Below are 143,214 nucleotides of genomic sequence, written 5' to 3' on the forward strand. Positions count from 1 at the left end.
CCTGACCTGCTGTGCTTTTCCAGCACTACACTCTCAACTCATAATACTATATTGGAATAGTTAATTGTTAAATAATCTGTTATTTTGTTAAGTTTTCCAAAAGAGTTAAGTTATTCCAATTTCTTCTTTCTTTTGTTGTATTTTAATGTGGTATATGAATAAAGTGTGTTTTGTTTCAAAAGTGTTAGTTTGACCAATCAAATTGCAGCCAGACCGCTACGCCTGGCATGTATCTTTAAAATAAAAAAGAAGTTAGGGTCTAGGCGATCTTCTGAATATACTTTGAGGGTGTTTGGTCTGGTCCATAGCACCCTATTTTTGTTGTCAGTGAATTCTTTTAAACCTGTTATACCTCAAATTATTTCCGGTGAAGCACTAAACATTCTGGGGAAGAGTGATTAGCAACCTAGAAGGTGACATTAATGATATTGGTTCAAATCCTACCATGACAGATGATGGAATTTAAATTTAGCTAATTAATTGAGAATATTAAAATTTATCAGCAGGAATAGAGACCATGGTGGCTATAATCAATTGTTACAAAACCACATTGGTCCTTTGGGGAGGAAAATCTGCCACCCTTACCTGGTCTGGCCTACACATGACTCCAGACCCACAGTGGTGTTTGTGCATTTTTAACCACTGTCTGAATTGGTTGAGCAAGCCATTCAATTCAGGGACGATTAGAGTTGTTGGTCAGTTAATTACAGATAGCTATAGTTTGGCAACAATTGCTTGCTTTGACGGTGAAACCCACTTCCCAGTGAAAGAATGAAGGAAAACATAACATTAACAGTCTGCTGCCTTCTTTTTGTCCTGCCTGGTTTCAGATTGCAGCATTTGTAATGTATTACATTTGTCTTTCTCAGTGATTGACATCTTCCAGCCCCACTGCAATCTCCATGTCTTCAATATCAATTCCATACATGGTAGTTGTCTGTCCTTAAGGAACATTATCTGCAACTTCAGCATCATGTTTGACCCCAGGATGAGCTTCTATCTGCATGCCCTCCATGGCACTGAAAGCAGCTTTTCCCCACCAGTGGAGCAGGCCATCCAGAGATGCAGACATTTAAATTTCTCGCTGATGGGATGAGTGAGTCAGCGGCGAAATGTTCAAATTTGGATTAGCCTCCATTATGGATGATGTTACTGGTGAGTTACAGAGGTCTACAGCACCGAAAACAGGCCCTTCATCCCATTGAGGTTGTGTTTGTCAAAACAACCACCTTGTGATTCCTATTTTCCAGTCCTTGACTGTTTGCCTTTTATTCCGTGGTTCAGATGTGTACATCAAAACACGTCCTAAACGTCATGAGGGTTTCTGCCTCAGGCTGTTAGTTTCAGATTCTCAACACCCTCCAGATGAAGAAGCTTTTCCCCACATCTCTGAACTTCCTGCCCCTTACCTTAAATCTATGCCCCTTGGTTATTGATCCCTCCATCAAGGGGAAAAGTTTCTTCCTGTCTACCCCATCTATGTCCCTTACAATTCAATACATCTCAATCATGTCCACTCTCAATCTCCTCTGGTCCAAGGAAAGCCACCTCAATCTGTCCAAACTCTCTAACCCAGAAATCTTCCTGGAAAATCTCTTCTGCATCCTCTCCAGTGCAGTCACCTCCCCACTATAATGTGCATTTGAGAATTGCAAACAGTTCTATAGCTGGGGCCTAACCAACATTGTATACAGTCCCAGCATTACCTCCCTGCTCTTAAACTCTATACTTCAGCTAATAAAGACAAGTATCCCATATGCTTTTTTAAGTACTTATCTCCCTGTCTTGTCACCTTAAGAGACTAGTGAATGCACATTCCAAGGTCCCTCTGATTCTCAGTATTTGCCACAATCCTAATTGGTCATCATGTACTCCCTTGCCTTGTTTGTCCTGCCCAAGTACATCACCTCCCAGTTACCCAGATTGAATTCAATTTGACTCTGATCAACCCATCTCACCAGCACGCCTATGCCGTCCTGTTATCTAAGGCTATCTTCCTCACCATTTAGCACCCCACCAATTTTTGTATCATCCGCAGACTTACTCATAAATCCTCCTCCATTCAAACCTAATTGTTTTCTATAACACAAACAGCAAAGGCCCGAGCACTGTTCCCGACTGAAACCCACTGATTCCAGTCACAAACCAGCCCTTGACCATCAGCCTCTGCTTCCTGCCAATCCGCCAATTCTGGATCCAATTAGTCAACTTTCTCAAGACTTCATGGGCTTTTACCTTCGCTATCCCAGTCTCACATGAGGAATCTTATTAAAAGACTTGCTGAAGTCCAAGCAGACGACACACATGGTTACCTCTTCACAAATTCAATCAAATTGGTCAGACATGACCCCCCCTTAACAGAACCATGCTGAATGTTCTTGATTACTCCTTGCCATTCCAAATTCAGATTAATTCTGTCCCTCAGAATTTCTTCTTGTAATTATATTGATTGGCCTGGAGTTTCCTGGCATATCCCTTGCTCCTCCTTAAAATAATGGTAAGACATCGGTTGTCCTGCAGTTTTCTGACCCCTCTCCTGTGGCCAGAGAGAAGCTGAAAATTATTGCCAATGTCCCCGGTGGTTCCTCTCTTGCCTCACTTAACAGTCTGGGACACATTTTACTAGGTCTGCAGATTTATCTACTTTTAAGTCTATCAGACCACACAGAGCCTCCTCTCTGTCTGTGCTAATTTCTGTAAGAACACTGCAAGCCTTCTCCCTTTTTTTGATACCCACATTATTCCTCTCACTAGTGAACACTGACACCAAGTATTCATTTGGAACCACATGGGCATCCTCCACTCACAATTTATTGCTGTGATACTTAATGGACCCTACTCTTTACCGAGTTATCCTTTTATCCTTAATGTCTGTGTGAAACAGTTTTGTATTTGCCTTTATTTTACCTGTCACTGTCCCTTCATTTCCTCTTTTAGTTCTCTTTATTTTGAGTTCTCTTTGGTCCATTCTATAATCCTCTCAGGCTGTTGCTGTTGTTTCTCAGTTAATCCTTTCTTCAAACAAAATGCACTTTTTTAAAAATCACAAACCACTCAAATCCCCACCTCCTTGATGTACTGATTTACTTTCCCCAATCAGCAGTCCCCTGAAGCTGTCATTGTTTTTTTTTGTAGATATTTTTATTGAAATTTAACATTTTTGCAAATTTACAAAAATAAACAAAACTCTCAAATACAAACATTGATGTACAATTAAATCATATATACAATAGTCATAATTTAACAAAGAAAAGAGAAAGAAAGAAAACAAAAAAAGAAAAAAAGAAACGAAAAAAGAAAAAAAAACTCAACTTTCTACTAATCTAACCTATAACTAACCAGAGTGTATACCTAAGTCTCTTACATGCTCGGAATGTATAAGCATCAAATATAATAAACCCGTATTCGCGCAGGATTCCTCTCCCAAGGGGCCCCGGAGCAGCCTGGTCTGAAATCTTCACTAAATAAAAGCCCTTGTTAGGATAGCCGAAATATCTGCATTTATATAATTCAAAAAGGGCTGCCATATTTTATAAAATAATTCAGTCTTTCGGTGCACCATATTTGTGAGGAAGTCAAGGGGGATATATTCCATAATTAATCTGTGCCAATTTGAAAGTCCAGGGGGGCCCTCAGCCACCCAGTTCACCAAAATATTTTTCCTTGCACAGAAAGAGAGAATAGAAAATAGTCTCTTCCCATGCATATCCAGAGATGAAAGGTTCGAAAAGCCCAAAAGGAGAGATACAGGGTCCACCCTAATTTCCATTCCTAAAATTTCTGTCAGGGTATTTGCCACTTTAGTCCAGTATCTGCGGATTTTCTGACAAGTCCACAGACAATGTGCAAGAGTACCCACCTCTATTTTGCATTTGGGACACATTGGAGATGCTCCTGCCTTAAATTTTGCCAGTCGAGCCGGAGCTATATGGGCCCTATGAAGTATCTTTAGTTGGATAGCCTGAGTTCTGTTACAGATAGCAATTCTTCTAGCATTTTCCCAAATGTCATTCCACACATCCTCAGAGATTTCTAGCCCCAAGTCCTGCTCCCATGTTTTAAGCAGGTCATCCATGTCTCCTGAGACTCCATCATGTAGCAAATGGTATATAGTACTAACGGAGGATGCCCCCACTGGTCGTAAGACATTACGTTCTCTGTCTGATTTATAAAGACTATCTATTAATGTAGTCTTCCTCTGTATATAATCTCAAACTTGGAAGTATCGAAAGAGATCCCCATTAGGTATTCCGAATTTCAGACGCAGCTGCTCAAAGGATATCAGGATAATTGCCTAATTGCCTCAAGTATTTCTTGGACTGTTAAAGGGGTATTTAGGGCCGACACCTGTTCCGGAGTCAGGCCCGGGAAGGTCAAATTTTTAAAAAATGACTGCATCCTCCTAATCCTATCTTCACAATCCTGCGATCTATATAGTTCAGAATAAAATTCTTTAAAGGTCGCATTGATCTTTTTATGATCATGAGTCAGGGTACCTGTACTTTCCTTGATGGTCGGAATAGTTTGAGGGGCTTTCTTTTTCTTTGCAAAAAATGCTAAGTATCTACCCGGTTTGTCGCCATATTCATATAATCTTTGTTTCGCAAATAATATTTCCCTTTTAGCCGTTTGAGTAAGCGCGGTGTTTAAAGCTGTCCTAAGAGCTGTAATCCTCTGCAATTTTGTGATAGAAGGTCTATCAGCGTATGCTGTTTCGGCTGCTTTTAGGCGAGCTTCGAGCAGACGCTGTTGCTCTCCCTTCATTTTCCTCTGGGTCGCTGAATAGGAGATGATCAAACCTCGTGCATAAGCTTTGATGGTCTCCCACATCATTGACGGATTGCTAGCCGTACCAGTATTAATTTCTAAAAAAGTTTTAAGTTCTTGGGAGAAGTACTTTAAAAATTTGCTATCTTTTATCAGGAAGGGGTCCATACGCCAATGCCGAGCAGATGTCCCATTGTTCTTTACCTTAGTTTCCATGTATACAGCGGCATGGTCAGAGATTGCTATAGTACCTATTTTACAGGTTGCTATAGAGTTTAAAAAAATCGATGGGGCAAAAAACATATCAATTCTTGTGTGACATTTATGTGGATTAGAGTAGAAAGAAAAATCTCTACCCTGTGGATGGAGACATCTCCATACATCTACCAATCCTAATTCTTTATTCAGGTCCGCCAGTTGTCTAGATCTGGGAGATACTCCAGCGGCACTCTTGGGAATCCTGTCTATTTCCGGATCCATAATACAATTAAAGTCTCCCCCTATAATTGTATGACGGGCACCAAAGGCCATCAGTTTTGAAAAAGCTTCCGTTATGAATTTAAAGGGGTGTGCCGGGGGGCAGTATACATTTAAGATCCCATATTCCTCTCCATTTATGAGGGCTTTAATCAAAATATATCGTCCAGATTCGTCTTTTATCTGATTTAGAATTTTCAAAGGGAAGTTCTTCCGGACAAGGATAACGACTCCCCTGCTTTTTGAATTAAAAGAGGAAAAAAAGGCCTGATCAAATCCGCCCTGTCGTAATTTTAAGTGTTCTTTATCCGACAGGTGTGTCTCCTGTAGGAGAGCTATATCAACTCTCTCCTTCTTAAGATTTGATAATATTTTCTTCCTTTTAACTGGCGAATTACTCCCCCTGACATTCCAGGTGCACCACTTAACCGACTGTTCAGCCATAATCATCTGGACAGATCCGAGACCCCTCGGGAGGGGAAACCCTATCTAGAACATCCCGAGCATGGAGCATACAAGATTTACAAAAGTAAAGACTCTCTGATACACTCAAAACAATATAACAAAAAACTCTTTCTAAGTATAAAAAATATAAAACATTCCGAATTGGAGATTTTCTCCCTTGTTCCCAGGGAGCGTCACTTCCTCTCCCACAGTCCATCTTACCCTCTTCCAACCAGTGCCCCACCCTTGACCCAGGTGTTCCTCAATAAAATGAGGAGAATTCAAATATAATATAAAGCTAGAGTTAACAGTGAACACCCCACCCCCACCCACACCCACATCTAAATATATTTGGGAATATTAATACCATATATAACTATAAGATTACAATCTCAACATGTAATACTTAAATATAATACCACAAAATAACAGGGGAAAGAAAAACAACCCCGCTCCTAAAAACAGAAGTAAAATAGAATAAGGTAACCACCTCTCCCCATCAACATTAACCAAACGCCCCAACATATATATATATACATACACACATAGGGGGAAAGATAAGAAAAGATGAAGGGATGTAAACCAAAATAATGGGAAAGGCAGACCAGCGTCCACAATCTCTTACAGTTTATTTAAGAGAGTCCAAGAATTCCTTAGCCTTCTCCGGTGATCCGAAGTTATATATGGATCCTTCGTGGCTAAGGCGTAGCGTCGCTGGATATCGTAAGGAGTACTGGATATTTAAGTCCCTTAAACGCTTCTTCGCCTCATCGAATGCCTTCCTCTTTCGGACCAAAGCTGGGGAGAAGTCCTGGAACAGCATGATCCTGGATCCTTTGTGGGTCATAGCTTGGGGATCTTTTCCCAGATTTCTTGAGGCTTCCAGGAGCATCTGCCTCTCCCTATAGCTCTGCAGCTGGAACAGGACCGGGCGTGGGCGCTGGGTTGAGCCGGGCCCACGTACTGTGACCCGGTAGGCCCATTCCACCCTTACCTGGCCTGATCCATTATGCAGATTTAAAAGTTGTGGCAGCCAATGCTCTAAGAATGCTGTCAGCTGACCTCCCTCTTCCTGCTCGGGCAGGCCCACCAACCGAATATTTTTTCTACGACATCGATTTTCGAGGTCATCAATGTGGTTTTCTAGGTTCTGGACTCGATTCTCGAGAAAACGGATGTGGTCGGCTGTTGATTTTATCCCAGTCTCTGAGGCTGCGGCCTTCGACTCCACCTCTCTGACTCGGCACTCCAATTCCTGAATGTCTCTGCCCTGCTTCTGCAGCTCGGCTGATAGTGCTTCTCTGCTCTGCCGAGACTCATCGATAAAAGCATCAATCTTCGCCTCCCACCTGGCAAACATTGCCTCAAAGCTCATCTTCATTGGTAAATCTCCTGAAGTAGCTGAAGACACCTTTGTTGCAGCTGAAGAGGGAGAGGGTGGGGGAGGGGTCCCTGCTTTCTTAGAGCCGCCTGTTCCCTTCCCTTTACTCATTTTCCAGCTAGTATTAGACTATTTAAATGTACTAATAGGTAACTATTTAAGGTTAACAACTATTATAAATGGTTTAGTGAGTGTGGTGGGGGTGGATAGCCCACTTTTCCCAAGTTTTGGGTAGAGCACTGTGGACTCAGTCTTGCTGGGTCGCCGCCATCTTGGATCCCCCAGCTGTCATTGTTAAACCTTCTCTTCTCTCTCAAATCTAGTGAGTTGCTGGTTTGCCTCAGTTTGAATTTTCTGACTTTTGTCCCTCCAGTGTCTTCTGGCCCTTTCTGATATCAGTTTTTTTAATGTTTTTTTTACACAATCATAGGAAAACATGCTCAGATCAGACAGAGCTAGCATCCCTCAGGGCAATTAATGAACCAGTCTGGTTTTTCCACAATCCATTTACATTATTCACTACTCCCTCCCTTTCTGGACTGTGTCTTACAATGTTGCTGTGGCAATCAGAGACAGGAACTTAAAAGAGTGTTTGACTTTCCAGTGGGGACCATTTCACTTGGTGCTCAGTGGAGCCAGAGCAATCCTTTGAAATGGCCAACATATGGGAGAAGCTAAAAAGTGAACAACGGAAGGAGCTGTGCAGTGTCCACAAGGAGAAGGTGAAGCTATTTTGTAAAACTGACAATCAGCCCATGTGTGTTGTTTGTCAAAGTTCAAAAAGCCACCAAAGCCATGAGCTGCTGCCTCTGGAAGAAGCGACTGAAGAATTTAAGGTGAGGAGATATCTCATCAAATAGAGAAACAGAATGTAATTGTCATTGACTTGGATTGAGTGTCTCTCAGCGCTAAAGGCAGTCCTGATAATGCATTTATATTTCTTTAGTTATTCTGTCACTCCATGGGCTGTCACTTGTATCATTGCTACAAGGAGCAAGGCCAGGGATGCTGATGAGTTAGACCGATGTCAGTCAATTAGCCCTCCAAATGCAAAGCCAAATCTCTTTTTACAGTATGTTTCAGATTAGAAGTCAGCACATACCTTTTACCAAAGCCTCTCAATCAGTTCAAACTTTCACGCAATCAAATGCAATAACAGTGACCAGGAAACTGAACAGGTTCAATCCTCTGGCCATTTTCTGAGTTAATAAGCAAACACCTTGGAAGTTTAACAAGGGAAAAGTGAGGCCATTGCAATCTGTATGAATGCACCTTGGCCCAAATGAAAAAGACGTAACAAAACTCTTCCCATTTTAAAGAGGTGCAAGCTTCAAAACTCTAATCATTAAAAAAAAGGAAATTTACCAATTAATTAATAAAGTTGCCACGTCTGAAACTGAACACCATCAGATGAAGCAAAGAATAGTGCAAGGATGTAAAAGGTGTAATGGTGTAAATAGTGCAAGGATGTACAAATGAAAGGGAAGGAAGTCAGACTGATTGTGAGGGGTGACATATGTGGAGAGATTGAATCGATTAGGACTGTACTGATTGGAGTTTAGAAGGAGCTTTTAAATGAATTCTAAAATTCGAAAAGGATGACGCAAAGTAAACGCAGGAAGGATGTTCCCGATGACAGGGGAACCCAGAACCAGGGTCACTGTTTAAGGATATGGGATAAGCCATTTAGGACTGAGATAAGGAGAAATTTCTTTTGCCAGAGAGTGGTGAACCACAGAAATTTTGAATATTTTGGTCAAAATTTTGAATACTTTCAAGAAGGACTTAGATACAGTTCATAGAGCTAAAGGTGTAGGAGAAAGTGGGAAATTATCAGCTGTGATTGAATAACTGAACAGACTCACAGCTGAAGGGCCAGTTTCTGTTCCTATGTCTTATGGTCTTACTGGATAAATAGCCTTCTATAAAACATTAAAAAAGAGATAACAGATAGAAGTAATGTTAAATGACTGAAGTAAAAAAAAACAGAGGAAAGAGACAACAGAAGAAATAGAAAAAGAAACAGCTGAGAATGCTTCCTGAAGGTGTGCAATTGTGAAATAGTGATAAAGGGGAAAAACAGGTCCAGTGGAGAGGTGCAGAGATAGGAAGATGTATCTGTTAGTCCAATGCTTAAACAGCATTCCTGAGCTTAGAGATATGGGAAATTGCAACGGATGAGAAGGTGACAAACCCTTCAAGGGTGAGTGAGTCAAACTGGATTCAATCAGTGATAAAACTAGATATCCTCTGACCCTAGGAAGGAATCTTCAGCACCTCTTATCGAGAGATGAATACAATCTGCAACACATTTTCACCGAGGTACAGGAACTGAAGGAAGCCAATGAGATGGGAAGGCTGGGTGGAATGAACTTGCTGGAAGAAACTAAGGGATTAAAATCAATCGTCACAATTCCACAAGCAGTACTTTGATGAATTTGTTAATAAAACAATCTCATCAGCCTATGGCTATTGCTGTAACTTTAGAAATATTCAGGATATGAAAATAAATCAGATTTTAAAGACAGACATTTTTGGCTCATCTCCCCCAATTGCTGGGTCCATGTTCAGATGACTGAGAGAAAAAATACAACTTGATTCACTCAAGTAAAACAAAGAACTGCAGATGCTAGAGATCAGAAGCAAACAAAAGCTGAAATTGTTGGAGAATCTCAACAGGTCCGGCAGCATCTGTGGAGAGAGAAAGAGTTAATGTTTCGAATCCAGTGTAGTATTACTGAAACCTTAATTCTGTTTCACTCTCCGCAGATGCTGCTGGACCTGCTGACTTTTGATTCTTATTTCAGATTTCCAGCATCTGCAGTATTTTGTTTTTATTTAGGTTCCACCATTCATTAGACTTGTTCTGGAATGGAAGGACTGTCCTTTGAAGACAGTTTGGGAAAACTGGGCCTAAGTTCTCTCGAGTTTTGAAGAATGAGAAGTGATCTCATCGATATTTACAAACTACTGAAAGAGATAGGAGGCTAAGATGACTCCCCTGTTGGGACAGCACAGAACCGGGGATCAGCTAACAATAAGGGGGATGCCACTTCAATCCAACATAAGGAGAATTTTTATTTTTACTCAGAGGGTTGTGAGCCTTTGGAATTCTCTCCCGCAGGGGGCCGTGGAAGCTCAGTCTTTGAGTGTGTTTAAAGTTGATATATTTCTGATTACTTGTGGTGGACAGGGTTATGGAATGGTGTGGTCAAAGGCATTGAAATGTTCGATTAGCCATGATTGTCTTAAAGGATGGGCTGAATGGCCTCTTCTGTTCTTACTTTCCTGAAAAGGTTTGGCTGGTCTCTCTAGTGCTTCAAGTCAATTTTAATGCAAATATGAAGTTGTTTTAATTTTGTTTATGTAATCACACCTTTGAAATGGAAAGGAAATTAGGCGCGCTCCACTTAAGGAAAGGACGAGGCCATTCAGCCCATCAAACATGTTATGTATTTGATGTGATCGTGGCCGACCTGGATCTCATCTCCACATATCAGACTTGATTCCTTCATATCTTTGCCCGAGAGAAAACTCAGTTTTGAAATTTTCATTGTCTGCAACCTACCGCCTTAACAATCTTTCCATAGGATGGTATCCAGACTTACTCTGCTCTCTATGTGAAACACAGCTTCCTTCCTAAACAGTCTCACCCTCATTTTTAAGGTTGGGCCCTCTTCTCCAGATGTCAGAAACGAGCATTTCTCTCCATCTACCCTCTCTAAACCATGATCAACTTAAAGATTTCAGTTGGATCACAGCTTAATCTTCCATTGAAATGAAAGCTAAGAATTATTTTTACTGAATGGTGTTTGATCTTTGGGTGTTTGTGTAACGTATTTTGACCAGGAGGAACTTCGAAGCTTACTGAAGCCGGTCCAGGACAAGAAGAAAGAATGTGATGCTGTAAGAAACGACTATAAGAGGACGTTAAGCCACATTCAGGTACTTTGTTTTATGATTTGCCTCACTTTTTGTTTGTCTTTGAAAAGTTGTATGCAGCTCAATCTGCAATGTGAGCCCCTTTTGATGGAATGATCACTTTGTCTCTGTCAACCAGGCATAATCCAGTAACACAGCTAATGTTCTGGGGAACTGGGTTCAAGTCCTATCATGGCAGACAGCGGAATTTGTGTTCAATAATAACCTGGAAATAAAAGTCCAATAATGACTGTGAATCCATCGTCAATTGTTGGTTCACTAATGCCCTTTAAAGAAGGAAACTGCCATCCTTACCCAGTCTGGCCGACATGTGACTCCAGACCCACAGCAATGTGGTTGCCTCTTAACTATCCTCTCGTATGGGCTATACATGCTGATGGAACCAGCAATGGCCTCATTCTGAGAATGAATTAAAAAAAATAGATTTCACATCCAACAGGAATATTTTTCTCTCTTGTGTTCTTATAAAAAGAATTGCATTACCTTTTTCGCAACTGCTAATTTTCTTCTCAAATTCATCTTTGTTCCCAAAGGATCAAGGTGTAAAGACAGAGAAACAGATTAAAGCTGAATTTGAAAAACTTCACCGGTTTCTCCGTGAGGAAGAGAGGATTGTGTTGAAAGATCTGAAACTAGAGAAAGAGGAAAAATGTCGGGAGATGAAGGAAAGGATTGAGGAGATTACAAAAGAAATCTCATCCCTTTCAGTCACTGTTCAGGATATTGAACAAGAGCTGAGGGAACAGGACAGCATTAAGTTCTTAACGGTAAACTGTTTATTTGTCTTTGTACTTTCTTTGACACTATCCTTGAGACTGTGCAGGCTGTGCCACCAAAGCCAAGGAGACTGTTTCCTATTTTACTGCCCAAAATCAAATTCAGTCAGGTCCATGCTAGGGTTCAGAACTGAATGTCACAGACCTGAAATGTTAACATTGCATTATATGACTTACTGAGTATCTCCAGCAGCTTTCTACAGTGCATTGCTTACATTGTTGTGTACGCAATTTGGATGCTGAATCAATGGGACAATTTCAACATTCACAGTTTGGTCAGTGAAGCTAATATACAAGAGGATTGTGCTGAAGTATTGGGCAATATTAATGATCTTTGGTAGGAAGAATAAGATGGGAAAATATTCCTCAGAATGTAGGGCCAAAACTTTCGTGTTAGAGGTGGGAAGTCAGAGCCAATGTGCACAGGATATCAAGGGAATTATGGGATAGTGTGAGATGATGGAATTGAGAAAAAACATCATTTATCTAATTCAATCGTGGAGCCAGTTTGATGGGCCAAATGGTCTACTCCTGCTCCTTTTTTCACGTGGTTTTATCTGAAGGGATATATGTGTAGTACTTAAATGTGACTTAACAAAGGCTCCACAGAGACCACAGGGGTTTAGTAGAACTTCTCTACTTCACAACTTTACTTCCTTAAGTTAAAAATCACACAACATCAAGTTATAGTCCAACAGGTTTAATTGGAAGCACGCTAGCTTTCGGAGTGACGCTCCTTCATCAGGTGATAGTCTGACCTGATGACGGAGCGACGCTCCGAAAGCTAGTGTGCTTCCAATTAAACCTGTTGGACTATAACCTGGTGTTGTGTGATTTTTAACTTTGTCCACCCCAGTCCAACACCGGCATCTCCAAATCATGATTACTCCTTAAGTTTGCCTTCTTATCATCTCATTAACTTGGGTTCCTTGACTACATTTAGAATCTTCAGGCTGGGATTTCCCATTGGAGCCTTCTCAGATCATCATCTCTGGAATGTTCCCATACCAATGTGTTAATTGTCAGAGGGATGAATAAACGTGACGGTTAAATGCATATTGATTGGGCAATGTGTGATGCAAAGGTGCTGAAGGATGGCCCTTTAGCATCACCCACTGTGAATAGAATGCTTTGGTGTTTTATATATTTTCCCTCCTGTTTCCTTAGTTACCAATAACATCTGTGAAGCTCTGTGTTCCATCTTGAACAATGTAGTTGATATTTACCTGCTCTCATCTCTGCTCTACTCAACAGCCTTGGCTTTTCTCTCTGTGCTGTTGGATTGACCCTTTCTCTATGTCCTCCCTTACTCCAACTATTTCATTGATAAAGAGCATCTACAGGCAACGCAGAAGGCACAGAAATGAATGATGAGAATGATACCAGAAAGGAGAGGGGATACTGATCAGGAAAGATTTAACAGACTGGGTCAGCTCAGAAAGAAAAGACTGGGCACAATTTGATAGAGGCCTTCAAGATCTTTACGGATTTCATTGGGTAGATGGAGAAAAGATGTTGCCGTTTGTGAAAAAGACCAGCATTTTGGTTGATAAATATAATGACAAATAAACCTTGTGAGAATTCAAGGAGAATCTTGCTTTGTCAGTGAGCAAACAGAATGTGAAATTTTCCACATGTGCAGTAACTAAGATGAAGATTACAGATACATTCAGAGGGGAAGCTAGATTAGCAGATGAGGGAGACGCAGGACTGGGCAATGTACTACTGATGTTAGGTCAGGAAGGGTGAGAGAAGATTCCCATGGAGCAGTCCTTTCAATATTGCTGGATCAAAATCCTGAAAATCCCTCCGTAACGATGTTGTAAGTCTACGTATACCATATGGACTGCAATGGTTCATGATGTGGAGCAGCTGGTGTTGGACTGGGGTGGACAAAGTTAAAAATTACTTAACACCGGGTTATAGTTCAACAGGTTTATTTGGAAGCACCAGCCAGTGCTTCCAAATAAATCTGCTGGACTACAACCTGGTGTTGTGTGATTTTTAACTTTGTAATGATTCAAGAATACAGGTCACCACTACTTTCTCAAGCGGAAACAAAGGAGGGGCAATAAATGCTCACCCAGCCAGCGACACCCACATCCCACGAGTGAATAAAGATGAAAAAAGCAGAGACATCTGAATGGCTGAGGTGGGCTGAATGGCCTACTTGTTTGCTAGAATTATTCTGTTGCTATTAGCAATCTGGTTAGAATGCAGCTCTGTGACTTCTGTCATGCAGTAGGATTGAGGAACTTGTATTATTTTCACAATGCAGTGAGGATGGGGCCAGACCTGTTCTTGCAGTTTACCCAGAACTGCTTAGGACAGACAGCACACAAACAGGTAACCTGCAGCACAGGCCTCCTCTGGTATTTATGCTGCAATTAAACAGCTCTCTTTTTTCTCATTTTCCTATTTCCTCCAGCTCTATTCCCTTTACACCTGCGCTCATTTTGTTTACTTTGAAAATCGATTCACCTCAACAACTTGCTGGGCCAGGAAGTTCCCGATTCCTGCCACAAACCACTTTGGGAATTCCCAATTGGATTTCTTGGTGACTCCCTCATAATGATGACCTTTGTCCTCTCTTCATCCAGACATGCAGCCTCTGAGTGGACAGATTTTTTTTTTTAAAAGTTGCACTTTTTAATCTAATTCTTTGAGAGTTTTGGTCAGCTCTCAGTTGACTCTTGCCCTCGGGGCCTTGTCCTATTTATCTTTCAGTAGGACTTTTGCAGTGTTAAGAACCATCCTGCTTCTGAAGTGGCAGATTTGTGACACAGTCAGTTCTATCCTTGGGTTGAAGGGACAACTTTTGGCCAAGTTCAAGATATGCCAGTCTTTTTGGAAGGTTTCTCCCCTTGAAGTCGAGCCGATGTCTCACCAAATTTTCCCAAACTCTTCTCATTGATTACTTCCCCCTGCTCCTGTGGTGCCTCTCATGTCTGATTTCCAGCCAACTTCACCGAACACCATTCCTGAAACTACTGGCCAATCAGCGGCTACCTGGAAGGCATCGGCATCACTTGTGCCCATGCCATCTTTAAAAGATCAAGCTCCGCCCATTTGGAGCTGCCCTGAACACTGAGCTGGAATGGTCCCGGGGATGGAAGGAAGGGGGAGAGCAGGGCCTACTCGGTGAACAGGGACCTGGAGTTCCTGCTACACAGCCTGTTACACACGTGGGATATCTCCTGCCGCCCAGAGCAGCGGGGAAGGCTGCCATACCAGACCATGGCCAGCCTGCTCCGAGGTTGCCACATGGGTCAGTGCAGTCTCAGCTGTCTGGAGGATCGCCAGCATTGTAGGAAAATGCTCAGTAACCTTCGTCACTCTGCCACCACTCTGCCCATGTAATTATGGTACCTCGCACTCACTCTGTCTCTGCTACTGCACCTACTTCCCACCAAGGCTCATGCCCCACCCCTCTCAGTATTGCCTACAACATCTTCCATACTCACCCTGCAGTGCCCAAAGTCACAAGTTACATGACATCAGGTCGTAGTCCAAATAAACCTGTTGCACTATAACCCGGTGTCGTGTGACTTCTGAATTGTCCACCCTCTTCCAACCCAACCCCCAGTGCAACTAAGTCTGCACGTCGTCTATGCTGTGTACTCACTCACTTGGAACACCTCCCTTCCTGCAGCAACATACCTGTATTATCCACTTTCATCTCTTGTCATACCTGCCTCTGTCTTATTCGAGGAGGTAAAACAGCCCATAGTGGGGGACAAAGAGTAAAGACGGTAAGTGGGCTACTCATCGTTCAGCTCCTCGCCCATTATGAGGAGAGGATTCTGACTGTGACCATCCCTGGGTAGGGCCCAGTCTGGTATTGGAGACTTGACATCCTGCGATGGGATCACCTGACCAAACGCGATTGTCCCTTGATCTGGCTGAGACCTGCTGGAAACTATGAAAAGCTTCTGGGATTTATGTCGGTGATACATGGCACTGCAAGACAGCAGTAATATGAATGTGAGATCTCTGGCTGAGGGGCTGATGCACCAAGGGACAAGGTGAGGCAATACAAGGGAGGGATGTTGTGAGGCTCCAGGTAAGTGCAGAGTGACTGAGAATTGTGACAGTGAGCAAAAAGCCTGGAAACGGAGCCTGGTGCCGTTCATGAGCGGTATGTGTATTCCTGAACACACAGTGTACTTGTTGCAGCATTACAATGAGAGTTACCAGTGCACCCTGGGGTATAGCATTGAAATGCTGAACCGTCCTGGAAGTGGATCGGAGATGTGCCACGAGGGTTCTTAGAAGCAGGCATATGTCGTATGCCAACGTCCGTGGATGTGGGGTATGTGTGGCCAATGCCTATGAAGCTTGCCATGAGATGTTGGTGTCTCTTATCCAACATGGAGGTCATTCAGAGTAAACGGTGGGCTGAAACTAGGAGCAAGTGAGGACTGCAGATGCTGGAGATGACAGTCAAGACTGTGGTGTTGGAAAAGCACAGCAGATCAGGCAGCATCCGAGGAGCAGAGGAATCGATATTTCGGGCATTTGCCCTTCATTCCTGATGTAGGGCCCGAAACCTCGATTCTCCTGCTCCTCGGATGCTCCTTGACCTGCTGTACTTTTCCAGCTCCACTCTCTTGACGGTGAGATGAATTTGCCGAGTGTTTGCCCGGGTTTCCTTGCTGTGTGTTCCTGACCTTGATCTTGTTTGGTGTGTTTGGTAGGATGGGGGGGGCTGAATATTAATGAGGACAGTTGTGCCATGAGCAAAAGTGGTTAACAAGCATTAAACCCGTTCCCCCCCCCCCCCCCCCACAGTCAATTACCTCCTCACTGCTGCCTGGGCAAAGCAATAACATGCTGTACCATTGCTGCCAACATCGGTATGGACCTCCCTGGAATTATCGGTCCATGCCCACATCGTTCATGCCACTGTAAGATTGCCCCCTCTGTCTTTAAGCTGCAGATTCTGGAGTCAATCCCAAAGCAGCACTGTCGAAGGAGGATTCATGATGCAGTCCACTAAGTTATTGATCCGTCTGCAAATTCTTCCCATCATCCCCAAAAGGAAACAAAGTGTGTATATGGAACCCAAGCAAATTAACTAAAATGTACTCTTTTATGGAACCCATTCTGTTATACCTGTATAATAAAATGTCTTTGTACCATGATTATTAACTGCTATTCTTGTTCCACAGAAAATTCTGGAATCAAAGGAAAGGTATAATATTACACCTTTGTTTTAAGTTTTTTTTTCTCATGATTCCTTCCTCACCCTGGAATGACCCAACACTGACCTTTACCTCCTGTTTCAGAGTGAAGCAAACTCTCCCAGAGCCACAGAAGGTTTACCCTTTAATAAATGTGGGCAAGTACATCGGCTCCCTGCAGTACAGAGTGTGGAAAAAGATGCTGACAGTGATTAATACAGGTGGGTGTGAGCTTCCTGACACCAGCTCTTCAACAACTCTCATATTTATGAGTAGAAGGGAGTTGTCTCTTTATAATAAATATTTAATTCTCTTTGTAATGAATGCGATTTCATTTCAGTCAGTTCTCTGAGAAAATCCAGAATTGATGGATAGTTCCTTTTGCCATTTCTTTTCCTGAATAATGAGCCAGGACCAGAATTTCCAATGCAGTTATTTTTGGAATAGACGTGGGATCTGCTGAACTTCCACCTATCCCATGGATGTGTCCCTGACATCTTCCCCCTTCCCCCCAACCCCCACCCCATCCCATCCCATCCCCCCCATCCCAAATCCTGAAGTCTTGGTATTGGGAATCAGAGCCGATTCTATTTCCCACCTGAATTGGGATGCAGCTTTAGGTGAGAGTGGATGGGTCCAAAATATAAGGGGCAGGATGGAGGTATATTTGCAAACTGAACCTTCCTGCTGCTTTTACAGGAGGCTGGTTTTCTGAAAGTTCACAATCAAACAGTGACTAACTACATTTGGGAATCAAACCTTTAGTAATATAAGAGACCAGGGACATTGGAAGTAACGAAGGACAGTTATTTTCTAAAGCAATGAGTTAATTGTTGGACAATAAACCTATTAAATGATAAGTAGGTTAAGTTTATTGTTGCTGGATTGACCCATGATTTACCTTCTGCTGTGGGTGCTGAACTAAGTTAAACAAGTGATAAATAACTTATGATGATCAACTATATTCAGGTGCATTAATATCCTGCTTTCCTGTGTGAAAGATATCAACCCAGAAGTGACTGAATGTCACAGTAATGTTAGCCCACATGCATTTATATGATATGTATGTCACAGAACCTTTAAATTTGACCAAATCCATGCTTCATCAAAGAGAAACACATTCAATGAAATCAAATTGTTTTTGATTTTGAAGTTTCTGTTGAAACTGAAACAATCCTCTGACATGCTAATCTTTTCCCCCCTTACCTTCCTGCTAACGATGTCTGGATTAATGTTGTCTCCTGTTATCTGAAGAGGTAGGTTGGTTTCCACACTTACTGAACTTTAAATCCATAGATGTGCACTTAATTTACAGTGTGGCTGTAATTATTCAGTGACTGGAAGGCACTACAATGCATTTTTGAACTTCCTTGTGGGATGTGGGCATTGTTGGCGTGGCCAATATTTCATGCCCATTCCTAGTTGCCAATCAACCAAGAATGTAGTGCCAATCAATATTGTCCTGGATGCATCAAGCTGTTTGAGTATTGTTGGAGCTGCCTCATTCAGGCAAGTGGGAAGTATTCCATTACAGGAGAAAGTGAGGACTGCAGATGCTGGAGATCAGAGCTGAAAATGTGTTGCTGGAAAAGCGCAGCAGGTCAGGCAGCATCCAAGGAACAGGAGAGTCGACGTTTCGGGCATGAGCCCTTCTTCAGGAATGAGGAAAGTGTCTTTCCTCATTCCTGAAGAAGGGCTCATGCCCGAAACGTCGATTTTCCTGCTCCTTAGATGCTGACTGACCTGCTGCGCTTTTCCAGCAACACATTTTCAGCAGTATTCCATTACACTCCTACCTTGTGCCATTTAGATGGTGGACAGACTTTAAGAAGTCAGGAAGAAAGTGACTTACTACAGAATTCCTAACCTGCTCTTGAGGTCACTGTGTTTATATGGCTGACCCAATTTTGTTTTTGGTCAATGGATCTTTATTGCAGAGGATTCAATGATGATAATGTCATTGAGCATTCAGGGACTTAATCTGCTCCAGGATTCCTAACCTTTGCCCTCCCCTGTGGCCACTGTCTTGATATGGCTGGTCCAGGTGAACCCTAAGAATGTTGATAGGTGAGGGATTCAGTGATGGTAATGCCATGGAATGTAAAGGGACAGTGGTTTGATTGCCTGTTATTGAGAAGGTTGTTGCCTGGCATTTGTATGGCATGAATGCTCGTTGCTCCTTTTCAGCCCAAGCCTGGTGATTGCATTTGACTGTAGATTGTTTCAGTATCTGAAGAGTTGGGAATGGTGCTGAACATTGTGCAATCATCGCTGAACATTCCCACTTCTGACATGATGATGGAACGAAGATCATTGGCTTAAGATATTAATATTCAGCCATAACCAAAAAATCAAACTGACGTGGTGTTGAAATCTGCACAAATATCTGTTCATCAATGATGCATTTCACTCAATGTAATGATTATGTATTTGGTCACTGAAATATGAAAAGTGTTTCTATAATAGTCAGAGCACTTTCCTCACCCCATGTTGTTCTCGATCACAATGCACTGTGATATACAAACCCCCCAGAAATGACGGGGAACATTCAGGAAGTCACACTTGCTGAGTATTTCCCCTACTTTTAGCTCAGATTTTGAACTTACTGAGCTGGAGATCTATGCTCCTGCAATGTATTGCCAAAAATATTTTGGGCTAAGGAGCCTAAGTGATGAGAACCAATCCTAAACGCTGTGTAAGTATGGAAATATCATCCTGATTACATTTCATACACAGATGTAGAATGTATTCTAATGCCAGTAAAAACGTCTTTTGAAATCAGTCAGCCAAGTATATTAGGAAAAGAGTGTTACTAAACAACCGAGACACACACAAACACACCCAGACTCACACACAGGTACACACACCACACACAGACACATACATACACAGTAACACACCCAGACTCTCACACACACACACACCCACCCAGACTCACACACAGATACACACACACCACACACAGACATACACACACACACACCCAGACCTACACACACACACACACCCAGGAACACAGACACCTAGACATACACACACTGACACACACAGACACAGATGCTGCCACACAACCACCCAGGCATACACAAACACACTGACATACACAGACACAGACACACACACACACCCAGATTCACATTCACACCCTGACATACACACTCAGACACACACACATTGACATTTATGCACTCACACAAAATCACACACGCCCAGACTCACATTCACATACACACACACACACACACACACACACACACACACCACATGCTGTCTCTCTAAAACACTGTCTCTTTCACACATGCTGCATACTTACCAGCATACTGTGTCTCTAGTTTACACACACAGTCTCTCATACATGCACACTCTCATTACCCATTCCTTCGTACACACACTGTGTCTCCCAGAATCAGGGAATCCTGGTACGGAAGCACACAAGTTAATCAGGGGATCCTTCTCCCCCACTTCTCCAACCTCAGTGCAGAGTGTGCCCATGAGGTAAAACCTTTTCCCAGATGGAGCGTCCCATTTCCTCCTGCTCTTTCTCAAATGCTTCTCCAGGAATGAATTTCTAATCCTGATTCATTGCTAATTTTCCCAATTGCTGTGAGAGTTACAGCTACATAAGAATCCTACTCATTGTCTACAGTTCAGCCTTCAACACGAGTATTCCCACAAAACTGATTAACAAACTTAGTGATCTCGGACTAAGCCCCACTCTCTGCAACTGGATCTTCAGTTTCCTGACCCACAGGCCACTGGGGACAATATTTCATCCTCACTAACACTCAATGCCCCCCAGAGGTGCGTACTCACTCCCCTAATGTACTCACTGTCTCCCCATAACTGCGTCGCCAAATACCAGACTCATGCCATTTCCAAGTTTGCTGATGACACCACCACAGTTGGTCGAATCTCAGATAGTGATGAAACAGACCACAGACGGGAGGTGGAAGACCTGTCTGTATGAGGAAACTGTATTTGTGATCCCTCCAATAGACAGGAGAGTGAAGAGGAGTAATGGTGAGAGATGGAGGGGATTGTGAGGGGGAAAGAGAGGGAGAGGGATGGGGAAAGAGAGGAAGGGTGCAGTGAGGGGGAGAGAGAGGGGCAGTGAGAGGTGGGACTGTGAGGGGTAGAGGGAGAGGTCAGTGAGGGAGGGGACAGTGAGGAGTAGAGGCAGGGAACAGATGGGGAGATGGATTAGTCACTTTGGGAATGGGGAGAGGGCACTGTTTGAGTTTAAGGAGGGAGTGGTGATGGTGTGAATGGGAGGGAATGGGTATGGTGTGAATGAATGACTGATGATTTATTGTCACTGATACTGTCCAATGAACAACCTGATAAATACAGGGAAAGTATCAACAGACACCACAATCCAGTGCCACCTGGATACTTCCAAAATTGAAAAGATAATGTTGAAAGAATGTCCATCTTCGCTTCCCCGTCTCCAATATTTCACCGCATCTGCCAGCGTTGGCAGAAAGAAGACGATAAAAAGAAAGAAGGTAAAAAGGGTCAGGAACGAAGGGAGGAAGCTGCCGCCTGGAGGGTACAGGCCCAGGAGCCCAAACACTGCCTACCTTGCTGGTGTCATCATCCTGGATTTCGGGGGGCTACTGGGTTTGGGAGGGAGATGTGATGGTGTGAATGGGAGAAGGTGGTGATGGTGTGAGTGGGGACTGCTGGGCCTGGGGAGGGAGTGGTGATGGTGTGAATGGGGACTGCTGGGATTAGGGAGGGAGTGGTGATGGTGTGAATGGGGACTGCTGGGTTTGGGGAGGGAGTGGTGATGGTATGAATGGGAGAAGATGGTGATGGTGTGAAAGGGAGTTCCCAGACAGAGATGTTGGCCAGGGAACACTGGGCTGTGTTGAATTGGCAGGCTCAGGGTCTGAACGTTGGTGTTCTGCAGTCACCCAGGCTGTGTTTCATCTCCCCAGCATTGAGGGGAGCCACACTGTGAGCAGGAAATTCCTCCAACAGTCTCATCCCAGGTGATTCATAATCGATGTAATATTGCCACCATCTGGCAGTGAGCGGTACTGCGGGGAACAGAGGGCGCGGAGATTGCTGAATAGTGATGTTATATGTGGTACAGCACCGCCACCGGCTGGTGAGAATCGGTACTGCGGCCAAATATCATTGAATGACAGAACACAAAGATCTGCGATGCCGGAAATCTGAAACAAAAACAGAAATTGCTGGAGAAACTCAGTGGGTTTGGCACGATCAGTGGAGAGAGAAACAGAGATCAGGATGGTGGCGGACCCCGGAGACCATCTGCTCCGTCCCCTTTGCCTTGTTTCCTTCCTTCTCAGCTTTTGTTTTCTTTAATCTACTTCCATAGAACAGGACAGCACAGGAACAGGCCCTTCGGCCCACCGTGTCTGTGCTGACCAGGATGCCATTCTAAACTAATCCCATCTTCCTGCACATGGTCTCCCTGTATTCCCTGCTGTCGGTGGGTTTGTAAAAAAAATGTCAGTGTCAAGTCGGTCGTCATTAATGGAGATGGAGAGGTCCAGGAAGGGGAGGGAGGTGTCAGAGATGGTCCAGGTAAATTTAAGGTCAGGGTGGAATGTGTTGGTGAAGTTAATGAATTGCTCAACCTCCTAAGGGGAGCACGAGGTGGCGCCAATGCAGTCATCAATGTAGCAGAGGAAGAGGTGGGGAGTGTGCAGGTGTAATTAAGGAAGATCGACTGTTCTATGTAGCCCATAAAGAGACAGGCATAGCTGGGCCCCATTATCTCCATTAACGATGACTGACTTGACACTGACATTTTTTACAAACCCACCGACTCCCACAGTTACCTGGATTACACCTCTTCCCACCCTACCTCTTGCAAAAATGCCATTCCGTATTCCCAATTCCTCCGTCTCCGCTGTATCTGCTCCCAGGAGGACCAGTTCCACCACAGAACACACCAGAGGGCCTTCTTCTTTAGAGACCGCAATTTCCCTTCCCACGTGGTTAAAGATGTTCTCCAACACATCTCATCCACATCACACCTCCGCCCTCAGACTCCACCCCTCCAACCGTAACAAGGATAGAACACCTCTGGTGCTCACCTTCCACCCTACCAATCTTTGCATAAACCAAATCATCCACCGACATTTCCGCCACCTCCAAAAAGACCCCACCACCAGGGATATATTTCCCTCCCCATCCTTTTCTGCCTTGCGCAAAGACCGTTCCCTCCGTGATTAACTGGTCAGGTCCACGCCCCCCTACATCCCACCCTCCCATCCTGGCACCTTTCCCTGCCATCGCAGGAAATACAAAACCTGCGCCCACACCTCCTCCCTCACCTCCATCCAAGGCCCTAAAGGAGCCTTCCACATCCATCAACGTTTTACCTGCGCATCCACTAATATCATTTATTGCATCCGTTGCTCCCGATACGGTCTCCTCTACATTGGGGAGACTGGGCACCTCCTAGCAGAGCGCTTTAGGGAACATCTCCGGGACACCCGCACCAATCAACCACATCGCCCTGTGGCCCAACATTTCAACTCCACCTCCCACTCTGCCGAGGACTTGGAGGTCCTGGGCCTCCTTCACCGCCGCTCCCTCACCACCAGACGCCTGGAGGAAGAATGCCTCATCTTCTGCCTTGGAACACTTCAACCCTAGGGCATCAATGTGGACTCCAACAGTTTCCTCACTTCCCTTTCCCCCATCTCACCCTAGTTCCAAACTTCCAGCTCAGCACTGTCCCCATGACTTGTCCTAACTTCCTATCTTCTTTTCCACCTATCCACTCCACCCTCATCACCTTCATCCCCTCCCCCACTCACCTATTGTACTCCATGCTACGTTCTCCCCACCCCCATCCTCCTCTAGCTTACCTCTCCACACTTCAGGCTCACTGCCTTTATTCCTGATGAAGGGCTTCGATTTTGCTGCTCATCGGATGCTGCCTGAACTGCTGTGCTCTTCCAGCACCACTAATCCAAAATCTGGTTTAGTGCAGTCATTGTTTTTACCCAGATATGTAGAACTTGACATGTTTTCTCATGATGTGACCAAGAGGCAGCGTGTGGCTGTGAAATAGGAAGGAGCTAAGGACAAATCTTTGGCAGATTCCCGAGGGAACAGTGTAGGAATGGGAAGAGAATCCACTGCAGGTGAATCTCTGGCTCTGACTGGGTGGGTAAGAATGGAACCAGGTGAGAGGAGCTCATTGCAGCTGGTAGTGAAATGATTGACTGTGTTCCTGAATATAATCTGAGGTCAAGGCCCTTAAACCAGACACACCTCCACAGTGTCAGTAACATCAATGTAAACTTTATTTGTGACACACTTGAAACATACTCAGCAACATGTCACAGCAGGAAGCGGACATTGTACAGCACTCCCTCCCTGAGACAGTCTGACCCAACAGGGTACAGTGATCACAATGACTGTCTCCGTCCTGGGGGCTACACCAACCCCAAGGTTTCTTCTCTGGGGGACTCACTGTCATCTCCTCCAGATTAGAGAAGATCGCTGAGAGTCTCGCACTCCTCAGGGATACGATCGCCTACGTGCAGGACAGAGGGTTGGACGCCTGCCTGATCAGCCTGGACCAGGAGAAAGCCTTTGACAGGATATCACACAGGTATATGAGAGATGTTCTCTCCAAAATGGGCTTCGGGGAGGGAATCTGCAATTGGATCAGACTGCTCTACACCAACGTCGTCAGTGCAGTCTCAATCAATGGGTGGGAATCAGATAGCTTCCCAGTCAGGTCTGGAGTCAGGCAGGGCTGCCCTCTCGCTCCTGCCTTGTTTGTGTGCTGCATAGAGCCATTTGCCGAGTCCATCAGGAAGGAAGCGGACCTGAGAGGGGTGACTATTCCTGGCAGCGGGGGCCTGCAGGTTAGGGCCTCCCTGTACATGGATGACGTCGCCGTTTTCTGCTCGGATCCGCTGTCCGTGCGCAGACTCATGTGCATTTGTGACCAGTTCGAATGGGCCTCAGGGGCCAAGGTAAACCAAGGCAAGAGCGAGGCCATGCTCTTCGGGAACTGGGCCGACCAATCCTCGATCCCCTTCACCGTCAGGACCGACCACCTGAAGGTGCTGGGTATTTGGTTCGGGGGGGCTGGGGCGTGCGCCAAGTATTTGGAGGAGCCTATCAGTAAAGTGAGGCAGAAACTGGGCAGATGGAAGCTGCGGTCGCTCTCCATCGCGGGAAAAAACCTGGTCATCAGGTGTGAGGCACTGTCATCGCTAATATACGTGGCACAGGTCTGGCCTATTCCCAGAACCTGTGCCGCTGCAGTCACCCGGGCCATCTTCCAGTTGATATGGAGTTCAAAGATGGACCGGGCCTGAAGGGACTCGCTATACAAAGATCAGGGCAACAGGGGAAAAAATACACCCAATGCCACCCTCAACCTGATGGCCACCTTTGTGTGTGGCTGCATCAAGCTGTGCATGGATCCCCGGTACGCAAACACCAAGTGTCACTACGTACTGAGGTTCTACATGTCCCCAGTGTTGCGAAGGATGGGCCTGGCCTCGCTGCCGCGGAACGCTCCGAGTAGTTGGACAGTTCCGTATCACCTGTCCTTCGTGGAGAAATCTTTGAAGAAAAACACCTTTGATCACAAGTCCATCAGGAAGTGGTCGACATGTAGTGTCCTTGAGACCCTTCGGGAAAAGGAGAGGGCGGATCCTGTTAAGTGGTTCCCTGAGCAAACTGTCAAAGCCATTTGGCAGAATGCCTCATCGCCAGAACTTTCCAACAAGCACCAAGACATGGCTTGGCTGGTGGTGAGAAGGGCTCTGCCTGTGAGATCCTTTATGCACGCCCGGACTCTCAGCCGCACCGCACGCTGCCCTCGAAGCGGCTGCGGGGGGAGAGAAACTGTCACACACCTCCTTCTGGAATGTGCCTATGCAGAGGAAGTCTGGAGAGGAATGCAGTGGGGTTTGTCGAGGTTCGTCCCGAGCAGCGCCGTGACGCGGCGCTCCGTGCTCTACGGCCTGTTCCCCGGGACGCACACCGAGACGAACATCAACTGCGCCTGGAGGGTCATCAACTCGGTGAAGGACGCTCTCTGGGTGGTCCGAAACCTGTTGATCTTCCAGCTGAAGGAGTTGACCCCGACTGAGTGTTGCAGACTGGAACATTCCAAGGTCCAGGACTACGTGTTGAGGGACGCGCTGAAGCTTGGGGCAGCTGCCGCCAAGGCGCGGTGGGGAAAGGCCACCGTGTAACATCTGCCTGTCTAAAAAAGATCAGGGGGCCTATGCAGTCATTTGGGCTCTGCTGACGCCTCAGCTCAATATATGGGCATATGAGTGAGAAATGCACAGACCTGTATATAATAATAATTCTGAGCTGTGTATGTAAATGTTGACCTAATGTACAGTGTATCAAATTATTTTATGATTGTTTTACGAATAAAGTATATTTTTAAAATTAAAAAAAAATCTTCTCCAGATTAGAGTTTAGATTCCAGAGTCACTTGGTGAAGGATACAACTGGAACCAGTAGTTCCACAATTTTATAACAATTTATTTGCAAAATTACACACACACACACACACACACTTCCTGACCCAAACGTTCCAGTTTCAGTTTGGGTCTATTTAAACCCTTTGTGAAGAACCCAAAAACAATGAATCCTTGATTTAAAAAGGACAGGACTGACCCACTGTGACCAAAAGAAAGAGGACTTTAAAGGAAATTTAAATCTCAGTAAAAAGGCATTTCCAGGATTAATGACAGTCCAGTGCCCCCTGTGCCCACCAGCCACTGAAGGCCTGAAGTGTACCCGTGGACACCATGTGCCTGATCTCCAGGGACACCCGGGCACTGACCCAGCTGAGGAAGAGGGTCAGACAGTCAGGACAAACACCCACCTTGACTGCCCACTGCCTGCACCCTGTTGAGGGTCACTTTGGCCAGGCCCATGAGGAGGTCTCCCGATCTGCCTGGTCCCCTCTGCACCCAGTGGTCAAAGGTCAGGAACATGGGGCTAAAGTGGATCCAGAAATGGAGCAGCAGCCCCTTCACATCATGGAAGAGGAGGAGCAAACCAGGAAAGCCCCTCTGCTCCAAGAATGTGGGCCTCCCCTCACCCAGTGACCCAGTGTATGGGATCTTCCCATTCCTCCACCCAGTGACCCAGTGTGTGGGGTCTTCCCCTCCCCCCACCCAGTGACCCAGTGTGTGGGATCTTCCCCCTCCCCCCACCCAGTGACCCAGTGTGTGGGATCTTCCCATTCCCCACCCAGGACCACAGTATGTGGGACCTTCCCATTCCCCCACCCAGTACCCCAGTGTTTGGGATCTTCCCATTCCCCCCCAGTGACCCAGTGTGTTGGATCTTCCCATTCCCCCGCACCCCCAGTGACCCCGTGTTTGGGATCTTCCCCCTCCCCCCACCCAGTGACCCCATGTTTGGGATCGTCCCCCTCCCCCACCCAGTAACCCAATGTGTGGGATCTTCCCATTCCCCCACCCAGTGACCCAGGGTGTGGGATCTTCCTCCTCCCCCACCCAGTGACCCAGGGTGTGGGATCTTCCCCCTCCCCCGACCCAGTGACCCCGTGTTTGGGATCTTCCCCCTCCCCCACCCAGTGACCCAGTGTGTGGGATCTTCCCCCTCCCCCCACCCAGTGACCCCGTGTTTGGGATCTTCCCCCTCCCCCACCCAGTGACCCAGGGTGTGGGATCTTCCTCCTCACCCACCCAGTGACCCAGTGTATGGGATCTTCCCCTCCCCCCCACGGAGAGGCTCTTTATTTGGATGAAGCGATGAATCCCTCATCCTCCTGGATTGTTACTCTCCGGGGACAGATTTTCAGAGGTTCTGTGTTTTTATCCCCATCAATGAGATACGGACTGAAGAAAGGATAGAGTTTCTCAGTGAATGTCCCAGTGAAAGTGTAGATATGGCTCTTGTTCTCTGAGTTATAAAAGGACATCTTCCCTCCCTCATAATCCAGACAGACTCGGACCTTCCTCGGACTCACACTCAGCTTTAAGCATTTCCATGGTTTCTCACCAGCCCAGTATTTATTCCCCTCTCTCAGCGCCAATGCCCAGTATCCATTACCTGGATTCAGGTTGATTTGCCCCTTCCTGTGGATGGACTCCTTGGCCACACCCACATCCCACTCAGTCTTCTTCCCCACTTCCACCTCCCAGGAATGTTTCCCTGATGTGAATCCCTCTGATCCCAGGACACAGACACAGTAACCAAATCTCTCCGGATTGTCGGGAAGCTGCTGCCGATTCCCGGTGTGTCTCACGGTGCTCAGGTCCTCAGACAGGAGAAGGGCAGGATGGGCTGTATTAGGGTCCAAGGTGACTGGAGCTGGGAACAGAGGGACACCAATAAAATGTTAGTCACACTCACTGTAACTCTCACAGCCACTTAGTGACTGGGAACATCAGCAACGATCCAGGATTAGAAATTCATCCCCAGGGAAGGGGTTAAACAGCACTCGGGATAGACCCTGCAATGAGGCTGAGGAAACCCCGTTACAGAGAGAGGGTGGGACAGAGAGAGAGAGAGATGAGAAAGACAGTGTGTCACAGAGAGAGAGAGAGAGGGGGAGAGAAAGGGAGAGGCAGTGTGTGACAGAGAGAGAGGGAGAGAGACGCTGTGTGTGACAGAGAGAAAGAGGGAGAGAGGGAGAAACAGTGTGTGAGACAGAGAGCGAGTGAGAGAGGATGTGTGTGACAGAGAGAGGGGAACTGTGGGCTAAATACGGAGAAGGAGAGAGACGGTGAATTTGACAGAGAGATGCCGAGTGTGACAGAAACAGAGATGGAAAGAGATGGTATCTCTGACAGGGAGAGAGAGAGACGGTGAGTGTGACACAGAGAGAGAGAGAGTCACAGTCAGTGTGGCAGAGAGAGACACACAGTGTATGGTTTCAGGGAGAGAGAGATGGTGTGTGTATCACAGAGAGAGAGAATGTTGTGTGTGATGTAGACAGAGACAGTGAGTGTGATAGAGAGTGAGATGGCGAGAGTATCAGAGAGAGAAAGAGATGGTTTGTGTGACAGAGGGAGAGGCAGAGTGTTTGTGACAGACACACAGAGAGGCAGAGAGTGTGACAGAGAGAGAGAGAGAGAGATGGTGAGTGATAGAATGAGCAGGACTTTTCCACTTAATGGTAAGGTTCTGGGGAGTGTTGCTGAACACAGAGACCTTGGAGTGCAGGTTCATAGCTCCTTGAAAGTAGAGTTGCAGGTAGATAGGATAGTGAAGAAGGTATTTGGTATGCTTTCCTTTATCAGAGCACTGAGTATCAGAGTTGGGAGGTCATATTGCGGCTGTTCAGGACATTGGTTAGACCACTTTTAGAATATTATGTACAATTCTGGTCTCACTCCTATCGGAAGGATGTTGTGAAACTTGAATGGATGCAGAAAAGGTTTACAAGGATGTTGCCAGGTTGGAGGATTTGAGCTATAGGGAGAGGCTGAGTAGGCTGGGGCTATTATCCCTGGAGCATCGGAGGCTGAGGGGTGACTTTATACAGGTTTATAAAATCATGAGGGGCATGGATAGGGTTAAAGAGACAAAGTCTTTTCCCTGGGGTGGGGAACCTGAGGGGCAACCTTTTCATGCAGAAGGTGATGCATGTATGGAATGAGCTGCCAGAGGAAGTGGTGGAGGCTGGTACAATTACAACATTGAAAAGGCATATGGATGGGTTTATGGTTAGGAAGGTTTTCAAGGGATATGGGCCAAGTGCTGGCAAATGGGACTAGATTAGGTGAGGATAACTGCTCGGCATGGATGAGTTGGGCCGAAGGGTCTGTTTCTGTGCTGTACCTCTCTATGATTCTGTGAGTGAGCGAGAGAGAGAGAGAGAGACAGAGAGAGAGAGATGGTCCATTTGACAGAGAGAAAGGAAGAGAGAGACGGTGTCTGTGACAGAGTGAGAGACAGTGACTGCGATAGAGTGGGAGTGAGAAAGAGAGACAGAGACAGAGCGAGAGAGTGTGTGTCACAGAGAGAGTGAGTGTGAGAGAGAGAGAGAGATGTATGTGTGATAGAGAGAGAGAGAGAGAGAGAGAGATGTATACGTGTGACAGAGATAGACAGTGAATGACGAAGTGACAGCGAGTGAGACAGTGATTGCGAGAAAAAGACGTGGTGTGTATGACAAAGAGACAGACGGAGAGAGAGAGAGAGAGAGACAGAGAGAGACAGAGAGAGAGAGAATGATTGCGACAGAGGGACAGAGATACAGGGAGAGAGAGTGAGAGAGGATGAGTGTGTGACAGAGCGAGAGTCACAGAGAGAGGGAGAGTAATGGTGAGTGTGACAGAGTGTCACAAAGTTGGTGTGTAAAAATAGTAAAATTGTAAATGAATTGAAAAGCAGAGTGTGGTCCCTTTCGGAGGAAAAGTGCTCTTTAAGCTTGGAGTTCAGCAGAGAAGGAGGTCTGTGTGCAGCTGTGGGAGACAGACTGTTCTAAAATGGAAACATGTTCCTGTTGGCTTTGTTCATGGGCACCTGAGGTTTGCTGCTGTTTTGACGACAAGTCGAATTTGACCAATTAATTTAAACCAAACACTCTGCCATTCAAAACCCACTGAATTTAAAAACTGATGGTGTTTACAGCCTGAAACCAATCACGTTGTGAGAATTTGGTGCATCATCAGGAATATTGAAGGCAGGGTTTTTTTGAAAATTGAGAGAAGCCAAATGTCATAGAGAGACAAAGCTGACTTTGTCACAATATGATGAAGCTCTCTAACAAGGACCCATCAAATGCACCATTTCCAGCTCCAAATCCTCACAGAAGAATCATCAAAAGAAAGGTGTTTGTGATGTGAGATCAGCAGAAGGAAGATTGGAGACAGCGGAGAAGACATAGATTGTGTCATGTTGAGAGACTAAGTTTAATTTATTGCTCTTATAAATTGGATTTATATGTGGGAACTGTGTTAATGAAACATTCATTCCAGTAGAATTTAATTGAATTAAGGAACAGTGAGTAATTCTGTTCATTTGTTCATTGCTGATGTTAGATCAATACATTGTCAGTGTATATGACAGAGAGAGAGATGGTGCATGGACAGAGAGAGAGCGAGAGAGAGAAAGTGACAGTGCGTGTGTAAATAGAGAGGATGTGTGTGACATAGAGAAAGAGAAAGAGATTGTGACAGACAGAGAGATGGTGCATGTGACAGAGACAGAAAGAGAGAGAAACATTGTGTTTTTAACATAAAGACAGATATAGACAGATGGCGTGTGTAACTGAGAGAGAGAGAGATGGTGTGTGTGACAGAGAGAGATATGGTCTGTGTGACTGAGAGACAGAGACAGAGGGTCACAGCAAGTGTGACAGAGAGAGAGGGGTTGTGTATGACAGAGAGAAAGAGAGAGAGAGAGAGATGTGTGTTGAAACAGGGTGAGTGAGAAGGTTTGTGTAACTGAGAGAGAGAAGGAAAGAGAGACGGTGTATCTGACAGAGACAATGAGAAAGAGAGAGAATGAGACATTGTGTGTGACACAGAGATAGAGAGAGAGGGTGGTGGCAAGTGTGACAGAGGGAGGTTGTGTATGACAGAGAGAAAGAGTGGGGCAGTGTGTGTGAAAGAGGGTAAAAAAGAGAAAGAGACGGTTTGTATGACAATGGGATGGACAGTGCATATGACAAAGAGAGAGAGAGAGAAAGAGAAACGGTGTGTGTGACAGAGGCAGAAATAGAGAGAGATGGTGGACATGACAGAGACAGAGATAGTGTGTGTGACAGAGAGATAGAGAGATATAGTGTATATAACAGAGAGAGAAAGAGAGAGATGGTGTGTGTTACAGAGAGATAGAGAGATATATTGTACATAACAGAGAGAGAGAGAAGTGGTGTGTGTGACAGAGAGATAGAGAAAGAGAAAGAGAGAGATGGTGTGTGTTACAGAGAAACATAGACAGAGGGTCACAGCAAGTGTGACACAGAGAGAGAGGTTGTGTGTGACAGAGAGAGGGAGAGAGGACACGTGTTGAAAGAGGGTGAGAGAGAAGGTTTGTGTGACAGAGAGAGAGAAAGCAAGAGAGACGGTGTGTCTGACAGAAATGATGAGAGAGAGAGAGAGAAAGTGTGTGTGACACAGAGATAGAGAGAGAGAGGGCAATGGCATGTGTGACAGAGAGAGGTTATGTATGACAGAGAGAAAGAGAGAGAACAAGATGGTGTGCATAACAGAGACAGTGACAGTGTGTGTGACAGAGAGGAAGTGAGAGAGAGATAGTGCATGTGACAGGGAGAGAGAGAGAGAGAGAAAGAGATGGTGTGTGTGAAAGAGAGAATTAGAGAGTCAGAGATGGCAAGTATGATGAAAAGAGAGAGGTTATGTGTAACAGAGAGAGAGTGATACGGTGTGTGTGATAGAGGGTGAGAGAGTGAGGCGCTGTGTTTGTCGGAGGGTGAGAAATTGAGGCGCTGTGTGTGACAGAGGGTGAGGCGGTGTGTGTGACAGAGGGTGAGAGAGTGAGGCGGTGTGTGTGACAGAGGGTGAGAGAGTGAGGCGGTGAGTGTGACAGAGGGTGAGAGAGTGAGGCGGTGTGTGTGACAGAGGGTGAGAGAGTGAGGCGGTGTGTGTGACAGAGGGTGAGGCGGTGTGTGTGACAGAGGGTGAGGGAGTGAGGCGGTGTGTGACAGTGGGTGAGAGAGTGAGGTGGTGAGTGTGACGGAGGGTGACAGAGTGAGGCAGTGTGTGAGACAGAGGGTGAGAGAGTGAGGTGTGTGTGACGGAAAGTGAGCGAGTGAAGCAATGAGTGTGACAGAGGGTGAGAGTGTGAGGCGGTGTGTGTAACGGGGATGATAGTGAGGCGGTGTGAGTGACAGAGGGTAAGAGAGAGAGGCAGTGTGTGAGCAACAGAAGGTGAGAGAATGAGGCACTGTGTGTGTGACAGAGGGGAGTGAGTGAGGCGGTGTGTGTGACAGAGGGTGGAGAGTGAGACGGTGTGTGTGAGATGGAGGGTGAGAGAGTGAGGCAGTGTGTGGGACAGAGGGTGAGAGAGTGAGGTGGTGAGTGTGAGATGGAGGGTGAGAGAGTGAGATGTAGTGTGTGACAGAGGGTGAGAGTGAGGTGGTGTGTGTGACAGGGTGAGAGAGTGAGGCGGTGAGTGTGACGGAGGGTGAGAGAGTGAGGTGGTGAGTGTGACAGAGGGTGAGAGAGTGTGGCGCTGTGTGTGACAGAGGGTGAGAGAGTGAGAAGGTGTGTGTGAGATGGAGGGTGAGAGAGTGAGGCGGTGTGTGTGACAGAGGGTGAGAGGGTGAGGCGGTGAGTGTGACAGAGGGTGAGAGAGTGAGGTGCTGTGTGTGACAGAGGTTGAGAGAGTGTGGCGCTGTGTGTGACGGAGGGTGAGAGTGTGAGGTGGTGAGTGTGACAGAGGGTGAAAGAGTGAGGTGGTGAGTGTGATGGAGGGTGAGAGAGTGTGGCGCTGTGTGTGACAGAGGGTGAGAGAGTGTGGCGGTGTGTGTGAGATGGACGGTGAGAGAGTGAGGCAGTGTGTGTGACAGAGGGTGAGAGAGTGAGGCGGTGAGTGTGACAGAGGGTGAGAGAGTGAGGCGCTGTGTGTGACAGAGGGTGAGAGAGTGAGGCGGTGTGTGAGACAGAGAGTAAGAGAGTGAAGTGGTGAGTGTGATGGAGGGTGAGAGAGTGAGGTGGTGAGTGTGACAGAGGGTGAGAGAGTGAGATGGAGTGTGTGACAGAGGGTGAGAGTGAGGTGGTGTGTGTGACAGAGGGTGAGAGTGAGGTGGTGTGAGTGACAGAGCGTGAGAGAGTGAGGCGGTGTGTGTGACAGAGGGTGAGAGAGTGAGGCGGTGTGTGTGACAGAGGGTAAGAGAGTGAAGTGGTGAGTGTGATGGAGGGTGAGAGAGTGAGGCGGTGAGTGTGACTGAGGGTGAGAGAGTGTGGCGGTGTGTGAGACAGAGGGTGAGAGAGTGAGATGGAGTGTGTGACAGAGGGTGAGAGTGAGGTGGTGTGTGTGACAGAGGGTGAGAGAGTGAGACGGTGTGTATGACAGAGGGTGAGAGAGTGAGACGGTGTGTGTGAGATGGAGGGTGACAGAGTGGGGCAGTGTGTGTGACAGAGGGTGAGACAGTGAGGCGGTGTGTGTGACAGAGGGTGAGAGAGTGAGGCAGTGTGTGAGAGAGGGTGAGAGAGTGAGGTGTGTGTGACAGAGGATAAGAGAGTAAGGTGTGTATGTGACGGAGAGTAAGCGAGTGAAGCAATGAGTGTGACAGAGGGTGAGAGTGTGCGGTGGTGTGTGGGGACAGTGGGTGAGAGAGTGAGGTGGTGTGTGTAACAGGGGGTGATAGTGAGGCGGTGTGAGTGACAGAGGGTAAGAGAGAGAGGCAATGTGTGAGCAACAGAGGGTGAGAGAATGAGGCGGTGTGTGTGTGACAGAGGGTGAGAGAGTGAGGTGGTGTGTGTGACACGAGGGTGAGAGAGTGAGGCGGTGTGAGTGACAGACAGAGAGTGAGGCGGTGTGTGACAGAGGGTGAGACAGTGAGGTGATTAGTGTGACAGAAGGTGAGAGAGTGAGGCGGTGGGTGTGAGATGGAGGGTGAGAGAGTGAGGCAGTATGTGTGACAGAGGGCGAGAGAGTGAGGCGGTGTGAGTGACAGACAGAGAGTGAGGCGGTGTGTGACAGAGGGTGAGAGAGTGAGGTGGTGTGTGTGACAGAGGGTGAGAGAGTGAGATGGTGTGTGTGAGATGGAGGGTGAGACAGTGAGGTGATTAGTGTGACAGAGGGTGAGAGAGTGAGGCGGTGAGTGTGACAGAGGGTGAGAGAGTGAGGTGGTTTGTGTGACAGAGGGTGAGAGTGAGGTGGTGTGTGTGACAGAGGGTGAGAGTGAGGTGGTGTGTGTGACAGAGGGTGAGAGTGAGGTGGTGTGAGTGACAGAGGGCGAAAAAGCGAAAGAGACAGTTTATGTGACAGAGAGAGGGATAGTGTATGTGACAGAGAGAGAGAGCAGAACAAGATGGTGTGCATAACAGAGACAGTGAAGGTGTGTGTGACAGAGAGAAAGAGAGAGAGTGGTAGTGCATGAGACAGGGAGGGAGAGAGATGGTGTGTGTGACAGAGAAAAATAGATAGAGTCAGAGATGGCAAGTATGACGAAAAGAGAGATGTTATGTGTAACAGAGTGAGAGTGAGGTGGTGTGTGTGACAGAGGGTGAGAGAGTGAGGTGGTGTGTGTGACAGAGGGTGAGAGAGTGAGGTGGTGTGTGTGACAGAGGCTGAAAGAGAGGCGGTGTGTGAGTGACAGAGGGTGAGAGAGTGAGGTGGTGTGTGTGACAGAGGGTGAGAGAGTGAGGTGGTGTGTGTGACAGAGGCTGAAAGAGTGAGGCGGTGTGTGAGTGACAGAGGGTGAGAGAGTGAGGTGGTGTGTGTGACAGTGGCTGAGAGAGTGAGGTGGTGTGTGTGACAGAGGCTGAAAGAGTGAGGCGGTGTGTGAGTGACAGAGGGTGAGAGAGTGAGGTGGTGTGTGTGACAGAGGGTGAGAGAGTGAGGTGGTGTGTGTGACAGTGGCTGAGAGAGTGAGGTGGTGTGTGTGACAGTATCTGAGAGAGTGAGGTGGTGTATGTGACAGAGGCTGAGAGAGTGAGGCGGTGTGTGAGTGACAGAGGTGAGAGAGTGAGGCGGTGTGTGTGAAAGAGGGTGAGAGAGTGAGGCGCGGTGTGTGACAGAGGGTGAGAGAGTGAGGTGGTGTGTGTGACAGGGTGATAGAGTGAGGCAGTGTGTGTGACAGAGGGTGAGAGAGTGAGGTGGTGTGTGTGACAGAGGGTGAGAGTGAGGTGGTGTGAGTGACAGAGCGTGAGAGAGTAAGGCGGTGTGTGTGACAGAGGGTGAGAGAGTGAGGCGGTGTGTGTGACAAAGGGTAAGAGAGTGAAGTGGTGAGTGTGACAGAGGGTGAGAGAGTGAGGTGGTGAGTGTGACAGAGGGTGAGAGAGTGAGGCAGTGTGTGTGAGAGAGGGTGAGAGAGTGAGGCGGTGTGTGAGACAGAGGGTGAGAGAGTGAGATGGAGTGTGTGACAGAGGGTGAGAGTGAGGTGGTGTGTGTGACAGGGTGAGAGAGTGAGGCGGTGAGTGTGACGGAGAGTGAGAGAGTGAGGCAGTGTGTGTGACAGAGGGTGAGAGAGTGAGATGGAGTGTGTGACAGAGGGTGAGAGTGAGGTGGTGTGTGTGAAAGGGTGAGAGAGTGAGGCGGTGTGTGACAGACGGTGAGAGAGTGAGACGGTGTGTATGACAGAAGGTGAGAGAGTGAGACGGTGTGTGTGAGATGGAGGGTGACAGAGTGAGGCAGTGTGTGTGACAGAGGATGAGAGAGTGAGGTGGTGTGTGTGAGATGGAGGGTGAGTGAGTGAGGCAGTGTGCGTGACAGAGGGTGAGAGAGTGAGGCAGTGCGTGTGAGAGAGTGAGGTGTGTGTGACGGAGGATAAGAGAGTAAGGTGTGTGTGTGACGGAGAGTAAGCGAGTGAAGCAATTAGTGTGACAGAGGGTGAGAGTGTGCAGCGGTGTGTGGGGACAGTGGGTGAGAGAGTGAGGTGGTGTGTGTAACAGGGGGTGATAGTGAGGTGGTGTGAGTGACAGAGGGTAAGAGAGAGAGGCAATGTGTGAGCAACAGAGGGTGAGAGAATGAGGCGGTGTGTGTGTGTGACAGAGGGTGAGAGAGTGAGGCGGTGAGTGTGACAGAGGGTGTGAGAGAGAGGTGGTGCGTGTGACGGAGGGTGAGAGTGAGGCAGTGTGTGTGACAGAGGGTGAGAGAGTGAGGTGGTTTGTGTGACAGGGTGAGAGTGTGAGGCGGTGTGTGTGATAGAAGGTGAGAGAGTCAGGTGGTGTGAGTGACCGAGGGTGAGAGTGAGGTGGTGTGTGTGACAGTGGCTGAGAGAGTGAGGTGGTGTGTGTGTGACAGAGGGTGAGAGAGTGAGATGGTGTGTGTGTGACAGAGGGTGAGAGAGTGAGATGGTGTGTGTAACCAAGGCAGGACAGACACTGTATGTGGCAGCGAAAGAGGAGAGAATTTGAGTGTGATCGAGACAGAAATAGAGAGAGAGAGAGTAAGAGACAGTGTTGTGACAGAGAGATAAAGGGATGGTGTGTAACGAAGAGAGAGAAAGAGAAAGAGGGAGGTGGCAACTATGACAGCGAGAGTGAAGTTTTGAATGACAGGGAGAGAGAGAGTGGGTCATTATGTGTGACAGAGGGTGAGAGACAGTTTCTCCATGAAGAGAGAGGTACAGTGGATGTGACAGACCGTGAGTGTGACAGCGACAAAGAGAGATTGGTGCATGTGAAAGAGTGTGACAGTAAGTGAAGGAGGGAGATAGCAAGTGTGACAGAGGGAGAGAGAGGGGTGATGTTTTTGACAGAGAGAGAGAGAGAGAGAGAAAGAGACGGTGTGTATGACAAAGAGAGTGAGAGGAAACATTTGACAGAGCAAGAGATAGAGAGATGTTGAGTGTGGCAGAGAGAGGGAAAGGGAGACACAGGGAGGGAGATAGTGAGTGTGATAGAGAGAGAGAGAGACAAAGAGAGAGGGTGTCTGTGATATAAACAGAGCTTAAGGAGTGTGTCAGAGTGAGAGTGAGAGAGAGACAGAGACACGGCAAGTCTGACAGAGAGGGAAAGAGAGAGAGAGTGTATGATGGAGAGAGAGAGAGATGGTTTATGAGAGAGGGACAGTGAGTGTGACAGAGAGAGATAGAGTGTGTGAGACAGTGTGTGATAGCGAGAGAGAGAGAGATGGATGTGTGTGAAAGGGAGAGACAGTTAGTATGAGAGAGAGAGAGAGAGAGATGGCAAGTGTGATGATAGAGAGAGAGATAAGTGGTGTGTCTGACAGAGGGGCAGAGTGAGAGAGAGAGAGAGAGAGAGAGAGAGAGAGACTGTTTGCATGATAGAGTGAGAGAGAGAGAAAGAGATGGTTTATGTGACAGAGAGCTGGAGGGGGAGAGGGATGATATGTTTGACAGTGGGAGATGCAATGAGTGCGACAGAGTGAGAGAGAGAGAGAGAGAGATAGTGACTGCAACAGAGTGAGAGAGAGAGAGGAAGACAGTGAGTGTGAGACACAGAGAAAAAGATGGTATGTATCACAGAGAGAGATGGTATGTGTGATAGAGAGATGGTGAGTGTAACAGAGAGAGAGAGAGAGAGAGAGAGAGACACAGTGTGTATTACAGCGAAAGAGAGAGACTGACAGTGCATGTGACAGGGAGAGACAGTGCTTATCATAGAGAGATCGAGAGAGACAGACAGACAGACATGGTCAGAAGGTCACACAATACCAGGTTATTGTCCAACAGGTTTATTTTGAATCCGAAGCTTTCGGAGTGCTGCCCCTTGACGAGGTGCAGACTGAGACGGTGTGTGTGACAGAGAGAGGGACTTGCAGCCTGGCCCAGCTCTGGGAGCTGTCCACCCCAACAAGGCCTTTTATCTGGAAGCTGCAGCCACTGACATCAGTTTAAGGGAAGTCCTTCTGTTGGAAACAAACAGTCACTTGTGACCATTAGCCTCTGACCATCGCAATCCAGTCTGACTGCTGTTAGACAGAATAATCAAAGAAGGAACAGGATCTTATGCTGGAGTTTTGTGGAAGATGGATAAAGATAAACAGAATGTTGGGTCAATGATCCACAAAGGGAGGTTGAAGAAGCAATGTCCCTTCGCAGTACTAGGAGTGTCCAGCAGGTGGAGTGGGTCACTGTGACTCTGTAATCAGTCAATTCTGTATTTTCATAGAAAACTGACTGAAGTGAAATCTCACCAGTTACCAAGACAATTAAACATTTATTGTGAATACACAGCTCCCTTCTACTCATAAATATGAGAGTTGTTGAAGAGCTGGTGTCAGGAAGCTCACACCCACCTGTATTAATCACTGTCAGCATCTTTTTCCACACTCTGTACTGCAGGGAGCCGATGTACTTGCCCACATTTATTAAAGGGTAAACCTTCTGTGGCTCTGGGAGAGTTTGCTTCACTCTGAAACAGGAGATAAAAGTCTGTGTGCATCAATCCATTGTAGGTGAGGGATATGTTAGAAATAAAAATCAAATCGAGGATGTAAGCTTTACCTTTTCTTTGTATCCGGAAATTTCTGTGGAACAAAAACATTTTAAGAGTTAGTGTTTCGAGAACACTTTATGACAAAAAGTAAAGTTCCAGACTGGATTCCCCAAAACATGAATATTTTAAGTTCAGGAAGTTATTAGGCAGTGTCTTCCTGTCCTCACTGGACTGAGTTCCTCCACAATATTACAAATTACTGGATCTTACTGCACAGAACAACTCACAGAGATCCAACCCAATTGGAATATCTTCATGGATGTTAAATTGCTGGGATTAGTTTATTGGTTACAGAGTCACTTTAATGTTTACTTCCCTGTTATAATGTGTATGTGTACTGAAGACAAATGTTTCTGGGAATCCACACCAGGATTGTCCAATAGAATTCACTGACCCTCCTGGAAAGAGGGTGAAGCTGCAATTTTAGTTTTATGTTCAGTACCAGGACTCATCAACTAGTCTCCGAATCTTTGTCTGCAGTCAGGCCACTCTGTGTAACCTGAAACCCTGAACCATACAGACTGAATTATAATGTCAGGGACATTCACTGTGAGTCACTCTGAGCTCAATGACCAACCAGCTGAATGGCAACTCCATTGTCAGAGGGACCAGGTTTCAGCTGAGCTGTTAAACTGAGGTTCCACACTCTCTCCCCATTGAATAGTTTCACTATGTACTGAGGTTCTACCTGTCCCCAGTGTTGGGAAGGATGGGCCTGGCCTCACTGCTGTGGAATGCTCCAAGTAGTTGGACTGTTCCCCATCACTGTCCTTCATGGAGACATTTACAAAGAGAAACACCTTTCACCACAATCCATCAGGAAGTGGTCAGTACATAACATCCTTGATACCCTGAGGGAAAAGGAGAGGCTGGATCCTGTCGTGGTGAGAGAGGGCACCTGTGAGATCCTTCATGTATACCCAGTCGGTCTGTGTCACCACATGCTGCCCTCGAAGTGCCTGCAGGGAGGAGAGACTGTCACACATCTCCTTCTGGAAAGGGCCTTTGTAAAGGAAGGCTGGAGGAAGATGCAGTGGTTTGTGTCGAGGTCCATCCAGAGCAGCTCCATGATGCGGGACTCTGTGCTCTATGGTCTGTTCCCAGAGAGACACACCGAGACAAACAGTGACTGTGCCTGGAGGACCATCAACTCAGTGAAAGATGCTCTTTGGTCCTCCCAAAACTTGTTGGTCTTCCAAACAGAGAGTTGACCTTGACCGACTGTTGCAGACTGGGACATTCCAAGGCCCAGGACTACGTGCTGAGGGACACATTAAACCTTGGGGCAGCTGCCGCCCAGGCACAGTGGGGAAAGACCACTGTCTGAGGGCTTTCTATTGAAGTGAATCCGTTCAGTTATCAGTCCTTCCTGGTGCCTCAAATGGATGTAAATCTAGTCTTGGACAAGTCACAACTGCCTTTGGTTTGTTTGGTGGATAGAGTCAAGCTCCAATGTTTGTTGTTTCTCCATATGTGACTGGACAGAACCAATCTGCTTTACTGCCTGTGTATATAAAGGTAGCTTTATGAATAAAGTATATTTTTGAAATTAAAATAACAATGAACTGAGTAGATCCCAAGAGGAACACTGGAGTTCTCCCTGTGTGCTGGTCAACATTTATCCCTCAGCCCACACTGGCACCGCAGACGGTGGTGTTGCCATAGTCTTTACCAGGCCATAGGGCTGCTCTCTCATTGGGGAGAGGTGACTGGTGGTGATTACCCTGCGGGTCATCATACCTCAGACAAGGGGAGAGGTTGGGAAGGAGGGTCCTTCATGGTAACCTCAGACAGTGATGGGAATTGAACCCTTGCTGTTGGTATCACACTGCTTCACAAACCGCCCCCTTCAGCATTTCAATACACAACAGAGAATTACCTACATTAAGTTCTCAGGGGCTCGCTGAACACAGTGAAAATTACAGAAAATCATATTGATTCTGATATAAATGGTTGTCATGTGGGGACACACCCCTCCCATTGTCTGAACATTTCACTATTTAACTGCTGAGAGAAAGCTCGATCTGTCTGTGTATCTGAGCCTGTGGAGAGTTCTCTCTCCTGGACAGAACCATTCCTGTTCCAGCCAGGGACACTGTAAACATGTTACAGCCTGGCTGGTCCCTGCACTGTAGGTCCCAGAGTCTGATCAGCAGCTGGACTGGAAATGTACCCTCAGGGGAGAATGGTCTGACCGTCCTGAGGGTTTCTCACTCTTTATGAAGCTGATTTTCCTCATGGTTTCAGCTCATTACAATGTTCCCCTGTAATATTTCCCTGGAGTGGACACACTCCAGATTGTGTCATTTCCATGTTAAAGACAGCAGTTCGTGCTCTTGGGTGTGAGACAGAGAAAACCCAATGTCCCAGGTCACTGGTGTGCTGTTACTCAGTGAGGTTTATACTCTACATTTTAAGGATAGAATCTGCAATTCATCAAGACAATCTCAAAGAAAAGAGGCAAAGGAAAGAAAAATAAATAGTTACTGTTAAAAATGTGATGCTGTCCTGTTCCCTCAGCTCTTGTTCAATATCCTGAACAGTGACTGAAAGGGATGAGATTTCCTCTGTTATCTTTGCAATCCTCTCCTTCATCTCCTGACTGTGTTTCTCTTTTTCCAGTTTCAGATCTTCCAACACAATCCTCTCTTCCTCACGGAGAAACTGATGAAGTTTTTCAAATTCAGTTTTAATTTGTTTCTCTGTTTTTACGCCTTGGTCCTTTGGGAAATAATAATCAGATTGAACAAAAACAAATGAAGAGTTTTAAAATGTTGTTCAGCCTGAGCAGTCATAGAGTCATAAAGATGTACAGCACAGAAACAGACCCTTCAGTGAGACCCATCCATGCTGACCAGATATGCAAATTAATCTCATCCCGTTTGCCAGCACTTGGCCCACATCCCTCCAAACCCTTCTGATTCATACACCCATCCCCATGTCATTTAAATGTTATTCTTGTACCAGCCTCCACCACTTCCTCTGGCAGTTCTTTCCATACATGCACCACCCTCTTCACAGGTCCCTTTAAAATCTTTCTCATCTCACCTTAAACCTATGGCCTGCAGTTTCAGCCTTCATGACCCTAGAGAAAAGACCTGGGCTATTCATCCAATCTCTGCCCCTCATGATTTTATAAACTTCTACAAGGTCATGCCTCAGCCTCCAATGCTCCAGGGAAAACAGCCCCAGCCTATTCAGCCTCTCCCTTTAACTCAATTCCTCCAACCCTGGCAGCACCTTGTAAATCTTTTCTGAAGCCTTTCTCATTTCACAGCATCTTTCCTGCAGCAGGGAGACCAGAATTGAATTCCAGCAGTATTCCAGAAGTGGTATAACTAATGTTCTGTACAGTCGCAACATGACCTCCTAGCTCCTGTACCCAATGCACTGTTCATGTCTGACTCATATCAGTAAATTATTAAAACTTTCCCAATCTGATCAAATCCATGATGTGGAGAAACATCTTCTCTGGATCCACATTTTCAAATCCTATTAGAATTTTTAAAAATTCTAACAGATTAGCCTCAGTCTTCTCTTTTCCAAAGAAATGACTCACAACCTGTTCAATCATTCCTAAAAGTGCTAAATTCTGATAGAACATAGAACCATACAGCCAGTACAGACCCTTCGGCCCTCGATATTGCACCGACCTGTGAAACCAATCTGAAGCCCATCTAACCTATACTATTCCATTTTCATACATATGTGTATCCAATAATCATTTAAATGCCCTTAAAGTTGGCGAGTCTCCTACGGCTGTAGGCAGACCATTCCATGCCCCAACTATTCTCTGAGTAAAGGAACAATTTCTGATATCTGTCCTATATTTATCACCCCTCACTTTAAAGTTATGTCTTCTTGTGCTAGCCATCACCATCTGAGGAAAAAGGCCTCACCGTCCTGCCTATCTAACCCTCTGATTATCTTACATGTCTCAATTAAGTCACCTCTCAACCTTCTTCTCTCTCATGAAAATATCCAGGTTAGTTCATGCAATATCTATTTGTAATATGGAGACTGGAATTCTGCACAGTGCAATTCTGAATGGTTACAATTCTGTACAAAATATAGAACAAAGTAAGATCATAAGTACCTGAATGTGGGACAATGTTTTCTCATAATCACTTTTGACAGTTTCACATTCCTTCTTCTTCTCCTGAATTGGCTTCAGGGAGGTTTCCAGTTCCTCCTGAACAAAACCATCAATTAATTAGCACATTTTCAGAAATACATCCCCCAAAAATGAAACATCATCAAATTGAAATTCATATTGGCACAGACTTGGAATGATTGGGGAAATGATTAAATCAAGTGTGAGAAAAACATTCAGTCAATGACTGACATTTGTCTGGAATTTGCGGCCTAGTTTGATTGTGGAGGCATGAGAGATGTTGTAACCTGCAAGACTATGGGTCAGGGCCTGGACGGTGGGATCAGTATGGGTGGCTAGTGTTTAAATTTGTATTTACACTGATTCAGAAATGATCAGCTGAATAGCCTCTTCCTGCCATTACTTTCTCTGGTTTTATCAAATGAAGGCCATAAAAGTACAAATGTTGCTTCATGGTGTTCGGTGTAACAAACAGAGCCAGAGAAGTGGCCAATGAAATTTACTCTGGAGAAGTGTAAGGTGATGCATTTGCAGAGAGTACACAATGACAGGTCAGATACTGAGAGGTGTAGAGGCACAGAAGGACTTTGAAGAATATGTCCACAGATTCCTGCAGGTAGCAACACAGCAAGGTAAGGCTATTAAAGAGACAGATGGAATCTTTATTTTATGGCCAGTGTATAAACTGTAAGAACAGGATGTGTACATTTAATTGTAGAAATTATTAATAAGGCCACAGCTACAACACTGAACCCCGTTCTGCTCATCACATTACAGGAAGGATGGGCCCACGCCACAGCAGTGTGTTCCCATGGTGAATTGTACACATAAGGAAAGATGAAATAAACCAGGCTGTTTCCTTCAGGAAGGGGGTTGTACTAAATTAAGAGAGGCACCGTGAGAAATTGGATGGGAAGAACATAACTTCCTAAGTAATGATTTCATTGATCGAGTTAGTGGAATTGCTAAAACACTTGAGGGGAACTGAGAAATCTTTTCACAGGGTTCACTGCCTGAAAGTGTGAGAGAGACAGAAACACTTGTCACAGTGTGACAATGCTGTCACTTTAAGAGTTATTTTGTCCTTTCTTTTGAAGAGAGGTTGTAAGGCAGAGATACAGAACTGGCTGCTGAAGACCTTGTGAGCTTGGGGTCATTGGGTTTTTTTTCACAGGCTGAATGGGTGTGGCCAGATCTCATATTTCTGGGTTTTGGTTTTTCCAGTAACATTTGATGATATTAGGGTCTCAAAAGAAGCTTCAGTCAATGTCTCTTTGCTGCTCCTCTCTCTGAATCTTCTCTTGATGTTTTTTCCTCATAAATTAGAGAACCGCATGAGAGAATCTGTGTCTGAATTTTCCTTTGTTCCAAGGGGTGTGTTTAGGGATGTTCTTGTATTAGAGCAGTTAATTAGTAATAGTTGCTGCATGGATTATTTGGTTAAGTTTTCCAACAGTTAAGTTATTCTAAATGACTCTTTCTTTGGTTGTATTTTAACGACAGTGTTTCAATAAGTTGTGTTTTGCTGAATGTCAAGTAGTTTGATCAGTTGTATCAGATCTTTTACAAATTTAATTGCCTTTAAATTTTGAAAATGTTTGGGTCTGGGCTATATTCTTAAAATGTTTGGAGGGGTCTGGTCTGGTCCACAACAACATTTAAAACATTTTCCAAGGCTCCAGGACAGAAGCTGGAAAGTGGGATCAGGACTGATGGCTCTTTATCTGCCAGCACAGATACAATAGGCTGAGCAGACACATTGGAGCTGGAGTAGGCCATTCAGTCCCTCAGGCCATGCTGTGCCATTCTAGATCAGGGCTGATCATCTACATCAGTCCCTTTTCCTGCACTAACCCCATATCCCCTTGATCCCTTCACTCTCTAGAAATAGCTGGATCTCTGTCTTGAACATACTCAGTGACTGACCTGCCACAGGTCTCTGGGGTCAAGAATTCCCAAACTTCACCACCATCTGAATGGTCTCCCTCTGTGCTGTAAATGTTTGTGTTTCTGTGGTTGTTGATGGTGTCTTCTGTCCCTGGTTCATGGGGTTTCTGAGGAATTTCATTCCCATATGTCCCTCGTCTGCCTGACACCAGGCTCCCTGCACTAACAACTCTACTCACAACTCGGTCCCAGCAGGAGACTCCCAGGAGGACAGCAAGACTCCAGCCTGGGAGTAGTCACTGTCACAGCAGACTTCTCCAGTGGGTTATGGAGCAGTAAAGGGAGGCAGCAGGTCCAGGGCTAATCGCCTGTCCAAGTGAGGCAGTCAGGCTGGCTAAAGGCACAGATGTGGCCTGAGACAGACAGGAGGGGGTTAATACAATAGGGGTGTGAAATGAAAAGGGCCAGACAATGGTGGGAAGGGGGAAAGGCAGGGACAGGGAAGAAAACTTAAATGATGTGGTCGGAAGGTGCAGAAAGGAGAGTGACAGTGATGGGGGCATGGGAGTGGGGTCAGGGAAGGGTGGGAGTTACATGTTCAGAGTGCGGAACTGAATGTGACAATGAGGGTGTTGGTGAGTGTGAGGGAGTAGGGGAGTTGGACAAGGGGCAGTGTCAGGGTTAGGCTGGAGTAGGGAGCTGGATGGGTCTGGGCTCGGAGGTCAATGAAAATTCTGAAATAAGCACAGTGACCGGGGGGAGAGGAGCATAGCAGAGGGTGGGGAACAGAGGAAAGGATCAGATCATCAAGTATTGTTGGGGAAGTTAGAGGGGGAGGATTCATGTTGAAGGATTACAGTGAGAATTAAAGATTCACCATCTTCTCAGCACCTTCAAGATAATGTCCTTCACAGAGAACGCATTGGGGCGAAGGGGGAGAGACCTCAGCCTTGGAGGCTCAGTTAATGTACAGCTACAACATCGCAAACTGAATGTAAACTGGACATTGTCTAAGTAATAAGCTATAGACTGAAGGCTCATGTGAAGTGCTCACTAAACACCGCCATGGGATAGACTGTCAGAACCCTGAACTCCCAGCCAGGGCTCTCAATGCAGTGAGCTCCCTCTGAGGGGTAACTCCCATGCAGCAGCTTTGGGTGGATGGAGGGAGGGAGGAGGAGGCTTGGCAGTGCTTGCATGTGAAGCCATGCAGGAGCCTACACTGCCCCGGGACTCTGGATCAGGAGGAGATGGAGATGGATCCCTTATACATGTTACTCTTTCCCAGGTTACAGGGCTGGGTCACTGGGACAGTGACAGTCAGAGTGAGCTACGTGCCACATACATGGAATGCACTGTCCTGGTCAAGGTTACAACCTCCTTTCACATGGCAGAGTGAGGAAGAGGAGAAGCAGTCATGGGGTGTACAGGATGGGCCGCTCCATGTTGAGGAGGGGGCAGGGCAGGCTCTCACTCACCATGTGAGCAGCCTGAGAATATCCCAAAGGTTAGGGTGCTGAGGTCAACTGTCCTGAGGAGACTGCACTGTCAGCCATGGAGACCAGCTTCCTCCTGCTTCCCCCATCCGTCTGTCTGATCTGGGACCAGGAAACTGTTCTCACCTGGTACATGGCACTTGGCCTATCTGCATATTGTGATCATGTCTGATATCTGAACTCTTGCTTCTTAATAAATGTCATAAATCTATCTTGGCAAGTTCTGAACCATTTGCTTTGGATAATTGGAGCCTCCTGAATGTTAAAACTTCCATGTACTTGTTTTAAAACCTCTCCCTGGCCTTGTCTTCCCCATTTCTCTGCAATCTCCTTCAGCCTCACAATCCTATTAGACACCTGCTCTCATCAACTTCTGAAAATCCCTGATTTTCATCGCTCCCTCATTGGTGGCTGTACCATTAGCAGTCTAGGCCTGAGCTTCTGGAAAGTTCTCCCAAAGTCTCTTCACCTTTCCCTCTCTCTCTCTCTCTCTCTCTCTCTCTCTCTCTCTCTCTCTCTCTCTCTCTCCCCCTCAGGAGGATAAACCTCTCCCTGTTTGACCAAGCTTCTGGCCATGGCCCTCATGTCACCTGATGTGGTTTGGTGTCTAAGTTCACTTCATAAACTTCCCTTCAAGGGCCCTTGCAAGTTTTATGACATCAAAAAACACCCATAAAATATAAGTTTTCATTGTTGTTCTAAAGTAAAAAAATTCATCTAATTCCTAAGTAATTGAAGGATAATTAGTGAAAGATGGCGAAACCTGAATCTCTGAATGTTCCCTGTTCAGGATTCCATTCCCTGTTTTCATCACCTACTCTTATCTAATTCTGGCCTCTTGAACACCCCCATTTTAATCACTCCCCCATCGGTGTCGCCACCTTTTGCATTCCAGGCCCTGAGCCTCTGCAATGTTCTCTCTCAGCCTCTCACTCTCGTCCCCTCTCTTTTTTCTCTTTCAGGAAGATAAACTTCTCCCTCTTTTACCAAGCTTCTGACCAGTGTTCTAACATCACCTGATGTGACTCAGGGTTTAATGTAATTTTAGAACAGACCCCTGAAAAGCATTAAGATCTTTTATGAGATTAAAAGCATTGGATACTTATAAGAATTTGTGCTCGATGTAAACTGAAGATCAATCGAAAGTGAATCTTTGACCCTCTGTGGTTTAACGGAAGGAAAAAGATTCACAAAGTCGTTGAAAAATAATCATTGTGAGACACTCAAACCTGAATCTCTGAATGTTCCCTGGTCACGATTCCATTCTCTGTCCCTGTATTTTATTTTACTCAGTGTCTCCTCACCTTAAACTCTTCAGCAGCTTCTTCCACTGGCAGCACCTCGTGGTTTTGATGACCTTTTGAAATCTGACAAACAAGACAGATGAGCTGATTATCAGTTTTACAGAAAATCTTCAGTTTCTCCTTGTGTCGGCTGCATTCCTGCAGAATTTCACCACCTCCACCGCTTTTTACAAATGATTCCACAATGTTGGAGAGAGTGCGGTGGGATCTCAGGGTCCTGGAGGAAGTCTCCTTTCTACAGACAGGACAGCAGGCAGTGTCAGCTTTCTCCCAGTACTGGGTCACACAGGATCGACAGAAGCTGTGATCACAGTCAAGTAAGACAGGATCTTTATACAGATCATGGCAAACAGCACAGGAAAGATCAGCTTCCATCGTGAAGGATTAATCTCTGTGCTCTGTGCTCAAAGTAAAATGGTGATCAGTGTTCAGTGAAATACTTTCAGTTTCATTTCCTGATTCGAGCAGCAACATTATAAAACAGATTCCAGAAAAAGGCAGGACAAGGTAGGAAGCTAAACAGATCACAGATAAACAAGATTGGTTCATTAATTTTTAACCAGCGAATCAGTCTGCTTTGCTGGTCTGACTTTGTTTCTGGTCAGTAAAAATATCAACATGTTTTCATGTTATTCTTAAGGAGGACAAAGACAGAGCAGCTAATCTGGAGAGGAGGGCTTTATACTGTGTTCCCACAGGAGTCTGATTACAGCAGGAGTGTCATCGTGTCACAGAGTGAGGGTAACTGAAGGAAATTATTACAGTGTAAATAAGACAACAGTTTACTTTTACTATGGAGTGAAATATCAAAGGTTTGTGAAACAGAGATGATGGGTATTAACCTGCACAGTGTAGTGGACTGTTTGTAAACATTATGGGAGGAATCTGATTGGGGTCCAAATGACAGGGACTATGACAGGAAATCTGGGGAAATCATGTGAAAATCCAGTGAGCCTTTCTCCATGTCAGGAACAAGAAGTCACATTTTGAGTTCCTGACTTTGAATTGAGATTCTAGCTTGGGAAGGGTGAAATCTTCGGGTAAAAAATGAGGGCTGCAGATGCTGGAGATAACAGCTGAAAATGTGTTGCTGGTTAAAGCACAGCAGGCCAGGCAGCATCTCAGGAATAGGAAATTCGACGTTTCGGGCAAAAGCCCTTCATCAGGAATGAGGAGAGTCTGCCAAACAGGCTAAGATAAAAGGTTGGGAGGAGGGACTTGGGGGAGGGGCGATGGAGATGTGATAGGTGGAAGGAGGTCAAGGTGAGGGTGATAGGCCGGAGTGGGGTGGGGGCGGAGAGGTCAGGAAGAAGATTGCAGGTTAGGAGGGCGGTGCTGAGTTGAGGGAACCGACTGAGACAAGGTGGGGGAAATGAGGAAACTGGAGAAATCTGAGTTCATTCCTTGTGGTTGGAGGGTTCCCAGGCGGAAGATGAGGCGCTCCTCCTCCAGTCGTCGTGTTGTTATGTTCTGCCGGTGGAGGAGTCCAAGGACCTGCATGTCCTCGGTGGAGTGGGAGGGAGAGTTAAAGTGTTGAGCCACGGGGTGGTTGGGTTGGTTGGTCCGGGCGTCCCAGAGGTGTTCTCTGAAGCGTTCCGCAAGTAGACGGCCCGTCTCCCCAACATAGAGGAGGCCACATTGGGTGCAGCGAATGCAATAGATGATGTGTGTGGAGGTACAGGTGAACTTGTGGCGGATATGGAAGGATCCCTTGGGGCCTTGGAGGGAAGTGAGGGAGGAGGTGTGGGCGTATGTTTTACATTTCCTGCGGTTGCAGGGGAAGGTGCCGGGAGTGGAGGTTGGGTTGGTGGGGGGTGTGGACCTGACGAGGGAGTCACGAAGGGAGTGGTCTTTGCGGAACGCTGATAGGGGAGGGGAGGGAAATATATCCCTGGTGGTGGGGTCCGTTTGGAGGTGGCGGAAATGACGGCGGATGATACGATGTATACGGAGGTTGGTGGGGTGGTAGGTGAGAACCAGTGGGGTTCTGTCTTGGTGGCGGTTGGAGGAGCGGGGCTCAAGGGCGGAGGAGCGGGAAGTGGAGGACATGCGGTGGAGGGCATCGTCGATCACTTCTGGGGGGAATCTGCGGTCCTTGAAGAAGGAGGCCATCTGGGCTGTGCGGTGTTGGAACTGGTCCTCCTGGGAGCAGATGCGGCGGAGACAAAGGAATTGGGAATATGGGATGGAGTTTTTACAGGGGGCAGGGTGGGAGGAGGTGCAGTCCAGGTAGCTGTGGGAGTCAGTCAGTTTATAGTAGATGTCTGTGTTGAGGACCAGTTCCAACACCGCACAGCCCAGATGGCCTCCTTCTTCAAGGACCGCAGATTCCCCCCAGACGTGATCGACGATGCCCTCCACCGCATCTCCTCCACTTCCCGCTCCTCCGCCCTTGAGCCCCGCTCCTCCAACCGCCACCAAGACAGAACCCCATTGGTTCTCACCTACCACCCCACCAACCTCCGTATACAGCGTATCATCCGCCGTCATTTCCGTCACCTCCAAACGGGACCCCACCACCAGGGATATATTTCCCTCCCCTCCCCTATCAGCGTTCCGCAAAGACCACTCCCTTCGTGACTCCCTCGTCAGGTCCACACCCCCCACCAACCCAATCTCCACTCCCGGCACCTTCCCCTGCAACCGCAGGAAATGTAAAACATACGCCCACACCTCCTCCCTCACTTCCCTCCAAGGCCCCAAGGGATCCTTCCATATCCGCCACAAGTTCACCTGTACCTCCACACACATCATCTACTGCATCCGCTGCACCCGATGTGGCCTCCTCTATATTGGGGAGACGGGCCGCTTACTTACGGAACGCTTCAGAGAACACCTCTGGGACGCCCGGACCAACCAACCCAACCACCCCGTGGCTCAACACTTTAACTCCCCCTCCCACTCCACCGAGGACATGCAGGTCCTTGGACTCCTCCACCGGCAGAACATAACAACACGACGGCTGGAGGAGGAGCGCCTCATCTTCCGCCTGGGAACCCTCCAACCACAAGGAATGAACCCAGATTTCTCCAGTTGCCTCATTTCCCCTCCCCCCACCTTGTCTCAGTCGGTTCCCTCAACTCAGCACCGCCCTCCTAACCTGCAATCTTCTTCCTGATCTCTCCACCCCCACCCCACTCTGGCCTATCACCCTCACCTTGACCTCCTTCCACCTATCCCACCTCCATCGCCCCTCCCCCAAGTCCCTCCTCCCTACCTTTTATCTTAGCCTGCTTGGCAGACTCTCCTCATTCCTGATGAAGGGCATATGCCCAAAACGTCGACTTTCCTGTTCCTTGGATGCTGCCTAACCTGCTATGCTTTAACCAGCAACACATTTTCAGCTGGGAATGGTGAAATGCCTATTAGTGGGAATTATTGCCCGTGATCAACCTCATTAAATGTGAATCCTGCCTCATTACTACACAGTTTCTTATTCTTCTATGAAATATGACACTGAGAATTCCCAACATGCAAGTCAGAGAGTGTATCTGGAAAATCCAGCTCACCACTCGCTCCACTGGACCACCATCCTGGGCACCACACCACCCAGAACATCTTCCCCTCCCCACCCCTTTCTGCCATCTGCAAGGACCGTTCCATCTGACAGTCTTTGGTTCACTCCACTCCCACCAACGAAGCCCCAGGTACCTTCCCCTGCAACAAGAAAAGATGCAAAACCTGCTGGTACACCACCCCCTCACCTCCATCCAGGGCCCCAAACAGCCTTCCAGGTCAGACAGAGGTTCACCTGCCTCTCTTCCAACCGAGTTAACTGTATCAAGTGCTCTCAATGTGGTCTTCTCTACATCAGGGAGACTGAACGTAAACTTAGGGAATGGTTCACCGAGCATCGCAGCTGGGCCCGCAGGGGCCAACCAGACCTCCCAGTCACCGCCCATTTCAATTCCCCTTCCCACTCCCTTTCTGACATGACCATCTTTGGCCTCTTCCATTGCCAAAACAAACCACAGCTCCTATTGGAGGAACAACACCTTATCTATCACCTGGGCACACTCGAGCCCAGAGGATTCAACATTGAGTCTCCAGTTTCAAATAACATCCCTCCCCATCCCCCGACTCCATTCCCAGTCCCTCCCCCTCCCTTTCACAATCCCTGCCACCAAATGAATTCATTTTCCCATTGACCAACCCAGGTAATACAGTCGACCTGTCATCACCTATCCTCACTTCATCACCCTGTCCTCACCACCCCCTTTATCTGTAGTTCCCTCCACACCCAGCCCTAGTCTTGAAGAAGGATTACAATCGAAATGTTAACATCTCCACCTCCTGGTGCTGCCTGGCTTGCTGTGTTCTTCCAGCCTCCTGCCTGTCTGCACCAACATCTCAGGGCACACTCCCAGGCAACAGCTGCACACATCCTGCTACCACAGACATTGGCATTCAGCATGTGCCAGCCTGTCCAACATCATGGCACAGCTCCCATCCACTTACAGTGCGTGTCTGCACTTTAACGTTGTCCTTTGGGTCACACTGGTAACTATCATTGGAATGCTGCCATGATACTTTGCTCACAGGGACAGGCACCCAGCTCACAGATTGGTCCAGGCTACCTCAGGGCTGTTTCCCAGGTCTCTCAGTGTACACTCACTCTGCACCTCCCTGGATGCTCACCGCATCCCAGCCTCTCCCTGCCCTTTCAGCACTGTGCTCCCTCAACCCCACTTTAAAGCTCCCTGTCCTGCTGCCTTGCCTTACAGTCTGGTGCAGACACAGAGCCAGGCAGCTTGTCATCAGGAGTCAGTCAAGGGGCTGGACATCTTGCTGTGTGGCACAGTGCAGCATCAATCTCCCACCGAGAGCACGTCCCATCTGCCGGGATAGCAGACAGACTGCATGTACCTCAGACAAATGGCCATATCCCCAAGTCGAAGGGGAGTGGTCCTCAGTCGAGTCCAGTTCGGCTGCTGCCAGTCAGTGTGTCCCAGTTAGTGTGTCTCATGGTTAGTCAGCTGCTTGGACCGGTCATGGTCAGGGGTCAATCTCAGTGCAGCCTGAGGAGTGGGCATGGGTCAGTCCTGCACACCAGGGGCATGAGCATTGGGGAGGGGTGTGGGGGGGTTATCATGGAGCCCTGTCAGTGAAGAGAGCTGGAGACTTCAATGCTGGGGATTGTAGGCCGCAGCCTGGGATTGCAAGGCACAAGAACAATGATGGGGAGGATTATTGATATGTCAAGGGAGGAGATGGTAGAGCATGGAGAACCTGGGATGCTGTGGGAGGGGGTTGATGGTCAGTCACTGCCAACATGGCCTCAATGGGGTAGGGGAGGGTGCAAAGGGGCACAGAGCTGATTCCTTCTCCATCTGAACTGTCAGGATAATGGAAGACTCTCTGAGATACAATGATGATTTGTGTAGGTGATGTGGGTCTGGGGGAGAAGGGTACCAGGCTCATGCAGCTGCTGCCTCTCTTCAGTCTGACCAGGGGAACACTCCTCAAAATAAGGTCCCATGTCAAAGTGGCAAGATGTTCATTCTGTGGCCCTCCTTGTCAGACACACCATTGTCTCACTCGATAGAGGAACATGTTCAGCTACTATTTCTCTGAGACGGGACTGGAGACTGTTCCCATTGCTAAGAACCTCTTCTGTTCCTATGTTCCTGATGCAGGGGCATTGCCAGCGTGACCGATGGAGCCAGCTACAGCTGGTACCATTCCTGCAGTAGCTAACATGTAACAACGGGGCAGGGAGTTACAGGAGGGACAGATGCACCAGGAAACCCTGGGCCAGCAGCAACCTGCAGCAGAAGCTGAACAGCCTCCACCAGATGAAGAGGTCACTGCTGAAGGGCTCCTCGGGATACATCGCAGACAGAGGAGGGTCCGAGTCTTCATCTTCAATGTCATCTCCTCCGGATGAGTGAGGCACAGTATCAGAGCTGATGGGATGTCCCGGGACACTGTCACTGACCTATACCCAGCAGCTGGAGTGTGACCTGGGACCTGAAAGGAGTGAGGAGAAAGTGAGGTCTGCAGATGCTGGAGATCAGAGCTGAAAAATGTGTTGCTGGAAAAGCGCAGCAGGTCAGGCAGCATCCAAGGAACAGGAAATTCGACGTTTCGGGCATAAGCCCTTCATCAGGAATGAGGAAAGTGTGTCCAGCAGGCTAAGATAAAAGATAGGGAGGAGGGACTTGAGGGAGGGGCGATGGAGATGTGATAGGTGGAAGGAGGTCAAGGTGAGAGTGATAGGCCGGAGTGGGGTGAGGGCGGAGAGGTCAGGAAGAAGATTGCAGGTTAGGAAGGCGGTGCTGAGTTCGAGGGATTCAACTGAGACAAGGTGGGGGGAGGGGAAATGAGGAAACTGGAGAAATCTGAGTTCATCCCTTGTGGTTGGAGGGTTCCTAGGTGGAAGATGAGGCGCTCTTCCTCCAACTGTCGTGTTGTTATGGTCTGGCGATTGAGGAGTCCAAGGACCTGCATGTCCTTGTTGGAGTGGGAGGGAGAGTTAAAGTGTTGAGCCACGGGGTGGTTGGGTTGGTTGGTCCTGGTGTTCCAGAGGTATTCTCTAAGACGTTCCGCAAGTAGGCGGCCTGTCTCCCCAGTATAGAGGAGGCCACATCGGGTGCAGCGGATGCAATAGATGATGTGTGTGGAGGTGCAGGTGAATTTGTGGCGGATATGGAAGGATCCCTTGGGGCCTTTGAGAGAAGTAAAGGAGGAGGTGTGGGTGCAAGTTTTGCATTTCTTGCGGTTGCAGGGGAAGGTGCCGGGAGTGGCGGTTGAGTTGGTGGGACCTGACGAGGGAGTCACAGAGGGAGTGGTCTTTTCGGAACGCTGATAGGGGAGGGGAGGGAAATATATCCCTGGTGGTGGGGTCTGTTTGGAGTTGGCGGAAATGACAGCGGATGATACTCTGTATATGGAGTTTGGTTGGGTGGTAGGGAGAACCAGTGGGTTCTGTCCTGGTGGCAGTTGGAGGGATGGGGCTCAAGGGCGGAGGAGCGGGAAGTGGTGGAGATACAGCGGAGGGCATCGTCGATCACGTTTGGGGAGAATCTGCGGTCCTTGAAGAAGGAGACCATCTGGGCTGTGCCGTATTGGAATTGGTCCTCCTGGGAGCAGATGCGGCAGAGACGAAGGAATTGGGAATATGGGATGGCGTTTTTACAGGAGGCAGGGTGGGAGGAGGTGTAGTCCAGGTAGCTGTGGGAGTCAGTCGGTTTATAGTACCCGACCTCAAATTCACCTGGAACGTCTCAGACCCCTCCCTCCCATGCCTAGACCTCATGGTCTTTTCGATGGTTGCCTAGAAACTTCTCTTGTTCTGGCCAATCAGGGAGATTCACCTAATAGTTTGATGTGGGGGTGCTGGAGTTCCATAGAATCCCTGCCGTGTAGAAACAGGCCCTTCAACCCAACACTGTCCTTCCAAAGAGTATCCCAGCCAAACAAATTCCCATTACTCTACGTTTATCCCAGGCTAATGCACCTAACTTACACATCCCTGAACACTACGGACAATTCAGCATGGCCAATTCACCTAACCTGCGCATCTTTGGATTGTGTGAACATAGAACATAGAAAAATACAGCGCAGTACAGGCCCTTCGGCCCTCGATGTTGCGCCAATCCAAGCCCACCTAACCTACACCAGCCCACTATCCTCCATATGTCTATCCAATGCCTGTTTAAATACCCATAAAGAGGGAGAGTCCACCACTGCTACTGGCAGGGCATTCCATGAACTCACGATTCGCTGAGTAAAGAATCTACCCCTAACATCTGTCCTATACCTACCATCCCTTAATTTAAAGCTATCCCCCCTCATAATACCTGACTCCATACGTGGAAAAAGGTTCTCATGGTCAACCCTATCTAAACCCCTAATCATCTTGTACACCTCTATTAAGTCACCCCTAAACCTTCTTTTCTCCAATGAAAACAGCTCCAAGTGCCTCAGCCTTTCCTCATAGGATCTTCCTACCATACCAGGCAACATCCTGGTAAACCTCCTTTGCACCCGTTCCAGTGCCTCCACATCCTTCCTATAGTATGGTGACCAAAACTGCACACAATACTCCAGATGCGGCCGCACCAGAGTCTTATACAACTGCAACATGACTTCAGGACTCCGGAACTCAATTCCTCTACCAATAAAAGCCAGAACAACCAGAGGAAACCCACACAGGCACGGGAGAATGTGCGAACCCCAACCGACAGTCACCCGAGGCTGGAACCAAACCTCGGTTTCTGGCGCTGTGAGGCATCAGTGCTAACACATCCACTGATATCATTTATTGCATCCATTGCTCCCGATGCGGTCTCCTCTACATTGGGGAGACTGGATGCCTCCTAGCAGAGTGCTTTAGGGAACATCTCCGGGACACCCGCACCAATAAACCACACCGCCCTGTGGCCCAACATTTCAACTCCCCCTCCCACTCTGCTGAGGACATGGAGATTCTGGGCCTCCTTCACTGCCGCTCCCTCACCACCAGACGCCTGGAGGAAGAACGCCTCATCTTCCGCCTTAGAACACTTCAACCCCAGGGCATCAATGTGGACTTCAACAGTTTCCTCATTTCCCCTTCCCCCACCTCACCCGAGTTCCAAACTTCCAGCTCAGCACTGTCCCCATGACTTGTCCTATCTGCCTATCTTCTTTTCCACCTATCCACTCCACCCTCCTCCCTGACCTATCACCTTCATCCCCTCCCCCACTCACCTATTGTAGTCTATGCTACTTCCTCCCTACCCCTACCCTCACCCTCCTCTAACTTATCTCTCCACGCTTCAGGCTCTCTGCCTTTATTCCTGATGAAGGGCTTTCGCCCGAAACGTCGATTTCGCTGCTCCTCGGATGCTGCTTGAACTGATGTGCTCTTCCAGCACCACTAATCCAAAATCTGGTTTCCAGCATCTGCAGTCATTGTTTTTACCGTCAGTGCTAACCACTGAGCCACCATGGCACTCCAAAGGTGTTGGACTGAGGTGGAGAACGTTGAAAATCACACAGAATACCAGGTTATAGTCGAACAGGTTTATTTGAAAAACAAGGATCCAGAGCACCTCCTTATTCCGTAAGCTCGTTGGGCAGAATACCTAGGACACAGAATTTATAGTAGAAGATCAAAGTGTCATACAACTGTTGTGATGCATTGAACAAGCCGACATTACTATTAAGTCTTTAATCATTTAGAAGAGGGGCGCAGGTTTCCAATGATTAATATGTTTGATTAAAATAGTGTGAGACAATGTCATCCATTTACACAGCATGTTACTGTTAGTTATGTCTGTGTAACAGGACCCACTGCCTTTCTGTCTGGGCCCTCCCTTTCCGGGATCGAAACCCGACCTATCCTGATCCCAAAATAAAGCCCCGCTTCATTCTTCCGATGACCTGTTCCATTTTACCTCGTTACCATCACCTCGGTATTCAGGCTGCCCTGAGACTTGGAGAATCAATCCTTGTTCTGCCCAACGTCACATTAATCGAGGAACCTCCGGCTTTTCAACTTTCCTGAAAGTGGTTCAAAATATCAGATCTGGATCATTAAGGCAGGATCCAGTTGTGGAATCCAGTCCACACTTTCAGCACAGCCCATTTGTTCCCCTCAGGATAGTGCAGGAAGTCAATGCCCAGATGGAAAAAACAGAGAAAGTTGTAATTGAAACCCACTGGTCCCATTCATCATGTGTTCCTCAGACTATAACTCCAGTCAGACCAGTACATTTATTGCCAAGTGCTGCTATTTATTCAACTGCCTCTGCCCCTTATTTGAAACTACACTTGCAGTTAGGAAACCACCACAACCCTTTCTCACAGATGTTTAAATTAGTCATAGAGATGGACAGCACAGAAACAGACTCTTTAGTCCAACTTATCCGTGCTGACCAGATATCCTAAATTAATCTAGTCCTATATCGCAGCACTTGGCCCATATCTCTCTGTGCCCTTCCTATTCACATACCCATCCAGATGCCTTTTAAATATTGTAACTGTACCATCCCCCACCATGTTCTCTGGCAGCTCTTACGGCCTTAAAATTGTTTTGTGCTCTAATCAGAGCTTCAGAAGAGGAACTGCATTATAAATGGAGATAAATGGACTTCAGAGCCACAGAAAGACCAGGGAAATGAGAGGGGCTAAATTGTTCTTGCAGAGAGCTGTCACAAATGAGCTGAATCCCCTTGTGTACTGTAAATATTCAATGACTCAAAGATATTTTGTTTTTAAATTGATTTCATGCATTAAGCCATTATCACTTCTGCCATTCAATCTCCCCTCTTTCAATCTATCATGCACCTTCCCTTTCATTCTTCTCCATTCTACAGTGATGTACTGGGGCTTTAAGATGTGTATTTTGTCCTTTTGTTTGAAGAGTGATTTTAAGACAGAAGTGATGAGCTGTCTATTTGAATCTAATACAGTAAACAGCTTCTGAGGACTTGGCTTTTTTTGTCAAGGTTGAACAATCGAAGCAGCCTGAATGGGTGGGGATCAAACTCCCCCAGAGTCAGGACTTTTAATTTTAGCTTTTCAGTAATTTTTGCTGGAGTTGTGAAGCTGGGTTCTGGCATGTCTGTCACTGCTTCTCTCTCTCTCTCTCTCACTCAGAATGTTGATGGTTTTCCTTCTGGATTGGAGAATTGCCGGTGAGACAATCTATTTTACTGACTTGTCCTTTGCCAAGGGTGTGTCAATGGGATATTGCTATATTGTCTACTATACGAGTACGATATTACTATGTATTCCTGATGAAGAGCTTATGCCTGAAACGTCAATTCTCCTGCTCCTTGAATGCTGCCTGACCTGCTGTGCTTTTCCAGCACTACACTCTCAACTCATAATACTATATTGGAATAGTTAATTGTTAAATAATCTGTTATTTTGTTAAGTTTTCCAAAAGAGTTAAGTTATTCCAATTTCTTCTTTCTTTTGTTGTATTTTAATGTGGTATATGAATAAAGTGTGTTTTGTTTCAAAAGTGTTAGTTTGACCAATCAAATTGCAGCCAGACCGCTACGCCTGGCATGTATCTTTAAAATAAAAAAGAAGTTAGGGTCTAGGCGATCTTCTGAATATACTTTGAGGGTGTTTGGTCTGGTCCATAGCACCCTATTTTATTGTCAGTGAATTCTTTTAAACCTGTTATACCTCAAATTATTTCCGGTGAAGCACTAAACATTCTGGGGAAGAGTGATTAGCAACCTAGAAGGTGACATTAATGATATTGGTTCAAATCCTACCATGACAGATGATGGAATTTAAATTTAGCTAATTAATTGAGAATATTAAAATTTATCAGCAGGAATAGAGACCATGGTGGCTATAATCAATTGTTACAAAACCACATTGGTCCTTTGGGGAGGAAAATCTGCCACCCTTACCTGGTCTGGCCTACACATGACTCCAGACACACAGTGGTGTTTGTGCATTTTTAACCACTGTCTGAATTGGTTGAGCAAGCCATTCAATTCAGGGACGATTAGAGTTGTTGGTCAGTTAATTACAGATAGCTATAGTTTGGCAACAATTGCTTGCTTTGACGGTGAAACCCACTTCCCAGTGAAAGAATGAAGGAAAACATAACATTAACAGTCTGCTGCCTTCTTTTTGTCCTGCCTGGTTTCAGATTGCAGCATTTGTAATGTATTACATTTGTCTTTCTCAGTGATTGACATCTTCCAGCCCCACTGCAATCTCCATGTCTTCAATATCAATTCCATACATGGTAGTTGTCTGTCCTTAAGGAACATTATCTGCAACTTCAGCATCATGTTTGACCCCAGGATGAGCTTCTATCTGCATGCCCTCCATGGCACTGAAAGCAGCTTTTCCCCACCAGTGGAGCAGGCCATCCAGAGATGCAGACATTTAAATTTCTCGCTGATGGGATGAGTGAGTCAGCGGCGAAATGTTCAAATTTGGATTAGCCTCCATTATGGATGATGTCACTGGTGAGTTACAGAGGTCTACAGCACCGAAAACAGGCCCTTCATCCCATTGAGGTTGTGTTTGTCAAAACAACCACCTTGTGATTCCTGTTTTCCAGTCCTTGACTGTTTGCCTTTTATTCCGTGGTTCAGAAGTGTACATCAAACCACGTCCTAAACGTCATGAGGGTTTCTGCCTCAGACTGTTAGTTTCAGATTCTCAACACCCTCCAGATGAAGAAGCTTTTCCTCACATCTCTGAACTTCCTGCCCCTTACCTTAAATCTATGCCCCTTGGTTATTGATCCCTCCACCAAGGGGAAAGGTTTCTTCCTGTCTACCCCATCTATGTCCCTTACAATTCAATACATCTCAATCATGGCCACTCTCAATCTCCTCTGCTCCAAGGAAAGCCACCTCAATCTGTCCAAACTCTCTAGCCCAGAAATCTTCCTGGAAAATCTCTTCTGCATCCTCTCCAGTGCAGTCACCTCCCCCCTATAATGTGGATTTGAGAACTGCACACAGTTCTATAGCTGGGGCCTAACCAACATTGTATACAGTCCCAGCATTACCTCCCTGCTCTTAAATTCTATACTTCAGCTAATAAAGACAAGTATCCCATATGCTTTTTTAAGTACTTATCTCCCTGTCTTGTCACCTTAAGAGACTAGTGAATGCACATTCCAAGGTCCCTCTGATTCTCAGTATTTGCCACAATCCTAATTGGTCATCATGTACTCCCTTGCCTTGTTTGTCCTGCCCAAGTACATCACCTCCCAGTTACCCAGATTGAATTCAATTTGACTCTGATCAACCCATCTCACCAGCCCGCCTATACCGTCCTGTTATCTCAGGCTATCTTCCTCACCATTTAGCACCCCACCAATTTTTGTATCATCCACAGACTGACTCATAAATCCTCCTCCATTCAAACCTAAATTTTTTCTATAACACAAACAGCAAAGGCCCGAGCACTGTTCCCTACTGAACCCCACTGATTCCAGTCACAAACCAGCCCTTGACCATCAGCCTCTGCTTCCTGCCAATCCGCCAATTCTGGATCCAATTAGTCAACTTTCTCAAGACTTCATGGGCTTTTACCTTCGCTATCCCAGTCTCACATGAGGAATCTTATTAAAAGACTTGCTGAAGTCCAAGCAGACGACACACATGGTTACCTCTTCACAAATTCAATCAAATTGTTCAGACATGACCACCCCTTAACAGAACCATGCTGAATGTTCTTGATTACTCCTTGCCATTCCAAATTCAAATTAATTCTGTCCCTCAGAATTTCTTCTTGTAATTATATTGATTGGCTTGGAGTTTCCTGGCATATCCCTTGCTCCTCCTTAAAATAATGGTAAGACATCGGTTGTCCTGCAGTTTTCTGACCCCTCTCCTGTGGCCAGAGAGAAGCTGAAAATTATTGCCAATGTCCCCGGTGGTTCCTCTCTTGCCTCACTTAACAGTCTGGGACACATTTTACTAGGTCTGCAGATTTATCTACTTTTAAGTCTATCAGACCACACAGAGCCTCCTCTCTGTCTGTGCTAATTTCTGTAAGAACACTGCAAGCCTTCTCCCTTTTTTTGATACCCACATTATTCCTCTCACTAGTGAACACTGACACCAAGTATTCGTTTGGAACCACATGGGCATCCTCCACTCACAATTTATTGCTGTGATACTTAATGGACCCTACTCTTTACCGAGTTATCCTTTTATCCTTAATGTCTGTGTGAAACAGTTTTGTATTTGCCTTTATTTTACCTGTCACTGTCCCTTCATTTCCTCTTTTAGTTCTCTTTATTTTGAGTTCTCTTTGGTCCATTCTATAATCCTCTCAGGCTGTTGCTGTTGTTTCTCAGTTAATCCTTTCTTCAAACAAAATGCACTTTTTTAAAAATCACAAACCAATCAAATCCCCACCTCCTTGATGTACTGATTTACTTTCCCCAATCAGCAGTCCCCTGAAGCTGTCATTGTTAAACCTTCTCTTCTCTCTCAAATCTAGTGAGTTGCTGGTTTGCCTCAGTTTGAATTTTCTGACTTTTGTCCCTCCAGTGTCTTCTGGCCCTTTCTGATATCAGTTTTTTTAATGTTTTTTTTACACAATCATAGGAAAACATGCTCAGATCAGACAGAGCTAGCATCCCTCAGGGCAATTAATGAACCAGTCTGGTTTTTCCACAATCCATTTACATTATTCACTACTCCCTCCCTTTCTGGACTGTGTCTTACAATGTTGCTGTGGCAATCAGAGACAGGAACTTAAAAGAGTGTTTGACTTTCCAGTGGGGACCATTTCACTTGGTGCTCAGTGGAGCCAGAGCAATCCTTTGAGATGGCCAACATATGGGAGAAGCTAAAAAGTGAACAACGGAAGGAGCTGTGCAGTGTCCACAAGGAGAAGGTGAAGCTATTTTGTAAAACTGACAATCAGCCCATGTGTGTTGTTTGTCAAAGTTCAAAAAGCCACCAAAGCCATGAGCTGCTGCCTCTGGAAGAAGCGACTGAAGAATTTAAGGTGAGGAGATATCTCATCAAATAGAGAAACAGAACGTAATTGTCATTGACTTGGATTGAGTGTCTCTCAGTGCTAAAGGCAGTCCTGATAATGCATTTATATTTCTTTAGTTATTCTGTCACTCCATGGGCTGTCACTTGGATCATTGCTACAAGGAGCAAGGCCAGGGATGTTGATGAGTTAGACCGATGTCAGTCAATTAGCCCTCCAAATGCAAAGCCAAATCTCTTTTTACAGTATGTTTCAGATTAGAAGTCAGCACATACCTTTTACCAAAGCTTCTCAATCAGTTCAAACTTTCACGCAATCATATGCAATAACTGTGACCAGGAAACTCAACAGGTTCAATCCTCTGGCCATTTTCTGAGTTAATAAGCAAACACCTTGGAAGTTTAACAAGGGAAAAGTGAGGCCATTGCAATCTGTATGAATGCACCATGGCCCAAATGAAAAAGACGTAACAAAACTCTTCCCATTTTAAAGAGGTGCAAGCTTCAAAACTCTAATCATTAAAAAAAGGAAATTTACCAATTAATTAATAAAGTTGCCACGTCTGAAACTGAACACCATCAGATGAAGCAAAGAATAGTGCAAGGATGTAAAAGGTGCAATGGTGTAAATAGTGCAAGGATGTACAAATGAAAGGGAAGGAAGTCAGACTGATTGTGAGGGGTGATGTATGTGGAGAGATTGAATCAATTAGGACTGTACTGACTGGAGTTTAGAAGGAGCTTTTAAATGAATTCTAAAATTCGAATAGGATGACGCAGAGTAAACGCAGGAAGGATGTTCCCGATGACAGGGGAACCCAGAACCAGGGTCACCGTTTAAGGATATGGGATAAGCCATTTAGGACTGAGATAAGGAGAAATTTCTTTTGCCAGAGAGTGGTGAACCACAGAAATTTTGAATATTTTGGTCAAAATTTTGAATACTTTCAAGAAGGACTTAGATACAGTTCATAGAGCTAAAGGTGTAGGAGAAAGTGGGAAATTATCAGCCATGATTGAATAACTGAACAGACTCACGGCTGAATGGCCAGTTTCTGTTCCTATGTCTTATGGTCTTACTGGATAAATAGCCTTCTATGAAACATTTAAAAAGAGATAACAGATAGAAGTAATGTTAAATGACTGAAGTAAAATAATAACAGAGGAAAGAGACAACAGAAGAAATAGAAAAAGAAACAGTTGAGAATGCTTCCTGAAGGTGTGCAATTGTGAAATAGTGATAAAGGGGAAAAACAGGTAAAGTGGAGAGGTGCAGAGATAGGAAGATGTATCTGTTAGTCCAATGCTTAAACAGCATTCCTGAGCTTAGAGATATGGGAAATTGCAACGGATGAGAAGGTGACAAACCCTTCAAGGGTGAGTGAGTCAAACTGGATTCAATCAGTGATAAAACTAGATATCCTCCGACCCTAGGAAGGAATCTTCAGCACCTCTTATCGAGAGATGAATACAATCTGCAACACATTTTCACCGAGGTACAGGAACTGAAGGAAGCCAATGAGATAGGAAGGCTGGGTGGAATGAACTTGTTGGAAGAAACTAAGGGATTAAAATCAATCGTCACAATTCCACAAGCAGTACTTTGATGAATTTGTTAATAAAACAATCTCATCAGCCTATGGCTATTGCTGTAATGTTAGAAATATTCAGGATATGAAAATAAATCAGATTTTAAAGACAGACATTTTTGGCTCATCTCCCCCAATTCCTGGGTCCATGTTCAGATGACTGAGAGAAAAAAAACAACTTAATTCACTCAAGTAAAACAAAGAACTGCAGATGCTAGAGATCAGAAACAAACAAAAGCTGAAATTGTTGGAGAATCTCAACAGGTTTGGCAGCATCTGTGGAGAGAGAAAGAGTTAATGTTTCGAATCCAGTGTAGTATTACTGAAACCTTAATTCTGTTTCACTCTCCGCAGATGCTGCCAGACCTGCTGACTTTTTATTCTTATTTCAGATTTCCAGCATCTGCAGTATTTTGTTTTTATTTAGGTTCCACCATTCATTAGACTTGTTCTGGAATGGAAGGACTGTCCTTTGAAGACAGTTTGGGAAAACTGGGCCGAAGTTCTCTCGAGTTTTGAAGAATAAGAAGTGATCTCATTGATATTTACAAACTACTGAAAGAGATAGGAGGCTAAGATGACTCCCCTGTTGGGACAGCACAGAACCGGGGATCAGCTAACAATAAGGGGGATGCCACTTCAATCCAACATAAGGAGAATTTTTATTTTTACTCAGAGGGTTGTGAGCCTTTGGAATTCTCTCCCGCAGGGAGCCGTGGAAGCTCAGTTTTCGAGTGTGTTTAAAGTTGATATATTTCTGATTACTTGTGGTGGACAGGGTTATGGAATGGTGTGGTCAAGGCATTGAAATGTTCGATTAGCCATGATTGTCTTAAAGGATGGGCTGAATGGCCTCATCTGTTCTTACTTTCCTGAAAAGGTTTGGCAGGTCTCTCTAGTGCTTCAAGTCAATTTTAATGCAAATATGAAGTTGTTTTAATTTTGTTTATGTAATCACACCTTTGAAATGGAAAGGAAATTAGGCGCACTCCACTTAAGGAAAGGACGAGGCCATTCAGCCCATCAAACATGTTATGTATTTGATGAGATTGTGGCCGACCTGGATCTCATCTCCACATATCAGACTTGATTCCTTCATATCTTTGCCCGAGAGAAAACTCAGTTTTGAAATTTTCATTGTCTGCAACCTACCGCCTTAACAATCTTTTTATGGGATGGTATCCAGACTTACTCTGCTCTCTATGTGAAACACAGCTTCCTTCCTAAACAGTCTCACCCTCATTTTTAAGGTTAGGCCCTCTTCTCCAGATGTCAGAAACTAGCATTTCTCTCCATCTACCCTCTCTAAACCATCGAGTAAAAAATGAGGTCTGCAGATGCTGGAGATCTCAGCTGCAAATGTGTTGCTGGTCAAAGCACAGCAGGCCAGGCAGCATCTCAGGAATAGAGAATTCGACGTTTCGAGCATAAGCCCTTCATCAGGAATAAGAGAGAGAGCCAAGCAGGCTAAGATAAAAGGTAGGGAGGAGGGACTAGGGGGAGGGGCGATAGAGGTGGGATAGGTGGAAGGAGGTCAAGGTGAGGGTGATAGGCTGGAGTGGGGTGGGGGCGGAGAGGTCAGGAAGAGGATTGCAGGTTAGGAGGGCGGTGCTGAGTTGAGGGAACCGACTGAGACAAGGTGGGGGGAGGGGAAATGAGGAAACTGGAGAAATCTGAATTCATACCTTGTGGTTGGAGGGTTCCCAGGCGGAAGATGAGGCGCTCCTCCTCCAGCCGTCGTGTTGTTGTGTTCTGCCGGTGGAGGAGTCCAAGGACCTGCATGTCCTCGGTGGAGTGGGAGGGAGAGTTAAAGTGTTGAGCCACGGGGTGATTGGGTTGGTTGGTTCGGGCGGCCCGGAGGTGTTCTCTGAAGCGTTCCGCAAGTAAGCGGCCTGTCTCACCAATATAGAGGAGGCCACATCGGGTGCAGCGGACGCAATAGATGATGTGTGTGGAGGTACAGGTGAACTTGTGGCGGATATGGAAGGATCCCTTGGGGCCTTGGAGGGAAGTGAGTGTGGAGGTGTGGGCGCAAGTTTTACATTTCCTGCGGTTGCAGGGGAAGGTGCCGGGGGTGGAGGTTGGGTTGGTGGGGGGTGTGGATCTGACGAGGGAGTCACGAAGGGAGTGGTCCTTGCGGAACGCTGATAGGGGAGGGGAGGGAAATATATCCTTGGTGGTGGGGTCCGTTTGGAGGTGGCGGAAATGGCGGCGGATGATAAGTTGTATGCGGAGGTTGGTGGGGTGGTAGTTGAGAACCAGTGGGGTTCTGTCTTGGTGGCGGTTGGAGGAGCGGGGCTCAAGGGCGGAGGAGCGGGAAGTGGAGGAGATGCGGTGGAGGGCATCGTCGATCACGTCTGGGGGGAATCTGCGGTCCTTGAAGAAGGAGGCCATCTGGGCTGTGCGGTGTTGGAATTGGTCCTCCTGGGAGCAGATACGGCGGAGACGAAGGAATTGGGAATATGGGATGGCGTTTTTACAGGGGGCAGGGTGGGAGGAGGTGTAGTCCAGGTAGCTGTGGGAGTCAGTCGGTAGAACAGTCCATCTTCCGCATGCCTCTTCGTAGGATATGTGGAACAGTCCATCTTCCACAGCCCCAGCTATGCCTGCCTCTTCGTAGGATATGTGGAACAGTCCATCTTCTGCAACTACACTGGCACCACCCCCCACCTTTTCCTCCGCTACATCGATGACTGTATCGGCGCTGCCTCGTGCTCCCACGAGGAGGTTGAACAGTTCATCAACTTTACTAACACCTTCCATCCCGACCTGAAATTCACCTGGACTGTCTCAGACTCCTCCCTCCCCTTCCTAGACCTTTCCATTTCTATCTCGGGCGACCGACTCAACACAGACATCTATTATAAACCGACTGACTCCCACAGCTACCTGGACTACACCTCCTCCCACCCTGCCCCCTGTAAAAACGCCATCCCATATTCCCAATTCCTTCGTCTCCGCCGCATCTGCTCCCAGGAGGACCAATTCCAACACCGCACAGCCCAGATGGCCTCCTTCTTCAAGGACCGCAGATTCCCCCCAGACGTGATCGACGATGCCCTCCACCGCATCTCCTCCACTTCCCGCTCCTCCGCCCTTGAGCCCCGCTCCTCCAACCGCCACCAAGACAGAACCCCACTGGTTCTCACCTACCACCCCACCAACCTCCGCATACAACGTATCATCCGCCGCCATTTCCGCCACCTCCAAACGGACCCCACCACCAAGGATATATTTCCCTCCCCTCCCCTATCAGCGTTCCGCAAGGACCACTCCCTTCATGACTCCCTCGTCAGATCCACACCCCCCACCAACCCAACCTCCACCCCCGGCACCTTCCCCTGCAACCGCAGGAAATGTAAAACTTGCGCCCACACCTCCACACTCACTTCCCTCCAAGGCCCCAAGGGATCTTTCCATATCCGCCACAAGTTCACCTGTACCTCCACACACATCATCTATTGCATCCGCTGCACCCGATGTGGCCTCCTCTATATTGGTGAGACAGGCCGCTTACTTGCGGAACGCTTCAGAGAACACCTCCGGGCCGCCCGAACCAACCAACCCAATCACCCCGTGGCTCAACACTTTAACTCTCCCTCCCACTCCACCGAGGACATGCAGGTCCTTGGACTCCTCCACCGGCAGAACACAACAACACGACGGCTGGAGGAGGAGCGCCTCATCTTCCGCCTGGGAACCCTCCAACCACAAGGTATGAATTCAGATTTCTCCAGTTTCCTCATTTCCCCTCCCCCCACCTTGTCTCAGTCGGTTCCCTCAACTCAGCACCGCCCTCCTAACCTGCAATCCTCTTCCTGACCTCTCCGCCCCCACCCCACTCCGGCCTATCACCCTCACCTTGACCTCCTTCCACCTATCCCACCTCCATTGCCCCTCCCCCTAGTCCCTCCTCCCTACCTTTTATCTTAGCCTGCTTGGCTACTCTCTCTTATTCCTGATGAAGGGCTTATGCTCGAAACGTCGAATTCTCTATTCCTGAGATGCTGCCTGGCCTGCTGTGCTTTGACCAGCAACACATTTGCAACCTCTCTAAACCATGATCAACTTAAAGATTTCAGTTGGATCACAGCTTAATCTTCCATTGAAATGAAAGCTAAGAATTATTTTTACTGAATGGTGTTTGATCTTTGAGTGTTTGTGTAACGTATTTTGACCAGGAGGAACTTGGAAGCTTACTGAAGCCGGTCCAGGACAAGAAGAAAGAATGTGATGCTGTAAGAAACGACTGTAAGAGGACGTTAAGCCACATTCAGGTACTTTGTTTGATGATTTGCCTCACTTTTTGTTTGTCTTTGAAAAGTTGTATGCAGCTCAATCTGCAATGTGAGCCCCTTTTGATGGAATGATCACTTTGTCTCTGTCAACCAGGCATAATCCAGTAACGCAGCTAATGTTCTGGGGAACTGGGTTCAAGTCCTATCATGGCAGACAGCGGAATTTGAGTTCAATAATAACCTGGAAATAAAAGTCCAATAATGACTGTGAATCCATCGTCAATTGTTGGTTCACTAATGCCCTTTAAAGAAGGAAACTGCCATCCTTACCTAGTCTGGCCGACATGTGACTCCAGACCCACAGCAATGTAGTTGCCTCTTAACTATCCTCTCGTATGGGCTATACGTGCTGATGGAACCAGCAATGGCCTCATTCTGAGAATGAATTTTTAAAAAAATAGATTTCACATCCGAAAGGAATATTTTTCTCTCTTCTGTTCTTACAAAAAGAATTGCATTACCTTTTTCACAACTGCTAATTTTCTTCTCAAATTCATCTTTGTTCCCAAAGGATCACGGTGTAAAGACAGAGAAACAGATTAAAGCTGAATTTGAAAAACTTCACCGGTTTCTTCGTGAGGAAGAGAGGATTGTGTTGAAAGATCTGAAACTAGAGAAAGAGGAAAAATGTCGGGAGATGAAGGAAAGGATTGAGGAGATTACAAAAGAAATCTCATCCCTTTCAGTCACTGTTCAGGATATTGAACAAGAGCTGAGGGAACAGGACAGCATTAAGTTCTTAACGGTAAACTGTTTATTTGTCTTTGTACTTTCTTTGACACTATCCTTGAGACTGTGCGGGCTGTGCCACCAAAACCAAGGAGACTGTTTCTATTTTACTGCACAAAATCAAATTCAGTCAGGTCCATGCTAGGGTTCAGAACTGAAACTCACAGACCTGAAATGTTAACATTGCATTATATGACTTACTGAGTATCTCCAGCAGCTTTCTACTGTGCATTGCTTACTTAGTTGTGTACGCAATTTGGATGCTGAATCAATGGGACAATTTCAACATTCACAGTTTGGTCAGTGAAGCTAATATACAAGAGGATTGTGCTGAAGTATTGGGCAATATTAATGATCTTTGGTAGGAAGAATAAGGTGGGCAAATATTCCTCAGAAAGTAAGGCCAAAACTTTCGTGTTAGAGGTGGGAAGTCAAAGCCAACATACACAGGATATCAAGGGATTATGGGATAGTGTGAGATGATGGAATTGAGAAAAAACATCAGTTATCTAATTCAATCCTGGAGCCAGCTTGATGGGCCAAATGGTCTACTCCTGCTCCTATTTTCACGTGGTTTTATCTGAAGGGATATATGTGTAGTACTTAAATGTGACTTAACAAAGGCTCCACAGAGACCACAGAGGTTTAATAGAACTTCTCTACTTCACAACTTTACTTCCTTAAGTTAAAAATCACACAACACCAGGTTATAGTCCAACAGGTTTAATTGGAAACACACTAGCTTTCGGAGCGACACTCCTTCATCAGGTGATAGTCTGACCTGATGACGGAGCGATGCTCCAAAAGCTAGTGTGTTTCCAATTAAACCTGTTGGACTATAACCTGGTGTTGTGTGATTTTTAACTTTGTCCACCCCAGTCCAACACCTGCATCTCCAAATCATGATTACTTCCTTAAGTTTGCCTTCTTATCACCTCATTAACTTGGGTTCCTTGACTACATTTAGAATCTTCAGGCTGGGATTTTCCCATTGGAGCCTTCTTAGATAACCATCTCTGGAATGTTCCCATACCAATGTGTTCATTGTCAGAGGGATGAATAAATGTGACGGTTAAATGCGTATTGATTGGGCAATGTGTGATGCAAAGGTGCTGAAGGATGGCCCTTTAGCATCGCCCACTGTGAATAGAATGCTTTGGTGTTTTATATATTTTCCCTCCTGTTTCCTTGGTTACCAATAACATCTGTGAAGCTCTGTGTTCCATATTGAACAATGTAGTTGATATTTACCTGCTCTCATCTCTGCTCTACTCAACAGCCTTGGCTTTTCTCTCTGTGCTGTTGGATTGACCCTTTCTCTATGTCCTCCCTTACTCCAACTATTTCATTGATGAAGAGCATCTACAGGCAACGCAGAAGGCACAGAAATGAATGATGAGAATGATATCAGAAAGGAGAGGGGATACTGATCAGGAAAGATTTAACAGACTGGGTCAGCTCAGAAAGAAAAGGCTGGGCACAATTTGATAGAGGCCTTCAAGATCTTTACGTGTTTCATTGGATAGATGGAGTAAAGATGTTGCCGCTTGTGAAAAAGACCAGCATTTTGGTTGATAAATATAATGACAAATAAACCTCGTGACAATTCAAGGAGAATCTTGCTTTGTCAGTGTGCAAACAGAATGTGAAATTTTCTACACGTGCAGTAACTAAGATGAAGATTACAGATACATTCAGAGGGGAAGCTAGATTAGCAGACGAGGGAGACACAGGACTGAGCAATGTACTGCTGATGTTAGGTCAGGAAGGGTCAGAGAAGATTCCCATGGAGCAGTCCTTTCAATATTGCTGGATCAAAATCCTGAAAATCCCTCCGTAACAAGGTTGTAAGTCTACGTATACCATATGGACTGCAATGGTTCATGATGTGGAGCAGCTGGTGTTCGACTGGGGTGGACAAAGTTAAAAATCACAGAACACCGGGTTATAGTTCAACAGATTTATTTGGAAGCACCAGCCAGTGCTTCCAAATAAATCTGCTGGACTACAACCTGGTGTTGTGCGATTTTTAACTTTGTAATGATTCAAGAATACAGGTCACCACTACTTTCTCAAGGGGAAACAAAGGATGGGCAATAAATGCTCACCCAGCCAGCGACACCCACATCCCACAAGTGAATAAAGATGAAAAAAGCAGACAACTGAATGGCTGAGGTGGGCTGAATGGCCTACTTGTTTGCTAGAATTATTCTGTTGCTATTAGCAATCTGGTTAGAATGCAGCACTGTGACTTCTGTCATGCAGTAGGATTGAGGAACTTGTATTATTTTCACAATGCAGTGAGGATGGGGCCAGACCTGTTCTTGCAGTTTACCCAGAACTGCTTAGGACAGACAGTACACAAACAGGTAACCTGCAGCACATGCCTCCTCTGGTATTTATGCTGCAATTAAACAGCTCTCTTTTTTCTCATTTTCCTATTTCCTCCAGCTCTATTCCCTTTACTCCTGCACTCATTTTGTTTACTTTGAAAATCGATTCACCTCAACAACTTGCTGGGCCAGCAAGTTCCCGATTCCTGCCACAAACCACTTTGGGAATTCCCAATTGGATTTCTTGGTGACTCCCTCATAATGATGACCTTTGTCCTCTCTTCATCCAGACATGCAGCCTCTGAGTCGACAGATTTTTTTTTAAAAAGTTGCACTTTTTAATCTTATTCTTTGAGAGTTTTGGTCAGCTCTCAGTTGACTCTTGCCCTCGGGGCCTTGTCCTATTTATCTTTCAGTAGGACTTTTGCAGTTTGAAGAACCATCCTGCCTCTGAAGTGGCAGATTTGTGACTCAGTCAGTTCTGTCCTTGGGTTGAAGGGACAACTTTTGGCCAAGTTCAAGATATGCCAGTCTTTTTGGAAGGTTTCTCCCCTTGAAGTCGAGCCAATGTCTCACCAAATTTCCCCAAACTCTTCTCATTGATTACTTCCCCTGCTCCTGTGGTGTCTCTCATGTCTGATTTCCAGCCAACTTCACCGAACACCATTCCTGAAACCACTGGCCAATCAGCGGCTACCTGGAAGGCATCAGCATCACTTGTGCCCATGCCATCTTTAAAAGATCAAGCTCCGCCCATTTGGAGCTGCCCTGAACACTGAGCTGGAATGGTCCCGGGGATGGAAGGAAGGGGGAGAGCAGGGCCTACTCGGTGAACAGGGACCTGGAGTTCCTGCTACACAGCCTGTTACACACGTGGGATATCTCCTGCCGCCCAGCCCAGCAGGGAAGGCTGCCATACCAGACCATGGCCAGCCTGCTCCGAGGTTGCCACATGGGTCAGTGCAGTCTCAGCTGTCTGGAGGATCGCCAGCATTGTAGGAAAATGCTCAGCAACCTTCGTCACTCTGCCACCACTCTGCCCGTGTAATTATGGTACCTCGCACTCACTCTGTCTCTGCTACTGCACCTACTTCCCACCAAGGCTCATGCCCCACCCCTCTCAGTATTGCCTACAACATCTTCCAGACTCACCCTGCAGTGCACAAAGTCACAAGTTACATGACATCAGGTCATAGTCCAAATAAACCTGTTGCACTATAACCCGGTGTCGCGTGATTTCTGAATTGTCCACCCTCTTCCAACCCAACCCCCAGTACAACTAAGTCTGCATGTTGTCTGTGCTGTGTACTCACTCACTTGGAACACCTCCCTTCCTGCAGCAACATACCTGTATTATCCACTTTCATCTCCTGTCATACCTGCCTCTGTCTTATTCGACAAGGTAAAACAGCCCATAGTGGGGGACAAAGAGTAAAGACGGTAAGTGGGCTACTCATCGTTCAGCTCCTCACCCATTATGAGGAGAGGATTCTGACTATGACCATCCCTGGGTAGGGCCCAGTCTGGTATTGGAGACTTGACATTCTGCGATGGGATCACCTGACCAAACGCGATTGTCCCTTGATCTGGCTGAGACCTGCTGGAAACTATGAAAAGCTTCTGGCATTTATATCTGTGATAATAGCACTGCAAGACAGGAGTAATATGAATGTGAGATCTCTGGCTGAGGGGCTGATGCACCAAGGGACAAGGTGAGGCAATACAAGGGAGGGATGTTGTGAGGATCCAGGTAAGTGCAGAGTGACTGAGAATTGTGACAGTGAGCAAAAAGCCTGGAAATGCAGCCTGGTGCAGTTCATGAGCTGGATGTGTATTCCTGAACACACAGTGTACTTGTTGCAGCATTACAATGAGAGTTACCAGTGCACCCTGGGGTGCAGCATTGAAGTGCTGAACCGTCCTGGAAGTGGATCGGAGATGTGCCACGAGGGTTCTTAGAAGCAGGCATATGTCGTGGATGTGGGGTATGTGTGGCCGATGCCTATGAAGCTTGCCATGAGATGTTGGTGTCTCTTATCCAACATGGAGGTCATTCAGAGTAAACGGTGAGCTGAACCTAGGAGCAAGTGAGGACAGCAGATGCTGGAGATGACAGTCAAGACTGTGGTGTTGGAAAAGCACAGCAGATCAGGCAGCATCCGAGGAACAGAGGAGTCGACATTTCGGGCATTTGCCCTTCATTCCTGATGTAGGGCCCGAAACCTCGATTCTCCTGCTCCTCGGATGCTCCTTGACCTGCTGTACTTTTCCAGCTCCACTCTCTCGACGGTGAGATGAATTTGCCGAGTGTTTGCCCGGGTTTCCTTGCTGTGTGTTCCTGACCTTGATCTTGTTTGGTGTGTTTGGTAGGATGGGGGGGGCTGAATATTAATGAGGACAGTTGTGCCATGAGCAAAAGTGGTTAACAAGCATTAAACCCATCCCCCACCCCCCCGCCCCCACCCCCCCAGTCAATTACCTCCTCACTGCTGCCTGGGCAAAGCAATAACATGCTGTACCATTGCTGCCAACATCGGTATGGGCCTCCCTGGAATTATCGGTCCATGCCCACATCGTTCATGCCACTGTAAGATTGCCCCCTCTGTCTTTAAGCTGCAGATTCTGGAGTCAATCCCAAAGCAGCACTGTCGAAGGAGGATTCATGATGCAGTCCACTAAGTTATTGATCCGTCTGCAAATCCTTCCCATTATGCCCAAAAGGAAACAAAGTGTGTATATGGAAGCCAAGCAAATTAATTAAAATGTACTCTTTTATGGAACCCATTCTGTTATACCTGTATAATAAAATGTCTTTGTACCATGATTATTAATTGCTATTCTTGTTCCACAGAAAATTCTGGAATCAAAGGAAAGGTATAATTTTACACCTTTGTTTTAAGTTTTTTTTTCTCATGATTCCTTCCTCACCCTGGAATGACCCAACACTGACCTTTATCTCCTGTTTCAGAGTGAAGCAAACTCTCCCAGAGCCACAGAAGGTTTACCCTTTAATAAATGTGGGCAAATACATCGGCTCCCTGCAGTACAGAGTGTGGAAAAAGATGCTGACAGTGATTAATACAGGTGGGTGTGAGCTTCCTGACACCAGCTCTTCAACAACTCTCATATTTATGGGGAGAAGGGAGTTGTCTCTTTATAATAAATATTTAATTCTCTTTGTAATGAATGTGATTTCATTTCAGTCAGTTCTCTGAGAAAATCCAGAATTGATGGATAGTTCCTTTTGCCATTTCTTTTCCTGAATAATGAGCCAGGACCAGAATTTCCAATGCAGTTATATTTGGAATAGACGTGGGATCTGCTGAACTTCCACCTATCCCATGGATGTGTCCCTGACATCTCCCCCCTACAACACCCCATCCCAAATCCTGAAGTCTTGGTATTGGGAATCAGAGCCGATTCTATTTCCCACCTGAATTGGGATTCAACTTTAGGTGAGAGTGGATGGGTCCAAAATATAAGGGGCAGGATGGAGGTATATTTGCAAACTGAACCTCCCTGCTGCTTTTACAGGAGGCTGGTTTTCTGAAAGTTCACAATCAAACAGTGACTAACTACATTTGGGAATCAAACCTTTTGGATGTCCAACGTCCCCACATCTTTAGTAATATTAGAGACAAGGGACATTGGAAATAATGAAGGACAGTTATTTTCTAAAGCAATGAGTTAATTGTTGGAAAATAAACCTATTAAATGATAAGTAGGTTAAGTTTATTGTTGCTGGATTGACCCATGATTTATCTTCTGCTGTGGGTGCTGAACTAAGTTAAACAAGTGATAAATAACTTATGATGATCAACTGTATTCAGGTGCATTAATATCCTGCTTTCCTGTCTGAAAGATAGCAACCCAGAAGTGACTGAATGTCACAGTAATGTTAGACCACATGCATTTATATGATATGTATGTCACAGAACCTTTAAATTTGACCAAATCCATGCTTCATCAAAGAGAAATACATTCAATGAAATCAAATTGTTTTTGATTGAAATTTCTGTTGAAACTGAAACAATCCTCTGACATACTAATCTTTTCCCCCCTTACCTTCCTGCTAACGATGTCTGGATTAATGTTGTCTCCTGTTATCTGAAGAGGTAGGTTGGTTTCCACACTTACTGAACTTTAAATCCATATATGTGCACTTAATTTACAGTTTGGCTGTAATTATTCAGACAGTGACTGGAAGGCACTACAATGCATTTTTGAACTTCCTTGTGAGATGTGGGCATTGTTGGCGCGGCCAATATTTCATGCCCATTCCTAGTTGCCAATCAACCAAGAATGTAGTGCCAATCAATTTTGTCCTGGATGCATCAAGCTGTTTGAGTATTGTTGGAGCTGCACTCATTCAGGCAAGTGGGAAGTGTTCCATTACAGGAGAAAGTGAGGACTACAGATGCTGGAGATCAGAGCTGAAAATGTGTTGCTAGAAAAGCGCAGCAGGTCAGGCAGCATCCAAGGAGCAGGAGAATCGACGTTTCGGGCATGAGCCCTTCTTCAGGAATGAGGAAACGTCGACTCTCCTGCTCCTTGGATGCTGCCTGACCTGCTGCGCTTTTCCAGCAACACATTTTCAGCAGTGTTCCATTACACTCCTGCCTTGTGCCATTTAGATGGTGGACAGACTTTAAGAAGTCAGGAAGAAAGTGACTTACTACAGAATTCCTAACCTGCTCTTGAGGTCACTGTGTTTATATGGCTGACCCAATTTTGTTTTTGGTCAATGGATCTTTATTGCAGGGGATTCAATGATGATAATGTCATTGAGCATTCAGGGACTTAATCTGCTACAGGATTCCTAACCTTTGCCCTCCCCTGTGGCCACTGTCTTGATATGGCTGGTCCAGGTGAACCCTAAGAATGTTGATAGGTGAGGGATTCAGTGATGGTAATGCCATGGAATGTAAAGGGACAGTGGTTTGATTGCCTGTTATTGAGATGGTTGTTGTATGGCATTTGTATGGCATGAATGCTCGTTGCTACTTTTCAGCCCAAGCCTGGTGATTGCATTTGACTGTAGATTGTTTCAGTATCTGAAGAGTTGGGAATGGTGCTGAACATTGTGCAATCATCGCTGAACATTCCCACTTCTGACATGATGATGGAGCGAAGATCATTGGCTTAAGATATTAATATTCAGCCATAACCAAAAAATCAAACTGACGTGGTGTTGAAATCTGCACAAATATCTGTTCATCAATGATGCATTTCACTCAATGTAATGATTATGTATTTGGTCACTGAAATATGAATAGTGTTTCTATAATAGTCAGAGCACTTTCCTCACCCCATGTTGTTCTCGATCACAATGCACTGTGATATACAAACCCCCCAGAAATGACGGGGAACATTCAGGAAGTCACACTTGCTGAGTATTTCCCCTACTTTTAGCTCAGATTTTGAACTGACTGAGCTGGAGATCTATGCTCCTGCAATGTATTGCCAAAAATATTTTGGGCTAAGGAGCCTAAGTGATGAGAACCAATCCTAAACGCTGTGTAAGTATGGAAATATCATCCTGATTACATTTCATGCTCAGTAAAATGTATTCTAACGCCAGTAAAAACGTCTTTTGAAATCAGTCAGCCAAGTATATTAGGAAAAGAGTGTTACTAAACAACCGAGACACACACACAAACACACACACACCCCCAGACCTACACACACACACACACCCAGGCACACAGACACCTAGACATACACACCACCGACTCACACAGACACAGATGCTGCCACACAACCACCCAGGCATACACAAACACACAGACACACACACACACACACCCACCCAGATTCACATTCACACCCAGACATACACACTCAGACACACACACACAGACACTCATGCACTCACACAAAAACACACACACCCAGACAGACTCACATCCACAGACAGACACACATACACACGCGTGCGCGCGCGCCTGCCTCATTTTTCTATGTGTCACCTATGCTCAGTTTGTGCTGATTCTCTCACACACTCTGTTGGCTCTGCCTGCCCATCGTTCCTCTGTTTAGCTCCCATTCCCACTGAGATCAAGGATCTTGTTATGTTCTTGGTGACTTGCTTCCACTCTGGTTTCATGGAATCTGAGCTAGTTAATAAATCAAATCCACAATCTTCTCTACGTTTCATTCTCACTCGCGCACATGCACACATATAGTGTACATGCTGTCTCTTAAAACACTGTCTCTTTCACACATGCTGCATACTTACCAGCATACTGTGTCTCTAGTTTACACACACAGTCTCTCATACATGCACACTATCATTCCCCATTCCTTCGTACACACACTGTGTCTCCCAGAATCAGGGAATCCTGGTACGGAAGCACACAAGTTAATCAGGGGATCCTTCTCCCCCACTTCTCCAACCTCAGTGCAGAGAGTGCCCATGAGGTAAAACCTTTTCCCAGATGGAGCGTCCCATTTCCTCCTGCTCTTTCTCAAATGCTTCTCCAGGAATGAATTTCTAATCCTGATTCATTGCTAATTTTCCCAATTGCTGTGAGAGTTACAGCTACATAAGAATCCTCCTCATTGTCTACAGTTCAGCCTTCAACATGATTATTCCCTCAAGACTGATGAACAAACTTAGTGATCTCGGATTAAGCCCCACTCTCTGCAACTGGATCTTCAGTTTCCTGACCCACAGGCCACTGGGGACAATATTTCATCCTCACTAACACTCAATGCCCCCCAGAGGTGAGTACATACTCCCCTAATGTACTCACTGTATCCCCATAACTGCGTCGCTAAATACCAGACTCATGCCATTTCCAAGTTCGCTGATGACACCACCATAGTTGGTCGAATCTCAGATAGTGATGAAACAGACCACAGACGGGAGGTGGAAGACCTGTCTGTATGAGGAAACTGTATTTGTGAACCCTCCAATAGACAGGAGAGGGAAGAGGAGTAATGGCGAGAGGTGGAGGGGATTGTGAGGGGGGAAGAGAGGGAGAGGGAGAGGGATGGGGAAAGATAGGAAGGGTACAGTGAGGGGGAGAGAGAGGGGCAGTGAGAGGTGGGACTGTGAGGGGTAGAGGGAGAGGTCAGTGAGGGAGGGGACAGTGAGGAGTAGAGGCAGGGAACAGATGGGGAGATGGATTAGACACTTTGGGAATGGGGAGAGGGCACTGTTTGAGTTTAAGGAGGGAGTGGTGATGGTGTGAATGGGAGGGAATGGGTATGGTGTGAATGAATGACTGATGATTTATTGTCACTGATACTGTCCAATGAACAACCTGATAAATACAGGGAAAGTATCAACAGACACCACAATCCAGTGCCATCTGGATACTTCCAAAATTGAAAAGATAATGTTGAAAGAATGTCCATCTTCGCTCCCCCACCTCCAATATTTCACCGCATCTGCCAGCGTTGGCAGAAAGAAGACGATAAAAAGAAAGAAGGTAAAAAGGGTAAGGAACGAAGGGAGGAAGCTGCCGCCTGGAGGGTACAGGCCCAGGAGCCCAAACGCTGCCTACCTTGCTGGTGTCATCATCCTGGATATCCGGGGGGCTACTGGGTTTGGGAGGGAGATGTGATGGTGTGAATGGGAGAAGGTGGTGATGGTGTGAATGGGGACTGCTGGGTTTGGGGAGAGAGTGGTGATGATGTGAATGGGGACTGCTGGGTTTGGGGAGGGAATGGTGATGGTGTGAGTGGGGACTGCTGGGCCTGGGGAGGGAGTGGTGATGGTGTGAATGGGGACTGCTGGGTCTGGGGAGGGAGTGGTGATGGTGTGAATGGGAGAAGATGGTGATGGTGTGAAAGGGAGTTCCCAGACTGAGATGTTGGCCAGGGAACACTGGGCTGTGTTGAATTGGCAGGCTCAGGGTCTGAACGTTGGTGTTCTGCAGTCACCCAGGCTGTGTTTCATCTCCCCAGCATTGAGGGGAGCCACACTGTGAGCAGGAAATTCCTCCAACAGTCTCATCCCAGGTGATTCATAATCGATGTAATATTGCCACCATCTGGCAGTGAGCGGTACTGCGGGGAACAGAGGGCGCGGAGATTGCTGAATAGTGATGTTATATGTGGTACAGCACCGCCACCGGCTGGTGAGAATCGGTACTGCGGCCAAATATCATTGAATGACAGAACACAAAGATCTGCGATGCCGGAAATCTGAAACAAAAACAGAAATTGCTGGAGAAACTCAGTGGGTTTGGCACGATCAGTGGAGAGAGAAACAGAGATCAGGATGGTGGCGGACCCCGGAGACCATCTGCTCCGTCCCCTTTGCCTTGTTTCCTTCCTTCTCAGCTTTAGTTTTCTTTAATCTACTTCTATAGAAGAGGACAGCACAGGAACAGGCCCTTCGGCCCACCGTGTCTGTGCTGACCAGGATGCCATTCTAAACTAATCCCGTCTTCCTGCACATGGTCTCCCTGTATTCCCTGCTGTCGGTGGGTTTGTAAAAAAAAGTCAGTGTCAAGTCGGTCGTCATTCATGGAGTTGGAGAGGTCCAGGAAGGGGAGGGAGGTGTCAGAGATGGTCCAGGTAAATTTAAGGTCAGGGTGGAATGTGTTGGTGAAGTTGATGAATTGCTCAACCTCCTAAGGGGAGCATGAGGTGGCGCCAATGCAGTCATCAATGTAGCAGAGGAAGAGGTGGGGAGTGTGCAGGTGTAATTAAGGAAGATCGATTGTTCTATGTAGCCCATAAAGAGACAGGCAGAGCTGGGCCCCATTATCTCCATTAACGATGACTGACTTGACACTGACATTTTTTACAAACCCACCAACTCCCACAGTTACCTGGATTACACCTCTTCCCACCCTACCTCTTGCAAAAATGCCATTCCGTATTCCCAATTCCTCCGTCTCCGCTGTATCTGCTCCCAGGAGGACCAGTTCCACCACAGAACACACCAGAGGGCCTTCTTCTTTAGAGACCGCAATTTCCCTTCCCACGTGGTTAAAGATGTTCTCCAACACATCTCATCCACATCACACCCCCGCCCTCAGACTCCACCCCTCCAACCGTAACAAGGATAGAACACCTCTGGTGCTCACCTTCCACCCTACCAATCTTTGCATAAACCAAATCATCCACCGACATTTCCGCCACCTCCAAAAAGACCCCACCACCAGGGATATATTTCGCTCCCCATCCTTTTCTGCCTTGCGCAAAGACCGTTCCCTCCGTGACTAACTGGTCAGGTCCATGCCCCCCTACATCCCACCCTCCCATCCTGGCACCTTTCCCTGCCACCGCAGGAAATGCAAAACCTGCGCCCACACCTCCTCCCTCACCTCTATCAAAGGCCCTAAAGGAGCCTTCCACATCCATCAAAGTTTTACCTGCGCATCCACTAATATCATTTATTGCATCCGTTGCTCCCGATACGGTCTCCTCTACATTGGGGAGACTGGACGCCTCCTAGCAGAGCGCTTTAGGGAACATCTCCGGGACACCCGCACCAATCAACCACATCGCCCTGTGGCCCAACATTTCAACTCCACCTCCCACTCTGCCGAGGACTTGGAGGTCCTGGGCCTCCTTCACCGCCGCTCCCTCACCACCAGACGCCTGGAGGAAGAATGCCTCATCTTCTGCCTCGGAACACTTCAACCCTAGGGCATCAATGTGGACTCCAACAGTTTCCTCACTTCCCTTTCCCCCATCTCACCCTAGTTCCAAACTTCCAGCTCAGCACTGTCCCCATGACTTGTCCTAACTTCCTATCTTCTTTTCCACCTATCCACTCCACCCTCATCACCTTCATCCCCTCCCCCACTCACCTATTGTACTCCATGCTACTTTCTCCCCACCCCCACCCTCCTCTAGCTTACCTCTCCACACTTCAGGCTCACTGCCTTTATTCCTGATGAAGGGCTTCGATTTTGCTGCTCATCGGATGCTGCCTGAACTGCTGTGCTCTTCCAGCACCACTAATCCAAAATCTGGTTTAGTGCAGTCATTGTTTTTACCCAGATATGTAGAACTTGACATGTTTTCTCATGATGTGACCAAGAGGCAGCGTGTGGCTGTGAAATAGGAAGGAGCTAAGGACAAATCTTTGGCAGATTCCTGAGGGAACAGTGTAGGAATGGGAAGAGAATCCACTGCAGGTGAATCTCTGGCTCTGACTGGGTGGGTAAGAATGGAACCAGGTGAGAGGAGTTCATTGCAGCTGGTCGTGAAATGATTGACTGTGTTCCTGAATATAATCTGAGGTCAAGGCCCTTAAACCAGACACACCTACACAGTGTCAGTAACATCAATGTAAACTTTATTTGTGACACACTTGAAACATACTCAGCAACATGTCACAGCAGGAAGGGAACATTGTACAGCACTCCCTCCCTGAGACAGTCTGACCCAACAGGGTACAGTGATCACAATGACTGTCCCTGTCCCGGGAGCTACACCAACCCCAAGGTTTCTTCTGTGGGGGACTCACTGTCATCTCCTCCAGGTTAGTCCCAAGCAGCGCCGTGACGCGGGACTCCGTGCTCTACGGCCTGTTCCCCGGGACGCACACTGAGACGAACATCAACTGTGCCTGGAGGATCATCAACTCGGTGAAGGACGCTCTCTGGGTGGTCCGAAATCTGCTGATCTTCCAGCTGAAGGAGTTGACCCTGACTGAGTGTTGCAGACTGGCACTTTCCAAGGTCCAGGACTACGTGTTGAGGGTCGCGCTGAAGCTTGGGGCAACTGCTGCCAAGGCGCGGTGGGGAAAGACCACCGTGTAACATCTGCCTGCCTAAAGAAGAACAGAGGGCCCACGTAGTCATTTGGGCTCTGCTGACGCCTCAGCTAAATATATGGGCATATGATTGAAAAGTGTACAGACCTGTACATAAAAATGATAAATTCTGATCTCTGTATGTAAATGTTTACGTAGGTATGGCATGACCAACTGTACAGACCATCAAATTATTTTATGAATAAAGTATATTTTTGAAATAAAAAAAATGCGGACGTGTACAGCGACCTTGAGAAGCTGAAGCGGTTTCTAAATGTTTGTTTAGAAGATCAAACAAAAAAGCAATCTGGAACTACCTTCTTCACTGTAAAAGAGAAAGTCTATCCATTTACAAAGATCGAAAGAGCTGCTACAAATCAGAGAGCATTGTGTTGGCCGAGCAAAGCAGGTTGGTTTTGAAGAAGTGGAAAGTGAGGACATTGAAGAGCTGCTTGAGTCCCCCTGTGAAGACCACGCTGCAGCTGATCTACAACAGCTTTATGCTGAGGGGGAAGTGGAAGCTGAAGATGAAGAAGATGAAGTCGAGGGTGCAGCAAGATGAGAGCTTTCGATTTCTCCTTTTGTCTTCTACCCTGAGGCAAATTGAGAGGCAGCTGCAGCTGTTAGACGACAATGACTACAACACAGAATGCAGGAGGATAACAGGTTGTTCAATAAGATATTGTCTGGCACCCTTGAACGACTTCTTCAAGACAGAAGAGGAAGGGAAAAGCAGCAAAACCTTTTTAAATCAACTGCCAGAAGTCAATCAACCACAACCATCCACTTAGAGTTATAGAGTCATCGAGATGGACAGCATAGAAACAGACCCTCCAATCCAACCCTCCATACTGAACAGATATCCCAACCCAATCTAGTCCCACCTACCAGCACCCGGCTGATATCCCTCCAAACCCTTCCTATTCATACAGGTAAAAACAATGCCTGCAGATGCTGGGAACCAGATTCTGGATTAGAGTGGTGCTGAGAAACAAAACAGTTCAGGCAGCAGCCGAGGAGCAGGAACATCGACGTTTCAGGCAAAAGCTTGGATGCTGCCTGAACTGCTGTGCTTTTCCACCCCCACCCCTTCCTATTCATATATCCATCCAGATGCCTTTTAAATGTTGCAATTGTACCAGCCTCCACCACTTCCTCATTCCATACACGTACCACCCTCTGCGTGAAAATGTTGCCCCAAAGGTCTCTTTTATATCTTGCCCTTCTCACCCTAAACCTATGCCCTCTAGTTTTGGACTCCCCGACCGCAGGGAAAAGATTTTGTCTATTTATCCTATCCATGCCCCTCATGATTTTGTAAACCTCTATAAGGTCACCCCTCAGCCTCCGACACTCCAGGGAAAAGAGCCCCAGCCTGTTCAGCCTCTCCCCACAGCTCAAACCCTCCAACCCTTCTGCAAACTCAACTGCACTGGACGGTGTGAGGATGATGATGACCCCCGTCCCTGCATTAACAATAGCTTTCAATGTAATGTGATAAATTTACTTTTGTTTCATTAATAAATATGACTTAAAGTTGCATTCAGGCTGTGCTGTAATTTGTGTAGATGTTTGGGTGATTTTTGGGTGAGCGTGAGTGATATTTTTTGCTTGTCTGCTCTGACCCCACTTTTCCCATAGGCCCCATTATTTCCATGAAGCAATTTTCTGTGAAGCGAGCTTTCGCTGGAATGCAATGACGGCATTGTAGGAGAACTACCTCTACTTGGAAATGACCTGGATAACTAGACTTTAAAAAGCCACGTAACTCACTGAAACCTCACACACTCCAGAAGAAAATATCAGCATCAAGAAGCAGGGAGATCAGGAGCAGGAAGGACAGCCTCAACTCTAGTTTGACCAGCTTCAGTTGGAGTAATATTGGACCCTCTTAGTGCTGTAATGCAGGTCAACATCATCTTGTCTGTGTAAGGATTGTCTTTGGTTTATTGGGATCGAGTCAAACTCAAATGTTTGTTTGTTTACTTGATATGCTACTGTACAGGACTGAACTGCATTTGTGACAATGTATATGTACAAAGACGTTTTAATGAATAAACTGCATTTTTGAAATATAAAAAATCTTGTGCTCCTAAAGCAGATTGTAAACCAGTGTGAGGCATTTAATAACTGTAAAGGTATTTGGAGAATTAGAGGGAAAAGTGGTTCCATATGCATATAATATATATGTGTGTGTGCTCAGGCAGCATTCAAGGAGCAGGAGAATCGACGTTTCGAACATAAGCCTGAAGAACGGCTCATGCCCGAAACGTCGATTCTCCTGCTCCTTGGATGCTGCCTGACCTGCTGCGCTTTTCCAGCAACACATTTTTCAGCTCTGATCTCCAGCATCTGCAGTCCTCACTTTCTCCTATATATTATATATATGTGTATGTACCTATCTCGTGATTCGACAATAATAAACCACATCTCATGGTAAACCATGTCCATTGTTAGTGTCAGCAAGTAAATCAGATCCACACAAACATCTACACAATTAGATGTTAATCACAGCCCAGTTTCTTTCACACAGAGGGTGGTGAGTGCTCAGAATGTGCAGCCAGAGGAGGTGGGGCTCTCAGTTTAAAGTCTCATCCATAAAGTTCTTGAGAAAAAATAACTTTTCCGTGGCACCCTTAATCTTGTATGTGATTTCTCCTGAAGTCATTAATCTGATTGAACACAGATCTGCAAAGCTCCAGTTAAACAAAGGGAAGATTTATTAATTTTGTTGAGGGTCAGGTAAAACTGGTTTTAAAAAGTTTCACAGGCCAAGATTGTAAGTTGCTTTTATTCGCATTCACATCAAATCCTGAAAAGTGTTTCAAATCAGAGTGAAGTTCAAACTTTACTTCTTGTGTAGCTGGGCATTCTCTCTGCCAATCAGGAGGCAGCTGAAGAAAAGAGGGGCGGAGCGTGTCCTTTTAAGGGATATATGCAGATGAGCAGTGCAGGCTGTTCTGTCCCTCAGCATCTCCATACTACCCCAGACCTCCAGCCCACTCTGTTCTGCCTCACAGCTGCTCCTCACTGATCCCGGCCACCAGCCCACTGTGTTCTGCCTCACAGCTGTTCCTCACGTATCCAGGCCTCCAGCCCACTCTGTTCTGGCTCACAGCTGCTCCTCATGTATCCAGTCCTCCAGCTCACTCTGTTCTGCCTGAGATCTGCTTCTCATGTATCCAATTCTGTATGATAGCTTCTGGTAGCTGTCATCCAAAACTTCACAGTAACTAGTGGAGTAGCACAGGGATCAATGCTGGGGTCACAATTATTTACAATATACGAATGACTCAGCTGAGGAAAGTGAATGCATGGAAGTGGGTGGGGAGGGAAATATATCCCTGGTGGTTGGGTCCGTTTGGAGGTGGTGGAAATGTCGTCGGATGATGCAGTTCATGCGAAGGTTGGTAGGGTGGAAGGTGAACACCAGAGGGGTTCTGTCCTTGTTACGGTTGGAGGGGTAAGGTTTGAGGGCGGAGGTGCGGGATGTTAATGAGATGCGTTGGAGGGCATCTTTAACCTCCCATGCAAGGACTGCACAAAACACTACATAGGAAAAACAGGAAGACAGCTAACGGTCCGCGTCCATGAACACCAACTAGCCACGAAACGACATGACCAGCTATCCTTAGTAGCCACACACACAGATGACAAGCAACATGAGTTCGACTGGGACAACACTACTATTGTAGGACAAGCCAATGATTATTAATAAAAGCAAATTACTGCGGATGCTGGAATCTGAAACTAAAAGAGAAAATGCTGGAAAATCTCAGCAGGTCTGACAGCAACTGTAAGGAGAGAAAAGAGCTGATGTTTCGAGTCTAACGGACCCTTTGTCAAAGCTAAAAAAAATGGGAGAAATAGGATGGTATTTATACTAGGCTGAGAGAAGGTATTTATACTCGACTGGAAGTAAGCAAGTAAATCAGAGACATATAAAAATGATATTTACATTTGAATCACGGGCCTGTTTCTTTAACAGAAGAGAAGGGTGTTGAATGTACATCCAGAAAAGGTGGTGCTCTCAGTTTAATGTCACATCCAAACAGCGTTGAGAAATATTGACTTGTTCCTGGCACCTTTCATCTTAACGGTGAGGTCTCCTGAAGTGATTGATTTGCATGGTGGAACACAGAGGGGGTGAGATTGCAAAGCTGCAGTTTCACAAAAGAAGATTTGCTCAATTTGTAGGGATTAGGAAAAAGTGATTTCAAAATATCTTTCAAGTTTCACCAGCAAAGCTTAACAATTGCTTTCATTCGCGTTCATCTTACATTCTAAACAGTGTTTGATATCAGAGTGCTTCAGGTGTCTGAGACATTTATGAGGCGTTGTTTTGGTGAAAGAGGAGACAGTGTGAAAGGGGCAGGGAAGGGGCGGAGCAATTACATTTCAGGGAGAAATGCAAATTAGCGCAGCTTCTCTGTGCGCCAATTGTGTGTAGTATTCAGCGAAACATGAACATTTCCGGATGTTCTTTGATCCTGGTGAGAAATTGCGCTGTTGTGCAGACAGGGAACCTCAGGCAGGTGAATTTTCGATTTTCGAAAATGCAGTTAGTATGAGTGTAAGAGCGATGGGCTGTTATTGGGTTTGAGCGAGTGAGATTGTTAAGCATACTTACCTGGCAGGGGAGATACCATGATCACCAAGGTGGTTCTCCCAGGACGAGGCTATCCCATTGCACTTCGGGTGTGCTGACGCCTGCGATGTCCCCAAATGCGGGATACTCGACTGCAAAGTTTGTGGTAGTGGGGGACTGCGTTCGCGCTCTCCCCTGGTTTACAAACAAAAAGCAGATTCATCAACAGAGGGCTCTCATCTCTGTGCTTCACACAGCTTTCTATATACCACGCATTTTCAATTCAGTTTCACCTCAGTCGACAGATATGCTGCACGTCTTACACCATCCTCTCTGATGTTCAGCTCTGTCTACTTATTCTTCTAATCATACAAGTTTACAGTATTGGAAGCAGGCTGTTCGGCCCAAACGATTTATCAGAGAGATTATAAAAATTGCCAGCATCAATGTGCGTAGCATCAAATCGGCTACGCGATGTGTTTTTACGATAGCTTCCTGGTCAACGTTACAGCCGACATCCTGTTTCTGCAGACGTGTGGGATACCGCACCTCAGCAGCTACAGGAGATGGTCGAGCTTGTGGGCCCATGGGCCGTCAGTTTGGTCGGTGAGGGGGGTGGGGGGGGGGTGGTGGCGGGTAACAATAGCCGCGCCTCTGGGCAAAGGGGGAGAAAATACACCAAATCCCACCCTCACCCTGATGACCACCTTTATGTGTGGCTGCATCAAGCTGTGCGTGGATCTCCGGTACGCAGACACCAAGTGTCACTATGTACTGAGGTTCTACCTCTGTTCTCCATCTTGTCAGCAGTCCCGTTGTGTATGCTCCCTGCACAGAGGAGTCGGGTGGTAACAATCCAGATGTACAACCCTCACGTCCCAGCAGCAGATGTCCTGACCTTCTTGAGAAGATACGTCCAGGTCGAGGGAGAGAGCACCGATGTGGTCGATCCTTTCGGGATCTGGACCAGCAAACGACAGGTCAGGGTAACCCTGAGGATCGATGTCAATGGGAACATCTTCCACCCACCCCCCAGCTTTGCCATCGGAGGGAGCAGAGGTTACCTGACATACGCAGGGCAGCTGAAAGAGTGCCGAACCTGCGGGAGGTCAGGCCACATGGCGGCGGATTGTAAGGTGACCGTCTGCCGAAACTGCAAGCAGGAAGGCCAACCGACCAAGGAATGTAAGGAGGCCAAGAAGTGTAATCTGTGCGGAGAGGCGGGCCACATGTACAAGGCCTGCCCAAGACGAGGAGCCGCCACCTACGCACAGATGGCCGGAGGTGGCAACACGAGCCGTGGACTGACTAAGACCAGCGCGGTACCACAAAACAGCATGGGAACGGTGTCTGGAGGCTGTAGCGGAGCAGACGGCAGACAGCGGGGAGATGCAGCAGCTGATCCAAGCTCCTTCAAGACAGACGGAGAAAATGGAAGAGGAGGGATCAAAGGAGGCAGAGGATTGGATTACCGTCAAAAACAGTAAGAGGAAACCGCTCAAGGGCCCCAAAGCCACTCAAGTGAAGGGGGAACCGACATGACGAAGATACAGGCAGCTCTTCTGACAGTGAGGACGGGCGCAAGGAGGGTCGCCACCAGAGGAAGAGACAGAGCGCCATGAGGAAAAAGGAGGGTAACACCGCCCAAGCAGGAAAAGACGATCCCTCTGAGGGGATGGGTAAAGGCCTCCCCCTAACCGGTGAGAACCAAGAGGTAACCACCGGCCAGAGCTCCAGGTAACTGGGAGCAGCGGTCCTGTGACAGCCCCACTGTCAGATAGAGAACTGGACCCTGGGCCAACCCGAAGACACCAGAGCGGGGAAATGGCTCCAGCATGGAGCCGGACAGCTACCTCAGCCCTGGGAAGGTCCAGCAGTTTGCCGTCACTACGGGGATGCACACAGCTACCCCAGAGGGACAAGACCAGCAGCAAATGGACACTGTTAACCTTGTAAACTGTTAAAATGGGGTTTAACATTGCCAGCATCAATGGGCGTAGCATCAAATCGATTACGCGATGTGTTTCTACGATGGCCTTCCTGGCCAGTGTTAAAGCCGACCTCCTGTTTCTGCAGGAGTGTGGGATACTGCACCTCAGCAGCTACAGGAGATGGTCGAGCTTGTGGGCCCATGGGCAGTCAGTTTGGTCAGGGGGTAACGATAGCTGCGCCTCCGGCCTGGGTATCCTGTTGCGAGGAGGCAACTTCACCATCTCCGAGGTTAAGGAGGTGGTGGCCGGGCGACTCCTCGTCGCCGACGTTATGTACAGGAATGCTCCCCTGAGACTGATCAATGTGTACGCCCCAGTGGGTAAGAGGGAATGGTTGGCCGTCCTGCAGCAGCTTCCACTGTTGCTGGCTATGTCCAGGCCGGTCATTCTGGCCGGAGACTTCAACTGTATCATTGATGCAGATGGACGATCCAGCGGGGGGGGGGGACAGTAAACTGGACGCCACGTCCAGAGCCCTGATGGACACGGTAGAAGCTGCCAAGCTGCACGACGTATTCAGCACCCCTGCAGACGGAGCGCAGCGTAGATACACCTGGTCACGGGCAGACGGGTCTATCCGCTCAAGGATAGATTACCTGTTTGTGCCCCGAATGCTCTCGGTCAGATCCATTGACGTCAAGCCGGTGTTCTTCTCTGACCACTGCCTCCTGCTGGCCGACTGTCACCTACAGGATGAGCAGCGGGTGGGTAAGGGAACGTGGAAGCTGAACACAAAGCTGTTGACCCTGGGAAACATTGAGGAGCTCAAGAGGGACTACGCAGGTTGGAGAACTGTGAAGCCCCTCTTTGAGTCCCCAGCGGACTGGTGGGAAACAGTAAAATGGAACATCAAGAGCTTCTTCATCCTCAAAGGTGTTCAGGAGGCGAGAGAGAGGTGGGGAAAACTGTCCCAGCTCCAGGAAAGTATGCAGAACCTGCTCCTGCTGCAGACGCTGGGGGTCGATGTCACGGAAGACCTCAAGGAGGTGAAGGGCCAGCAAGCCTCGCTCTTTGCCACGGAGGCCTCCAAGATAATCTTCCGGTCCTGGGTCCGCACGGTGGAGCATGACGAGATGTGCTCACGTTTCTTCTTCCAGAAGGTGCACAAAGAGAGCTCTGTGCTCAGCAGCCTGAAGGAAGAAGACGGCTCGATAACGTCATCTCAGGCTGACGTCATGAGGATCAGTAAATCCTTCTATGCCAGTCTCTATGACGCGAAGCTGAGCAACAGCGCGGCCTCCCAGTCGTTCCTGTCCTCTATCACGGAGGTCGTAGACGACAGAACACGGTAGAGGCTGGACCAGCCGCTATCTCTGGACGAGCTGACCAAGGCCCTCGAGTCCTTCGAAAAGAATAAAACTCCCAGAAGCGACGGCTTACCGGTCGAGCTCTATCCTCTCTGTGGGACTTGATTGATCAGGACCTGCTGGAGGTGTATGTCAGTATGCTTTGGGCAGGTACCATGAGTGAATCCATGAGGGAAGGCATCATCACCCTCATCTACAAGTGGAAGGGGGAGTGGGAGGAACTCAGAAATTGGAGACCAATCACACTGTTAAATGCAGATTACAAAATTCTGTCAAAGGTAATCACTAACCGGGTCAGGTCTGCTCTGGGGTCGGATATTCACCCTGACCAAACCTGTGCTGTACCGGGCAGGAAGATCGCTGAGAGTCTCGCACTCCTCAGGGATACGATCGCCTACGTGCAGGACAGAGGGTTGGACGCCTGCCTGATCAGCCTGGACCAGGAGAAAGCCTTTGACAGGATATCACACAGGTATATGAGAGATGTTCTCTCCAAAATGGGCTTTGGGGAGGGAATCTGCAATTGGATCAGACTGCTCTACACCAACATTGTCAGTGCAGTTTCAATCAATGGGTGGGAATCAGATAGCTTCCCAGTCAGATCTGGAGTCAGGCAGGGCTGCCCTCTCTCTCCTGCCTTGTTTGTGTGCTGCATAGAGCCATTTGCTGTATCCATCATGAAGGAAGCGGACCTGAGAGGGGTGACTATTCCTGGCAGCGGAGGCCTGCAGGTTAAGGCCTCCCTGTACATGGATGACGTCGCCGTTATCTGCTCGGATCCGCTGTCCGTGCGCAGACTCATGTGCATTTGTGACCAGTTCGAACGGACCTCGGGGGCCAAGGTAAACCAAGGCAAGAGCGAGGCCATGCTCTTCGGGAACTGGGCCGACCAATCCTCGATCCCCTTCACCGTCAGGACCGACCACCTGAAGGTGCTGGGTATTTGGTTCGGGGGTGCTGGGCCGTGCACCAAGTCTTGGGAGGAGCGTATCAGTAAAGTGAGGCAGAAACTGGGCAGATGGAAGCTTCGGTCGCTCTCCATCGCGGGAAAAAACCTGGTCATCAGGTGTGAGACACTGTCATTGCTATTGTATGTGGCACAGGTCTGGCCTATTCCCAGAACCTGTGCCGCTGCAGTCACCCGGGCCATCTTCCAGTTTATATGGAGATCAAAGATGGACTGGGTCCGAAGGGACTCGCTGTACAAAGATCTGGGCAACAGGGGAGAAAATACACCCAATGCCACCCTCACCCTGATGGCCACATTTGTGTGTGGCTGCATCAAGCTGTGCGTGGACCCCCGGTACGCAAACACCAAGTGTCACTACGTACTGAGGTTCTACCTTTCCCCGGTGTTGTGAAGGATGGGCCTGGCCTCGCTGTCGCGGAACGCTCCGAGTAGTTGGACCATTCCGTATCACCTGTCCTTCGTGGAGAAGTTTATGAGGAAAAGCACCTTTGACCACAAGTCCATCAGGAAGTGGTCAGCACGTAGTGTCCTTGAGACCCTTCGGGAAAAGGAGAGGGCGGATCCTGTCGAGTGGTTCCCTGAGCAGACTGTCAAAGCCATTTAGCAGAATGCCTCATTGCCAGAACTTTCCAACAAGCACCAAGACATGGCTTGGCTGGTGGTGAGAAGGGCTCTGCCTGTGAGATCCTTTATGCACGCCCGGACTCTCAGCCGCACCGCACGCTGCCCTCGAAGCGGCTGCGGGGGGAGAGAAACTGTCACACACCTCCTTCTGGAATGTGCCTATGCAGAGGAGGTCTGGAGAGGAATGCAGTGGTGTTTGCCGAGGTTCGTCCCAAGCAACGCCGTGACGCGGGACTCCGTGCTCTACAGCCTGTTCCCCGGGACGCACACCGAGACGAATATCAACTGCGCCTGGAGGATCATCAACTCGGTGAAGGACGCTCTCTGGGCGGTCCGAAACCTGTTGATCTTCCAGCTGAAGAAGTTGACCCTGACTGAGTGTTGCAGACTGGCACATTCCAAGGTCCAGGACTACGTGTTGAGGGACGCACTGAAGCTTGGGGCAGCTGCCACCAAGGCGCGGTGGGGAAAGACCACCGTGTAACATCTGCCTGCCTAAGAAGAACAGGGGGCCCACATAGTCATTTGGGCTCTGCTGACACATCAGCTCAAAATGTAACCATACCGACCTATAAATAGGAATGATTACTCTGTTTCGGTATGCAAAGAAATGGAATGTTTACTTATGTACGGCATGTCCAGTTGTATAGATCAAAGTATTTATGAATAAAGTATATTTTTGAAATAAAAAAAAAGAAGCCAGCATAAAGATCCACCAAGAGCAGGTCAGCACAACCAAACGATCCTCCAACGTCCAATCACGATCCAGCGATGGTCTCCAGCAGCTCTGACGACTCGCAACACGATCCCCTTGGGTTCTACCCCACCAGCACACGTCCGCAGCTTCGAACCTGCAGTCATTTTGATTGTGTATTAGAGTATGTTGGGATGTCAACAGCTGCCAATGTCTCTATGCCTTTTAAATAAAAAGTAAAGATTCCTTGACTCTTTTGAACTCAAAATAAAGTTCCTTCAACTCTGAAAATAATTAATTATTTTCCTTCAATTGTGTCCCCACCAAACAGTCTTGGGGTAGGGACAACAAGGGGTCAAAATGCAGAGTAAAGTTTCCCCTACTCATTCGTGTTCAAAGGTGAACGAAAAATCAAAACCACTCACCTTCATCCCAATCAAACTCTCTTAGACCACAGACATTAGGGTCTAAAATTGAGAGGAAACATTTACTCATTGGAACTGAAAATAACTTCAACAAAGTTCCGTGACACGAAAGCACCGACACCATCGAACACGCCTGGCAAAGGAACAAGGGGTTAAATGAAAGTCCTTTTGGTTTTTTCAATGAGTCAAAAATGTCTCTAGGATTTCTACACAAGAGGCAAAACACTTGTCCCCATCTAGGCTGACTTCCTCAGGTCCATCTATACTCCACTACCCTTTTGCAGCTCATGCTTTGCACGTTCTGACTGTAGAACACATGGCTGATAGGTCAATATCTAATCGGCTGCCTGTATCCTTGATTACTCATGTGAATCCTGGCTTTCAAGTGTGATATTTACCCTCTTAAATATACCTCAGGCTGCATTCTGGGAATACCATGCTGGTGGATGTGACTTCAAAGGACCTAACAGTCATTTCTTAAAGAAGCCCACCTAGGGAAACCATATGTTGCCTAGTTCCTCCTTAAAAGTTAGGCAACTCCAACCCGAAGTTATGAATGAATTTGCCCAGGTGTCCCACAATACCAAAGCACTCAAATCAATACTAAGACAAGTAGGTACCAATCCAAAACAGTCCCAACTTTATTAGGAAACAAGTTAAACATGCTGTCTCTAATTTTATCTGGTCCCTTAAGTTACAATACTTCCCAAGTCTCTTCGCAGATTTATGGAGCTGCTCTCTCTGTGGCTCTGTCTCTGGGTCTAGGAAGTTACTTTCTCTCTTCCTCTGGATGGTCAGCTGGTCTCTGCCTCTTGCCACGCTGCTCTCCTCTGAAGGCTGCCAGAAGATTCAGAGAGCAGTCTGCAGGCATTTTATGTTTTTTTTTAGGGTTTTCTAGATCTTTCTATAGTCTGGCCAATTGGAGACTCCCTTAATAGTTTGAAACAGTGTCAGTCATTTGGGTGGCTTGCTACTGTTTGTTTCTTTGTGTAGCAGGCCCTGGTGCCTTTCTGTCTGAGCCCTCCTTCGTTTAGGTTGCTGGGGTACATCTGTCCAGGATAACCATTCTCTTTTATATTGTGTTAATAATTAGCACTTGACAGCTGTATCTTCACTGTGTCTGGTGTGTGGAATTTGTGATTAGAGTTTTACTTAGCCAATGTACCCATTGCTGTTTGGCCGAGTAAGCGATCTATCAGTGTTTTAGCAGGCAGTAGGCTGCTACACATTCATGTAATGTGGGTGTTGCTCGCTATACCAGCATGCATTGCCCTTCCCAAGTTGCCCTTGAGAAGTTGGAGGTGAGTTGGTTCTTGAATAGGTGTAGGGTATGTTTTGTAGGTAGGCCTATGATACTGTCAGGGAAGGAATTACAGAATTTTGACCCAGTGGCACTGAATACACAATGATATATTTCCAAATCAGATTGATGAATATCTTGGGAGGGATCTTTCAGGAGGTGGTGTTCCCATATATCTGCTGCCGTGTCCGAGATGGAAATGGTCATGAATTTGGAAAGTTCTAAGGAGGTTTGAATATCTACAATGCAACTTAGAGGTGACACACACTACTGCTACTTGCATCCGTGATGGGGGACTGAATGTTTATGGAAGTGAGGGCAATCAGCGCCTGAGATGAACCTTAACCCCTTTTTCCTGAGAGGACGTTGAACTCTTTTTACCCTAGGGGACTCTAAATTGTTTTTACCTTGACGAGTCTAACCCATTTTTAACTCTGGGACTCTAACCCAAATCTAACCGTGGGACTGTAAGCCTGATTCAACCCTGAGACTCTAACCCAGATTCAACCCTGGAATTCTAACCCAGATTCACCCCTGGGACACTAACCCAGAGTTAACCATGGGACTCGAACCCTGGTTTAACTGTGGAGACTCGAACCCCGATTCATCCCTGGGATTCTAACCCAGATTTAACCCTTTTCAAAACCTTTTTAAAACCCAGCTTCATGCAAAGTGACTCGTTGGTGTGCAAGTGTGTGAGTTACCTCAAAGATTCCATCACCACAGAGTCCTAGGAGATGAGGGATCAACTGAGTGGTAGGTTTAGTCAGTGAGATCAAGGTGAAGTTTACCTTGTGGGCCCATCCATCTCACGCAAACAACACTCAGACAATTCCTTGTTCGGTCCACCTGGAAGCTCCGTGTATGTTGCAATCCCACCGCTGCCACCACATGTTACGTTCTTTTCTCGAGGTTTCGCACGTGAGATACAATTCACACACACCAACTTCTGCAAATAGTTAAAGTTTGTTGAAGCATGTATGAGCTAGGTGACCCCCTTTGGCCCTCCTCACCGGCATGCGAGGTTGAGTCAAAGTGAGGCCCTGAACAAAGAAAACACATTCCCAATTCTCGGAGATAATGCAAATGCTAATGCCCTAATCCTGGGCAATCGTTATGCAGATGATTTCCTGACTCAGCGATTCCCCAAGGCCATGCAGGTGCAACATACCTCTGGCCAGAAAGCATTTCTGAATGGAAGAGAGTGAATTGATAGTTTAACTTGACAATAGCAGGGGAGTAAGATCAAATGACTGTCTCATTGGAGTTGGAGTTAGTCACATTCCTTCATGTCTGTCGTCCCCACCCATAGACAGTGCAGTGTCACCCTTTAATATTACATGAAGGTCCAGACAGATAATACAATTTAATCTTTTAACATTACAAGGATGATGTGTTGCCTGGAGGGGAATATGCAGATGTGGTGTTCCCAAGTATCTGCTGTCCTTATGTTCCTGAAGTAAGTGATCATGGGTTTTGAAGATGCTGCCTAAGGGTTTTGAATGAATTTCTGCAGTGTATCTGGTAGATAGTATGCACTGCTGCTACTGAGCATTGGTGGTGGAGTGAGTAGATACTTGGGGGTGCAGTGTCAATCAAGTAAGCTGCTTTGTCCTGGTTGGTATCAAGCTTCTTGCGTGTTGCTGGAGCTTTACCCATCCAGGCAAGTAGAGAGAATTCCATCACACCCTGACTTGTCTCTTGTAGATGGTGAATAGGCTTCGGGGAGTCAGGAAGTGAGTTATTCGCCACAGTAGTGTTAAATCCTGACCTGCTCTTATTGCCAATGTGCCTACATGGTACGTCCAGTTGAGATTCGGGTCAATGGTATCCCCAAGGATGTTGATTGGCGATTCAGTGATGGCAAAATGATTGAATGCCAAGGGGTGGTGATTAGATTGCTTCTTATTAGAGATGGTCATTGCCTGGCATTTTTTGAAGCATGAATGTTACTTGCCATTTGTCAGCCGAAGCCTGGATATTGTCCAGATCTTGTTATATTTGAACATGGATTCCTGCAGTATCCGAGGAGCCATGAATGGTGTTAAACATTGTACAGTCATTCACAAACACATCCACTTCTGAACTTATGATGGAGGGAATGTCTTTGATGTAGGAACTGAAGATAGTTGGACCTAGGACACCATCCTGAGAAACTTCTGCAAAGGTTTCCTGGAGCTGAGATGACTACCCTCCAAAAACCACAACCATTTTCATATGTGCTGAATATGTCTCCAACCAGCAGAGAGCTTACCCCGATAGCCATTAATTCCATTGACTAAGTGGTAGGTTTAGATAGTGAGATCAAGGTGAGGGCCCATCCGTCTCACGCAAACAACACTCAGATGATCCCTTATTCAGTCCACTTGAAAGCTAGGGCTCCTTTATGCCACATTCAGGTCCCTCTGTTAAATCTAGCTGTTTCTTTTGCATTTCCTGACCTTGATGCAACCTCATGCCCCCATTCTCAATCCCATTTCCCATCCCACTCTGAAGAATATTCCAGCCTTTTGTGTCTGCCATTGGGATTGATGAGAATATCCAATATCCGACAAACCATTTAGATGTTTCAGTTTTTCTGGATGGTTGCACTCAGTCAATACCAGTATCATTCTTGCAATAGTTTTGCACGATTGCTTGTCTAGCTGCCATTTTAATAACATCATCTTCTCCCAGTCTGTCAGCAGCAGGGAGAATGGGGAATTCTCAGCAGCTGGTGACAGTCTGGGTGTCTGGACAGAGACAGCCGGTCTCTGTCTTTCTCAACTCAGATTTATGTTTGATATATTTCAAGAGGAAGCAGCGAGGAAGAGGAGGTAGGACATGCTCTTTTCAGAAACTCTGCACAGTTTATGAAAGTCATTCAGAGGTGCCAGTTGCTCATTTTGTAACCCATTGTTTGGTATTTGCAGGATAAGTGAGGAGCGTAATGTATTGTCATTAGCAGATGGTGCCCTGTCGCTTGGAAAATTCACCAGCCCTTTACAATACACAGTGTGGAGAGAAATGATTGATGTCAATAAACCCGGCAAATCTCAAATAGTTTTAATTGCCCTGATTTATTATTGATGTATTTGATGAGTGAATTAGATTAAACCTGAGACAAATCTTGTTGGGCTGAATAATTGCTGAGGATCCCAGTTAAAAATGGAATTAAAGTGCTGCTCAGACACAGGATCCCCTTCTAAAAACCATCACCTTCATCTCCTCCGCTGAAAATATCAGCTCCGGGACCTGAGAGCCCTGACTGTTTGTAATTCAGTGGAAAGCAGCTGGGAAATGGTGGTACTTATACTGATACCAGGGATTGAAAGGAATGAATGGATAAGTGCAGACAATGCTCAGAGATATATAGACAGAGTGAGAAAAAGAAAAGTGAGAAAGAAAATTAAACAGACAAAAACACAACAGTTCATAGCAAGACAGCAAGAAGAAAAAGCTGATATCATCATCATCAGTGTCCCTTCGAAAGTGATGGTGACTCTTATCTACTCTCAGTGTGAGTCTGTAGGTGGCAAATCAGACCAATGTAACTCCCACAGCCTCAGTAAAGCTGATAATGGGGTGACAAAGTGAGTGAAAATGGGTTGACCGTGCTGAAAACAAACCATGTCATGTGTAAAGGACAGGGAGGGAGGAATTCAGGCTGTAAAAAGTATTGAATTTCATACTGAGCCTGAGGCTGTCATGTGCCCAAGTGGAAAATGAGGTGCTGTTCCTCCAGCTTACACTGAGCCTGGCTGAAGCACCGTAGCAGGCCTGAGACAGGGATGTTGGCCAGGGGACACGGTTGGGGGAGGTGTTGATGTGGCAGGCAACTGGAAACTCAGAGGGCATTTTGGCAGACTGAACAATACCTTTCCGCAAACGGTCATCCAGTCTGTGTTGCATCTCCCCAAAATAGAGGAGACGACATTGTGAGCAGTAAGTTCCTACAAGTCCCAATTGTACTGCAATAGTCTAATCCCGGTTGAAGAATAATCGGTGCAACATTACCACCTTCTGGCAATGAACGCTCAATGTCAGAAAAAAACTGAAACCAAAACAGAGATTGCTGAAGAAAATCAATGGGTTTGGCACGATCAGTGGAGGCAGAATCAGAGATCAGGATGATGGTGGTGTAATAGCTCGCGCAGAGTAGCTTAATTGAGGGCATTCTCTGACAGATTATTCCATGTTACTAACAGCACAACACATCCATGTTGACATTTCTGTTTCACATGAGCCACCTCCAACCTCTACTCATCAAACCCCATCAACACCTCCGTCACGAGATTATCCAGTTTCTTAGGAAATACAGTGAAGCTATTCCCCTCACTGACTCCATGTGGCAGCGAGTCCCACATTTCCACCAGCTCTGGGAAAATGTGGTGCCCATTGAAGTGAAGGAGACTCAGTTTCGTGGACAACTCATGTCCCCTCAGGTCCAACCGCCTGCTCCCTCTCTGAAAGACGAGATACAATCTGAGGGAGAATTGCTGCTGTGTGTCCGGTTTGATTGAAAACCTTGGGGTTGAATGTCTCCAGGGGGCGATGTTGGGGGGAATTCCCTGGACTGTCCACCATATTTCGTGGGAACCAGCAGCGAGCCTGGAGAAATGGTGGAAACGCCGCCGACAGGATTCCCACTGGTCTCCCGCCCAAGCTGCAGCCAATTCTGGGCCTGCCCTTTCGGAAGGATGTCAAGGCCAAAGGGATGGTGCAAGGGGAGTTTTCGCAGAATGGGACCAGGGATGAGGCTCTTCAGTTCTGTGCAGTGACTCCCAAAGTGAGGATTGAGAGGATCCTGGTGGATTGTAAGGGAGCGGTGAGGAGGTGCTGGGCAATATGTTTCAGCTTGTGTTTCCCACAAAGTCAAACACAACTTGGCTATCCATGCATGGGCTGCTTTGGGACTGAAGGATATCAAGGAGAGTAGCAGGCTGCCAGTCACTCCCCGGACAAAATCCCCACCCCCTCCCATCCTTTCTCTGCCCACCGCGGCACTCCCAACTCTGATGATAGTGCTCCATTAACAAGATTATGTTGTCCTTTTTTTTCCAGAGAGGTTGTAAAAGATACAGACTCCAAAAAATCTAAGTTGAAGGGTTTTTGAGCCAATGTGAGTATGGCTAACAGATACTGCCTCAGGGAAAAGCCTTTTAAGTTTTGAAACATAAAACACTTGCACAATGAAAGGCTTGTGGCCAATTATCCCAGCTCAGGTTTTCTCTAGTTTGATCTGCTTTTTGGCAGACTGGCCATTCACTGAAAACGTAGATACACCTGGTCACGGGCAGACGGGTCTATCCGCTCAAGGATAAATTACCTGTTTGTGTCCCGAACGCTCTCGGTCAGATCCACCGACGTCAAGCCGGTGTTCTTCTCTGACCACTGCCTCCTGCTGGCCGACTGTCACCTACAGGACGAGCAGCGGGCGGGTAAGGGAACGTGGAAGCTGAACACATAGCTGTTGACCCCAGGAAACATTGAGGAACTCAAGAGGGACTACGCAGGTTGGAGAACCGTGAAGCCCCTCTGTGTGTCTCCAGCGGACTGGTGGGAAACAGTAAAAGGGAACATCAAGAGGTTCTTCATCCTCAAAGGTATTCAGGAGGCGAGAGAGAGGTGGGGAAAACTGTCCCAGCTCCAGGAAAGTATGCAGAACTTGCTCCTGCTGCAGACGCTGGGGGTCGATGTCACGGAGGACCTCAAGGTGGTGAAGGGCTAGCAAGCCTCGCTCTTTGCCTCAGAGGCTTCCAAGATAATCTTCCTGTCCAGGGTCCACTCGGTGCAGCAGGACGAGACGTGCTCACGTTTCTTCTTCCAGAAGGTGCACAAAGTGAGCTCTGTGCTCAGCAGCCTGAAGGAAGAAGACGGCTCGATAACGTCATCTCAGGCTGACGTCATGACAATCAGTAAATCCTTCTATGCCAGTCTGTATGACGCGAAGCCGACTGACAGCGCGGCCTCCCAGTCATTCTTGTCCTGTATCACGGAGGTCTTAGATGACAGAACACGCGAGATGCTGGACCAGCCGCTATCTCTGGACGAGCTGACCAAGGCATTTGTGACCAGTTCGAGCCAAGGTAAACTGAGGCAAGAGCGAGGCCATGCCCTTCGGGAACTGGGCCGACCAATCCTCGATCCCCTTCACCGTCAGGACCGACCACCTGAAGGTGCTGGGTATTTAGTTCGGGGGGGCTGGGGCATGCGCCAAGTCTTGGGAGGGGCATATCAGTAAAGTGAGGCAGAAACTGGGCAGATGGAAGCTGCAGTCGCTCTTCATCGCGGGAGAAAACCTGGTCATCAGGTGTGAGGCACTGTCATTGCTGTTGTACGTGGCACAGGTCTGGCCCATTCCCAGAACCTGTGCCGCTGCAGTCACCCGGGCCATCTTCCAGTTTATATGGAGGTCAAAGATGGACCGGGTCCGAATGGACTCGCTGTACAAAGATCTGGGCAACAGGGGAAAAAATACACCCAATGCCACCCTCACCCTGATGGCCACCTTTGTGTGTGGCTGCATCAAGCTGTGCATGGATCCCCGGTACGCAAACACCAAGTGTCACTACGTACTGAGGTTCTACCTGTCCCCGGTGTTGCGAAGGATGGGCCTGGCCTCGCTGCCGCGGAACGCTCCAAGTAGTTGGACAGTTCCGTATCACCTGTCCTTCGTGGAGAAGTTTATGAAGAAAAACACCTTTGACCACAAGTCCATCAGGAAATGGTCAGCACGTAGTGTCCTTGAGACCCTTCGGTAAAAGGAGAGGGCAGATCCTATCCAACGGTTCCCTGAGCAGACTGTCAAAGCCATTTGGCAGAATGCCTTATTGCCAGAACTTTCCAACAAGCACCAAGACATGGCTTGGCTGGTGGTGAGAAGGGCTCTGCCTGTGAGATCCTTTATGCACGCCCGGACTCTCAGCCGCACCGCACGCTGCCCTTGAAGCAGCTCCGGGGGGAAGAGACTGTCACACACCTCCTTCTGGAATGTGCCTATGCAGAGGAAGTCTGGAGAGGAATGCAGTGGTGTTTGTCGAGGTTCGTCCTGAGCAGCGCCGTGACGCGGGACTCCGTGCTTTACGGCCTGTTCCCCGGGATGCACACTGAGACAAACATCAACTGTGCCTGGAGGATCATCAACTCGGTGAAGGACGCTCTCTGGGTGGTCCGAAACCTGTTGATCTTCCAGCTGAAGGAGTTGACCCCGACTGAGTGTTGCAGACTGGCACATTCCAAGGTCCAGGACTACGTGTTGAGGGACGCGCTGTAGCTTGGGGCAGCTGCCGCCAAGGCGCGGTGGGGAAAGACCACCGTGTAACATCTGCCTGTCTAAAGAAGATCAGGGGGCCCATGCAGTCATTTGGGCTCTGCTGACACCTCAGCTAAATATATGGGCATATGATTGAAAAATGTACAGACCTGTATAGAAAAATGATAAAGTCTGATCTCTGTATGTAAATGTTTACATATGTATGGCATGACCAACTGTACAGACCATCGAATTATTTTATGAATAAAGTATATTTTTGAAATAAAAAGAAAGTCAGGTAGATTTTTTGAAGCCACTGGACCCAAGAGAAGCAGGTCCATGCTGGCCCTCTCTCTGTCTCTGACTTCTCTTCTGTAAGATCCTGTGTTAGATTTTACCTTTTGTGCCAAGAGACTGTTGCACATTTTGGAAACAGCATCATTAAATTGGGATAATCTGTTGGGTTTTCGGATAGGTTAAGCTATTTACGAGTTTTGAGAAGATTTGTTGCTCAGGTTGAGGTTCTAGATGTAGGTTTGCTTGCTGAGCTCAGCAAGTAAATCTATATCTGGGTTGTTATCCTGCATTCTGTTCTCTTTTATTTGTGTTTCATTCAGTAATCTTGTAAATAAATTGTTTTGTTTCAAACAAAGTGGTTTGACCAGCTACATTCCTCCTGGAATATCCACGTTACACCTGCTTAAAACAACTGGCAAAGTTAGTGTCTGGGCTATTTTCTTCAAATGTTTTGAGGGGGTCTAACCTGGTCCATAACACAGTCGATGTTTCCTCTCATTGTTTGGCTTCAGTGATTCTTTGTTACTGCTCGAACACTGTTTATTCGTCATTCTGCTCTGGGGATTGTCTCCACCTCTCACAGTGGTTGGGATAGAGACAAGAATTCCTTGAGGATTGTAGTGAATGTTTTGAGGAACTGACTGAGCTGAACGTATTCATGAAGTCACACAGTTATATGACCCTTAGTTCTGATACATCCGTGCTGACCACACATCCAAGTCTGACGCATTCCCATTTAGCCCATATCCCTCTAACCCCTTTCTATTCACACACCCATCCAGATACCATTTAAATGTAATTGTTTCCAACACTTCCTCCACCAGTTTGTTCCATGCACTCATCTCAGTTTATGTATTAACCCTCCGGTCGTGTTTAAATCTATCCTGTCTCACCTAAAGCCTATGCCCTCTAATTTGGACTCCCTTACTGTTGGAAAAAAAACCTCAGCTGTTCACCCTATTCACACCCCTCATGAGTTTATAATCTTCTCTTTCTCCAGCTACAGACTGAGAAACAAATCATGAACCAAGGAGTCCCTGCCGTTTGGAATAATCTTCCCTGCCCACCTCCCTGGGTTTCCTTCCTCACCAGAGATCAGAGGTTTCACTGGTCTCCCCCCCAGAGTGAAAGCTCTTGTTCATTACACACCCCCCGCCCCGGGACTTGAACCATCCTCCTTTCCCTGCCCCCAGGATGGAGGCTGGTACCTCCCAGGCCGTTTTCCGGAAGGGAGGGTGAAACCCCCGGCTGCAGGCCCGGGGCTGCCCATTCTGCAGGCTCTGTGACGTCACAGAGAGAGAGTTTCCGGAACCTCCCGCTTCCCACCGCCGCTGAGCCGCTCCAAATGTGACCAAGTGAGGTCCAGAATAATGACACACCGCGCACGCGCAACTCCGTGTGAGCGCGCTGGACCTTTCAGTGCAGGTGATAGAGGACATTCCAAAATCCGAGGAATGATGGGTATAACTGCGGCCATTGTAAAGCGGACAGTGGTGTTGATTATACATTTGTTGTGATATTATAGAGATAAATATTTATGTTCATGGAAAAAGGGAGTCCCACACATTGTAACAATTACAGCAGAGTCCCATGCATAGTAACAAATAGAGCCGGAACAACTGCCGCAGTTAGTTAATATCCCAAAAATGTTCCGATCTGAGGAATATTTTCTGTGACGAACTATCATGATCACATTCTCATAGATATTCCCGAGCAAGTATTCTACATCGGCTGGTCATTCACTACAGAATGCAGTTATTATCAGTAAGGTCTTCAGTTATTGCCATTTCCAATTACCATTAAGAAGATGAATTTGAAATCATTTCAGAGCTATATTCCATTTGGACTGTAGATTTTCCCAGTGATTTGAACACCACTACAGTGGGCAGTTAAAATGAACCACATTGCTGTGGCTGTGCAGAGACCTGGAGGTCATTGTGAGATTGGAATGGCAGGTTTCCTTTCTGAAAGGAAGTCAGAAGTGCTGAGTGTGAACGTGGATCTCAGACAGCAGAGAGAAAGCTTGACCAAGAGTTTAGATAGTCCTATTCGTCTGGAGTTCTTCACTAATCTGGTTATCCTGCAGTTTGAACAACATTTCTTGCCCAGGTTGTCGACAGGAGTTTCTGGAAATAAACTTCAGTGTAAATTGGGCCACCGTGAATCTGGCCAAGGAAGCTCGAAAATTAAATCCGATTGCACATGAGAAGGAAAGCCAACATTACTGTGAGGAATATCAGGAAGAACTGAAGCTGTTTTGTGAACTGACAAGGTATTGATCAATGTGATTTGTGTAGTTTCAGGGAACCACAGAGAGCACTACTTCATACCAATTGAAGAAGCTGTTGAGGGGGAATCTAAGATGGCGGCGATCTGAGAAGTTCACACTGTAGAGCTTCGCATCGCAGCAGGAGCAGGACGGTCCTTAAACCCACCCAACCCAGGTCATCAGGGTTTCTTGGGGTGTTGGAAAGATTGTAGAGCCCCAAGAAACATTTAAAAATTGACTTACCTGTATTTTCAGCTGTCCAGAAATGCCGAAAAAGGGAGGAGGAGCATCTGAGGCCGGGTCTGCAGCTCAGCCTGCAGCAGCCTCGGAGCCAATTACTCTCCAGGACCTGGTGAACCAGCTCTCAAAATCTCGCGAGATATTGGGGAAACAGCTTGAAGAGAAGCTGGCTCCAGTCTCTCTCACATGCTGCAGAAGCATGAGCAGAACCTGGGAGAGCTGCAGAAGAGGATGGATGAGGTGGAGTACAGGGTCACTGTGGTGGAAGGTGATGCCAGTTCATTCAAGGAAGAGATCCAAGCCCTGAAGATGAAAGTTCGTAATTTGCATGACAAGTGGATGATCTTGAAAACAGGGTAAGGAGAAAAATCATTTGGATGATCGGTCTGCCTGAGGGCAAGGAAGGTGAGCAGCCTGTGGAATTTGTTGAAGATTGGCTTCCGAAGTTCCTTGACTTGGAGAGGTTTGAAGATAGAGAGGGCTCACTGTGTCGCAGCATGGAGGTCGGGTCTGGGTCAATGCCCTCGTCCTTTCCTGGTGTGGTTCCATCATTACCGAGATAAGGAGAGAGTCATGGAGGCTTCCAGACTCCAGGGGAAGGATCCAAAGCCCGTAATTTATGAGGGCTCTAAGGTCATGATTTTTCAGGACTTTTCAGCAGCGGTGATCCAGAAATGAAAATCATATGATGGTGTCAAGAGAAGATTGAAGGAGCTTGGGATTCAGGACTCCCTGAGATATCCGGCAGTGTTTTGGATCACCTTAGATGGATTCATGCATCTCTTTGACATATTGGAGAAGGCAAGAGATTTTTGTGGACAAACTAACCTAATGTAAACAATTGTAGTATGTATAAATATTGTTGGTTGGGTATGCGTTTATCATTCTGTAAAAGAAATGGAGGAAATTCAGTGGAGCTTTGTTTTTCTCCCTTTTTTCCCTCTATTGATAATAATTTGGTTCACACTATGTCTGGCGGTGGTTAAGATGTACATTTTAAATTTCTAAGTTAGGACATACCCCTTTTTTTATAAAAGAATTTTTTTTATTCATATTGATATTCTGTGGGGTGTTTATTCTTTTTAGCTTGTGCTTGCAATGCAGCTCTAGCTGGGAGAAATGAAGGTCGTTGAGATGGTTAGATGCCTATTTATGGGCAGTTCAGGACGGGTAGTTGCCCCCTCTGGGCAGGGGGTGAGTTCCCCTACTCAGCGCTATTGGCGCTTTATGTGTTGGTTTGTTTTCTGGTTTTTGGTGTTTTTTATTTTTAATAATCTTGTATGTTTGTTAAATGTAGTGGTTTTAGTTTATGTAGTTTTTATATTTGGTGGACCATATGACATTAAGGCTCAGCAATTTGTGGTTCGGGTTCCTCCTCTCTGGAATTTAAATGTAACTGTAGAAGATTATGGCTAATGGTTTGAATAAATGGTGTATCTGGAATATCAAGGGAAGTCACTCACCAATTAAGAGGAAGAATATACTCTTGAGTCTCAGCAATGAGAAGGTGGATATTGCTTGTTACAGGAGACACATTTGGATGACAAGGAGCATCTGAAATTACAGCAGAATGACTTTGACCAAGTTTATTTTTCATCATTTAATACCAGAAGTAGGGGAGTGGCTATACTGGTTAGGAAAAATCTCTCATTTAAATTGTTGGAATGTGTTAAAGACACATTCTGGAGGTTTAAATTCTTAAAGCCTTGATAAATGGGGAAGAATATGGCATCTTAAATGTTTATTGTCCCCCAGCTCATCCTCTTAAATTCTTGGTAGATGCTTTTTCTAAACTGATAAGTCTCAAGTCTCGGCACATCATTATAGGGGGATATTTTAACTGCCTCATGGACCCCACAGTAGACAGGTTGCCTAAAGGTCCCTCGATACCCTCTGCACAAACTAAACAGTTATTGGGTCTGTGTGGGGAATTAGGGTTGGTGGACGTCTAGAGGTGTCCCCACCCTACAGGTAGGGATTTCACGTTTTTCTCCAATCCGCATAGATGTCACATGAGGATTGATTTTTTTCTGACCCCTGCGGTAACCCTGGATCTAGTGACATCCTGTACGATTGGTAATATTGCCATCTCTGATCATGCTCCAGTGTACCTCATGGTTAAGATTAAGGATGTTACAGTGGATTCAAGGTACTGGCGAATGGACCCCTTTATTCTCATGGACAGCAAGTTTGTGGAGTATTTCTCTCGGGAATTTCAGGCATTCCTAGACATCAACATAGGCTCGGTTGATAGCTCATCTGTTCTCTGGGAAACTGCCAAAGCTTATGTCAGGGGGTTAGTTATTTCATATTCCACCAGTAGGAAGCAGCAGAAGGGTGAGCAGCAACGTCTCCTTGAAGCACGGTTGAAGGCAGCCGAGAAGGCCTATTTTGACAGACCTTCGTTGGTCAAACTACAGAGGATTACGGCACTGTGGTCTGCACTAAATTCTATGCTCACGCAGACGGCAAAGAAGGAGCTGGCTTTTGCAAAGCAAAGGTTATACGAGCATAGTGACAAGCCAGGCAAATACTTACATACCTTACCAGAAAGAGATGTACCCCACAAACCATTATAGCGATTAGGGAAGGGTCTGGGAACCTAACATGTGATTGTAAAAAGATTAATGTTGCGTTCCAGAGATTCTACTCTAAGTTATATCAGTCTGAGAATTGTGAGGAGAGGCAGGCCAAAATGGAATCTTTTTTTTTAGAGATCTGAAGCTCCTGGGTGTGACTCCCGAACACCAGTCCTTTCTCAATGCCCCATTATCAGAGCAAGAAGTGCAGGAAGCTGTGAGGCAGCTTCAGAGTGGAAAGGCGCCCGGTCCTGATGGACTTCCCAGTGAATTCTATAAGTATGCTGTCAGGCCCGATGCTGAATATGTTTAATGATTCATACAGTCATGATTGTCTCCCACCATCTCTGAGAGAGGCCAATATTTCAGTTCTCCTTAAAAAAGGGAAGGATCCGGAAGACTGTGCTTCACACAGGCCCATCTCGTTCTATTATTAAAGAGGATCAGATGGGCTTCATAAAGGGTCACAGATCCTCCAATAATGTTAGGAGGCTGCTTAACGTAATTCAGGCAGCAGTCAGTACAGGGATTGGTGATTTCTTTAGATGCAGAGAAGGCATTTGACCGAGTTGAGTGGCCGTACCTTTTCTATACTCTAGACCGGTTTGGTCTGGGCGAAGTTTTCATACGATGGGTAAAGGTTCTCTACAGTGTCCCTCTCGCTGCGGTCATTACCAACGGGGTACGATCAAGCAACTTTAATATTTCTCGGGGCAGCGGCAGGGCTGTTCCCTTTCCCCGTTACTGTTTACGTTGGTGATTGAACCGTTGGCAGAGGCCATTCGTGGGGATCTCAATATATCAGCTCCAGAAGTGGGGTCAAAATTACATAAGATCTCGCTGTATATAGATGATGTTCTAATTTTCTTGACAAATCCAGAAGTCTCAGTGCTTTGCCTGACACAATGCATTCACGCTTTTTGCACTTTTCCAGAGTATAAGATTAATTTTGCTAAATCATAGGCTATGCCTATGGGCGGTCTTACGAAAGAGTTGGCTCTTGAGAGTGACTATAGATTCCCATTTAGGTGGTCACAGGGGGTTTTGTGTATTTGGGCATATTCATTACTCCAGTTCTGGATTGGCTGTTCAAAGCCAATTTTACTCAGTTATTTGAAAAATATTAAACAAGATCTCCAAAGATGGGAGGCACTTCCAGTCTCATGGTTGGGTCAGATAGCGCTTATTAAGATGAATATTCTCCCTTGTTTGCTATACCCTATACCGATGCTCCCCCTGATTTTCAATAAACAAACACTCAGGAGACTGGTTGGTTCAGTTCCTTTATCTGGCACCGTAAACGGCCCCTCATTAAATTAGCCAAACTGCAGTTGCCTCACAGATTGGGGGAAGTAGACCTTCCGGACATTAAAAATTATCAATTAAGCTCGCTTTTGGCCTACGTGAGTGATTGAGTTTGTGGGGACCCTCTTTCAATATAGCTAGATATCGAAGTCTCCCAGGTAAGATGCCCCCTTACCAGTTTGCTGTTTTTGGACAAGGTGAGGACAGTTAGGGAATATTGCCATAACCCAATAGTCATCAATACTGTTAAAGCATGGAGGGCAATTCGGCAGAGGGAAGGTAATATTGGTATAACATCTTTGTTTACCCCTTTAGTGGGTATGCCGGGTTTTCAACCAGGTATGATAGATTCAGGATTTAAACGTTGGGCAGCTAGGGGTATATCTTGCATGGGTGATTTATTTGAGGGAGATGTAATGATGTCCTTCGATCAGTTAGTACAGAAGTATGAGTTACCTAATAGAGACCTCTTTCATTTGTTTCAAGTTAGGGGTTTTATTCATAAAAAGACCACACTTTTGACTGATCCCTACAAATCTGACCTAGAAAGAGGGGAACTAAGGGCCAAGACTACACTCTCTGTCAGTACTCTATATCACCAATTGGGGGGTGCCACCTCAGATGAGTCTGATCGACTCTGCACAATGTGGGAAAGAGAGCTGGGTGTTGAAGTTTCTTCAGAGACATGGGAGGATATTTGGAAGAATGCAAGGAAGATATCAATTTGCAATAGGACCCATGCTTTACAGTTAAAGATTCTCCAAGGGTCCACTTAGCCCCAGACTGTTTGTCAAAATTTAAACCAGGGGTATCTTCAGCATGTCCCAAGTGTAAGGTCTGTACGGGTACTCTTACCCATTGTCTTTGGTCTTGTGACAGGCTTCAAACATATTGGAGCGCTGTGGTGGGTGAAATGGAGAGGAGTTTAGGTGTAGGGGTGGAGAAGGACCCATTTCTCTCCTTTTGGGCTTACCCCTTGTATTTCCTGCAGACTCACATAAGAAAAAAACTTTTCAATATTCTTACGTTCTGTGCAAGGAAGAATATCTTGCTAGGTTGGATATCAGAAAACTCCCCAGGCCTGTCGGGCTGGCGGAAGATTGTTATGGAGCATATTCCCCTGGATTTTCTCACCAATATGGTACACCACAAAACTGAGAATTTTTACAAGACACGGCAACCCTTTTTGGAATACCTGGACACAGATTTATCTGCCACACTAACAAGGGCTTTTATATAGCCGTAACGATTGTGTTTCATGAGTCCAACATCCAGGGAGGAGGAACTGTGAATGTATGAGTGTTTTGTTTGGCTGGACTGAGTTATTACTATTTATTTGTTTGTTGTTAGGTATTTATTTATTTAGTTAAATCGCTAGTTTAGGTTTTTATTTAATTTTATACTTCTGTATATATGTTTATACATTCGTATAGGAAGGTGGGTTGGGGAATGTTTTTATTATTTGGGTTTAGTTTTGTACTATTTTTGTACTGTTTTGAGTTGCATTTGTTATAATATTTAAAAATCTATTTTTTCTTAATAAAAGTAAATTATAAAAAAAAAGAAGCTGTTGAAATCTGCAAAGTAAATGAAAACAAATTACATCCCCTGATTATTTCATCACATTTTCACAGTCAGGAATTCCAAATATGTGACCGTTCTTTCCCTGTAATTGGGTCAAAATCCGGAAATCCTTCCCTGACCGGAAGTGGTTCTGGAAGGAAACTCTCGGGATGTATAATTCAGCCAGAAATACTTGTCAAACCAGTGACACAAATATGCTCTTAATGATAAAAAAAAAGACAAAGGTCATGCACCAAATGCATCTTCTAAAAACCTATCAGCTCAAACTGCCAGATCCCCAAACTTCACCAGGACAGGAGCAGTTGCTTTCATTGCCCAGGCATTTGAGTCTAGGAAATGGGACGGCATGGTGAACTTGTGCATGATGTTGGTGAGGTCTCTGCTGGAGTACTTTCGTCCTGCTATAGGATGGTTATTATTACATTGGAGAGGTTTTAGTCAAGATTTACCAAGATGTTATCAGAAATGGGGGCTTTAAGTTATAATAATAGACTGGATAGGCTGGAACGTTTTTCAGTGGCGTGCAGGAGGTTGAGAGGTGACCTTTTCGAGGTTTATAAAATCATGAGGGGCATCGATGAGGGGAGTAGCCACGGTCTTTCCTATTATGTGTTTTTTTTTAGTCCAGCCAATTGACTGTGATACAAAATGGAATGCTCGAAAAATGAAATAAAAATAGAAATCGCTGGACAAACTCAGCAGGTCTGGCAGCGTCTGTGGAAAGAAATCAGAGTTAACATTTCAGGTCCAATGACCCTTCTTCAGAACTCTATGGTTATGACTTTCACAATCCAGCTCCAAGCTGCAGCTGTGGTAACAGTGAAAGCTCCAATTCCATATCCTGGAATCTCAGCCTGTTCTTGTTCCACCAGCTACTGCTAAATGGAAGAAGGATTTGCAAGTTGTTTCTCAAGCTTCTTGGACGAGATATGAGCACAACTTCCTTCGTCATCAATTCCGCAAGTGCGACTTGAATCAGGGACAAGGACATTTCCAATGGATCACAAAGTCTCCACTTCCCCTGGATAGTTCCAGTGAGTCCGTTTCCATTTCAACATCTTAATCCCAAATGAAAAATTATTGGTGCATCATAACATCCTCTGGCGGTGAGCGGTACTGCGGGGAACAGGGAGCGCGGAGATTTCTGAACCGCGATGTTATAGGTGGTACAGGACCGCCACCGTCTGGGGGTAAATGGTACTGCAGCCAAATATAATTCTGGGGCAATCACAGCGAATACTGCAGATGGCTCGGCCACAAAACTAAAATGCTGCGTATGCTAGACATCGGTGACAAAAATCATAAAAAATCTTCAGCGGACTAGGCAGCATCTTTGGAGACCGTAGCAGACCCACGGGTAATACTTTGAGTCTGTTGTGAGTCTTCCGGGTGAGTTCAGGAAGTTCTGAACAATCACCTGATGAAGGAGCGACGCTCAGAAAGCTAGTGTGTTTCCAAATAAACCTGTTGGACTATAACCGAGTGTTGTGTGATTTTTAACTTTGTACACCCCAATCCAACACCGACATCTCCAAATCCGAAACAACACTGTTTGAGGCTCAATGCAGCAACAGCATCGCCAAATGTCGAAAACCGGTAATACCCGGGAAATCACATGTGTTGTCCATCGCAACCACCAGATGGCGATAAAGGTCCATGGAAAACATCAACAAACATTGACAGACTTATCCAGAAACAACATCAGTGAAATCTTGAAAAAAATCCTGAGATCGCCTTTGAGGTAATAAATAAATTTAAATGCATAATGGAATAACAAAGCAAGCAGAGAAGGGCGTGGTTTGGAGTGGGGATCAGGGGTTTTGAAATTAGAAACAAAAGCAGAAATTGCTGGAAAAGCTCAGCAGGTTCTGCAGTGTCTGTTCTGAGGAAGGGTCACTGGACCCAAAGTGTAAACTCTGATTCCTCTCCACAGCTGCTACCAGAGCTGCTGAGTTATTCCACAGTTCTTGTTTTTGTTTCTGATCTACATCATCCGCAATGAAATTGGTGGTGAGATTGTGGTTTTAGATTCACTCATGTCTTTGCACCGTGTTTGACAAACCTCAGGCTCACTGGCCTCTGGTTTCCTGATTTCTAATTCCCTTCTTCCTTGAATTGAGGTGTTACATTCCAGAAATGCCTATCAACTGGAATCTTTGGAAAGTTTGAGAAGATTCACAAACATTGCCTCCACCATCTCTGCAGGCACTGCATTGATGGCCTTGGGAGGGGGGGTATCCTACCTTGAAGACTTGACAAACTTCACTTCTCAAGGGCTTCACTACACCTTTTTCCCAGTGTTTGGAATACAGAACGAAGAACAAAGTAAAGTTACAGCCCAGGAACAGGCCCTTCGGCCCTCCAAGCCTGAGCCAATCCAAATCCACTCTCTAAACCTATCACCCAATTCCTAAGGATCTGTATCCCTCTGCTCCCCACTAACTCACGCATCTGTCCAGATGCACCTTAAATGACTTTACTGTGCCTGCCCTACTACCTCTGCTGGCAATGCATTCTAGGCACCAACCACCCTCTGTGTAAAGTATTTTCCACGTATATTCCCCTTAAACTTTTATCCTCTCTCCTTGAATGTGTGACCTCTCATTATTGAATCCCTGACTCTGAGAAAAATCTTATTTTTATCTACCCTGTCTATACCCTTCATGATTTTGTAGACCTCAATCAGGTTCCCAGCTCTCTCAGTGTATACTCACTCTGCACGTCCCTGAATGCTCACAGCATCCCAGCCTCACCCTGCCCTTTTAGCGCTCTGCCCCCTCAGTCCCACTTTAAAGCTCCCAGTCCTGCTGCCTTGCCTTACATCTGGTGCAAGCACAGAGCCAGGCAGCTTGTCATCAGGAGTCAGTCAAGGGGCTGGACATCTTGATGTACGGTACAGTGCAGCATCAATCTCCCACTGAGAGCACGTCCCATCTGCTGGGACAGCAGATAGACTGCATGTGCCTCAGCCAAATGGCCACATCCCCAAGTCGAAGGGAAGTGGTCCTCAGTCGAGTCCAGTTCGGCTGCTGCCAGTCAGTGTGTCCCAGTTAGTGTGTCTCATGGTTAGTCAGTGCTTGGAACAGTCACAGTCAGGGGTCAATCTCAGTGCAGCCTGAGGAGTGGGCCCTGGTCAGTACTGCACACCAGGGGAATGAACATTCGGGAGGGGGGGTTATCATGGAGCCCTGTCAGTGAAGGGAGTTGGGGATTGTAGGCCGCAGCCTGGGATGTGCAAGGCACAAGAACAATGATGGGGAGGATTATTGATATGTCAAGGGAGGAGACGGTAGAGCATGGAGGACCTGGGATGCTGTGGGAGGGGGTTGATGGTCAGTCACTGCCAACATGGCCTCAATGGGGTAGGGGAGGATGCAAAGGGGCACAGAGCTGATTCCTTCTCCACCTGAACTGTCAGGATAATGGAAGACTCTCTGAGGTACAATGATGGTTTGTGTGGGTGATGTGGGTCTGGGGGAGAAGGGTACCAGGCTCATGCAGCTGCTGCCTCTCTTCAGTCTGACCAGGGGAACACTCCTCGAAATAAGGTCCCATGTCAAAGTGGCAAGATGTGTCATTCCGTGGCCCTCCTTGTCAGACACAACATTGTCTCACTCGATAGAGGAACATGTTCAGCTACTATTTCTCTGAGATGGGACTGGAGACTGTTCCCATTGCTAAGAACCTCTTCTGCTGCTATGTTCCTGATGCAGGGGCATTGCCAGTGTGACCGATGGAGCCAGCTACAGCCGGTACCATTCCTGCAGTTGCTAACATGTAACAACAGGGCAGGGAGTTACAGGAGGGACAGATGCACCAGGAAACCCTGGACCAGCAGCAACCTGCAGCAGAAGCTGACCAGCCTCCACCAGATGAAGAGGTCACTGCTGAAGGGCTCCTCGGGATACATCACAGACTGAGGAGGGTCCGAGTCTTCGTCCTCAATGCCATCTCCTCCGGATGAGTGAGGCACAGGATCAGAGCTGGATGGGGATGTCCCGGGACACTGTCACTGACCTATACCCAGCAGCTGGAGTGAGACCTGGGACCTGAAAGGAGTGGGTCACCACCCTCTCCCAGTGGCCATCATGGTAACAGCTGTGTTGGACAGTTATGTGACTGTCCCATTTCGCCCCAAAGTGAACAATGATGTGAAGCTGGGATCAAGTGGGCCCTGGGGACATAGCAGCAGGAACTTACAGAGAATGGGGAGGTGGCAGATGAATTAAACAAATGTTTTAAATCTTTCTTCTGGTCGAGAAGCAAAAAGGACCATCCCAGCAATAGACTTTTTTATTCATTCAGAGGATATGGCAGTGCTGGCTGGGCCAACATACAGCGGCTATAAAGCTGTAAACCTGGAAATGGACTGAGGACAGTAATTCAGGAAAATTGCAATTGTAACCAGGGAACACGTACTCGGCAAAGAATTGGAGCTGCAGACTGAGAAGTTTGAGTTTGATTTATTGTTGTGACAGGGACTGAGACACAGTGAAAGGTGTTGTTTTACATGCTGCACAGACAGACCACACCATATAAAGTGCACCAGGTTAGCAGAGCAGAGTGCAGAATACACTGTTATTACCACAGAGAAGGTGCAGAGAGATCAGAATTAACATTTGAGAGGTCCATGCAGAAGTCTGATAACAGCAGGGAAGAAATTGTTCTTGAATCTACTTGTAGATGTATTCAAATGTTTGTCCCTTCTGTCTGCTGGAAAAGAGTGTATCTGGGGATCTAGCGGGTCTTTGATGTTGGTTACTTTGTCAAGGCAACGTGAAGTCACAAAGAGTCAATGGATGGAAAACTGGTTTATGTGATGGCCTGGGCTGTGTTCATGACTCTCTGCAGCTTCTTGTGGTTTTGGGAATAACAGTTGCATATCACACACTTGTATCCAGATAAGATACTTTCTATGGTACATCTGTAAAAGCTGAGAGAAGCCTTATTCACTCCTTGTGGACACGCTGAATTTCTTTAGCATCCGAGGAAGTAGAGATATCCCTGCCCTTTCTTCACCGCTGTGTTGATGTGTGTGGACCAGGACAGATTGTTGGTGACCATCACTCCCAAGAACTTAATGCTCTCGACCATCTCCACCTCAGCACCATTGATGCAGTCCTGAGGCCCTGATAGAATTTACCCTTCGGTCTGAAAAGCAGGGCTGAGTGAGATAGTTAATGTATTGGAGTTTCAATTTCCTATGATTCCCCTCTTTCAGAGAAGGTTCCATCAGGTTTGAAAATAGTAAATTCAAAAGAAGGGAGGCAGAAAGCAGGAAACTGCAAGTCAGCCAACTGACCAGTTATTCAGGGGATATTGTTGGAAGCTGTTATTGAAAATGTCACAAGGTGGACTCAGAAAAGTTCAAGATAATCATACAAAGGCAAAATGTCGATTTTCCTGCTCCTCAGATGATGCCTGATCTAGAACATAGAACATAGAAAAATACAGCACAGTACAGGCCCTTCGGTCCTTGATGTTGCACCGACCGAAGCCTACCTAACCTACACTAGCACAATAACCTCCATATGCTTGTCCAATGCCCGCTTGAATGACCATAAAGAGGGAGAGTCCACCACTGATACTGGCAGGGCATTCCATAAACTCACAACCCGCTGAGTAAAGAATCTACCCTTAACATCTGTCCTGTACTAACCCCCCCTTAATTTAAAGCTGTGTCCCGTAGTAACAGCTAACTCCATACGCGGAAAAAGGTTCTCACTGTCAACCCTATCTAAACCCCTAATCATCTTGTACACCTCTATCAAATCTCCCCTAAACCTTCTTTTCTCCAATGAAAACAGCTCCAAGTGCCTCGGCCTTTCCTCATACAATCTTCCCTACCATGCCAGGCAACATCCTGGTAAACCTCCTCTGCACCCGTTCCAATGCCTCCACATCCTTCCTATAGTATGGCGACCAAAACTGCACACAATACTCCAGATAAGGCCGCACCAGAGTCTTATACAACTGCAACATGACCTCAGGACTCCGGAACTCAATTCCTCTACCAATAAAGCCCAGTAGAGGAATTGAGTTCCGGAGTCCTCTGCTGTGCTTTTCCAGCACCATTCTAATCTAGACTCTGATTTCCAGCATCTGCAGTCCTCACTTTTGCCAAGGTAGAATCGAACCCCGTTCCCTGGCACGGGGAGGCAGCACTGCTAACCATTGAGCTGTACCACCCAGAGAAGGCTCTTCAGGCTGGTCATTCAGTATATTCAAGGCCGAGACAGACAGATCAGCCATCATCTCCCTGAATGCTGAGCTGACCCAAAGGGCTGAATGACCTACTGCTGCTCCCACGTCTCATGGTCATTTAGATGGTTGTCTGGAAATGTCTATAGTTCTGGCCAATCAGGGAGACTCACCTCATAGTTTGATGTGGAGGTGCCGGTGTCAGACTGGAGTGGGGAAAATTAAAAGTCGCACAACGCCAGGTGGTGATCGTGTGAATGGGGACTGCTGGGTTTGGGGAGGGCGTGGTGATGGTGTGAGTGGGGACTGCTGGGTTTGGGGAGGGCGTGGTGATGGTGTGAATGGGGACTGCTGGGTTTGGGGAGGGCGTGGTGATGGTGTGAATGGGGACTGCTGAGTTTGGGGAGGGAGTGGTGATGGTGTGAATGGGAGAAGGTGGTGATGGTGTGAAAGGGAATTCCCAGACAGAGATGTTGGCCAGGGAACACTGGGCTGTGTTGAATTGGCAGGCAAATGGAAGCTCAGGGTGTGAACGTTGGTGTTCTGCAAACAGTCACCCAGTCTGCGTTTCATCTCCCCAGCATTGAGGGGAGCCACACTGTGAGCAGGAAATTCCTCCAACAGTCTCATCCCAGGTGATTCATCGATGTAATATTGAGCGGTACTGCAGGGAACAGAGGGCGCGGAGATTGCTGAATAGTGATGTTATATGTGGTACAGCACCGCCACCGGCTGGTGAGAATCAGTACTGCGGCCAAATATCATTGATGCCGAAAATCAAACAAAAACAGAAATTGCTGGAGAAACTCAGTGGGTTTGCCACAATCAGTGGAGAGAGAAACAGAGATCAGGATGGTGGCGGAGGACCAGCGCAGTGAGCGGGTTCCTGCCCCGGAGACCATCTGCTCCGTCCGCTTTACCTTGTTTCCTTCCTTCTCAGCTTTTGTTTTCTTTAATCTACTTCCATAGAACAGGACAGCACAGGAACAGGCCCTTCGGCCCACCGTGTCTGTGCTGACCAGGATGCCATTCTAAACTAATCCCATCTTCCTGCACATGGTCTGTCTCCCTGTATTCCCTGTCTGTTCCTTCCTTCGTGGAGAGAGCGAGCCCAGAGCAAGGGGAGATTGAGACCTTATGGGGAGCTTGGGTAAACAATTAGAGATTGTAACGCTGAAATTTGAGCTTCGTCTCTTTATTTTTCTTTTTTACAATTAAGAATTACTTTAATATTGAACTTTTAACCAGATTTCCTAATTTTCTACGTTGTACCTGAGTATCTTTGTACCGACATTGGACACTTTTCACTGTAATCCTGTAGCCCTGTACTTGAGTTATTTTTATTTCAAAAATATACTTTATTCACAAAAGTAACCTCAGAAATATACACCGGCCCTAAAGCAGTTCAGTTCTGTGCAGCAGCAAAGGGAAGGTACAAATGTTGGGTAAAAACTGAAAGAACTGTGGATGCTGTAAATCAGAAACAGAAACAGAAACAGAAATTGCTGCAAAAGCTCATGATTTGGAGATGCTGGTGTTGGATTGGGGTGTACAAAGTTAAAAATCACACAACACCAGGTTATAGTCCAACAGGATTAATTGGAAGCACACTAGCTTTCGGAGCGTCGCTCCTTCATCAGGTAGCAGCCCTGGCAGCATCTGGGAAGAGAAATCAGAGTTACCGTTTCAGGTCAGGTAAGCCTTCATCAGGACTGAATTCATTCAGAACTGGTCACTTGAGTGGAAACGTTAACTATGATTTCTCTCCACAGATGCTGCCAGACCTGCTGAGCTTTTCCAGCAATTTCTGTTTTTGAAACAAATACTGGGGTTTGACTATATCCAACAAACAAACCAAAGGCATCTCTTACACATACAAGATTATATGATATGCATTGGAGGCACTGGGGAGGGTCCGATAATTGAATGGTCTCCCGCTTACCGTCAGCAGAAAGCCCTCAGACAGTGGTCTTTCCCCACTGCCCCTTGGCAGCAGCTGCCCCAAGCTTTAGCGTGTCCCTCAGCAGGTAGTCCTGGACCTTGGAATGTGCCAGTCTGCAACACTCAGTCAGGGTCAACCTCCTTGTTCTGGAAGACCAACAGGTTTCAGTCAGACCAAAGAGGTTTTTCACCAAGTTGGTGGTCGTCCAGGTGCAGTCACAGTTGGTCTCGGTGTATGTCCCTGGGAACAGACCATAGAGCACAGAGTCCTGTGTCACAGAGCTGCTTGGGGGAAAGCTCAACAAACTCCAGTACTTGAGCGCACAAATCATTTTATAATTCTAAAAGATAATGTTTCGAGTCCAGTCAACATCCTTTAGAATGTGGCGGAGCCAGTGTTGGACTGGAGTGGGCAAAGTTAAAAATCACACAACCCCAAGTTGGACAATAACCTGGTGTTGTGTGATTTTTAACTTTGTCCTTCAGAATGGGTTCAGAAGAAGGGGGACTGGAACCGAAATGTTAACTCAGTTCCCCTCTCTCTGCCCACAGAAGCTGCCAGACCTACCGAGTTTCTCCAACAAATACTGTTTTTTTTTAAACACACCACCAGTATTTTATATGATTATGTTCATGAGACAAGTCAGGAAATTGTGCATCACAAGGAGGTGCCATGGGGAATCACAGAAAGGTTTGCTGAGAGCCTTGTCGGAAAAATGTACAGGGACAGAGAGCCTAGTTTCAAATTACTGACCTGCTGCTGAATGGGGAAGGCTGGAAAGTGCCTAAAACAAAGATGAGCTGCTGTCTCTCCAGCTGACACTGAGTTTCACTGGGACGGGTAAGAGGCCAAACACAAAAGGCCAGATGGAACTTGGGCAGGGAATTAACATGATATTAACGGGGAGGGGGGGGCTAGGGGTGTTACACATGTGGAAATCTGCAGTTTGTCACTTATGTGAGAAGCATCATGGAGAATAAATGTAGTTTATTAAATTGAAAGAAGTTTAGGCGTTGACTGTTTCACCCAGAAGGGTAATTTGGAGCACTGGATGATGAAAAGGGGGGAGGGCAGAGGGAATGTTATATATCTCCCATCCTTGTGTGAACATGGTCCTGGGAGGGGAACAGGAGTCAGTTTCTCCTGCTGAGCTTCTGTTTTTATATTTCCAGCATCTGAGGAACATTATTTCCTACATTAACAACACAATCCATTCACACAATCCCATGGTGTTCCTCACTGACACAAACAGGAATACACACTGGAGGAGTTATTGAAAGTCTGTCAATCAGGCAGCAGGATAGGGGGGCCTGGTGTTCAATTCATGAAATAAAAACACAATACTGGGGATGCTGGAGATCTGAAATAAACACAGAAAATGCTGGAAAATCAGCAGATCAGACAGCATCTTTGAAGAGAGAAACAGAGTTACTGTACGTGTTGGGTCTGAACTGAGATTTCAGGGTGAGTCAGTCCTCGGCTCCCTCTCTCCCACACACTATTCGTGCAGTGAAGGTTTACCGAACTGATCCAGGGATGGAAGGACTGACTTATCAGGAGAGATTGAGTCGGTTAAGGTTTTATTCACTAAAGTTTCGATGAATGAGGGGGAATCACATAGAAACCAAGAAAATTCGAACAGGACTGAACAGGTTAGAAACAGGAAGGGTGTTCCTGATGGTGGGGGTGACCAGACCAGGGTTCATCGGTTAAGAATCAGGAATAACCTTTCATGGCGGGATGAGGAGAAATGTGTTCACCCAGAGAGTGATGGGCCTGAGGAACTCACTGCCGCAGAAAATGGGTGGGGCCGAAACATTGTGTTTTCATGAAGGAGCGACATATAGCTCATGTGGGAAAAGGGATCGAGGGATCAAGGGGATGGCTGGGTTAGGGGAGGGATCTCGATGATTAGCCATGATCACAGTGAATGGTGGAGCAGGCTCAAAGGGCTGAATAGCCTACTCCTCCTCTTCCCTTTTCATGTTTCTGTGTTTCTACACGTGGCCATGAAACAAGATGATGGTGAAGGCAGAGTGAAACAAAATTGTGGCGTCCCAATCCCAACCACCTCTGAAGGACTTTAGTTCCTCTCAGTGAACAGAGAGCGGTTACTGGTTTGGCTTTGGACTGGGGAAAGTAAACAGGGATATTCCACAGAGGGTGATATTAGGGACATTGTATTTTTCTGATTGTTGTGTAATATATTGCTGTATAATTACACCATTTACAGGTGGCACAAAGAGGGAAATATTGTGAACTGAGAGAGGAACAGTGAGACAGGTGACAATGCTGCTCCTTTAACAAGGTTATTCTGTCCTTGATTTCTTTTTGAAAAGGGTTGTAAAGGCAGAGGGGCCGACATGGCTCCCAGAGACTGTCTGAGCCAACAATCAGGGGAGGCCTTTCGCTTTCATTTTAAACAGTTGGACAATGAAAGGGGAGGAGCCAGTGCTCCCAGCTCAGGGATGTTTTGAGCTTGGTTTAGTTTTAGCTGGGAACCCAGAGAAGCTGCTGGAGTGAAAAGAGTTTCCATGCTTCAGCGAATGGTCCCTGGCTGATTCTCTCTCCTGTTAGAAACTGTGTTTGAATTGACCTTTTTAACCAAGGGCTGTGTTTATGGGAATGTTGCAGGAAATTGTAACAGCTTCTTTGTTAAGTTGGAAGGATATTGTGTTGGTTGGGTTTTGGAATAGTTGTTATTCTAAGTACTGTTCTTGTTTGCTTGTGTTTTATTCAATGGTAAATAAATTCTGTTTTAGTTGAAGCCACGTGATTTGATCAGCTGCACCATTCCTGGGTCTTAAACGTTAGGGTCTGGGCTACTTCTGAAAATATTTTGAGGGGGTCTGGCCTGGTCCAAAATAGATACTGTAAGAGGACAGTGACCCCTGGAATTGGGGATGGAAATGTGGGGATTGAAATTGAATGGAGGGAACTGTGAATTGATACATTTAGATGGAGAGATCAGGAGAGGCGATATGAAATAAAGGATACAATTTTAAAGGGGGCACAGGTGGAGCTGGAAATATATGTGCAGAATCTGTTGTTGGTGGCAGAACAGTTTGAGAATGGGGTGACAAAGACTTCTAGGAACCGGAGTTTAATAAACAGAGACAGTGGGGACACAACAGGGAGGTGATGATGAACCTTTATAAAACACTGCCGCTCCCTCAACTCGAGGGTCAGTTCTGGAGCCCGTGCTGTAGGAAGGTTGTGGAGGATTCAGAAAAGAAACAGTAAAGATTGACAGGAATGGTTCCAGAGGTGACGGTCTTCAGTTCCCTGGAGAGATTGGAGAGGCTGGGACTGTTCTCCCGAGAGGGGAGAAGGGAGAGAGGAAATCAGATCGAGGTGTTCAATATCAGGAGGGAGCAGGACAGAGTGGAGAGAAAGGAACTGTTTCCATCAGCAGAAGCAGCTAGAACCACTGAACACTGAGATAACGTGAATGGCAAAGGAACTAATGACCAGAGGGAAAAAAATCAACTTTCTAACTGCAGGATGCACTAATTGAACATTTGAAAGTCTCACATCTTTAATGCCCTTCCTGAGAGTGAGCTGGAGACAGATTCAATCAGAGCTTTCCATAGTGAATGGGATCAGCAGCTGATGTGGAAATAAAGCTTCTGGAAACAGTGGGGGGGAGGGAGGAGGGGTGTGTGGATCCTGTGGGACCAGATGAGGGCCTCTTGCAGAGAGCAGACCCAGAGACAAGCCACACCTTGTTCTGTTCTGTGCTGAACCTGTCTATGGTCACCCCATCGATCACCCAGGAACCTGGTGAGCACTCCCCTCGGTGTTGAATGAAGGTTGGTGTGGGATCAAGTGTTTTGTAAGGAGGGAGACATTAGAACAGGCTTGTATCAGACACACACCGTGTTCAAAAGGCAGATGAATTCACGTCAGCTCCATAACAAGACCATCACTATAACCCCATCCTGTTAAATGGGGTTCCAGTCTTTCCCAGTTATTGAGATGCTGCTTGACAAACCCAGACATTAAACCCCTGGACAGTCCGGCTCTCTGCTGTATCAATAATTAATGATTCCCAGAGCCCCTCCCCCACATGTTCCAGTTTTTAATTCAGACAGTCTTACAGCTCAGAAGGAGGCCATTTGGCCCATCGTGTCTGTGCAAGCTGTTTAGAAAGATCTGTCCAATTATCTCATTCATCCTGCACCTTCCCTTCTAACTTATCAATAATTTATCCCATTTCCCAGTGAAAGTTCCTGTTGGATTGGCTGGATCACAGATTGATCCACACAATCCCAATCAAACACAAGGAGGGAGAGAGGGACCAGGGAACAGAGACACTGGGAGGTCACGTCAAACACAGGAGCAGAACTTCCTGGTGTTGGACATTCCTGGAGAAGTGACAGGGAATTAAACAACACCAACAAACAGCAAGATCTGATGGTGTTCTGACAAAGGCCTCACTGTTCAGATATCGAGCTGCCTGCTCTCTCTCCACAGTTACTGTCTGAGCTGCTGTGTGTTCCCAGGATTTCCTGATCTTGTTCGTGATCTGATCTTGTTGCTTTGTCTGCTGATGTCTCCTGTCTGATAAGAATCCAGGGAAACCTCCCCAGAACTTGGTAACTGGAATATTTCTCCACCCTCCTGACGGGACAGAAGTGAACTCAATGTGTGGTCAGTATCTGCTGGACATGTTCTCTCTGCAGCTGAAAATGTGTTGCTGGAAAAGCACAGCAGGTCAGGCAGCATCCAAGGAGCAGGAGATTCGACGTTTCGGGCATAAGCCCTTCTTCATGTTCTCTCTGCAGGTTTACAAAGTAGCTCTGCTGTCTGTGGGGAACATTGAGAAGTGGTTCCTGATGGGTTTGTTGAATGTGACTCTCATTCTGAATAAACTGTGATTGATCATGGTATCGGACAGCACAGGAGGAGGCCATTCAGCCCATCACATCTGTCCCAGGTCACTGAAAGAGCCATCCAATCAGAGACAAGGAAGGATGGACAATAAACACTGTCCTTGTCAGTGGCGCCCTCTATCACAAGAATGAATTTGGAAAAGGGACAAGTTGGAGAGGATCAATATTGTAAATTACACTCTCAAGTGGAGGAGTCTGTGTATCATCTGTACACAGAGTGTGAGAGAGTGCGCCCCCTCTGTCATTATCTGGGTGGGGGTGAGATCGAGCTGGGTGTCATCAGCAGACATGTGGAACTTGACATGTTTTCTCATGATGTGACCAAGAGGCAGCGTGTGGCTGTGAAATAGGAAGGAGCCAAGGGCAGATCTTTGGCAGATTCCCGAGGGAACAGTGTAGGAATGGGAAGAGAATCCACTGCAGGTGAATCTCTGGCTCTGACTGGGTGGGTAAGAATGGAACCAGGTGAGAGGAGCTCATTGCAGCTGGTAGTGAAATGATTGACTGTGTTCCTGAATATAATCTGAGGTCAAGGCCCTTAAACCAGACACACCTTCACAGTGTCAGTAACATCAATGTAAACTTTATTTGTGACACACTTAAAAATACTCAGCAACATGTCACAGCAGGAAGGGGACATTTTACAGCACTCCTCTTGCAACATGTTTGAGGTGAGGGATGCCACATTCGTCCCTGCTGATTACACTTGCAGGAAGTGCACCCATATCCAGCTCCTCTAAGACCGTGTTAGGGAACTGGACCTGGACTTGCATGAACTTAGGATCATTCGGGAGGCAGAGGGGGTCATAGATCGGAGCTTCAGGGAAGTAGTAACTCCAAAGATTGCAGACAGATGGGTGACAGTGAGGGGGACTGGGAGGAGGCTGCCAGTGCAGGGATCCCCTGCGGTCGTTCCCATCAAGAACAAGTATACCGTTTTGGATTCTTGTCGGGGGGACGACTTACCAGGGGTAAGCAATGGGGTTCAGGCCTCTGGCATGGAGCCTGTCCCCGTTGCTCAGAAGGGAAGGGTGGAGAAGAGCAGAGCAATAGTTATTGGGGACTTGATAGTTCGGGGCACAGATAGGTGGTTTTGCAGGGGCGAGAGAGACTCACGATTGGTATGTTGCCTCCCAGGTGCAAGGGTACGTGACATTTCTGATCGTGTGTTCCGGATCCTTAAGGGGGAGGGGGAGCAGCCCAAAGTCGTGGTCCACATTGGCATCAATGACATAGGTAGGAAGAGGGACGCGGATGTTAGGCAGGCTTTCAGGGAGCTAGGTTGGAGTTCAGAGCTAGAACAAACAGAGTTGTTGTCTCTGGTTTGTTACCTGTGCCATGTGATAGAGAGTCAAGGAATAGGGAGAGAGAACAATTAAATGCGTGACTACAGGGATGGTGCAGGAGGGAGGGATTCCGGTATCTGGATAACTGGGGTTCTTTCTGGGGAAGGTGGGACCTCTATAAACAGGATGGTCTACACCTGAACCTGAGGGGTACCAGTATCCTTGGGGGGAGGTTTGCTCGTGCTCTTTGGTGGGGGAGGGGGTTAAACTAACTCTGCAGGGGCATGGGAACCTGGACTGTAGCTTCAAGCTGCAGGACCTTGAGTGTAGGGAGGTTAGGAACATGGCATCAATCTCGAAGGAGGGTGTCTGTAAACAGGGAGGTGGCTTGAAGTGTGTATACTTCAATGCGAGAAGTATACGAAATAAGGTAGGTGAACTTGCAGCGTGGGTCCGTACCTGGGATTTCGATGTTGTGGCTATTACGGAGACATGGGTAGAACAGGGACAGGATTGGCTGTTGCAGGTTCCAGGGTTTAAATGTTTTAATAGGGTCAGAGGTGGGGGTAAAAGAGGGGGAGATGTGGCATTGCTTGTCAAGGATATTATTACAGCGGTGGAAAGGACGATGGATGAAGACTCGCCATCTGAGGTAGTTTGGGTTGAGGTTAGAAATAGGAAAGGTGAGGTCACCCTGTTAGGAGTTTTCTACAGGCCTCCTAATAGTCCTAGAGACGTAGAAGAAAGGATTGCGAGGATGATTCAGGAGAAGAGTGAAAGTAATAGGGTGGTTGTTATAGGGGACTTTAACTTTCCAGATATTAACTGGGAAAGCTACAGCTCGAGTACGTTAGATAGGTCGGTGTTTGTCCAATGTGTGCAGGAGGGTTTCCTGACACAATATGTAGACAGGCCAACAAGAGGTGAGGCCATACTGGATTTGGTTCTGGGTAACAAACCAGGCCGGGTGTTAGAATTGGAGGTAGGTGAGCACTTTGGGGACAGTGACCACAATTCTGTGACTTTTACTCTAGTGATGGAGAGGGATACATGTGAACTGCAGGGCAAGAGTTATAGCTGGGGTCAGGGAAATTATGATGTGGTGAGGCATGACTTAGGATGCATGGCTTGGAAAAGTAGGCTATAAGAGAAGGGCACAATCGATATGTGGAGCTTGTTCAAGGAGTAGCTATTGAGTGTCCTTGATAAGTATGTACCTGTCAGGCAGGGAGGAAAGGGTCGTGTGAGGGAGCCGTGGTTTAATAAGGAATTGGAATCCCTTGTTAAAGGGAAGAGGGAGGCCTATGTAAAGATGAGGCGTGAAGGTTCAATTGGGGCGATTGAGAGTTATAAGGTAGCAGGAGGATCTAAAGAGAGAGCTAAGATCAGCAAGGAGGGAACATGAAAAGTCCTTGGTTGGTAGGATTAGGGAAAACCCTAAGGCTTTCTATAGGTATGTCAGGAATAAAAGAATGACTAGGGTAGGAATAGGTCCAGTCAAGGATAGTAGTGAGAAGTTGCGTGTGGAGGCTGAAGAGATTGGAGAGACACTGAATGAATACTTTTTGTCAGTATTCACTCAGGAACAGGACAGGACATTGTTGCTGATGTGAATATTGAGTCACAATTAAATAGAATGGATGGCTTTGAGATATGCAGGGAAGAAGTGTTGGAAATTCTGGAAAGGGTGAAAATAGATAAGTCCCCTGGGCCTGATGGCATTTATCCTAGGAATCTCTGGGAAGCAGGGAGGAGATTGCAGAGCCATTGGCCTTGATTTTTATGTCCTCGTTGTCTACAGGAATAGTGCCAGAAGACTGGAGGATAGCAAATGCGGTTCCTTTGTTCAAGAAGGGGAGCAGGGATAACCCTAGTAACTATAGGTCAGTGAGTCTCACTTCTGTTGTGGGCAAAGTCTTAGAGAGAATTGTAAGGGATAGGATTTCTCAACATCTGGATAGGAATAATGTGATCAAGGATAGTCAGCATGGTTTTGTGAAGGGCATGTCGTGCCTCACAAACCTTATTGAATTCTTTGAGAAGGTGACTAAGGAGGTGGACGAGTGTAAAGCAGTAGATGTGGTGTATATGGATTTTAGTAAGGCGTTTGATAAGGTTCCCCATGGTAGGCTACTTCAAAAAATACGGAGGTATGGTTTTGAGAGTGCATTAGAGGTTTTGATTAGGAATTGGCTGTGTGGAAGAAGACAGAGGGTAGTAGTTGATGGTAAAGGTTCATCTTGGAGTGCAGTTACCAGCGGTGTTCCACAAGGATCTGTTTTGGGACCATTGCTGTTTGTCATTTTTATAAATGACCTGGAGGAGGGGCTAGAAGGTTGGGTGAGCAAGTTTGCGGATGATACGAAAGTCGATGGAGTTGTTGACAGTGAGGAAGGATGTGGCAGGTTACAGCGGGATATAGATAAGCTGCAGAGCGGTGTAGAAAGGTGGCAAATGGAGTTCAACGTAGGTAAGTGTGAAGTGATTCACTTTGGTAAGAGTAACAAGAAGATGGAGTACTGGGCTAATGGTTGGATACTTGGTAGTGTGGATGAGCAGAGGGATCTTGGTGTCCATGTACACAGATCTCTGAAAGTTGCCACCCAGGTAAATAGTGCTGTGAAGAAGGCATATGGCGTACTGGCTTTTATTGGTAGAGGATTGAGTTCCGGAGTCCTGAGGTCATGTTACAGTTGGATAAGACTCTGGTGCAGCCGCATCTGGAGTATTGTGTGCAGTTTTGGTCGCCATACTATAGGAAGGATGTAGAGGCACTGGAACAGGTGCAGAGGAGGTTTTCCAGGATGTTGCCTGGTATGGTGGGAAGATCGTATGAGGAAAGGCTGAGGCACTTGGGGCTGTTTTCATTGGAGAAAAGAAGGTTTAGGGGTGACTTGATAGAGGTGTACAAGATGATTAGGGGTGTAGATAGGGTTGACAATGAGAAACTTTTTCCATGTATGGAGTCAGCTATTACGAGGGGGCATAGCTTTAAATTAAGGGGTGGTAGGTATAGGACAGATGTCAGGGGTAGATTCTTTACTCAGTGAGTCGTGAGTTCATGGAATGCCCTGCCAGTAACAGTGGTGGACTCTCCCTCTTTATGGGCGTTTAAACAGGCATTGGATAGGCATATGGAGGATAATGGGCGAGTGTAGGTGAGGTGGGCTTGGGTCGGCGCAACATCGAGGGCCAAAGGGCCTGTACTGCGCTGTATTTTTCTATGTTCTATGTTCCCTCCCTGAGACAGTCTGACCCAACAGGGTACAGTGATCACAATGACTGTCTCTGTCCTGGGGGCTACACCAACCCCAAGGTTTCTTCTCTGGGGGATTCACTGTCATCTCCTCCAGATTAGAGTTTAGATTCCACGGTCACTTGGTGAAGGATAGAACTGGAACCAGTCGTTCCACAATTTTATAACAATTTATTTGCAAAATTACACACACACACACACACACACACACACACACACACTCTCTTCCTGACCCAAACGTTCCAGTTTCAGTTTGGGTCTATTTAAACCCTTTGTGAAGAACCCAAAAACAATGAATCCTTGATTTAAAAGGAACAGTACTGACCCACTGTGACCAAAAGAAAGAGGACTTTAAAGGAAATTTAAATCTCAGTAAAAAGGCGTTTCCAGGATTAATGACAGTCCAGTGCCCCCTGTGCCCACCAGCCACTGAAGGCCTGAAGTGTACCCGTGGACACCATGTGCCTGATCTCCAGGGACACCCGGGCACTGACCCAGGTTCAGACAGTCAGGACAAACACCTCCCTTGACTGTCCACTGCCTGCACCCTGTTGAGGGTCACTTTGGCCAGGCCCAGGACCAGGCCAATGAGGAGGTCTCCCGATCTGCCTGGTCCCCTCTGCACCCAGTGGTCAAAGGTCAGGAACATGGGGCTAAAGTGGATCCAGAAATGGAGCAGCAGCCCCTTCACATCATGGAAGAGGAGGAGCAAACTCAGGAAAGTCCCTCTGCACCAAGAATGTGGGCCTCCCCCACCCAGTGACCCAGTGTGTGGGATCTTCCCCCCTCCCCCCACAGAGAGGGTCTTTATTTGGATGAAGCAATGAATCCCTCATCCTCCTGGATTGTTACTCTCCGGGGACAGATTTTCAGAGGCTCTGTGTTTTTACCCCCATCAATGAGACACGGACAGAAGTAAGGATAGAGTTTCTCAGTGAATGTCCCAGTGAAAGTGTAGATATGGCTCTTGTTCTCTGAGTTATAAAAGGACACCTTCCCTCCCTCATAATCCAGACAGACTCGGACCTTCCTCGGACTCACACTGAGATTTAACCAACCGTTAGCCCAGTATTCATTCCCCTCTCTCAGCACCAGTGTCCAGTATCCATTACCTGGATTCAGTTTGGTTCCCCTCTTCCTGTTGATGGCCTCCTTGGCCACACCCACATCCCACTTAGTCTTATTCCCCACCTCCACCTCCCAGGAATGTTTCCCTGATGTGAATCCCTCTGATCCCAGGACACTGACACAGTAACCAAATCTCTCCGGATTGTCGGGAAGCTGCTGCCGATTCCCAGTGTTTCTCACGGTGCTCAGGTCCTCAGACAGGAGAAGGTAAGGATTGGCTGTATTAGGGTCCAAGGTGACTGGAGCTGGGAACAGAGGGACACCAATAAAATGTTAGTCACACTCACTGTAACTCGCACAGCCGCTTAGTGACTGGGAACATCAGCAACGATCCAGGATTAGAAATTCATCCCCAGGGAAGGGGTTAAACAGCACTCGGGATAGACCCTGCAATGAGGCTGAGGAAACACCGTTACAGAGAGAGGGTGGGATAGAGAGAGAGAGAGAGAGAAAGACAGTGTGTCACAGAGAGAGAGAGGGAGAGAAAGAGAGAGGCAGTGTGCGACAGAGAGAGAAAGGGAGAGGGAGAGAGACGCTGTGTGTGACAGAGAGAAAGAGGGAGAGAGGGAGAAACAGTGTGTGAGACAGAGAGCGAGTGAGAGAGGATGTGTGTGACAGAGAGAGGGGAACTATGTCTGGGCTAAATACGGAGGAGAGAGACGGTGAATTTTACAGAGAGATGCCGAGTGTGACAGAAACAGAGATGGAAAGAGATGGTATCTCTGACAGGGAGAGAGAGAGAGAGGGTGAGTGTGACAGAGAGAGAGACAGAGACAGTCAGTGTGGCAGAGAGAGACACACAATGTATGGTTTCAGGGAGAGAGAGATGGTGTGTATCACAGAGAGAGAGAATGTTGTGTGTGATGCAGACAGAGAAAGTGAGTGTGATAGAGTGAGAGAGTGAGATGGCGAGAGTATCAGAGAGAGAAAGAGATGGGTTGTGTGACAGAGGGAGAGGCACAGCGTTTGTGACAGACAGAGAGAGAGACAGAGAGTGTGACAGAGAGGGAGAGATAGAGACAGAGAGATGGTGAGTGATAGAATGAGCAGGACTTTTCCACTTAATGGTAAGGTTTATGGGAGTGTTGCTGAACAAAGAGACCTTGGAGTGCAGGTTCATAGCTCCTTGAAAGTAGAGTTGCAGATAGTTAGGATAGTGAAGAAGGTATTTGGTATGCTTTCCTTTCTCGGTCAGAGCACTGAGTACCAGAGTTGGGAGGTCATATTGCAGCTGTTCAGGACATTGGTTAGGCCACTTTTAGAATATTATGTACAATTCTGGTCTCACTCCTATCGGAAGGATGTTGTGAAACTTGAATGGATGCAGAAAAGGTTTACAAGGATGTTGCCAGGTTGGAGGATTTGAGCTACAGGGAGAGGCTGAGTAGGCTGGGACTATTATCTCTGGACCATCAGAGACTGAGGGGTGACATTATACAGGTTTATTAAGTTATGAGGGGCATAGACAGGGTTAAAGAGACAAAGTCTTTTCCCTGGGGTGGGGAACCTGAGGGGCAACCTTTTCATGCAGAAGGTGATGCATGTATGGAATGAGCTGCCAGAGGAAGTGGTGGAGGCTGGTACAATTACAACATTTAAAAGGCATATGGATGGGTTTATGGTTAGGAAGGTTTTCAAGGGATATGGGCCAAGTGCTGGCAAATGGGACTAGATTAGGTGAGGATAACTGGTCAGCATGGATGAGTTGAACCAAAAGGTCTGTTTCTGTGCTGTACCTCTCTATGATTCTATGAGTGAGCGAGCAAGAGAGAGATGGTCCATTTGATAGAGAGAAACGAGTGAAACCAGCAACACATTTTCAGCTGAAGTGAAATCTTATCAGTTACGAAGACAATTAAACATTTATTGTGAATACACAGCTCCCTTCTACTCATAAATATGAGAGTTGTTGAAGAGCTGGTGTCAGGAAGCTCACACCCACCTGTATTAATCACTGTCAGCATCTTTTTCCACACTCTGTACTGCAGGGAGCCGATGTACTTGCCCACATTTATTAAAGGGTAAACCTTCTGTGGCTCTGGGAGAGTTTGCTTCACTCTGAAACAGGAGATAAAGGTCAGTGTTGGGTCATTCCAGGGTGGGAGAGGGATATGTTCGAAATAAAAATCAAATCAAGGATGTAAGCTTTACCTTTTCTTTGTATCCGGAAATTTCTGTGGAACAAAAACATTTTTACAGTTAGTGTTTCGAGAATATTTTCTGACAAAAAGTAAAGTTCCAGACTGGATTCCCCAAAACATGAACATTTTAAATTCAGCAAGTTATTAGGCAGTGTCTTCCTGTCCTCACTGGACTGAGTTACTCCACAATATTACAAATTACTGGATCTTACTGCACAGAACAACTCACAGAGATCCAACCCAATTGGAATATCTTCATGGATGTTAAATTGCTGGGATTAGTTCATTGGTTACAGAGTCACTTTAATGTTTACTTCCCTGTTATAATGTGTATGTGTCCTGAAGACAAATGTTTCTGGGAATCTACACCAGGGTTGTCCAATAGAATTCACTGACCCTCCTGGAAAGAGGGTGAAGCTGCAATTTTAGTTTTATGTTCAGTACCAGGACTCATCAGACAGTCTCCGAATCTTTGTCTGCAGTCAGGTCACTCTGTGTAACCTGAAACCCCGAACCATACAGACTGAATTATAATGTCAGGGACATTCACTGTGAGTCACTCTGAGCTCAATGACCAACCAGCTGAATGGCAACTCCATTGTCAGAGGGATCAGGTTTCAGCTGAGCTGTTGAACTGAGGTTCTACACTCTCTCCCCATTGGATAGTGTCACTACGTATTGAGGTTCTACCTGTGCCCAGTGTTGGGAAGGATGGGCCTGGCCTCACTGCTGTGGAATGCTCCAAGTAGTTGGACTGTTCCCCATCACCGTCCTTCATGGAGACTTTTACAAAGAGAAGCACCTTTCACCACAATCCATCGGGAAGTGGTCAGTATGTAACATCCTTGATACCCTGAGGGAAAAGGAGAGGCTGGATCCTGTCGTGGTGAGAGAGGGTACTACCTGTGAGATCCTTCATGTACATCCGGTCAGTCTGTGTCACCACACGCTGCTCTCGAAGTGGCTGCAGGGAGGAGAGACTGTCACACATCTCCTTCTGGAAAGGGCCTTTGTAAAGGAAGGCTGGAGGAAGATGCAGTGGTTTGTGTCGAGGTCCATCCAGAGCAGCTCCATGATGCGGGACTCTGTACTCTATGGTCTGTTCCCTGAGACAAACAGTGACTGCATCTGGAGGACCATCAACTCAGTGAAAGATGCTCTTTGGTCTTCCCAAAACTTGTTGGTCTTCCAAACAGAGAATTGACCATGACCAACTGTTGCAGACTGGGACATTCCAAGGCCCAGGACTACGTGCTGAGGGACACATTAAACCTTGGGGCAGCTGCCGCCCAGGCACAGTGGGGAAAGACCACTGTCTGAGGGCTTTCTATTGAAGTGAATCCGTTCAGTTATCAGTCCTTCCTGGTGCCTCAAATGGATGTAAATCTAGTCTTGGACAAGTCACAACTGCCTTTGGTTTGTTTGGTGGATAGAGTCAAGCTCCAATGTTTGTTGTTTCTCCGTATGTGACTGGACAGAACCAAACTGCTTTACTGCCTGTGTATATAAAGGTAGCTTTATGAATAAAGTATATTTTTGAAATTAAAATAACAATGAACTGAGTAGATCCCAAGAGGAACACTGGAGTTCTCCCTGTGTCCTGGTCAACATTTATCCCTCAGCCCACACTGGCACCGCAGACGGTGGTGTTGCCATAGTCTTACCAGACCATAGGGCTGCTCCCTCATTGGGGAGAGATGACTGGTGGTGATTACCCTGCGGGCCACCATACCTCAGACAAGGGGAGAGGTTGGGAAGGAGGGTCCGTCATGGTCACCTCAGTGATGGGTATAACACTGTTTCACAAACTGCCCCCTTCAGCATTTCAATACACAACAGAGAATTACCTACATTAAGTTCTCAGGGGCTCACTGAACACAGTGGAAATTACAGAAAATCATATTGATTCTGATATAAATGGTTGTCATGTAGGGACACACCCCTCCCATTGTCTGAACATTTCACTATTTAACTGCTGAGAGAAAGCTCGATCTGTCTGTGTATCTGAGCCTGTGGAGAGTTCTCGCTCCTGGACAGAACCATTCCTGTTCCAGCCAGGGACACTGTAAACATGTTACAGCCTGGCTGGTCCCTGCACTGTAGGTCCCAGTGTCTGATCAGCAGCTGGACTGGAAATGTACCCTCAGGGGAGAATGGTCTGACCATCCTGAGGGTTTCTCACTCTTTATGAAGCTGATTTTCCTCATGGTTTCAGCTCATTACAATGTTCCCCTGTAATATTTCCCTGGAGTGGACACACTCCAGATTGTGTCATTTCCATGTTAAAGACAGCAGTTCGTGCTCTTGGGTGTGAGACAGAGAAAGCCCAATGTCCCAGGTCACTGGCGTGCTGTTACTCAGTGAGGTTTACACTCTACATTTTAAGGACAGAATCTGCAATTCATCAAGACAGTCTCAAAGAAAAGAGGCAAAGGGAAGAAAAATAAATATTTACTGTTAAAAATGTGATGCTGTCCTGTTCCCTCAGCTCTTGTTCAATATCCTGAACAGTGACTGAAAGGGATGAGATTTCCTCTGTTATCTTTGCAATCCTCTCCTTCATCTCCTGACTGTGTTTCTCTTTTTCCAGTTTCAGATCTTCCAACACAATCCTCTCTTCCTCACGGAGAAACTGATGAAGTTTTTCAAATTTAATTTTAATTTGTTTCTCTGTTTTTACGCCTTGGTCCTTTGGGAAATAATAATCAGATTGAACAAAAACAAATGAAGAGTTTTAAAATGTTGTTCAGCCTGAGCAGTCATAGAGTCATAAAGATGTACAGCACAGAAACAGACCCTTCAGTGAGACCCATCCACGCTGACCAGATATGCAAATTAATCTCATCCCGTTTGCCAGCACTTGGCCCACATCCCTCCAAACCCTTCTGATTCATCCACCCATCCCCATGTCATTTAAATGTTATTCTTGTACCAGCCTCCACCACTTCCTCTGGCAGTTCATTCCATACATGCACCGCCCTCTTCACAGGTCCCTTTAAAATCTTTCTCATCTCACCTTCAACCTATGGCCTGCAGTTTCAGCCTTCACGACCCTAGAGAAAAGACCTGGGCTATTCATCCAACCTCTGCCCCTCATGATTTTATAAACTTCTACAAGATCATGCCTCAGCCTCCAATGCTCCAGGGAAAACAGCCCCAGCCTATTCAGCCTCTCCCTATAGTTCAGTTTCTCCAACCCTGGCAGCACCTTGGAAATCTTTTCTGAAGCCTTTCTCGTTTCACAGCATCTTTCCTGCAGCAGAGAGACCAGAATTGAATTCCAGCAGTATTCCAGAAGTGGAATAACTAATGTTCTGTCCAGTTGCATCATGACCTCCTAACTCCTGTACCCAATGCACTGTTCATGTCCGACTCATATCAGTAAATTGCTAAAACTTTCCCAATCTGGTCAAATCCATGATGTGTAGAAACATCTTCTCTGGATCCACGTTTTCAAATCCTATTAGAATTTTTAAAAATTCAAACAGATTAGCCTCAGTCTTCTCTTTTCCAAAGAAATGACTCACAACCTGTTCAATCATTCCTAAAAGTGCTAAATTCTGATAGAACATAGAACATTCCAGCACAGTACAGACCCTTCGGCCCTCAATTTTGCACCGACCTGTGGATCCAATCTGAAGCCCATCTAACCTATACTATTCCATTTTCATCCATATGTGTATCCAATGACTATTTAAATGCCCTTAAAGTTGGCGAGTCGACTACGGCTGTAGGCAGACCATTCCATGCCCCATCTATTCTCTGAGTAAAGGAACAACCTCTGATATCTGTCCTATATTTATCAGCCCTCACTTTAAAGCTATGTCTTCTTGTGCTAGCCATCACCATCTGAGGAAAAAGGCTCTCACCGTCCAGTGTATCTCACACTCTGATTATCTTACATGTCTCAATTAAGTCACCTCTCAACCTTCTTCTCTCTCATGAAAATATCCAGGTTAATTTATGCAATATCTATTTGTAATATGGAGACTGGAATTCTGCACAGTACAATTCTGAATGGTTACAATTCTGTACAAAATATAGAACAAAGTAAGATCATAAGTACCTGAATGTGGGACAGTGTTTTCTCATAATCACTTTTGACAGTTTCACATTCCTTCTTCTTCTCCTGAATTGGCTTCAGGGAGGTTTCCAGTTCCTCCTGAACAAAACCATCAATTAATTAGCACATTTTCAGAAATACATCCCCCAAAAATGAAACATCATCAAATTGAAATTCATATTGGCACAGACTTGGGATGACTGGGGGAATGATTAAATCAAGTGTGAGAAAAACATCACACTGGCCTCCTTCTTCCAGAACTTTCTCTGGTTTTATTGAACGAAGGCCATAAAAGTACAAATGTTGCTTCATGGAGTTCAGTGTAACAAACAGAGCCAGAGAAGTTGTAAATGAAATTCACTCTGGGGAGGTGGAGAATCCACAAGGACTTGTCAGACACTGAGAGGTGTAGAGGCACAGAGGACTTTAGAGAACCTCTCCACAGTCCTTGAAGGTAGCAACATAGGAAGGTAATGTTATTAATGAGATATGGGACCTTTATTTAATGGTCAGTGTATAAACTATGAGAGCAGGATGGATACATTTGAATTGTAGAAATCATTAATAAGGCCACAGCTAGAACACTGAACCCCGTTCTGCTCACCACATTACAGGAAGGATGGGCCCACACCACAGCAGTGTGTTACCATGGAGAATTGTACACATAAGGAAAGATGAAATAAATCAGGCCTATTTCCATTGGGATGGGGCAGACTGAGGAGATCGAATTGAGCTGTAGGTAATTATGAAGGGCCCTGAGAAATTGGATAGGAAGGACATACCTTCCTGAGCAGAGATTTCATTGATTGAGTCAGTGGAGACTTGAAGAGAGGTTGTAAGGCAAAGGGACTGAACTAGCTACTGCAGACCTTGTGAGGAAACAGCCTGGGGGACATTGAGTTTTTTTACCAGCCTGAATGGGTGTGGCCAGATCTCCTCTCTTTGGGTTTTGGTTTTTTCAGTTACGTTAGAAGATATTAGGGTCTCAAAAGAAACTTCAGTGAACATCGCTTCACTGCTATTTTCTCTAAACTTCTCGAGATTTTTTTTTTCTCTTTAATCGGAGAACTAGATCTGAATTTTCCTTTTTCCATAGGTGTATTCATTGGATTTTCCAACATTGGAACAGTTCATTAGTAATATTCGCTGCATCTATTATTAAGTAATTCTAAATTCCTCTTTCTTTGGTTGTATTTTAATGAAACTGTTTAAATAAGTTGTGCTTTGCTGAACATCGAGTAGTTTGACCAATTGCATCAGATTTATGGGCGGGATGGTGGCTCAGTAGTTCGCACTGCAGCCTCACAGGGTCCTGGGTTTGATTCCAGCCTCAGGTGACTGTCTGTGTGGAGTGTCCTCTGGGTGCTCCAGTTTCCTCCCACAATCCAAAGCTGTACAGGTTCGGTGAATTGCCCATAGTGTTCAGCGATGTGTAGGTTAGGTGCATTAGTCAATGGTAAATGTAGAGTAATAGGGTCAGGAATGGGTCTGGTGGGTTACTCTTTGTAGCGTCAGTGTGGACTTGTTGGGCCGAATGGCCTGTTTCTGCACTGTAGGGAGTCTTAAAAAAAACATGTTCTTCTAAAGATCTGGTACAGATAATGTGTAATTGCATTTAAAATAAGAAAAAGTTAGAGCCTGGGCTATCTTCTTAAAATATTTAAAGGGGGTCCGATCTGGTCCATGAAAACAGTCAAAACATTTTCCAAGGCTCCAGGACAGAAGCTGGAAAGTGGGATCAGGACTGGTGGCTCTTTATCTGCCAGCACAGATACAATAGGCTGAACAGACACATTGGAGCAGGAGTAGGCCAGTCAGCCCCTCAGGCCGGGCTGTGCTATTCTAGATCAGGGCTGATCATCTCCATCAGTGCCATTTTCCTGCACTATCCCCATTTCCCCTTGATGTCATCACTCTCTAGAAATCTCTGGATCTGTGTCTTGAACATACTCAGTGACTGAGCTTCCACAGGTCTCTGGGGTGAAGAATTCCAAAGATTCACCACCATCTGAATGGTCTCCCTCTGTGCTGTAAATTTCTGTGTTTCTGTGATTGTTGGTGGTGTTCCTTGTCCCTGATTCATGGGGTTTCTGCTGAATTTAGTTCCCACATGTCCCTCATGTGCCTGACACCACACTCCCTGCAGTAGCAGCTCTGCTCAGAACTCGGTCACAGCAGGAGCCACCCAGGTGCCACAGCGAGACTCCAGCCTGCGAGTAGTCACTGTCACAGTAGACTTCTCCAATGGGTTATGGAGCAGTGAAGGGAGGCAGCAGGTCCCTGTCCAAGTGAGGCAGCCAGGCTGGATAAAGGCACAGACCTGGTCTGAGACAGACATGAGGGGGTTTACACAACAGGAGTGTGAAATGGAAAGGGCCAGATGATGGTGGGAAGGGGGAAAGGCATGGGCAAGGAAGAAAACTTAAAGGATATGGTTGAAGAGAGTTGGAAGAAGCAGAGAGGAGAGTTTCAGTGATGGGACATGGGGGACAAGGAAGGGTGGGAGTTACATATTCAGAGTGAGAAACTGAATTGGATGATGAGGCCGTTGATAAGGGTGAGGGAGTTGGGGTGTTGGACAAGGGGCAGTGTCAAGGTTAGGCTGGATGGATCTGAGCTTGGAGGTGGTGATGCCCAGGGAGGTCACTGAAATTGGGCACAGTGACAGGGGGAGTGAGGAACATGGCAGAGGGTGGGGAACAGAGGAAAGGATCAGATCATCAAGTGTCAAGGTTACAAACTCCTTTCACGTGGCCTCCTAAATGTTAAACGTTCTGCATTCTTGTTTTAAAACATCTCTCTGGCCTTGTCTTCCTCGTTTCTCTGGAATGTCCTTCAGCCTCACAATCCTGTTAGACACCGGCTGTCATCAAATCCTGAACATCCCTGATTTTCATCACTCCCCCATTGGTGGCTGAACCTTTAGCAGCCAGGACCCCAAGCTTCTGGAAAATTCTCCCAAAATCTCTTCATCTCTCTCTCGCTCTCTGTCTCTCTCTCTCTCCCTCCCTCTCTCTCCGTCTCCCCCTCCCCCTCAGGAGGATAAACCTCTCCCTGTTTGACCAAGCTTCTGCCCATGGCCCTCATGTCACCTGATGTGGTTTGGTGTCTAAGTTCACTTCATAACATTCCCGATAAGGGCCTTTGCAAGTTTTCTGACATTAAAACACTGAATAAATATAAGTTTCATTGTTGTTCTAATGTGAAAAAATTCATCTAACTGCTAAGTAATTGAAGAATAATTAGTGAAAGATGGTCAAACCTGAATCTCTGAATGTTCCCTGTTCAGGATTCCATTCCCTGTTTTCATCACCTCCTCTAATCCAATTCTGGCCTCTTGAACACCCCCATTTTAAACACTCCCCCATCGGTGTCGCCACCTTTTGCATTGCAGGCCCTGAGCTTCGAGAATGTTCTCTCTCTCTCTCTCCCCCTTTCTCTTTCTGTTTCAGGAAAATAAACGTTTCCTCTTTGACCAAGCCTCTGATCATTGTTCTGACATCACCTGATGTGACTCAGTGTCTAATGTAATTGTAGAACATTCCTCTGAAATGCCTTATGATGTTTTATTAGATTAAAAGCATTGGATAATTGTCAGTTTTTGTTGTAAAAGGCAGCTTTGACTAAAGGAAATCTACCCCCTCCGTCGTTTATCAGAAGGAAAAAGATTTGCAAAGTAGTTTGCTAATAACCAGTGTGAGACACTCAAACCTGAGTCTTTGAATGTTCCCTGCAGGATTCTGTATTGTATTTTACTCAGCGTCCCCTCACCTTAAACTCTTCAGCAGCTTCTCCCACTGGCAGCACCTCGTGGTTTTGATGACTTTTTGAAATCTGACAAACAAGACAGATGAGCTGATTATCAGTTTTACAGAATAATTTCAGTTTCTCCTTGTGTCGGCTGCATTCCTGCTGCATTTCACCACCTCCACCACTTTTTACAAATGATTCCACGATATTGGAGAGAGTGCGGTTGGGTCTCAGGGTCCTGGAGGAAGTCTCCTTTCTACAGACAGGACAGCAGGCAGTGTCAGCTCTCTCCCAGTACTGGGTCACACAGGATTGACAGAAGCTGTGATCACAGTCAAGTAAGACAGGATCTTTATACAGATCATGGCAAACAGCACAGGAAAGGTCAGTTTCCATCGTGAAAGATTAATTTCCGTGCTCTGTGCTCAAAGTAAAATGGTGATCAGTGTTCAGTGAAATACTTTCAGTTTCATTTCCTGATTCCAGCTGCAACATTATGAACAGATTCCAGAAAAAGGCAGGGCAAGGTAGGAAGATAAACAGATCACAAATAAACAAGATTGGTTCATTAATTGTTAACCAGGTGTGGGAAATAAGAAATGTAGGTTTCTGCAGGCGATATAGAAATGTAATTGTTGTAAGTGCGAGTGGAGTGTAATTTCTGTAGATGGGGGAGGGGTGAGACATTATACAAACGGTCATGGACTTCTTGTAGCATGTAGTATACTTAAGGCTCAGACTTTAATGAATATAGGGGTCTTTTAAAGAAGTAGTTTTAAAGAAAGTAGCTTTAAGCTAGGAAATAACTATGGAGTGTTGTAGCTGACCACAAAAGAAGAAGTAAGGGTATTTTCACAATAAAGCTGACAGTAACAGAACAAGGAATGCAGACATCCAAGGACAGGCTGGTACATAGATAAGGAAAGAGAAAAACAAGTGAAGTAATTATCTTAAGGTTAGTCACAAGTAAAGGCCAAATAAGGGAATGAGATGAAATAAATGATTAAGATAGGGTAAGAATAGGGAAAGGGGATGTGAGCCTACAACACACAAACTGTATAAAAATGATTGCATAACTGATACCTTTGTGCTTTTTGCCAGGCTAGCGGGGTGCCCGGACTTGCAAGTTTGTAATAAATTGTCCTTGTTTCCATGGCTTTGTCTCCGGCTGATTTATGAGTGAGTTTTGTTTCTAACAATTTGGGGGCCTCGTCCAGGATCCAAAACTCCGACCGCTCGACACTCTTGGGACGATTGGGGAGGTGCACCTCGCCGATTTCGGCGGTCTCTTCCTCCCTTGTTTGCCGCTTGCGGTTTGGGCGAGTCCGATCCGGACTGGGAGACCCTGGAAACAAGGAGGGATTTTGCAGTGACCATCAGAGCTGCAGGTATTGTCTCGCAGGTTAGGAGCCGGCTGTGACCAGGTAACTCTGTGCACAGACTAAGGTAAGAAAAGTGACCTTTAAGTATTGCCTTGGTGGTCGGGACAGCCTTAGGTGGTCGGGAAATGTACGAGAAGTACGGGGAATTGGCAAGATCTAAGTTAAGCGGATGTCAATGGAAAATAGCCCGTGTCTGAAGGGCTAGTAGCTGAAGGGCTACTGAGGGTGCACTTCGTAACTAACTTATGGCCAGACGTCTAGAAAAATAGTCAAAAAAAAGTTAGAAGACTTGTTGTGAGAAGCTCAAAGGGTCTGTAAGACACTCTGTGTGTGTGTGAGAGAGAGAGAGAGGGAAGAGCTGTACAGCTAGTAGAAAGTTTAACCCTTTGTGATCCGGTTTGAACGCACATTTGTTTGTTGGTGATTGAATGTTAACAGTTGAAGTCTCCAAGCGTATAATTGGTCAGATTAATCAGAAGAGTACGGTGTCTAGTCAGGACCCTGAAGGGGGTGTGGAAGAAGGTGACTTCGGATCTCGTTAAGATTAATTAAAATTAGCAATAATGGGAGGCCCGGGGAATTGCCTGTGTAACGATCGATCTGTAAATAATGTTAAAGGGGAATATATTCCGCCCGACAGTCTTTGGGGAGAATGTTGGGTAATTGGGAACCCCACTCCCAGACGCGGGAGAAAGATAAGACTACAATGATAAAATATTGTTGTTTCGTTTGGACTAGAGAAAGTATTAAGGCACCTGGTATATTTTTTGGCCCAAGTATGGGTCCGATGAGGATTGGCTGTGTCAAGATTTTAATATCTCTGTCAATCGAAAAGAACCAACAATCAAAAAGAGTCCGATTTTGCGGCTTGTTGGACAGGGAGCGTGGGAGTAAAATTATGTCCCATGAATATGGAGGAATCAGGGAAAGAACAAAAGAAAAGAATGAAAAAAGGGAAGCCACAATGGGATCCCTTAATGTGTTTGCCGCCCCCATATACTACTCCCCGGAACAGCCTACAGCTCCCGAAGTAGAACCGAGTCCAGACATAGAAAGGGGAATGGACTCTGAACTAAAAGATGCAGAACCAAGGGGGCTCAGCATCACTCGAGCCACCACACGTAAAGGAGGGGCAGAGATAATGGAAAATGTAAAATGATGTCCCTTACCAGAGGTTCCGATTGGGGAGGGTACAATCGGATATATAAATGCTCCCTTAACCAGCAGTGAAGTTAGGGTCTTTAAAAAGGAAATGAAAAGTTTAAAATAAATTCTCAAAAGTTGACCCTCATTGGGAAAATAATGACAGAGAAGATAGGGAGTCAATGCGAGATCTCAGAGAAATGGTAATGTTAGGAATTAAAGAGGCAGCACCAAGAACACAAAACCTTGTTAAGGCCTTTGAAGTGCGACAAGAGAAGGATGAAACCCCTTCTGCATTTCTTCAAAGGCTCAAGGAGGCCACAAGGAAGTATTCGGGAATGGATCCCGATAATCCGGTAGCACAGGGACTCTTAAAGGTCCAGTTTGTAACTAAATCACGGCCGGACATACAAAAGAAATTACAGAAATTAGATGGAAGAATTGTTACGTGAGGCACAGAAAGTGAATGTGAAAAGGGAAGACGAGAAGCAGAAACAGAAAGCCCAAATGATGGTGGCGGCAGTAGAAGAAATAACAAACAGAAGAATGGGATCAAGGGATAACAGGAAAGGTAGGGGAGGATACGAAAGACAAGGGTCAGATGCCCGAGAAAGGAGGCAACAGGCAGGGTATCATCATTGTGGGAAAGTAAGACATTTTAAACGGGAATGCCTGCAATTAGCATGAGAAAGGGAAGCCGTTTCCCAATGACCTCAGATGAAGATTAGAGGAGTCAGAGGTTCCTTCCTCCTGAGACCCACCGGGAACCCTTGATAAATCTAAAGGTGGGACCGAAAAGGCAGGAGACAGTATTTTTGGTAGATACGGGAGCGGCCTGGTCACCCCTAAGTTTTAGACCCACTGGCGTTAAATTAACTAACCAAAGATTCAGGGTTTTTGGAGTAAAAAATGAAAACCTTTTAGTACCCATTTTTGAGCCAACTTTAATTAAGGGAAGTAGTGAAGATATAACAGGACAGTTCTTACATATCCCTGACCTCAGGAACTATTTACTGGGTAGAGATTTGATTATTAAATTAGGCCTAAAAATAGAGTTGGAAAACCGTAATGTGACTGTAAACATGGCCATGTTAACACCGAGTGATGAAAAACAAATCCATCCTGATGTATGGGCAAAAGATGGTAATCCAGGTCGGTGAAATATTGACCCGATAAGGCTTACACTGAAACAAAGTTCATGTAAAACAATACCCGATATCCCTAAACGGCCGCAGAGGTCTATGACCAGTTATAGGTTCGTTGATAAAAACTGGCTTATTGGAACCATGCAGGACACCCTTTAATACTCCGGTATTGCCTGTCCGCAACCAGACGGAACCTATCGACTGGTACAGGATCTTAGAGCAGTGAATCAATTGGTTCAAACACAGCACCCGGTGGTACCCAATCCATATGCTTTGCTCGATAAAATACCATGTGACCATCTCTGGTTTAGTGTGATAGATTTAAAAGATGCATTCTGGGCTTGTCCTCTAGCCACAGAAAGCCGTGACATGTTTGCTTTCGAATGGGAGGATCCACACACGGGTCGAAAACAGCAGTTCCGCTGGACGGTACTTCCCCAGGGATTCACGGAATCACCTAATTTGTTTGGACAAGTACTGGAGCAAGTCCTTGACCAATTTCCAATGCCCAAGGGGACGATACTGTTCCAATGTGTGGATGATCTACTTGTATCTGGACTAAAGAGAAATGAGGTGAGCGAGGCTACCAATAGACTGTTAGATTTCCGAGGGAAACAGGGTCTAAAGGTATCCAAGAATAAGTAACAATATGTAGAAAAAGAGGTAAGATACTTAGGACACCTCATCAGTGAAGGCACTAGGCGTATTAACCCCAAAAGGATTAAAGGAATAACAGAACTTCCCCTACCGACCACCAAAAGAGAGTTATGGCAGTTCTTGGGGCTAGTGGGCTATTGTAGATAATGGATAGAAGCGTACGCCCAGAAAACGAAGGGGTTATATTACAAATTGACAGAATCTGAACATGAAAATCTACAATGGACAGAAGAAGAAAAGGAGGGATTACAGGAATTAAAACAAAGCTTGATACAAGCTCCCGGGTTAGCCCTCCCTTCCCTTGAGAAACCCTTCCAGCTTTTTGTGACAGTAAATAATGGAGCAGCAGTCGGAGTGTTAACCCCGAAAACAGGAGGAAAGAAACAACCCATAGCCTTCCTGTCCAAAATTTTAGACCCTGTCTCGAGAGGTTGGCCTGAGTGCATACAGGCGGTGGCGGCCACTGCCATTCTCGTAGAGGAGAGCAGCAAACTAACCTACGGAGGAGCGCTCGTTGTTAGCACTCCCCATCAAGTCAGAACAGTGTTAAATCAAAAGGCAGGAAGATGGTTGACGGACTCAAGAATTCTAAAATATAAAGCTATCCTTATGGAGAGAGACGACCTGGTGTTAACAACAGACGCTTGTTTGAACCCAGCCACCTTCATGTGGAAGGGAGAACCCCTAGACACGTGAGAAATAGAACATGACTGTTTAGATATTATTGAGTATCAGACCAGAACAAGAGCAGACTTAAAGGATATTCCCCGACATGAAGGAGGTAGGCTGTTTATAGACGGGTCATCAAGAGGAGTACAAGGAAGAAGACATAATGGATGTGCAGTAGTAGATGGTAGTGAAAACCACACAGTTGAGGCTGACCGGTTATCTAACACG

The 143,214-nt window shown here is 46.5% G+C and overlaps 4 protein-coding genes, 1 long non-coding RNA gene and 1 other non-coding gene across 7 annotated transcripts; 3 read left to right on the plus strand and 3 right to left on the minus strand.

Annotated features, from left to right (window-relative positions):
• Nucleotides 1-7,665: 7,665 nt before the first annotated feature.
• On the plus strand, nucleotides 7,666-19,233 carry LOC132832833 (E3 ubiquitin-protein ligase TRIM35-like). Its single transcript, XM_060851008.1, has 6 exons — nucleotides 7,666-7,905; nucleotides 10,919-11,014; nucleotides 11,545-11,778; nucleotides 16,959-16,981; nucleotides 17,076-17,191; nucleotides 19,158-19,233. The coding sequence occupies exons 1-6, from the start codon at nucleotides 7,723-7,725 to the stop codon at nucleotides 19,169-19,171; spliced, it is 666 nt and encodes a 221-aa protein (XP_060706991.1). The 5' UTR covers nucleotides 7,666-7,722; the 3' UTR covers nucleotides 19,172-19,233.
• Nucleotides 19,234-27,626: 8,393 nt separating this feature from the next.
• LOC132832434 (zinc-binding protein A33-like) lies at nucleotides 27,627-48,290 on the minus strand. Its single transcript, XM_060850418.1, has 6 exons — nucleotides 47,821-48,290; nucleotides 43,116-43,211; nucleotides 41,507-41,740; nucleotides 39,028-39,050; nucleotides 38,820-38,935; nucleotides 27,627-28,286 (listed from the first exon to the last, which is right to left on the minus strand). The coding sequence occupies exons 1-6, from the start codon at nucleotides 48,193-48,195 to the stop codon at nucleotides 27,709-27,711; spliced, it is 1,422 nt and encodes a 473-aa protein (XP_060706401.1). The 5' UTR covers nucleotides 48,196-48,290; the 3' UTR covers nucleotides 27,627-27,708.
• An 8,524-nt stretch (nucleotides 48,291-56,814) lies between these two features.
• LOC132832880 (uncharacterized) lies at nucleotides 56,815-57,299 on the minus strand. The gene is made up of 2 exons (XR_009646998.1): nucleotides 57,204-57,299; nucleotides 56,815-56,891 (listed from the first exon to the last, which is right to left on the minus strand). It is a non-coding gene; the product is annotated as an uncharacterized LOC132832880 (long non-coding RNA).
• A 4,705-nt stretch (nucleotides 57,300-62,004) lies between these two features.
• On the plus strand, nucleotides 62,005-84,146 carry LOC132832809 (E3 ubiquitin-protein ligase TRIM35-like). Of its 2 annotated transcripts, none has more exons than XM_060850960.1 (6): nucleotides 62,005-62,259; nucleotides 68,020-68,115; nucleotides 68,648-68,881; nucleotides 74,050-74,072; nucleotides 74,167-74,282; nucleotides 83,563-84,146. In XM_060850960.1, exons 1-6 carry the CDS (start codon nucleotides 62,077-62,079, stop codon nucleotides 83,619-83,621), a joined length of 711 nt encoding a protein of 236 aa, XP_060706943.1. In that variant the 5' UTR covers nucleotides 62,005-62,076; the 3' UTR covers nucleotides 83,622-84,146. The 2 variants fall into 2 exon arrangements, with proteins under 2 accessions (XP_060706943.1, XP_060706944.1); XM_060850961.1 differs by lacking the exon at nucleotides 83,563-84,146 and adding an exon at nucleotides 76,210-76,282.
• A 2,397-nt stretch (nucleotides 84,147-86,543) lies between these two features.
• LOC132833044 (U1 spliceosomal RNA) lies at nucleotides 86,544-86,707 on the plus strand. The gene has a single exon (XR_009647036.1). It is a non-coding gene; the product is annotated as a U1 spliceosomal RNA (small nuclear RNA).
• Nucleotides 86,708-127,104: 40,397 nt separating this feature from the next.
• Nucleotides 127,105-138,389, minus strand: LOC132832404 (zinc-binding protein A33-like). The gene is made up of 6 exons (XM_060850366.1): nucleotides 138,012-138,389; nucleotides 134,244-134,339; nucleotides 132,633-132,866; nucleotides 130,188-130,210; nucleotides 129,979-130,094; nucleotides 127,105-128,281 (listed from the first exon to the last, which is right to left on the minus strand). The coding sequence occupies exons 1-6, from the start codon at nucleotides 138,384-138,386 to the stop codon at nucleotides 127,716-127,718; spliced, it is 1,410 nt and encodes a 469-aa protein (XP_060706349.1). The 5' UTR covers nucleotides 138,387-138,389; the 3' UTR covers nucleotides 127,105-127,715.
• Nucleotides 138,390-143,214: the final 4,825 nt, after the last annotated feature.

This window comes from Hemiscyllium ocellatum, chromosome 35 (genome assembly GCF_020745735.1).
Source record: "Hemiscyllium ocellatum isolate sHemOce1 chromosome 35, sHemOce1.pat.X.cur, whole genome shotgun sequence".
Classification (NCBI taxonomy): domain Eukaryota; kingdom Metazoa; phylum Chordata; class Chondrichthyes; order Orectolobiformes; family Hemiscylliidae; genus Hemiscyllium; species Hemiscyllium ocellatum.

Bases quoted from the DNA above. Each gene is read 5' to 3' on its own strand.
- LOC132832809 (XM_060850960.1), top strand. From the start codon at position 62,077: ATGGCCAACATATGGGAGAAGCTAAAAAGTGAACAACGGAAGGAGCTG. The intron at 68,116-68,647 runs GTACTTTGTTTG...TTGTTCCCAAAG, and splicing joins GGACGTTAAGCCACATTCAG to GATCACGGTGTAAAGACAGA. The intron at 68,882-74,049 runs GTAAACTGTTTA...CTTGTTCCACAG, and splicing joins ACAGCATTAAGTTCTTAACG to AAAATTCTGGAATCAAAGGA.
- LOC132832833 (XM_060851008.1), top strand. From the start codon at position 7,723: ATGGCCAACATATGGGAGAAGCTAAAAAGTGAACAACGGAAGGAGCTG. The intron at 11,015-11,544 runs GTACTTTGTTTT...TTGTTCCCAAAG, and splicing joins GGACGTTAAGCCACATTCAG to GATCAAGGTGTAAAGACAGA. The intron at 16,982-17,075 runs GTATAATATTAC...CTCCTGTTTCAG, and splicing joins ATTCTGGAATCAAAGGAAAG to AGTGAAGCAAACTCTCCCAG.
- LOC132832434 (XM_060850418.1), bottom strand. From the start codon at position 48,195: ATGGAAGCTGATCTTTCCTGTGCTGTTTGCCATGATCTGTATAAAGAT. The intron at 39,051-41,506 runs GTAACTATTTAT...TTTGTTCCACAG, and splicing joins ACAGCATCACATTTTTAACA to AAATTTCCGGATACAAAGAA. The intron at 38,936-39,027 runs GTAAAGCTTACA...CTCCTGTTTCAG, and splicing joins TTTCCGGATACAAAGAAAAG to AGTGAAGCAAACTCTCCCAG.
- LOC132832404 (XM_060850366.1), bottom strand. From the start codon at position 138,386: ATGGAAACTGACCTTTCCTGTGCTGTTTGCCATGATCTGTATAAAGAT. The intron at 132,867-134,243 runs GTACTTATGATC...TATTTCCCAAAG, and splicing joins AAACACTGTCCCACATTCAG to GACCAAGGCGTAAAAACAGA. The intron at 128,282-129,978 runs GTGGGTGTGAGC...CTCTGTTCCCAG, and splicing joins GCTGACAGTGATTAATACAG to CTCCAGTCACCTTGGACCCT.